Source organism: Mirounga angustirostris, unplaced genomic scaffold, assembly GCF_029215605.1.
Source record: "Mirounga angustirostris isolate CCGP_5_RB_7025 unplaced genomic scaffold, mMirAng1.0.hap1 SCAF_6, whole genome shotgun sequence".
In the NCBI taxonomy this organism is placed as follows: Eukaryota; Metazoa; Chordata; class Mammalia; order Carnivora; family Phocidae; genus Mirounga; species Mirounga angustirostris.
In genome coordinates, this window is record NW_026991714.1 from 136,957,312 (window position 1) to 137,079,207 (window position 121,896).

The window sequence follows — 121,896 nt, forward strand, 5'->3', positions numbered from 1 at the left end:
TCAGATGCTTCTCCCCCATGGGACCTATCACAATTATAATTAAAGACTCCATTATAGAATTAGCCATTTAACGTCTGCCTGTCCCTCTTAAATTCTTGACCTCTTCCATTCCCCTCTCGATTTCCTAGCACCTAACAGTGCGTTGCACAAAACAGATGCTCCAGATCTGTTTGTTGAATGTCTAAGTACAAGATGTGATTACTTATTTAATAAAGGAGAGTGTGAATGGCTATTACAACTATCAATAGTCATGGACAAGTATAACTTTGAGAATAGAAGTATTCAAGGAGCAATACATGAACCATAGAGTTTTAGGGGCTCAGGACTCTATGGGTCTTGAAGAAGCATGTATCTATGCTGGGTAGAGAGATAGCAAGCAGATTACCCATTCCCCCACCCCCCGACCCTCACTCCCTGGATCAGAGGAGAGGGAACAACATAAATACCAGGGGGAATAGGGGCCCAGGTCTCCAGTGGTGACCAGCAACACAATGGGTGGTGGTCTGCCATGGATGAGTATCCACAATGGAGAACAAGGCAAAGCAGAGACTGGGAGGCAAACACACATGTGCCTTGTACACTTGAAGGGAGGAATTTGAAAATACTTGAAAGCCAGACATGGCTGGAGATAGACTTATTTCTATTTCCTCCTTAGAATCAGTTTTTGTCAAAAAGGAAAAAAGTTTTCATAAAGAGGATGAGGAGAAGCAGAACTACTTTGTATTTAAATTATTCTTTTTCTAATGAGATCGAAGTAAACTAGAACTTCACTTATTAAATCTAATCAGGAAGAGCCACAAAGTTTAACTAAGTCTCCATTTAGAATACTTTTAAAGACATTTAGTTTTATTACTTTTGGGGACATAGAAGCTCTAAGATTTTCTTTTAGAAAATGTATTTTCAGGCGCCTGGGTGGCTCAGTTGGTTAAGCGACTGCCTTCGGCTCAGGTCATGATCCTGGAGTCCCGGGATCGAGTCCCGTGTCGGGCTCCCTGCTCGGCAGGGAGTCTGCTTCTCCCTCTGACCCTCCTCCCTCTCATGCTCTCTGTCTCTCATTCTCTCTCTCTCAAATAAATAAATAAAATCTTAAAAAAAAAAAAAAGAAAATGTATTTTCTTGGATGTTCCAGATATACTCCTTATAACCATCTTTCGCTTTTAGCTTACAGATTTCCCAAAATAAAAGGTTTCCAAAGAGTGTTATCAACACAGTTTCCAGTTTTCTAAATTACCTGATACAAAGCAAAACCTGAATAAGCGTAATAATATGATCGGCTGTGATTTTTACCAAACCTTTTCTGACAGTCGTCATCATATTATTCCATAAAATATTTGAATTAGATTACAAGGATGATCTCCAGCATGAAAGTAAGATATTGTATAATAGGCTTTCCATAACCCAGAGTCACAGGGTACAATCCCCTCTTGTAGTCCCGCTTGGTTGTACCGCTGATGGTGCAGGTCACTGAGCCCGACCCTTCACTCGGGGTGACTTACACCTCACCCATTCCTCTTGTACATCCAATTCTGCTTAGGAGATAACAAAACAGTTTTCCCCTTTATCAGATTATTTTATAGTTATTTTTTCCAAAGGCTGTCAGTTCTGCTCCAGGGTTCCTACCTCACCTCCCGAAATTACTGGCACACATATGTAAATTTAGCATGCATCCATGAATTGTAGAATTCCCAGTAACCTCTACAGGTTACAGATGGGATTAAACAAACTTTCATATCCACAATGTTGCTTTTCTCTAGGTTGATTATAAATGATGTTTTTAGAGGATAGTCCATAAGCTTCTAGGTCACCTGCTCATTAACTGTTGAAAAAATATAATGAATTATATCGTAAGCCCCATAAACTGATCAAATCCTGGAATGAATGAAATTTCAACCTCTCAGAGAGAAGGCTTAGTTAACTTTAAGCTCTACAGTGTCCTGGCATGCCTTAGGTACATGGCATGAATTTTTTAGTGGTGATAATAGTGAAAATAAAATTATCTAGTCAGTAACCCCATTTTATAAACCACAGTGACGCTTAGACAAATTCTAATTAAAAGAGCAGTCAGCTGGCTCTCCTCTGCACATGACCTGCAAACTGTTCTTATCCACCGGAGGAGGTACCTATAGGAATCTTATTATTAATTAGGCATGTGCTTGGAGATTACAACATGGCTACCATTCAGACATGTCCGAAATGGTAATTACTCTGAACCATTAATTACAGCTTGACAAAATCCGGGACTGTGAAGGGTCTTGGAATGTTAAATGCAAACTCAATCTATAGTTTTAATCTCTCTGTGCCTCATTTTCCTCATGTGTACAGCAAGACTAGTCATAATATCTGCTTTATATGGTGGTTGTGAAGATTAAGAGTTAAAATATGTAAGGCCCTGGTGGACAGTACCTGGGGTAGAGAGGGCAATACATAATGTTTGCAATTCCCATAAGAGTTCCTGGGAAGATGTCTAGTCTGGGAGGCTTCATTTGATCCAGGGTCATAATCAGTCAGTGTGGTAGTTCAGAATCACAGGCTTCCCCAGCTCCAACCCCAACAACTTCCTTTTTCCACTTAAAATTTGCATAGAGTCTTCCTTCGAGGACTATTATATGGGTTGTGTCACTAAAGTCCTAAAAGACTCCACTCTTTGGAGTCAGGGGAACACTATGAGAATCTGATGAAACTCTAGATTCTCTCCAGAGGGAAAAAAAGGTACATGTAAAAGTTTGCGTTTGTGTTTGATTTCAGGGGGTTCATCACCCATCCCCCTGAAGCATCCATGGACCCCAGATTAAGAATCAGTGTTTGACAGCATGGCTTAGAAGACAGCTACATTCGGGATCTTGTTCTTTTAACAATGTCTAAAGCAAGATGAGACAGAAATACATATTTGCATTGCAAAGAAGTATTAATTACCATTAGCCAGGTAAGTACTTTCCAATGAAGGGTTTTGGTGATTATGAAGAGGATGAAGAAGAAGGAGGATGAAGAGGAGGAGGAGGAGTCATCCAAAGCCAATAAAGGTAGGTAAACTAAAGGTAGACTTTTAATTTAAGTAAGCTAGGTTTGCAGCACCGCTTTGAAACTGGGAAGTGCCACATGGCTGTTATTATTAGCAACTCTAGAGGCAGTTTGGGTAACTGATTGTATCTATGGCTTTCTTTAAAACCGCCCACAGGCAAAATATTTTCACTGGGGCCCTTCACGCCTGTTCAATGATTCAGACACAAAAGAAATGCTAATTATGGGAACTGAGCTGTGAATTCTGAGTGACCCTAGGGACAAAATGATTATCTGGTGGTCTTATGTTGCTGGAAATTTATTAGGGGATTTTAAGATTACATTAACTGGTTTTCACCTTAAGTGCTCTGCCTGGAGAAGCATTTAAAGGCTCCTGATAAGAAAAATTTCAAAGAGGTAATGGCATCAGCCAAAAGATCTTTTGGGTGAGTCAGAGGTACTATAAGGAGAAAAGCCCAAGTGAGGTGGCTGGGATCAGTCAGGGTGGTGGGATGGGCTTGCCACAACCGAAAGCTTCCAATTTGATGAGGGCTCCCCTAGGCCCCTTCCCGTCTCCAGTTTCTAATAGCGACGAATGCCAGAGACCAAAGAGGAAGAATAATATATTACAACAAAGGTCGGAGAATGAGGCCAAGGACCTCATTTCTGCTCCATTATGGTCTCAGATTGCACCTCTAACTCTAAAATCTTCTCAAGGCCCACAAGTCGACATGCTGTTACCCCTGTTGAACTTTGCCATCCTCCTCTCCCTGGTCCCCAAGGCCACCCCTCTTCTTGAACCATCCCGAGCTCATCCCTGGCTCAGGGATTGCTTACTTGTCCCTGCTGTCAGGAACATCCCTTTTCTGGATCTGCACATGGCTGACTCATTCTTATGTTCAGGTCTTAGCTTGGTTAGCAACTTTCTGTTCCCTGCCTCGTCACTTTCTTCTGTGCCATCCTATTTTATTTTATTTATAGCACTTATCACTATCTGATAATAATCTGTGACTCATTTCCTTTATGTTACCATCATTCCCATGAGAATGTAAGCCTAGGAGAGCAAGGACCTTCTATATCAATCTCTGCCTTGGCCACCACCCCCCACGCCCCGGCTTAGCACAGAGAAACCACTAGGTATACATTTGTGGACTAAAAGAATGAATGCTCAGGAATAGCATTTGCTCTGTGCCAGGCACAGGGCTGTGGTTTTTACAAATACTATCTCACTGAATTCCCACACCAGCCCTGCAAGGTAGGTATTTATCTACTATCCCCATGGCACAGATTAGGTTTCAGAGAGGTCATGCCACATTTTGAATGTCAAAACTAGCTTGTTACATGCTAGCAAGTAACCAAGACCTGATTTGAACCTAGGCATGTTTGACTCCAACACTCATAGTCTAAATCAGGAGTCAGCACACTTTTTCTATAAAGGGCCAGCTAGCAAATACTTACATCTTTGGGGGCATATGGTCCCTGTCACAATGATGCAATTCCATTGTAGTATGAGAACAGACAAAGACAATACATAAATAAATGGATGTGGCTGTGTGCCAAAAAAAACTTTATTTGCGAAACAAGTGGTGGGCAGGATTTGGCCCAGGGGCCGTAATCTGCAGATCCCTCCTTTAAATCATTATTTGATATATGCTATGCCAGAAGGGGGTTAAACAAAAGAGGAGGGGAGTAAAAGAAAAACATTAAAATATGTGCTCCGTGGGGCGCCTGGGTGGCTCAGTTGGTTAAGCGACTGCCTTCGGCTCAGGTCATGATCCTGGAGTCCCGGGATAGAGTCCCACATCGGACTCCCTGCTCGGCGGGGAGTCTGCTTCTCCCTCTGACCCTCCCCCATCTCGTGCTCTCTCTCTCTGTCTCATTCTCTCTCTCAAATAAATAAATAAAATATTTAAAAAAAAAAAAATATGTGCTCCGTGCATGGTGAACCCTCTTCAGGTAAGAAAGACAGCCATTTTCAGTTAAGTTTTTTTTTTTTTTTTAAGATTTTATTTATTTATTTGACAGAGAGAGAGACACAGCGAGAGAGGGAACGCAGGGGGAGTGGGAGAGGGAGAAGCAGACTTCCCGCGGAGCAGGGAGCCTGATGTGGGGCTCGATCCCAGGACCTGGAATCATGACCTGAGCCGAAGGCAGACGCTTAACGACTGAGCCACCCAGGCGCCCCTCAGTTAAGTTTTAACTTAGTTTTAAAAAAAGGTAGAGTAAGAGATAGAGTTCTGGTAGGAAATAGGACTCTATTGATTCAACTTCTTGACTGAATTATGACCATCATTTAAGAGTACAGTAGACTTTAATTCAATTAAGTTATTCCATTTTTACCAAGGTTGCACTCAGTGTAATTGCATCTGATTTTGCATCATGTGAATTATACATTATGCCAGTGTCTAAACAGAACCACATAACCTCCCATTGCAAGTAAGCCCCAAATAGTTAATTTTGAAGGACCAAGTGTAGCAAGCCACTTTGTTAAAATTCTTCCTCTTTCGACAGACAGCCTAAAACCTCCAGTCTTTCCTTCTCAAGCAAGCTTAAAGGCTATTGGCAAGAGGTGAAAGATACGATACGAATCACAGCTCTGGTCAGCCCAGAGAAATCTCTTGCAGCCTCACTGGGAAGAGGTACACAATTTGTGCTCAGTTATATGGTCATTCATAGCAGCTCTTGAGACTGAATATCAGCATTAAAGCAAAAGACCAACTCACCAGTCCCTTGGGCCTGGGCTGGGAGGTAAGGGCTAAACTTTGCGAAGGTGGGAGATGGAGGGACAAAGGCAGTAGTTTCGACAGTGTTTGGCTGTGCATAAGGACAGACTGGTGTGGCTGGGGAGTCTTCGGGGGCTAGGCCTCCTCTCACACTCCGCTTTTCTCTCGGGCAACCCTAGGTCATCAGAAACCCATTAGACAAATATTCATTTCTCTCTTACCTGGAAGAAAGATTCCCTCTGGAAACAGCACATGGTGCTTAAACCAATAGGCACATTTCCCTCAATTTGTATGCAATTTTCCAAACTGGGGCTTTAAATTTCTGGGCAGGTGACAAAAATTCAAACTTTAGTCAGTCTCCTGAAACTTCTCCTAAGCCCATCTGTGCACCTCCTTGTAAAATCCAGTTTTTGCAAGAACGCTGCTCAGTTTCACCAGATCCCCAACCTTCCAAATCTGATCCAGCTCCTCACCCTCCACCAGCCCGCAGGTGTTGCCTGACCACTTCGGCCTGTCTTCGGTGAAGAATCTGGTTAGGTCAGTTTAGCCAGAGTCCCCCTTAACCTTGCTGTTTCTTCTTAGTATTTTTCCATCCACTGACCCCTCCCCTGCTCCTTGCCCATGCTATATTTGGAGTTGAGTCCAATCTGTCTTCCCCACTGTAAAAAGCCCCATTGTGGTGGTCCCCAGACCTCTGGTGAGAGTCCTGAAGAGTCTGCTTTACCATGTTTACAGGTGTCATTGAATATTTTGTTTCTTTAACACAGGAAAGCAGCCCCAGCATGGTAGAACCAGCACGTGAAGGAGAATCTAGAGATGCAAGATCTGCCCCAGCTCTGCCATTAACCTGGGCGCCCTTCCCCTCGTTTCCCCTTCTGAGCCCATTTTCTCATGAGCAACAGAATAAGTCAATGTCATACCTGCCTTTTCATCCACCCAAATCCCTCTTTTTGTTGTCTAATACCTGTAATATTTATTATTGTTTATAGTTACTATTTAAGATGATATCTATTATCAATAAAAGTGGATTTCTATTGAGCATATGCCTTCCACATATTCTATCATTTCATTCTCACAACCTCCCTATGAAGAGGGACCCTTGTGATTGCCGACTTCTCAGATACAACAGCTGAGGTTCAGAGTAGTAACATAAATGTCCCAAGGTGAAATAGAGAGTAAGTGATAGAGCTGGGCTTTGAGCCTGAACTTATTTTTTCCAAGAACTACACTGTCTGCCTGTTTCCCATAGCCCCTGGTCAGGATCTGACTGGAGAAGAAAATACAGATTCAAACTCCATTGCCCTGAACTCCTTATTACTGCACCATGATGCTTTTCACCATGTCAAGCTAGCAAACACCAACATGTTTTCCTTGGAGGAGATGGTGCAAGAGTTCCCACAGAAGACCAACACATGGTCTTTGCCCTTGAGACACTTAGAACCCATGATAAAACCCATGACCTGATCAATGCCCCCTGGAGAAGCAGTGCAGATAACTTGCAAACCAGGAGCTCCCTCTTCCTCAGATCCTTATTGTCACCATGCAAAGAAAACATGAAACAATGGCTTCTGCAAATCTCTGGTGATTCTCCAGACTCTGGAGAATCTTTTTCTTCACTAGAGGAGGCAACTCCTTCAAAAATGGACCAAGTTAACAATCTGGTAAAAGAAGAGAAGGCAGGGAGGGGGGGTCTCTCCTTGAAACAAACAGTTGGAGATTTTTAAGAAGACAATCAGTATTGGCCTGACTGGGGAGAGGGGTGGGGGCACGTGGTAGGTGAAGGGTAGATGCCTAGAGATGGTAGAGCAAGGCTGAAAAAGTTAATGTTTTGTGCAGAGCTGATTCTCTCGGGGGAGGGGAAGAAAGGAGAATGAGTTTAATTATTGAATGTCTACTATGATAAGGTCTTTTATATACACTAAGCATTAGGTCCTGACAACAGTGTGTAAGGTTGACATTTTATAGATGAGGCTAGTAAGAATCCAAAGAGAGAGTCTCTCTTTTTTTTTCATTCTATCTCAATGCCTATGTAGAAACCATTCTAGCTCTTATTCAGATTTTCATGAAGTAGATGGCACTTACTCCATGGAATATCTGTAAAAAATATTTAAGCTGCAAAACCTAATGTAGTGCCTAGCATATAGTAGGTGTTCAATGAAACAGGATGGATGAACAACTCAATGTGGTTTCGCAAACTGAAGTAAATATAATTGGATCCAATAGTTCTCAACTGGGGATGATTTTGCCCCCAGAAAGACGTTTGGAAATGTCTGAGATACTTTCAGCTGTCACGAAAGAGGGGAAGAGTACTACTGGCGTCCAGTGGGTAGAAGCCAGGATGCTGCTAAGCATCCTACAATGCACAGGACAGCCAGCCCCACAACAAAAAATTATCTGGCCCATAATGTCAAGAGTGCCAAGTTGAGAAATTCTGATCTAATCCAACATGTTTTACAGATGTGGAAACCATGACTCAGAGAGATAGATGACCTGCCCAGGACCATACAACTCATTGATGGCAAAGCCGTGATGAGAAACATCCTTAAGCCTTCTACATTGTTCTTGCCAGACCTCAAGCTGCTGACCAACCAGAGGGCTGCCCATTACAAGAGAGAGGAGTTCAGTGGAAAAGATTGTGTCGGCCAAAGAGCCCAGGCAAACCAAATACAATTAAGTGGACCAAGCTTGTTGCTCCCCAGTCTGGATCACACCCTGAATAAGCAGCCAGGGCAGGTTCCAGAAAACTAGGGACCAAGGCTGGGAGCACAGAGTGCTCACTAGAGGCCTTAGCTGCCCACCAGCTTTACTCCTATTCTTTCCTTTTCTTAGGGTGTAAGCCAAAACATAATTATCAAGTCAAAGAAAGAATTTCCTTCTAGTAATTAAATAGGCAAGTGAAAAATATGAATGATTAAGTGGTCATATTAGGTCAAGGTAGAAACTGCCAGAAACTGATTCTCTCCAAAAGATAGAGTCATTTGCATTATTGTTACCACCAACAACAATTTTTTTGGCATCTTACATGCCAAGAGATGGGCAAAAGGAGAAAAGTGTGTTCACCAATAAGGTGCACAGGGCACACCCTTGACCTCAAGAAGGACTCAGTCCAAACATGAGAGTCTCCTTTTATATTGGCCATCTCAGAGCAAAACCAACATTTCAGAGTGGTAAAGGAAAACCCTCCTTATGGCTAAATTATCTAAGCCTAGCATGAATCACTTATTTTAAGTAACATTTTGATTAATTAATTAATTTGCGAGATTTATTTATTTATTTATTTGGGAGAGAAAGAGCACAAGCATGAGAGGCAGAGAAGAGGGAGAGAGAATCTCAAGCAGATTCCGCACTCAGTGCAGAGCCCAACATGGGGCTCAGTCTCACGACCCTGAAATCATGACCTGAGCCCAAACCAAGAATTGGCGCCCGACTGACTGTGCTGCCACCCAGGTGTCCCTTAAATAACCTTAAATATAGAAACATTCGGGCGCCTGGGTGGCTCAGTCGTTAAGCGTCTGCCTTCAGCTGGGGTCATGATCCCAGGGTCCTGGGATCGAGCCCCGCATTGGACTCCCTGCTCTGCAGGAAGCCTGCTTCTCCCTCTCCCACTCCCCCTGCTTGTGTTCCCTCTCTCGCTGTGTCTCTCTCTGTCAAATAAATAAATAAAATCTTTAAAAAAAAAAAAAAAGAAACATTCAACTATAGCCCAAGAACTTGGACTTTACCACATATATTATCGGGATTTGGCTTGCCTGATGGGCATTTTCTTCCACCCATCAAACTTCGTGGGGACTTCCAATACCCTGGACCATATCTAAAATGGTGGGATAACCAGAGGCAGTATGGGACTTCATTTAACTAGACGAGATACTTTGACCCCAAGATTTCCTAACGTCAGCAGATAGATAGAAGGCCCATAAAAGGCTGCTCCAGGCCAGGGTACTGGCATCTTTTCCAGCAGTTTCTAAGCTGCATCTCAGTGGAAGCTGGAGATCTGGGTTAACACAACTCTGAAGATCAACTTTTATCTTGCAATTTCAATGAAAAATTAAACATCCTGATAACACTGAATACGAATCGCTTTTATTTCCATTGCAACTGCTTTCTGAGACAGATAATTCCCCTTTAGATTTTCATGAGTTTGGCCCAGAAATTGGATACTCAAGGCATTAAACATACAGCAGCCTGGGACGCCAAGAAAGCAGGAGCATCTATTTAAGGATTTGGCCTCCACAGCCAGCTAAGTGTCTTCGGCAAGAGAGTAGAATTTGAATGCATCAGCTTGGCCAGTCTGCTACAGACTGAGAAATCAGACGCTAAGAAAGACACCCCAGGGGCTCCCACTTGGGTTTGGACGTAGGTGTTAACCTTGTTGACAAGCAGTTTGTTTGGCAATGCTTCCCAGACTTTGAACTATCGCGGTGTGGTAAACAATGGATGCTGTTTTATTCTGCCCAGTCATAGTATTAAAATTAAATGCAACATAAACTGACAAACATCATCATCTCATAAAAGAAAGAATGTTCAACATCCCAACAAGCAGGAGGGATAGACTCTCAGAAGGAAGGGAAGTTCCTCCTGCGAAATACACACAGCTGTACTAAAGACTGCCTACTTTGTCCTTAGTTCTTAAATCATGGTGGATTAGAAAAACATCACAGACCAGCCCTGGTCTGCAGTCTGGAATGTGGCTACTGTGAGTAGCCACTGGAGTTGCTGAGAGAAGAATTAGGTTTGAGACCCAGATTGAACAGAGAAAGTATTCCAGGGCAAGGACAGGGAGGGGTGGGCTGGAGGGATAGAAGCTGCCTTGAGAATAAGCCGCTCTGCTCTAAGGTGGCACTCCCCACGTGGTAATGCTACCCTAAATTGCTTGTTTAATTACCCATCTCTTCCACTGGGCTTTGAGTTCCTTGAGAGCAGGGGCTGTGCCTTGTTGCCCTGAGTCACAGAGCTAATTAGTAGTGGGGCAGGGGTGATGGTGTAGGGAGAGGGCATTCCAAGGAGAAATGGCAAAGCACCTGGAACACAGAGTGCTGTTTCACGAACTTCTACAATGTGACGATTAGAGGGCACATTTTCTATCGTCTAATCATGGATGCTGTTTCTGGCTGGTGCAATGGATGGGGCGTCCTACCTCCATCCTACCCAAGAGTCTCACCCTGGGCATCACCCCATAAGATAATTAAAATGAGCCCCAAAGGGAGTGCGATGGGAGTTAGGACTGCTACTGCCCCAGGGAGGTGCCAGGGGACGGATGAGTGAAGGTTCAGCACCTCTGCCATGTCCGTGAACTGTCTGGGCCAAAGCAGGGCTGGGTGTGGAGCAGCCAACTTCCCGCCTGCCGGCTGCTTGATCCCCCCCATCTTCCCACTGCCAAGTCGTAGAAGAGCTTTCAGTCCCAAGGCTTTCCATTTTCCCAGGCCCTTGTTCCTCATAAGCATTTTTAATTTGGAATTGACACAAAGCAAACATCATCCACACTGTAACCAAGCAGCCCCATGGTTAAGTTCCACAGCAACCACTCCTCTCCGCAGAAGAAGTCCAGCTCACGGGGGAAATGGATGTTGCTTTTTTTAAAAACTTATTTTGGGTAGTTGTGTTTTTTTTTTTTTAAGCCAACTCGATTTCTGGCAAGAGGCTGAAGCTCAATGCACAGAGCCAGCCTCAGCTAAACTCCCTGCCAGACCCATAGGGCAGGTTGGAGGCCAAATGCCAAGTTCATTAAGCAAGTGCATAGAGGCAAGGAGAGGATGGGGTGGGGAGGGGCCTCCTGGCCCCCTGCTGCTTGAGAGCTCAGGAGTGATGGAGTATTTTCATTAGCACTGGCTCAGCATGATAACTCTGAGCCCCGGTATACATCTGAAATGCTGCTCAGGACTAGAGAACCCAGCTTCACCCTGGTAAGATCAGCAAGGCTGCAGGTTCTGGGAACTGAATTGTGAGGATGTCCTTTCCATTGCGCATAACCTGCCACTTTCCTTTAATGACCCATTGGGGAGGATTTGCCTCAGGGTACAACTTGCTATTCAAAGTCTCTTTGGAAATGCTCTTGGTGTAATGTATTATTTATCATATAGCATTTTTGTTCCTTTCTCAATATCCATCCAATCCTCTTTGACCACCCCCCCAACCAAAGAAAGGTTTTCAAATCCTGAGTTCATGTGAAGACAGTTGTATGCTTTGAAGTATCAGTCCTGCAGCCTGCCTTCCCGCCATTATTGCTCCCTCAGGCATCACTGGCTAAAACACCGATGTCCCTGGGAGGTCCTACTAAGCATTATGGCCAGCAGGCAGTAGGTAGGGATTGGTTAACAGACAGCTGAAGGCAAGAGTGCGGCCCCAGGTAAGGAAGAGGAGATAGCGAGTTGATATGCCCCTGGAGGTCAAGGGGACAGGGTACCCCATGGGGAAGGTGGGAGAGAATCAGGAGCCTGAAACTGATCATTTCCTTCCATCACGCTTGACAAGCTTAGCCTTTCCATCACCTCCCAGAGTTTCTGGCTTTGTCTGGAAAAAATGCTAACCAGCTCTTCACAAGGGCTGTCACTAAATCCCTGGCCAGAGAGCTGACAAAAGACACTGTGTGCAATGCAAAAGGAACATGGTGCTCCTGGGGGCAGGCTGAGTGGGTTGGGGAAAGGGGCAGCCAAGGAAGATGGTGGGACCCTCCCCAAATCCTCAACTTGCTGCTCCCCTCCCAGCCTGCCTGTGCTTGGAATTTTACCACCAGAGACGATCGCCCCAGGTGGGTTAATCATCCACACTGGACATGTAGGAACCTGGAGGACAAGGACACAGAGAACCTGTTTTCTGTCCCTGGGAAGGGGCTTAGGGATTTCCATCTAGAAGGAGTGACCCCCGGGGAGCAAGGATGTTGGGGTCCAGCTGGGGAATGGAAGGAGGTGCTAGAGAAAGGGGCTTCCAGGAGACAGAATCAGCCAAGTCTTCCTCCTGGCCTCCTTGAGTTTGGACTCAGGCTCTCTCCATCCATGGAGACAGCTGGGTAGAAGAGCACTGGACAGGGAGTCAGGGGATTCTCCTTTAATCTGACTCTATCTTGCTATGGATCAAGGGAGTTTTAAGTACCAGAAACGGGCAACTCAGCCTGAGGAATCATTCAGTCCACCCCCCACACTTTATACTCACAGCCTTTGAGTCCCAGAGAGTTGCAGGTGGTTGGCCAGGGCCCCATGTACTAAGCACCTCCGCATTCTGGGCCAGATGGCATGTTAGGTGCTCATAAGCTAATGGTTCATCAGAGAAGCCTTTCTTGACTAGCTCTCCACCCCCAACTAAATGAGGTCCTTTGTTCTTTTTCTCACCACAAATGGGAATGACCTAATTATTTGTGTGATTTTTTTTTTTTTAATACCTATTGCCCCCAATTCAACTGTACATTCCACAAGGGAAGGAAGCTTCCTCTGCCCGAGTCTCTACTATATCCCAGTGGCTCCCACGTGGCAGGCACACACCCACATTTAGTGAACGCAGAATCTGTATTCTCAAAGTAATCCCACAAGAGACACATTATACCCATTTTCCAGATGAGGAAAACTGGAGCTTAGACAACTTAAATTACAAGTGCAAAAAGCAAAATTCAGCAGTGGATCTGAATGATCCTCCCAATGCTTTATTACTCTTCTAACAAAGGTTTTCAGACTTTGTAGATTCCCTTAGGTTGGGGGCCTTGGATTTAGGCTTTTTTCGCTGTGATGTTCTAGGACCAGATGCCCCCAAACCACTCCCTGGTCTTGTCAAGCCCTGTGCTGGATTGTGGTCCAGGCAGGGAAGACGATGCTGAGGACCACCCCACAGTGAGGAGATCCCCACTCAGCAACTGGGAAGGCAGACAGTGGAACAGAAATATCTGCCTGACAGGAATTTCAGAGGGGACCCATCCCCCCACGGCAGGGAGCCCAAAGCTAAGTGTTTGTGAAAGCCCCTGGTATGTGGGAAGGGCACCAGCTTTGAGGCTAGATACATCAGAAATTGAGTCTCAGCTCTCACACTTACCAGCCTGGGCAAGTTAGTTCTCTGAGCCTTAGTTTGTTCCTCCAAGATACAGGATGATGCTAACCCCCTCCCTCACAAGGAGGATAAATGAGATCTGGCAGGGAAAGCCCTCAGCACAACACCTGATCGACTCCTCGACTCCGAGGATCCAGCCAAAGATAATTTCCTGAAGGGCTTCCTTCAAGGCTGGACCAAATTCCTGATCTGGAGCCCCTCTCAGTCGTGAGGTTGGAGCCCATAAGTGGTTAAACCTGGCTACCGAGGTAGGCAAGAGGCTGACAGGGAAAGCAGATCCTGACAGAGAGGACAGAGCTTGAAAGGAAGACCCGCTCTGGTCAGGGTCTGTGCCCACTTACCCCATGTCCTCAAAGCCTTGCTCACAACCTGCCCTGTGGTTCCTGTGCGGTCCGCTCAGCTGAGTGAATGGCTCAACAGTGCAAATGGGAGAGTTGCCTAGTGTCCCGCTCATTACCCTGATACCAGTCATTTGTTTTTCAGGGACTCCCTCAGCACCAGATTGGCCCGCGGCATAGCAGTGAAAGCATGCCCTCTGAAGTCCACCATTTACTAGGTGAACTTGTTTCTTAATACAGTTCCCTCATCTGTTAAATGGGTTGATACTCACCTCACAGGTGTGTTGTGAGGACTGAGTTAGCAAGTGTAAATCACTTGGAACAGCGCTGGGCAGGGAGAATGTGCTCGGTCAGCGTTACCTGCTATTATCAGTAAGAGTTTACTGGGTGTCAGACGCTGCTAGGCTTTGGGGGCCTGGCTGCAAGCAAGACCCCTGGCTTCACAGAGCTGCCGGTGTCGGGGAGGCAATGAGTAAGGACACAAGCAATCATAAGACAATATGATTAGGGGTCCAATGAGCTAAAGTGCAGGGGACCCTAACCTAGTACTGGAGGAAGACGCTTTACTCAAAGACCCAACTAATATGTTGACTTGGCCAGAGCAGGGGCCGGGGAGGGTGGAGAGTGATCCAAGCAGAAAGGAGAGCATGCAATAAGGTCACCATGGTGGGTAGGAAGAACGAGTATCCGTGTGGCGGGACAGGGATGGACGGAGGGATGGTGAGTGAGGAGGATCCAGACCATCCAGACGATGGTAAAGGGAGGAAGTGTTCCCAAAGGAGCAGGAAAGAAATCAGGTCCAAGAGGTACAACCCCCTACTCTAGGCTTGTCCTCCCTCTTGCCATTTCCCTTAAAATTAGGAGGGGATAAGCTCCTCGGACCATTACTCTGAATACTCAGGAAATCCAATGGGAAGCCTCGGCAGAGAAAATTCCCTGGGGGGCGCTGCAGAGTCGTCAGCAGGAGGAAGGGTCCTCCACCCCGTGGAGAAGCTTTGTGGGGCAAAGTGATGCCAACATCCCACAGACGCCAGCAAAGCACAAACAACCCGGGTACAGACAGTTCGGAACTAAGGCAGCCTGGATGGAAGCACTTGGCAGTTAAAACAACCGCCATGACCAGAGAGAGGAAACACAGTCAGCCAACATGCGGACGGAAGAACCAGTTTTAATACCAGTTTACTCTAAAAGCCTTCTTTTCTACTTAATGCCAAGATAAAATGTTTTTCTTCTTTTGCACCCTGTTCCCCGCCCCGCCCCCCTTGGCCACCTCCAGCCAAACTTCCCAGAGAGGACAGTTCGGTCCTCATCCCCAGGCAGTTAACCCCCAGCTATGGCACCACACGGAGCCCAGCTTGCACCAGCAGCGAGGAGGCCAGCTTGCACCAGCAGCGAGGAGGAAGTCCTCTGACTTGTCCTCCGTCCGCCCAGCCAAGCTGAGCCGGGAGCATTGCGGGGATGAGAACAGACCGGGCATGGCACACGGGCATCTCTGACAAAGTGGGAAAGAAATTCTCATAAATGTGGTGCTCGGCCCCACTCTGCTCTTCTCTGTGGTCAACATCATGAGGACTGGCGCCACCAAGCCCACCCTTTGAAGGCCATGTCCCATTTGCAAATCAGATCGGATAAATTTCAAGCTAAAGCAACTGGACTGTTCATACAGCGTCCAATACCCTGTCAGGACTTTGGGGTTCTGAGCCAGTGGGGAGGATGACAGACACGCCAAGGGAGTGGACAGACCCCGGGGGGGCTTCATGAGAGCAAAAGTGCTCAGATGCCAATGATACATGGCAATCATGCTCACACCTCACTCCAGCTGCAAATAACTCACACCTTGGCCTTGCCTTTCTGTAGAATTCCAAGATTCGGAGTCTTTTTTTCTTGCACTTCCTTTTCCCACTTTTTCTGCCTCTCCTGCTTTCCACTCTGAGCCCCAAAGTTTCCACCGTACACCCATTTCAAATGTCATGACATCCTAGGAAATTAGACGCCCCCCCCCAAAAAAAATTACCTTTAATACCTGTATCCTTGACTCTGTAGTGTTTGAAGAATTATGTTCAACCAGTTGATTTGCAAAGCTGATGGAGACTCTTCAGAAGACAGCCCCTGCCCGTGTGTGGCGGCGGACGGAAGCTCCTTTGGCTGTCTGTACGGCTGGAAGCCGAAGGACTTTGGGTGCTCGGGAGTAACCTCAGAAAAAGTCCCCAGGCAGCAGCAAACTCTCCCAGCACAGTTTTGAAACACCAGAGGAGGAGGAAACCTCTTTAATCAAATAATAACCAGCCCGAGATAAGGCCTGCTAGTCCGAGATGCGCCAGCCAATCACCTGCTTCCTTCCCCCCGCAAGGGCAAACAGACCCAGGATTTTGGAGTGAGTTTCAGGGCTCGTTATAATTTAATGATGCTGTAAGTGGTGCCTTCTTGGCTTTGCCTGGTGGGGATTTTCTGACTAGGGAGTGAAGCTCCCAGCTCAGGAGCCTCGTTCTCAGTGGAGGAGCCTGACCCAGGGGCTGCAGCTGAGGATCCTGAGCAAACACGTGGGGCACTCAGCTCCCAGCCTGGATGCTTCCATGTTGCCAAGGCCAAGAGAGTTATCAGTGCTGCTAAGAAACCAAGCCTGAGTGGGGCTGAGCAGGGCTGGGTAATGTGGGCGGAGGGGAGGGGGGGAGTGGTAAGTATATTTGGCACCAGATGAGCAACTTATTGACTATGTCCCTGAAGAGGTCATGGAGATGCTAGGGACTTGCTGTCACGTGTTAGAGATGCTTCACATGCATTTCCTTGGGTCCTTCATTGGCAGTGACTTAGAGCTTCTCCATATTCTTCATCCTTCCCTACCACTTTCCCCTCTCACATCTCAGTCTGTCTCTGTTGGGCCACAGAGGCATCATGAGGAGGGTGGGTGTTGGCAGCTAAACAGACCTGAAAATGGATAATGGCTCCACAGCCTTGTAGCCCTCTGACTTTGAACATGTCACTCAGCCCCTTCTTGGCTAAACTGCTGCTAAGGATTTAATGGGAGAACTCTGCCAGGTCCCTGTAAGGTTCTATGTGCCCTTAGGAAAATAAACAAACCCTTAAATCCTATTGATAAGGTAGAGCTCCTCCCTAAAGGAACTTCAGTACATCTTTGTTATGCAAATAACATTTAGTCACTAGTAGAATCAATTTTAAGACGTTTCAAACGACCTCAGAAAGAAACCCTTCCCATTAGCAGTCATTCCCCTTACCCCCACCCCAATCTCCTCTATCAACCGTTCATTCAATAGAGATCGATTTTGTATCTACTGTATCAGAGACTGAGGTAATCCGGGGAGGAGGGAGGACGGGGGGGGGGGGGACTCATCTTGATGCTCCTTCCCAACCCGCTCCTACAGCACAGGAGGCAGGAGTTTATTAGAGAGTCCTTTGTGCAGTCAAACCAAAGGAAGGGGCCAGTGAAGACAGCTTGTCACAGAGAGTTTGGGCCTGTCCAAAGGGGGCAGGGGAAAACCAGCAATGATGGACAGGAAGCGGACTCAAGTCAGTGGGCTCCCTGCAGGGCTCCAACTAGGGGAAAAAAGAGGATAAGCAAGGTTGCATCTCCACTTTAAAATATATATAGGGACGCCTGGGTGGCTCAGATGGTTAAGCATCTGCCTTCGGCTCAGATCATGATCTCAGGGTCCTGGGATCGAGCCCCTCATCAGGCTCCCTGCTTGTCCTTCGGCCTGCTTGGCAGGGAGCCTGCTTCTCCCTCTCCCTTTACTGTTCCCCCTGTTTGTGGGCTCTCTCTCTCTGTCAAATAAATAAATAAAATCTTTAAAAAAGGGGCGCCTGGGTGGCTCAGTCGGTTAAGCGTCTGCCTTGGGCTCAGGTCATGGTCCCAGGGTCCTGGGATCGAGCCCCGCATCGGGCTCCCCACTCAGTGGGAAGCCTGCTTCTCCCTCTCACTTTGCCCCTCCCCCCTGCTTGTGCTTTCTCTCGCTCTTGCTCTCTCAAATAAATAAAATCTTAAAAAAAAAATCTTTAAAAAATATATATATAAAACAGCCTCCTTAAGATATAATTTATATACCATACAATTCACCCATTTAAATTATATAATTCAACAATATCTAGCATATTCACACAGTTGTGTGGCCAGCAGCAGAATCCATTTTAGAACATTTTAATACCCCAAAAAGAAACCCTTTCCCATTAGCAGTCATTCTGCATCCCATCCCCCATCGCCACCTCTACCAGCTCTAGGCAACCACTGGTCTACTTGTGTCTCCCATGAATTTGCCTATTCTGAACATTTCATGTAAATGGAATCATATACTATGCGGCCTTTGTGACTGGCTTCTTCCACTTGGCATCATGTTTTCAAGGTTCACTTCATTTCTTTTATTGCTGAAGTACTATTCCATTGTGAAAATATACCATGATTTGTTTATCCATTCATTGCTTGATGGACTTTGGATGGTTTCCACATTTTTGCTGTTATGAATAATGCTGCTATGGACATTCATGCACAAGTCTCCACTCCCCTTTGTCCACAAATTCACAACCCCATAGCAGAAAAGCAAGAAGGCAATAAAGCAAGGAAGAGAGCTAGCCTTCGAAGGGATTCTCTCCAGCCAGAAGTTAGAATGTCATAGTAGTAGCTCAGTCATATTTGCACAGATTTTTACCATGCAGAAGCACCATCACACATTCCCCTTCATATAATTGTCCCCACAATCCTAGGCATGAGGGAGATATTATTTTTATTGTCATTTTAAAGATGACATCATAAAAAATTAGAAAGTTTCAGTAACTTGCCAAAAGTCACCCACCCAAAAATTGAAGCCAGAATTGAGTCCTATGTTTTTTTCTACTCCAGATCTTCACACACAAAACAGATCTTTAATTTTCTCTTACATACTCAGGCTTGGCTTCCAGGATGCGTAGTTCCAGGAGAAAAAAGAAGAAAATAAAAAAAGAATTTCGTTGGACGCCTGGGTGGCTCAGTTGGTTGGGCAACTGCCTTCGGCTCAGGTCATGATCCTGGAGTCTCCGGATCGAGTCCCGCATCGGGCTCCCTGCTCGGCAGGGAGCCTGCTTCTCCCTCTGACCCTCCCCCCTCTCATGCTCTCTCTCTATCATTCTCTCTCTCTCAATAATAAATAAATAAAAATCTTTAAAAAAAAAAGAATTTCATTATTATTTATGAAGAAAATGGCAGTTAGACCAACAAAAGAGATGTTATCATCCGCATTTTAAAAATGTGCACTTGGGGCACCTGGGTGGCTCAGTCATTAAGCATCTGCCTTCGGCTCAGGTCATGATCCCAGGGTTCTGGGATCGAGCCCCGCCTCGGACTCCCTGCTCGTTGGGAAGCCTGCTCCTCCCTCTCCCACTCCCCCTGCCTGTGTTCCTGCTCTCGCTATCTCTCTCTCTGTTGAATAAATAAAATCTTTAAAATAAATAAAATAAAATAAAATAAAATAAAATAAAATAAAATAAAATAAAATAAAAATGTGCACATTTGGCCCAAAGAGATTACATATCTTTTCTGAAGACACAGACCTAGTAAACCACACACTGATGACTGAAAGGCAGATATGTGAATCCCAGACACGGGCTAGGTCAGCTCACTTTCCTGCTAACATTTAACTGAGAGCAGTTGAGGTCCCAGTTGTTCAGGTGAGAGGAAGGGTAACCTCGGAGGAGGCACTGCAGGTAAGGGAAGACCAAGGTGAGGAAGATGCCATGCATCGCAGGGGAGTAAGGAACATAAAAGTCTGAAGATGCAGAGGAAAGATGGCTATGAAAAGAAGAAGAGCAGGAGATAAGAGAGAGAATGCGGGGAGAGTCCTGTTGAAAGGCTGGCCATGTTCCCAGCTTGCTTGTGGCCAGCAATGTTTCATCCAAACCCTAAGGTTTGATAAACAATACAAAGAGATGTTCTGGGTGGAATGATGTGGGATAAATATCAACCAGGGATAGCAAGTGTGGGGACAGAGCTACAGAGCCCACCCAGCTTCTGATCACCTGTCCAGCCCCAACCAAAGAGCACAGACCCGGTGAGTACCACCCATGAGGGATCCTCCTGGAAGCAGGAGGGCAAAGTTCCCCATGGGGAGAAGGAGGCCTGGCAGGCACAGGTGATGGGCATGGCCACAGCTCACCTCTGAAGGGGAGATTCTGTGCAAAGGGCTTCTCACCTGGGAGTAGGGATCGTGGGATGGACAGAAGGGGTGTGAAAGTTCCGGACGTCTGGAACTAGCCAGGTGTCTCAAGGCTGCTGGATCTTGACCCATTGCACCAAGATCATGCACACAGCATTTGGTTTCCTTGGGCCAATTACTTGCAGAATAGAGTACATACCAGGAAAACCACTGTCAGAAAAAGTTGGTGAGAAAACTCTCTGAGAGTATGAAACAGTCGCAAGCTAGGACCAGGTCTAGCTGGTACTCATATCTCTGAGCTATCTACAAGACCCACTTATGGAAAATTAAAGGGTAACTTTAGATCTGCTCCAACTTAAGAGTACCAGAGAATACTGGGCATCAGGATGAAAAACAAGGCAGGCACCTATCAGTAGGTTCAACTTGGTGAGAAAAAACAATACCTATTGGCACCTACCATGGGCCAGGTCCTAGAAAACCCTATAGGGTAGGAATATGTACACCCATTTCAGAGAATGGAATAGTAGAGTTCAGAGAGGTTAACTAAAAGGTCTGAGGTCATACAGTTAATATGTGGTGTAGCTGGGACTTAAGCCTAAGGCCATCTGACTCCCAAACCCATGATCTTTCTGTGATTTCACATTAGCACTCATAAGAGTTCTTAGTGGGTATCCAGGTGGCTCAGTCAGTTGAGCATCCAACTCTTGGTTTCAGGTCTGGTCATGATCTCAGGGGTCCTGAGATCCAGCTGCACGTCGTATTGGGGTGCTCAGTGGGGAGTCTGCTTGAGATTCTCTCCCTCTGTCCCTCCCCACACCAGTGCGAGCATGCACACACTCCCTCTCTCTCAAATAAATAAATAAATCTTTAAAAAGAGAGAGAGAGAGTTCTTAGATTCATTTCCTTTGTCTTTCACAAGCTGCCACTATTCTCATTCTTCCTTCAGTGATCTTTCAAGCATTCCCCAAATCATGTGTGGGTTGACATAGAACATATGTGCATCTAGATTCATATTTATACGTAGCTGTGAGAATACATATCTGGGCACATATTCATGTGTCTGCTTCCTTGCTTTTAGCTATCTCTGTTCCATCACCTTCAGCGAAGGGTGCAAGTAGCTTTGGTTTTAATTTCCTCAAGGCTCTGTCAAAGTTTGACCTTAAATAGTTGGTTGATGGACAGTCTTCTTATTTATGTCAGCTCTTGAGTAAAGAAATTGGCTCCCATGACAAGGGGAATTTTCCTACTGTAGCCATCTTCTGAGTACCTGGTCCTGGGACGGGTCTTTCATCCCAGAGAAGATCTGTACAAACTTTCATTAATGGAGGTGCCCAGGGATGCAGACCATTGATGTTTGTGTCATGGCCAAATAAAAACCCTCTTGGATTTGGGCTCCATCTTCACTTCTTAAGGACAGAACACACACAGAGACACACACGCTTGTCAATTGAGTTGGGGAGACTACCCAATATATCATAAATCCAAAAGCATCTTAGCACCAGGCGGCTAATATAAATGAGAAAAATAGGTTAGGCATAATTACTAGGGAGTGGTTGGGGCTGAGGTCAAATGGAGGATACATATCCCATCTAAGGACATCTACCATGTCCAGCCAAATATTGCATGGGAAAATGTAGGCTGTGTTGTCAGATCTCTTTATCTTCAAGAGAGGCTGGAAATATGGACTTTTATGTGAAATCTCCAAAATGTTTTAAAATTGGGCAACTGTTCAGGCCAAAAAATCCCCACAGATTTTCAAGATAAATTCAGCCAATGGGCTGTCAGTGTTTGCCCCATAATGTAGACAAAATACACATTCACTTACATTTACTTACTAACACTTTCACAGTGACCAAAGTTTCTAAATAGACTGTAAGAGCCAATCTTGCAAGTGGCTTATGGGTTTCTCTCTCTTGCTTCCCTAGAGTAATTACAGTGTGGTCAGAGGACCCTTTTTTCAGAAGTCTCCGGGTACTTACTAAGCACACAGATCTCAGGGCACCACCCTGGAGGCCCCAGGGAAAGAAACCAAGAATGGCCTATTGTTTGCTCCTCACTGTGAATAGTAGCAGGATTCCAGTCATTAGGAGTCCCACACAAACCCACACGTATTTCTGTAGATGTTTTTTTTTTAAAATGACTCATCAGTGTCTATCAGGCCCCTCAATATCCTAAGCTTGTTTGTGGCCAGGGACCCACAAAATCACAGTACCTGGCATGGAGCCTAGTCATAGGTGGATACTCAGTGAATGCTGAATAGGTGGAGGCAACACGTGGGCGTGGGCAAGGCTGCACTGAGGAAGAACACCCAGTATACACGCCTATCGTCATGCCTGATGAGAACATTCCAAGCTCTCCTCCAAGGCTGCCTCTTTGAACCACTACCACCCACTGTTCCTGACAATCTAGGACTGATCTGCCACTCTCCTTTGCTATTGTCTCTGCCATGATTTAACGCGCATTCCCTTGTCCGGGTGCGCAGATTGGTCTTCCTGGCTAGACCATGAGCTCCCTGGTGATGGGAACAACATTCCTCAGATCCCAGGAACTTCCAGGCCTGGCACAGCACCTGGCAAGGGGGTGCAGGCAAGCAATGCGTGTCGTGCCAGCATAGAGGTATGTCGCTCAGCTTCCCCTTCAAGAGAACCTGCTGCAGGGGTGTGGTTGACGAACATCCTCTAGATGCTGCCATTTTGGATCCACTACACATTTCAGCCAAGGCCACGTTTTCGTAGGCTGCTGCCGGTCAATGGCTGGGCATGACCACGCACTAGAGCCAATTCTTTTCTGCCCCTGTGTGCTTAGTAAGTACCCGGAGACTTTTGCCCATCAGCCCAGCCGTGACGGTCTCAGAGATGCACTGTGGTCTGAGGCTCTTCCTTCCTCCCCTCTCTCCCTTCACAGGGCTCAGACTGGCATCATGGTCCAAGACCTACCTACGTCTGCTCCCTCCCTCTGTATCCTTTGAAAGCATTTCCCCCCAGTAAATCTCCTGCATGCCTACTCCCGTTTCAGCACCTACTTTTTGGAGAACTCCCAACTGTTGAACAATCGAAGTGCCTAAACTCCACCAATAGCCAGGGACTTCCTTTCTTGCACATGAAAAAAAAATCTATTTGCCTCCCACTTTACATTCAAAGACATGGTGTGAAAGTCTTACCTTAGAACCAATGAAAGAAATTCTGCCCTGTACTAAGACATTCTCTTCTGTGAAGCCATGAGTTGCATTGGAATGAATCGGGGCCCGTGGGAGACCTAGGTAGCTGTACATGGCATTGTGATCTCGAGCAAGGACCTCTCCTTTGGGGTGCCTCATTTGCTTAATAAGGCTAATAAGTCTTCCTGAGGTTGAAAGACACTTCTAAGCCCCAGTTGGAGATGTTCTTGCCCAGGAGGCCACAACAGCAAAGGAAATCTTAGATGGTGTTCATTTCCCTATAAATGCTCTACTCGACCAGAAACATAGTATATCCACTGAGCCAGTCCCCAAGTGTGAAGTTAACTCACACTTACTTTCTCGTTCCTTATTCATTTTCTATTTGTCTCCACCTTATGTCTTATTCTTTATCATTTGATCCCATCGTGCCGTTCTCTGGCCCCTTGGAAACAGAGACTGCCTGCTTCATGAAACGTTAAACAAATGTTGGTTGTATCAACAGAACTATCTCACTTAATCATTGTAACACTTACCTCCCTGGATGTATACATTTAAAAAACATGTCTCGAGTGCCCTAAAACAAAATGGACAAACTTCTTCTGTAAAGAGCTAAATAGAAAATATCTTAGGCTTTGTGGGCCTTATGGTGTCTGTCACAGCAATTCAATTGCCATGTAGGTGAAAGCTGCCGTAGATAATATGTAAAAGCAATGTGATTGTGTTTCATTAAAACGTCATTAAAAAAAAAAAACTTGTAGGGGACTGCATTGGGTCCAAGGGCTGTAATTTGCTAACCCTTGCCCTAGAGTCACAGAATCTCATGGTTGAAAAAGATAATACACATCGTGAGGTTCAGGGTACCAAACCTTCTTCCTACATTCCTGGCAGAGCTGACCAATCAGGAGGCATCTTCCTACAGTGCTCACTAGTGGCCTCAGAATCCTTCTTAACACAGGGCTGTAGATCAAGCTGAGCTGGTATATATAACCTGTTTTCTGCCAGTGGAAAAAACAGCAGACGTTTATCTATACAAAGAAAGATGGTAAATCCCTACTTTCCAGAGACAGAAATAGGGCAATAGAAAGTTCCAACCCAATTATTCCTGTTACAGAAAATCATGATCATTTTGTATGCAATGATTTAACTTATTATTACTTAAGTATTATTTTAAATGACTGGTCTTTAGCCCCATATGGGTGCATTTTGCATTGAAGAAGTGTGGTCCACATTTTAAAACACTTTGTTAGGTATTGTCATTGAATCACTGGCCTCAGTTTTCTCATATAGGAGTTGTGGGGACTGAACAAGATCAGGAGGAAATGATAGACATCACTATATATACCAGAGGAGGTGGAGCCTAAGCCAGGCTCCAAAAACATGGCTACTGGTGATTCCTATATTTATTTATTTCTTAAATGTATTTACTGCAGTATTTATTGGGCCAGGCATTCTTCTAGGTGGGAATGAGTTGCCATTGTTTACATAGAGGTCAGCGAAGGCTTCATTTATGAAGAGAGAAGTCATGTCTGTTCTATGAGAAATCACAGTGCCAGGGGGTCCTACTGAGGATCCTCCCACCCCCAACCCATTGTTCCCTAGAACATTCTTTTTCCTTCACTTCCCCACATAGACATCCCTCCTCTGGGAACCTCCTCTGACTACTCTGAGGATCACATCATTTTTCTTATGGACACTCATTCATTTTTTTTCAACAAGTTTGTATTGAGCACCTATGACGTGCCAGATCCTATACTGGGCCCTGGATTTACAGGAGAGACTCAGGAAAGTCCTTGCCTTCAAACAGTTCGCAGTGTAGTTTAGTACATACTAAGCATCCAGTGTGGGTTTCCAATTGCTTCCTGATAGCTTTTTTCCCCAAGGAGCAAGAGGATGCTGAAGAAGGGAGAAGGCTGACATTGCTGAGCACTAGCAATGTGCTTAGTACAGGGCAGAATTTCTTTCATTGGTTCTAAGGTAAGACTTTCACACCATGTCTTTGCACATCATAAGCACAGTCTCATGATATGTGCTCTTCTGCAATCAGGTGGCCTGATCCTGGAAAGAAGGTCATCAATGGGGAGATGACAGAAGAGGAACAGAGAAGGGTTGTGCAGAGCACAGGAGTCAGAACCTAGAGGTTGAAGGGGAGTGGACAGCCATTTTCCATTGCCCTATTTCAAAGGAGGCTCAGAAGAGATGTAGGAAAAGATCACCAGGCCTGGTGAAAAGAAGCCAGGTTATATCCTGAACCCACGTGACCTTGGGCCACCACTCTTCTCTTGGCATTTTCATATCAGTAAAGGCAAGTGGTGGCCCAAACAATCGCCAAATCTCTTTATGTGCAAACATCTATTATCCTTTCTAACCCGCACAGTGTCTTCCTCCTTTACTTCCTGTGGACCCTCTTCTAATGTCTCCTTATAGAAAAATGACTTAATGGTGTTTTCATAAATGTGATCTTTGGATAAGGGAGGGTCCATTAAACCTGAACTTTTACTTCTTAAGGAAAATGAGTTTGGAGAATGAAGGAGAATAAAAGAGCTCAGTGGTTTCTCTGTTCTACTCTTTCCAACTAATCCAGAGCTCTCTCTCATGCTCCACCTTCTCCTCTGGCACGTCTCCATCCTGGAGCTCAGCCACTGGTTCTTCTCTTGCTCAGGTGACTCACCTGATTGTCTGTGAGGCCAAGGCCCAATAGGCTCCTGCACTCACCAAGAGGCCTTGGCTTCTGGCCTTCTGGCCTCCCATTGGGCAGAAGCCAACAAGACTATGCTCTCAAGTGACTTTTTCTTCATTGTGCTGGTCCCCGTGGCTGAAGAAGATGGGTTGAGCCAGGTAAATGAAGACATGAGCTGAAGACACTCATTAAACAATTGGTTCTCATCCTGCTGCTACAAGTGGACAAGCAGAGGTCAAGGTTCTTGCCCCCACCCTAACCACTGACCAGTTACATACCAAGGAGAACTGCATGACAAGTACCTGGTGGCTTTTGGAACCACAAACAGTCTGGATCGATTTGTTTCAAAGGCTCATTGGGCAACCATACTGTTCTCTTCCCTCTTTGTCTGCCTGGCCATGGGGCTCCCTGCTGACATTCCACCTGCTCCAACAGGCAAGAACACCAGCCCCTTACAGGTCTGGGTACACTGAGCATAGGGCAACTAATTAACCACATTCCATTTGCAATCATGAGATCACATGAACAGTATCAAAGCCTCCTCACTAATCATTTCCAGGTCTGTTGAAATACAACCTCTCTTTCAGAAGGGTAATCTTACCACTGGGCTGAGATAAGGTGTTGGTAACAATAATTAAATGATGGATGATGGGCAGCTGAATATACTCCATAAACAAAACAGTATGACAGTATCATGTTGCCTACTCTGCTGAGCATTTTAAGAAACAAACATCATTTTGTATTTGTGGGTCCTATAAAAATGTCAAAATCAATAGTCTCAGAAATTCTTACATGTTCTGTAATTAAGAAATTAGAGTTAAAATCGGACAATCAAACCACTAATATTTATTGTCTACCACTCACAAAACACTGTGTTATGTTGATACACAGAAATATAAAGCTCAGACCTTGACTTGTGGATATGAGTTGGTCACTGAAGAGGGTTTAGGAATGACAAAGTTATAAACCTACATAAAAATGATGGAGCAAGGGGGCACCTGGGTGGCTCAGTCAGTTAAGTGTCTAGCTCTTGATTTCGGCTCAGGTCATGATCTCTGGGTCATGAGATCAAGCCCCACATCAGGTTCCACACTCAGTGTGGAGGCTGCTTGAGATTCTCTCCTTCTCCCTCTGCCCCTCCCCCCACTCATCCTCTTTCTCTCTCTAAAATAAATAAATAAACTCTTTAAAAAAAAATGATTGAGTGAAAATAGCCAGATGTTATGAACTCACACTGAAATGAACATCTGAAACAGGTCCTTGCTTAGATTAGGCATATTATTGTCAAAACGGACCCACCAAGTTCTGATGTGAGAATTGGTAATTGTACATGGAGTAAAGATAAAGGACAGACATGAATAATGTTGGATTTTATATGCATCTCAAATCAGTTAAAAAGGCATTCAGTACAAGTAACAGAAAACTCACAAATGGTGGTTTAAACTAGTGTGGGGCATATTTTTCCTCACTAAGTAAGAAGTCCAAAGGTAGCTAAGAGCTGGAGAAGTTGTTATGAAAATCATCAACAGTTTCTACTATTTCTCTGCTATACTGTCCTTTGTGGATTTTGTCCACATGTTTTCAAAATGGCTGCTGCACCCCAGACATCATATCCACATTCCAAGAAGAAAAAAAAAAGGGAAGTATAAATGGCAAAAGTCTTCTTCTTCTAAGTCTTCTCTTTTTAAGTTAATCATTTTTCATTCTGGAAGAGAAGCCTTCATTGAGTATCTGCCTTCATCTCATTGACCCGAACAAATCATATGGCCACCCCTTAGCTGCAAGGGAATCTGGGCATTTTTCACTTGCCAGGCTTCACAGTAGAGAAACGCAGGGAGAAGGTGATATAAATAGGTTTCACTGAACCTATAATATATGAACTATACTTGAGTTTTAATAGTCATATTATAAGAGACAATGTCCCTGACCTCACTGAATGTACAATATGCCCCATTTTAATCTTTTTAAGAATAGGCTTTTAAATGTAATTATGTTTTTAAGAATGTTTTATTTTTTTATTTTTTATTTATATATTTTTTGAATTTTATTTTATTATGTTATGTTAGTCACCATACATTACATCACTAGTTTTTGATGTAGTAATCCACGATTCATTGTTTTTGTATAACACCCAGTGCTCCATGCAGAACGTGCCCTCCTTAGTACCCATCACCGGGCTAACCCATCCACCCACCCCCCTCCCCTCTAAAACCCTCAGTTTGTTTCTCAGAGTCCATAGTCTTCATGGTTCGTCCCCCTCCCCGATTTCCCCCCCTTCATTTTTCCCTTCCTACTATCTTCTTTTTTTTTTTTAACATATAATGTATTATTTGTTTCAGAGGTACAGGTCTGTGATTCATCAGTCTTACACAATTCACAGCGCTCACCATAGCACATACCTCCCCAATGTCCACCACCCAGCCTCCCCATCCCTCCCACCCCCCTCCACTCCAGCAACCCTCAGCTTGTTTCCTGAGATTAAGAGTCTCTTATGGTTTGTCTCCCTCTCTGGTTTCATCTTGTTTCATTTTTTCCTTCCCTTCCCCTATGGTCCTCTGTCTTATTTCTCAAATTCCTCATATCAGTGAGATCATATGATACTCTTTCTCTATCTTTCTCTGATTGACTTCTTTCGCTTAGCATAATATCCTCTAGTTCCATCCACATCATTGCAAATGGCAAGATTTTGTTTTTTGATGGCTGCATAATATTCCATCGTATATGTGTATATATATGTATAAACACACACCACATCTTCTTTATCCATTCATCTGTTGATGGACATCTTAGCTCTTTCCATAGTTTGGCTATTGTGGGCATTGTTGCTGTAAACATTGGGGTACACATACCCCTTCAGATCACTACATTTGTATCTTTGGGGTAAATAAGTTTTTAAATGATAATTAGATACACACTTTATAGTGATTATTCCTGAATGATGAAATTATAGATTTTTAAAAATTTATTTCCTGTGCTGTTTTTTTAATTTCATTTTATTTTTGAGTTTTTGTAACAAAAGTATATTATCTTGTAATCAGGAAACAAAAATGTTTTCTTAAATAACATTCATGATTGCTTATGATATGCTGTCAAATGAAAAAGCAGTATATGATCTGTTCCCAATTTTCATAAATACACACAAGAGAAAAAATATATATAAGGCAAAAGCCTGGAGAGTTACCTCTGAGTGTCGGAAATATAGATTGTTTTCATTTTTTTCCTTCTGTTTTGGGGTATTTTCCAAATGGATACCAGGAAGGAATCTTCAGAACACACAGCAACCATGTGCAAGCATTTCTCCACCTGGACCTGGAGGAGAGGCACCCTTGGGCATACACTGACACACTGAACAATGGGCTTTGAGCATGAAAATTGCAGCCAAAAAAAAAAAAAAAAGAAGAACAAGACATTCTCCTGAGAAACAGGCCTTGTTTGTTAAGTCCAAAAAGGATACAGGAAAATGCCTCCCTCTGTCCCTATTTCCCTTCTCCTAAAGCACTTTCTGCTGAGAAACATTAAACCCCCTTAACATTCTTCAGGGGATTCTCAACTCCGAGGCTCAGAGACCCACAGAGGGGTATTTGTTCCTTCCTGGTGAGTCAGCTGGGAAATGTGGCTCATTGTTTTCTAGCAAATATGGCCACAGGAAGGGCCCTTTCATGGCCTCTTTTCTTCCCAGAAGCTGGGAGAAGCTGGGAGCAGAAAGATGGCCAATGGTCCTCTGCCTTTCAGATGGCCTGGTCCACAAACCCAGCAGTCATTCTCTTTACCTTGTGTTGTTGTTTTTATTGCTAGTAAACACTCTGCTTTCCTCCCAGAAAACAAGAGGTCATCTAGAAGTCTCCTGAGTTTGCAGAGCAAGAGGCCATAATCCCAGAGGCCTGGAAAATTAATAATCTGGTAAAAGGGTTCTCCTATTGGATCAACCTCAGAGACAGACAGCCCATTCCTTAGGCATTCACTTGCTCATTCATCCAGCCACTTGGCAAGAGTGTCTGGCCTGAGGATATAGTTAGAACAAGACAGATTAAACATGGCCTTCAGGGAGCTTATATTTGGGGGACTTGGGGGAGGGTAGACAGAAAATAAGAAAAAAGGAAATGCATCAATAAATACTTTCAGAAAGTGGGCACGTGCTATAAAGAATATGAAGCAGAGTAAGGTTCTAGAGAGTCACAAAGGAACAGGGTGGGTAGTGAGGAAAGGGTCTTTCAGGAGGTGACGTTTGAACTGAATTTGGGAGGAGACTGGAATGACAGGAAGGAGGGAGCCTTGAGAAGCTCAGGAGTGGTGGGAGGCAGCGGCAGGGGATGAGCGCAATGGAAGCAGGGGCTCCGAGAGGCCGTAGGGAAGCGGACAGGTGCCCAGCGTCAGGCTACCGGTGAGCCAGGGCAAAGGGTTATGAGCAGCCACCCAGCCATCAGCAATTATGTTCCAGTCCTGCTGGATGGGGACATAGAGGTTTTGATGAAAAGCTTATTTTCTAGGAGCTTCCAGTCCAGGACCAGAACCAGAAACAGTAACTAAAGCAATTATGGAAGAAATCAGAGCTAAGGTATTTGGGGGAAGGTAAGATCACTGGAGCAGAAGCGGGCAGAGGCTTCCATGGGGGAGGAGTGGGCCCGACCTAGGAGAGGCGAAAAGTTGTACAAGGATGGTTGAGCTTTCCCCGCCCCCACACTCACTCCTCCCACTGCAAACATCTCGAACCATTCTCTGTCCCACAAACCTTGGTTTCAAAAACCTCAAATTAGCATTCCAGGCAGATGCCTCCAGACAATCAGAGTTAGCATAGGAGGAGAAATCTCAGCCTGAGCCAGAGGCCATGGGTCAGGGAAATCGGCAGGAAAAAAATGCCTCCCAAGTAGAGAGGCCTAAAAATCAATTGGGAGTTACCTAAGAGAAACTGCCAAAGGTGGTGGTTCCCGTCACAAGAACAGCAGGTGCCAACAGCTGGAGGGGGAGAGCATGGGGCAAGTGACTCCATGTGGCCAGAGTTGTAAAGGGCAGGCAAGATTATCATGGAGGGTGGTGGGAGCCATGGGGAGAAGTTGGGTTTAGGGGAAGGCTAGGAGGCTGCTGCAGGAACCCAAGGCACTGCTTAAAGATGGTATTCAGGGGAACGGAGACAGGGGAATGGCTTGGAGGCAGTTAGGACCTGCAATTGCTCAAAACTGGTGATCCGATGAGGAGGTAGAGAAGGGGCCAAGGAGAGAGTCCTGCTTCTTCACATGAGTTCCCAGATCCCCCTACTGACAAGGGAGAGATGAAAACTGACAAACTCAGCTGAGCTGTGCATTCAGACCCAAAAAACCCGCAGGAAGCAATTGATACCTGAAGCTTTGCCAAAAGACATCTACGTCTTCCTTGAAAACTTGACACCCCAGATGTGCAGCCATCCTTTACTTCTGCCTTAGGGCTCAGACAAGTTGTACACAAAGGCTTTTCCATCCAGAGCCTCTTACTTGTAATGGCACCGAGCCGTGGCCCAACCTTTGAAAACCACTTAACATTCTCATTTGCTGGTGTCCCATCTTTGCAGAGGATAATCCAAAGGCTCAGAGAGGCTGGGAATGTTATTCAAGGCTGCACAGCAAGTTGGAGGTGAGTAGGGAGTTAGAGCCAAATAGTCCCTATGTGTTAGACCCCTTGATGCTCAGGCCCTGAACAAATCCAACATCTTAAGTTAGGCCACTGCCCCCCTTAGCATATTTAAACACCCTCTGAGTGCTGTCAGCACCTCTGGTCAAGCTCCTTCCCAGTTAGAGGCAAACCTCAAGGCTTGCCTGGAGTAATAGAGGGCTGGGCAGGGGTCCACCACATCTGTGTGTACCCCAGTTCCTCCCGACTCTATTTCTCCCTTCCCTGACCAGCTTTTAGTAAACACGACATTTAAATAGCACCTCACTTTCTTGCTGGAGCTGTGAGGTGAGGTGGCACCTCTGAATCTCAGCATTCACCTGAGCACCTACTGTGTGCAGATACCTGAGCACCTACTGTGTGCAGACACTGCCATCTGCACTGCGCACCTGTTACCTATATGTACTTCTGTTGAGGTCTCTGATAAGCACTCTATGCAGAACAGGGAAAAAAGATTTTTTTAAAAAGATTTCATTTATTTATTTGAGAGAGTGCGAGCGAGAGAGCGAGAGAGAGTGAGCAAGGGGAGGAGCAGAGGGAGAAGGAGACTCCCCACTGAGCAGGGAGCTGGACGTGGGGCTCGATCCCAGGACTCCGGGATCACGACCTGAGCCGAAGGCAGCCACCCAACTGGCTGAGCCACCCAGGTGCCCCAAGGAAAAAAAGATTTTTAAGGTTTGTCTTCTCCTGAACTCCAGCCTCCTCTTGGCTGGCATCTTCATGAGGGGCATGCAGGTTCAAGGAGATGAGCTGCTATGCAAGAGTAAGAGAAATCTGGAGATCCAGGGAGGGAAAGAGGAGTGAGGGAGGGGAAATGGGAGTCTCAGAGGCTGGAAGGGCCCAAATTGGGAAACCCCCAGGGCTGGGCCTGGAAGGCAGACAGTGAATAGGATGAACTGAACAATATAGGCCCCCCCCATTCCCCACATCTTCATTCATTCATTCATTCATTCATTCATTCATCCAACAATTACTTATGAAACACCTTCTAAGGTATTCTGGGTGCTGGGTATAATGATAAGCAAAAAAAGTCAGTGAGAGAGACAAATACTATACAATTTCACTCGTATATGGAATTTAAGAAATAAAACAAGTGAACAAACGAGGCAAAAAAGACAAAAAAAAAAAACCCTGCTCTTAAATCCAGAGAAGAAACTGATGGTGACCAGAGGGCAGGTGGGTGGGGTGAAATAGATAAAGGAGATTAAGAGCACACTTACCATGACGAACACTAAGAAACGTAGAGGAGGATTGTTGAATCATTATATCGTACCCCTGAAACTAATATAACACTGTATGTTAATTATACTTGAAGAAAAATTTAATTAATTAATTTTTTAAAATGAAGTGTTCTGGGTGCTGAGACTGTAATAGCCAAGTTAACAAAGTCTGTTCGCGGGGCGCCTGGGTGGCCCAGACAGTTGAGCGTCTGCCTTCGGCTCAGGTCATGATCTCAGCGTTCTGTGATCGAGCCCCGCATTGGGCTCCCTGCTCCAGCGGGGAGTCTGCTTCTCCCTCTCTCTCTCTGCTGTTCCCCCTGCTTGTGCTCTCTCTCTCTGTCAAAAATAAATAAAATCTTAAAAAAAAAAAACAAAAAAAACAAAGTCTGTTCGCATGCAGCTGATCCTGGGGTTGGGGAGAGGGTCGGGTAAGAAGGACATCAAATGTCAGTAGTGACATGCACTAGGGAGAACACCCAAGTGTGGGAAAGAGACACATGGAGCGAGTGGTGTGTGAGAGGGGGTCGGAGGTGGTGTTTGGGAGGCCAGGAAGGGCTCGAAGGAGGGGATGAGTTTTCACCAAGGACAAAGGGAAATGAGGGAGCTAGGGCTGCAGATACTTGCAGAACAATGAATCAGTCAGTCTCCAGGTCTGAGGAGCACCCACCACTACCTCCAGAGCGGCCTTCCCAGAACACAGATCCACCCACGTCGCTCCTGAAAAAAAACCAAAACCAAAACCAAAACCAACCAACCAAAGCCAACAGTCTCCCCATGCCTCCTCAATTCAATAAGAATTTTTATGCAGGGAAGATCCATCCACCCGAGGGACTCCAAACCCCATTTAAAGATAAATGCCCTGTCTCCCCACGTGTGAGTAGTTTTCTATTTGCAGAGTCTGTGGACCGATGAAGAGCTACAGTGACTTCAGTAACACTTTAAATGAACAGCATGTCTTCTTCATCAGTATAGCATCACCGTGTGCCTCACAAATGGCACCTACTGGGAGCTGCCACGTGATTCATGCACATAGATTCACTGACTTGCAGGAACGTCACGGGCCCCATGGCTGGGAACCCCTAGAAATCACAGATGAAGGTCAAAATGAAAACTATATTGAGCAGCAAATTGAAGCCAAAGGAAGGTTAGATGAATTTTCCAAGGCCACACCATGAGAGGTGAGACAGAGAATTGAACCCTCACCTTCTAATAACCAGTGTATCACTCTTTACTGCAGAAGATACTCAAGACTCTCCCAGCTGGCCAGACCCACCTCCACAGACTTATATGGTATCTCAACAAGCACCAATATGCTTGATAAAATAGATCACTCACACCATAACCCCCGGGTAGACAGAATATTGGCCTCCAAAGTAGTCTGTGTCCTAATCCCCAAGACTTGGGTATATGGTGCTTTACGTGGTAAAAGGAGCTTGCATATATGATGAAGTAAATCATATGATTAGGGAGGTAGTTTGCCCTGAATTAGCCAGATTGGCCCAATGTAATCCTATAAAGGTCATAAGAGGGAGAGAGGGGATAGGAGAGTCATGACAACGGAAGCAGAGGTCAGAGTGATGCAGGGCTATGAGCAGGGATGCAGACAGCCTCCACAATCTGGAAAAGGCAGAGAGGCAAGAGCCTCTAGAATGAAGAGCAGCCCTGCAGATGTCCCACTGAGACTGGTTTTGGATTTCTGACCACCAAGTTGGTGGTAACTGTTAGAGCAGTAACAGGAAACTAATATATCTTTGCACATCTGTGATGGTTTGATCCAAATTTTATACCGTGTACATGTGCATTGGTGGGCAAAGGAAAAGAAATACACACCAAAATATGAATAGTGATTAGCTCTGAGTGTGGAATTACTGGTGGTTATATTTTATGTACTTGCAACATTTTTATAATAAACATGCGTTGTTTTTATTATCAGAACAATAAAAAGATTTCAGGGGTGTCTGGGTGGCTCAGGTGGTTGAGCGTCTGACTCTTGGTTTCGGCTCAGGTCATGATCATGGGGTCATGGGATGGAGCCCCGTGTCAGGCTCCACACTCAGCAGGGGTCTGCTTGAGATTCTCTCTCTCCCTCTCCCTCTGCCCCTCCCCCCACTCTCTCTCTAAAAGAAAAAAAAAAAAAAGACTTCAAAAATCTTACCCATTCTTGAAAACCCATCTCAAGAGCCAGATGAGCAAAGCCTTTCACTATCCCTGATCAGAACAAGAGTGATTTCCCCTAGCGAGGTCTCCTCTCTGATGCTTATCTTACACTGTCTTGTATTGCAGTTGTTAATTTACCTGTTTATCATTCCACCTCCACAGGGAGTGCTCCACAAGTGTGTTGTGTTTATCTTGAATGTGGAAAGCTCACAGCACATATTTGCTAAATAAAATTGCATTGGATGATACGTTGTGCTAATACCTTCAAAACACACCAAGTACGAGACCACCTCTCCCAACTCAGCTGTTACTGCTCTGGTCCAACCCTAAGTCCCAGCAATGCTCTGGCTTCCAGGGAAGCAAGTGAAGACAGGCCAGCACCCAAACAGGCTCAGATAGATTCTTCTCAAGAGCTCCTGGTTGAGGAAATTCCATCCCAACCTGCTGACTCTCACTTTCCTACACTAATTTTTCCAACCCTATGGGGCTCTGAGAAATAAAGGAACTGGCCTGGGAGGATACACAAGCAGTGAGCATGGAGCCAGGGTTCCCACCCAGGTTTCCCAATCCTTACAAAATTATTTCCAGTAATACTGGAAATAGGCCCTCGGGGTGAGATTGAACAGCTGGCATTATCTGAGTACTTAGCCTGTGAGGACTCCTGCTCTGAGTCTCTGTCACAGGAACCAACAGCAGGAATTTGGCCTCAGCTTCCCCTCTTACCTGAGTACCACCTGAGTCTATCAGGTACCCTGCCTGCTCCAAATGCCCGTGATCTGCATCAGCTGTCCCACTCACTGGACCTTGAAATTGCTGTATTTTGGTATCACTGTCTATACTTCCTTGTGGACAAAAGACATCTTGGGGACAGAACCTGTGTGGGATATGTCTTTGTCCCCCATGGCATTTGGCATAAAGCTTTCCTTATAATAGCTTGAGAATACATGAATTTCCTCTTGATGTTTGAAAATGGTAACGAGAAGCACATTTTACTTCATTACCAGAACATGCTTGTCAATCCTTAAATGGAATGGGCTGTGAAGTTCAAGATTAAGTTGTAAGCAACTAGGTTGAGTGACTTGGGAACAGAAACTTTCTGATTCAAGGTTAAACCATTAGATCAAAGGCTCTTCACCTGGAGTCTGTGACTTCAATGGACAGACTTCAATAGGTCCAGTAACCCCCTAAAATGTATGTAAATATTTTTGAGGATTTCATAGCATTCATTCGATTCCCAGAGTGGGTGAAGACCCAACCCCTAAGTACACAGGAGATTCTGACTCATACGTCTAATGACTGTTGACCAAGCATTTGCTATGTGGATTAATGAATTAAGGAAAAGGAGTACTCAGGGTGCAGACTTTTAAGGTTGGGTCCATTTATTTCACTGGTCTTAGTGAAAGCCTTTGGAGTCCTCCTGGTTGGTCAATCTTCCTCTCAGTTAGAGTTTCCCTTAAGTCAACACTCATAGGCCAAATCTTAAGTGGCAATGTTATATAAATTTTGGTCTGGAAACTGGGAGACCTGAATTCTGATTCAAGTTATTACTCATCGGTCAGAGGGGCCTTGCACAAGTCTCTGACAGCAAGGTGCTTTGTGGCAGTTCTTAAACTGTATTTTGCCACAACCGAATGACAGCTGACTTTCCCATAGGGAAACAAAAGGTTTTTTAACGTACAGAAAAGTAAAATATGGACAATAACGCATAAACACTATGCATATATTAACAGCATATTCCAGAACACTCTTTATATCACCACACAATCCCAACCCTCCATTTATAGCCCCCCTTTCATTTCCACCCAAGAAAGCATAAAAGCAAGTGAGCAGTAGCAATTCCTCCTAATTTAATTTGAAAGTTAATGGTTTCCAGACATGAGCGCTTTGACGAATGTATGTTACAAACTCCCATGACCTATCTCCAGACAGTAAGTATATTGAATTCAAGGACCATCGTGTAGGTGGAGAGATCCCTGGCTTTACCATCAAGCCAATTGGAAAGCAAAACCTAACTCTGTTTATGTGCTGTGTGACTTTGGGAAGTTTAGTAACTTCTCTGAGCCTCTATTTCTTCAACTGAAAAATAGAAACGATACCCCTTCTTTACAGGGTTGTGGGGATTAACAAGGTGGAAAGGGCTATGTAGCCCTGTGCTCAGCCCATGGTAATTTTAATGTCTGTCTCCTTCTAATTCCCCTTCTGGACCTCAAGTTCATAGTCATCAGGAAGAGAAGATCAGATCAGATCCATATTAGAAGGCCCTATGTTGGTTCCCCTCACTTCCTGCCTTCAGCACAGCTCCCAGCTACCTTGGGAGGAAATCTTTACTAAGATGAAGAAAAAAAGACAGAAACCCTGTTAGTCAAATAAAACATCAAAGATTTGCAACATAAGAATTGGCTACTATTATCAAGAAAAACTTGTTTGCAGTTGCCTCTCTCTGAAGGACAGGAAAGTGTGCCCCTCTAGCAACCACCAAGGGAAAACAAGGGATGGCCTGTCCAGGCCTTCCACACTCTGCAGAACTAGGGGGAATTTCAGTGCTTCACAAATTCAGGGACTGGTATCCTTGCAGGAATGTGGCAGGACCTGGAGACACTCACAGACAGAGGGAGCCAGCTCATCTTCCCAAGAGACCACTTTGCTTCCCATTTATTTTTTTAATTTAATTTTTATTTTTCATGCTAAGTTTTCCAAGTGGTAATGTAAAACCTTATTTTTGCTTTTGCTAGAACAAACACAGAAATGCAATGGTGTCACAAGGCTTTTATGAATTTTGAAGGTGGGGGAGGGGGCACAACCTAGTCACATCCTCTGTGGTGAGGGAGAAGAGTTTGAGAAACTTGGAACAGGATGATCTCCCTAAAATCTCACGTGGCTGTGTATCTGTGTCAGCTCCGTTCCTGCCTCAGACGGTCACAGCTTAGCAAAAACAAATAAATTAATTAAAATGTAAACTTGAGGGAGAAAATGCGAGGTTACCCGGAAAAGAATTAGCTTCAAAAGCAAGCAAGCAAGCCAGGAACAGCCAACAAACAAAGTGCTCCCTGGTGTCAGCCTGCAGGGCTGGCGTGATTCTGGGGGAACATTTCCATCTTGTGCCCAGGAGGAAAAGCACTCGTGGACATGCCAGGGGCTGAGGCAGTTGTCCTTCCGATGTTAAAGGCAGGTAGGGGAATGGGCCCGCCATTCTTACTGTGTGTGAAAGGAAACCCCAAAGCTATAAATGCTCCCATGAAAAGAAATCTCACAAATCAACTAAGCATCAAGGACAAAATTCTTACCATTTCCAGGCACTGCTTAAATTTTGAAAGCAATTAATTTTTTATATAAAATTTAGGAAATGCAGGAAAGTAAAAGCAGGAAGTAAAAATTATCCATAATTCCAGTCTTTGTCAGTTTGGGCTGCGATAACAGAATACCAGAGCCGGGGTGGGTTATCAATGACAGAATTTTTTTCTAACAGTTCTAGAGGCTAGATAGTCCAAGATCAAGGTGCCAGCAGATTTGATGACAAGTGATGAGCCACTTCCTGGTTCACAGATGGCCATCTTACTGTGTGGCCAACAATGGAAAGGAGAGAGAGCTTTCTGCGGACCAATCCCGTTCTGGAGGGCTCCACCCTAGTGACCTAATCTCCTCCCAAAGGCCTCACCTCCTAACACCATCATAGTGGGGGTTAGGATTTCAACTAGGAATCTTGAGGGAACACAAACCTTCATCTCAGGAAATCTACTCTCCCAGAGATAATAATTGAATAACCGTTAGCATTATTGTATAGGTTTTCATAGAAGTGTGTGTGTGTTATTTAAATTTGGAATCATACTATGAACAATGTTTTGCAACCTATTTATTCACTAAACATTAAATTATAAGCATTTTCCCTTGTAATTATTCCACAAAATTATGGTCTCTGTTAGTTTCATTGTATTCATTGCATTGTATTTTATATATATTATATATATTTAATTCACATACAGATCTTCCTCCATTTACATTGGGGTCACATCTTGATAAACCCATTGCAAGTGGAAAGTATCGTAAGTTGAAATGCATTTAATATGTCTAACCTACCAGGGCTCATAGCTTAGCCTAGCCTATCTTGACTGTTCTCAGAACACTTTCCTTAGCCTACAGTTGGGCATAATCATTTAACTCAAAGTCTGTTTTATAATGAAGTGTTAAATGTCTCATGTAATTTACTGCAGACTGCACTGAAAGTGAAGAACAGAATGGCTGTAAGTGTGTGGGCTGCTTACGTTCATGGTCACGCGGCTGCTGGGGAGCTGGGGCTGCCACCACTGTCCAGCATCACAAGAGACTAGCATACTCCATATCACTAGCCCGGGAAAAGATTAAAATTCAAAAGTCGAAGTACAGTTTCTACTGCATGCATCTGACTTTCACAGCATTGTAAAGTGAAAAAATCTTAAATCAAACCAGTGTAGTTGGGGACTGTGTAAGTCAGACAAAATATATATATTTTTCAATTGCACAGTTATGTAAACATTTAAATATGTACCTATGCATATATGATTTACTGGACAGTATTGTTAAAAATTTATTTCTAATTTTTCACTATTATAAACAATAAAAGCAAAAATGGCTAACTTTTATTGTGTTAAATGTTTTCCAATGATTATTTCATTAAGTTTCACAATAATGCCATGAGGTGGGTATGGCTATCATCCTCATTTTACAGATGAGGAAACTGAAGCAGAGAGAAATAAGTAATTTACCCAAAGTCATGGAGCTAGTAAGAGATACAGCCAGAACATAGACCCAGGCTGTCTCTTAACCACTATGAAATCTGACTGAGTCTCAGTTTCTTCCTCAGTGAAAGGACACTGTCGGGCCCGCTGGTCTAGAAGGTCCTTTCCAACCACACATTCCATTTAACCCATTCCATCATTAGGGAAGATATAACAGTGGTGAAAGCGGAGGTTTTAAAGCCAGGCTTGTCTGAGCCCATAATCCTAGCTCTACTACCCACCAGCCTAAACTCTTAAGCCTTAGGTCCCTTATCTGAGAAACAGGGATGATAGAAGTCCTACTTCACTGGATTGCTTTGAAAAATTAATAAGATGATGCCTGCTGAGCGCTTCAATGTTCAACTGGTGACACTTAGAAGTGTCTTTAGTGGAAGCATTTTTGCAGTTGGAACCATTGATGCCCTTGACAAAGGATGGAGACTTCTATTATTCTAGAAGGTAGAGATGAATCCAGGCAACATTCCAGGAATGGCATTCTCTTCGGATCATGCCAGGAACCTCACCTGAATTTTATCATTTACTGGTTGGGACTGGGCAAAGGATTTCACTGGATACTTCAGGCCAGATTTGATAATCAGCCCCTCCCCTGAAGACCAGATACTGATGGGAGTGAGTTCTCTGCCCTTCTCGAGCCCAGGCTGGCCAGTCACAGACCCACGGGGATACCTGACTCCTCCGCCTGAGATCCAGGATGAAGTCCTTGCAGAGGGTCCCAGTGTGGCAAGGAGCCCCAGGCCAGGGATGTGAGGCTAGGGGCCAGCAGTTACCAAGTACAACCTATGCCTTCTTGAAGGTCTCCAGAACTATCCAGCCATAGTCTGCATTTCAGAAAAAGAAGCTTTTATTTGGTTTATTTCTAATTCATAAGAGAAATAAAGAGATTCACCATCCCAGGGAGGGTACCGGCTTCCCCTAGGCAGCTAGGGTTTAGTCCAGGTGCCTCAGGATGGTATCATCCATAAGAAATGATAAGGCATCACTCTCAACATTCAGTGGATGCTCCCACAAGACAACACACCTGTTGCTGAACCAACTCACCAATGCCCTGCTTTTGTCAATCACTCAAACCTATCTGAAAATGTAGAAGCAGCCAGGATTATAGGAGGTTCTAAAACCAGCCAAGAGGAGACTCTGGTTCATTGCCTCAACTTCTCCACCATGCCCCCCTCTCTATTGCTTTTACAAATTTGATAAACATCCCATTTTTCTTGCTTCCATTTTCTCATGTTTTCTTCCAACAGAGGAGGCTGTTTCAGAAGTTAGAAAATGGCCAGTTCTACCAAGAACCTTGCCTGCCCTCCCACCCACCTCTGAAAAGAGCTTTTCTGCCTGGAGCCAATGCAGACCCTTCTCCATTCTGGCCTCAAGAAAGAGGGGAGAGGGGTTGACTGAAGGGAGACAAGGGAACAAGCCACACCTGTCAACATCTCCCTCAGGACCCTTCCTCTCTACTATCACCTTTGGAGAGTAAAAGAGAACTTTTTGGAAGGCAGAAGAAAGGGACAAAATGTCTCTTGGAACAATACTTTTACTGTTACAAGAGCCCTCTAATGACATTAGGACAGGAGCCAGATGATATCAGAATGGAATGTTCCATATGTTCTCACACACCCCCTCCTCCCCATTTGCAGGAGGAAAAAAAAAAAAACAAAACCCACGCTTCCTGTCCTCGGTCTACCAAACCTGAACAGAATGGATAGGTTAGGCTTGCAGAGAACCTGATTGTTTACCATGCAAAACACTATAGTTGTTTTGTGTGTTTTGTATTTGTCATTTGATTGTTTCAGCTAGCTGTTTGTTATGGCACTGATTTATGGACAGATAAACATTTAAAAACAAACCAAAGCACCCACCCCATTTGTAAAGTAATCAAACATTGACTCTGTGAAGTATCTTTAGAGATCCTTCCTGCCAAACTCCTTGTTTTTCAAATGAGACACCTGAGTCTTGCTCTAGGGAGCATGACTTGCTCCAGGTCAAACATGGACGTGGAGACCAGAAAAGGGAGGTGGCTCCTCAACAATTGTTGACAAGGCCAGGGCTGTGACAATGACCCCAGCAAAGCACAAGCATCCCCCACGCCCTCTACCACTCTCAAGAATTTGTTATTTTGTATTTCCAAAAGAGCACTAAAAATTCAAAACTACATTGGATTCTTGATAATTTTTTTTTTGCCATGTAGTATTTATATTTTGAATGACAAGAGAGGGGGAGACATGAGTATTTCGGGCTTAGGGTCTCTACAGTGCCTACTGCAGCCTAGGTCTGCAACACCACCCCCGAGGCCCCCAGCTCTGATCTCAAACATCCACCTCCTGTCCCAAACATTCACATTCACCACCCACTCAGGCAGCATGTGACTTTTTGTGACATTTCTCCCTTTCAAGGGACTACACGTGATTCTCTCATTGACCTTCAGCTGTGGAAAGTACTGGAAGCTGGAGAACAGAGAAGAGGAAGGTACATGGATTTCCCCTAGTTGCCCTGAGTGGGAGGGCTTCTACGCAGAGAGAAATGAAAGTGAGGTCAGGACCACTGAATCCTGTTCTCTCATTGCACAGATCAGGTAACTGAAACACAAGGGAAGGACTTGAATCAGCTGGAGGCCGTCCTGCATCAGTGTTGCATCCACAGCGTGTGAATAGAATACCTGCTCCATGGACTCTAATAGTCTTTCAAAGGGTAAGTAACCCTTTAAAATGAATAACTGGAGTTATGGCTAAGCAGTGGCTCTGAGGTAGAAATTTTAGACTCCCAACAGAGACAGAAAGAGAGAGGGAGAGAGAAATTAAGAAGCAAGCCTAGTGGAGCCCTGCCAATCATACTGTGAGCTTGTTGGGTAGAGGCCAGAGGGGCTCTTCTGAAGTAAGCAGGCTTTCCCATATTCCCAACCCCATTCCTTCTGAACCTACCTAAGTTGGGAGAGAAAGTTCCCTGACATGATGTTGATACATAAAACCTCTTCCTCCAATGATGCTGCTAAGAATCAGCAAGATCTGCCCCTTAGCCCCTTACTTCTCCCCTTCCATGCTCCCTCCCCTGGTGCTCTCTGAGGATTTCATGTGGACAAAACCATCAATGAGGTGATGACCTAGGAGAATGACTGAGAAGATGTGTCCTGAGGTCTTTTGAAGGTTGTCACACCCATTAGCTGGTTACACTCTGCCAAGTCACAGCCCAATGTATCTCCAGCCTGCAGATAAGGTGCATTGTCCAGGCCTCGCAGCCAGGGCTATCTCTGAGACATCAAGGACTGGAGCCTTTGGGTTTGAACTCCCATGAAGATGGGATGAGGAGAGGAAGCAGAGGGAAGTGAAGGCATGAGATCCCCCAAATGGGGACAAGCTATTGGCTGACACTGGTTGGATGGGACATATAAGAAGAAAATGCCCTCCCTGAAGTGAAAACTAGACACCTCCTGACTTGAGCAAGAGTGAGAAAGGAGGGCTTCACAACGCAAGCAATCCTGATCCTAGCCCGGGTTCCCAATTCCTGTGTCAGCCCCACCCACAGCTCCAGGATCCATCTTCCCCTTTTAACACATGGCTCAGGAGGGTCAAAAAGGATCGTCTTTAGTCCTTTCAGCACAGCTAAAACAAGTAACATTTTCACTTAAAAAGAAAACAACAAAAACCTAAGGAAAAACAAAAAAGAAAGAATTCCAAAAAATTCAGAGTAACTACCATCACGTTATATACCAAAATGTCATGGTCTCCATAGAGATCATGAAATGCTTTGCTGACAACCACATACATTCACCCAAGGATGCAAATATCTATCATGCATTCTGTTACTCCCAACTCAATGCTCATAGTAGGCATCACTAATCAAGCACAGCATTTTACCTAAATGTGATGCACTGATCCGAAAATCTTTCTCAACACAGCTTTCTAGACAGCCACTACCAATCAGTCAGAGCTGATACAAGAGATGAAGCCTATATGTCATGCCTGCTCTTGCCAAGAGTGATGGAAAGACAGGGGAGCACCTTGCCCAGCTTCTTCCCTTCTAATTCCATTTCTCTGTTGACCAGCAGGCCTTCAATCACCATCTTGATTTCTTATTCTCCAGGAGATGGTATAACAGTCACTTTCAACTAATTCCCAATGCCTCCCTTACTAAAGTAACTTTTCCCATGTTACAAGAGTCTGTGGGACCTTGGACCCTCCATTAGTTCTCTCTCCAGGTCCCACCAAGTGAGTTGGGCTAGCGCCATTGTCTTCTTTATTATTACATCAGTTTTAAGATGGACTCATACAACGATCTCTCTCCTCCCCCAATTCCTCTCAGTGTCTGGCTTCCACAGTTAGAAAGGCATTCCCTGTGTCTCAGAGACTGGTAAGCCATCAGGGAAGCCCCACTATGAACTGGTTCAGTCCAATCTTAGGAGTCACGCAGGCTGACACTCTAGCCATGTGACATTGGGCAAATCACTTCACCTCTCATGAGGTCAGTTTCTACATGTGTTAAATAGATGAGCTGGAAATCTTTTTGTCCTCCCAATCTTGTTTCCACCCTGTTCTCTGCCCCAGGTATGTGACCTCTGTGAACTATTTCAATGAGCTCCTTTGTCCTCTGGTTTCCCCTTGGGTTCTCCAATGGAGAGATGAGCAGGAGGAGACTGGGGGAGGAGAATAAGGTTGGGGTATGTAATCCTCCCTTCTGCCTGTCCCCTCCATCCCACTCCAGTGCCCCTGTTAGCTGGGTGTTTCTCTCCCCTGTCAGGTTAACCCATCCTCAGCCCTCTTTGTCCTCAAGTTTCCTTACCCACACTTTCTCTCACCCTCTTCATTCCCCACAGTTACTAATCTCAGGGATCTGCACTATCCCCTGATATTTTCCTACATCCCACCCACACCTGGGAATATACTCCCTTTATTAATCCCTCTCTAAATTATTCATGTTCCTTTGGGGCTCCTGACTGACACAAATGGTTATAAAAATTCAGGGCTACTGTGAAGATTAAAATAATGTAACTGAGGAGTGCCTGAGTGGCTCAGTCAGTTGAGTGGCTGCCTTCAGCTCAGGTCATGATCTCAGGGTCCTGGGATCAAGCCCCGCATCGGGCTCCCTGCTCTGTGGGGAGCCTGCTTCTCCCTCTCCCTCTGCTGCTCCCCCTGCTTGTGCTCTCTCTCTCTCTCTCTGTCAAATAAATAAATAAAATCTTTAAAAAAAATAAAATAATTTAACAGAGCCCAGATTGGCCTATCCTACTGCATGCTCAACATTTGCAGTGGATGATGTTATTTGTTTCCTAGAGCTGCCATAACAAAGTATCACAAGTTGGGTGGCTAAAAACAACAAAATTTTATTTTCTTACAATTCTGAAGGCTCAAAGTCCAAAATCAAGGGGTCAGCAAGGTCATGTTCCCTTTGAAACCTGTAGAGAAGAATCCTTTCTTGCCTCTTTGAGTCTCTGCTGGCGATCCTTAGAGCTCCTTGGTTTATAGATGCAGCACTCCAATCTCTGCCTCTGTCCTCACATGGCCATCTTCTCCCTGAGTGTTTTGTCTTCTTCTATTATAAGGATCCCAGTCATACTGGTTTAAGGGTCCACACTGCTCCAGTATGACCTTATCTTAACTAATTACATCTTATTTCCAAATAAGGTTACATTCTGAAGTACTGGGGAATAGCACATCAATAGATCTTTTGGGGGGACATAATTCATAAAAGATGTCTAACAGGGACATCAAATCTAACAGACTCAAAATCAAGCTCTGAATTTTCCTTGTGGTCTATTTTTCTCACAGTCTTCCCTCCATCAGTCAGTGGAAACTCCAGTCTCCTAATTTCAGAGTGAAAGCCTGGGTACCACCCTTGAGTCTTCTCTTCCTTCCACGTCCCCTGCCCTGTCCCTCCCTGCCTGCCATGTAAGTGTTGATGAGACCAACCAGGTTGGGGAGATTTAGGCTTTCCTCAGAAGATCACAACCCAGATATCCCCTCCCACTCTGCAATGTCATGTTCTAGGCAGCGCTTTAATTTGTCTTAATCGTGCTTTAAAAGACTCCATGTGTGTGTTTTCATTATTTATTATTTTTAAATTATTGTTGTTTTACTTAAGGCAGGAGTTGCAAACACAAATGCCTACAGAGTCCAGTTGGAATATGAATAGGAGAAGCAGAAGCTGGTGGAAACACACATACAAACTCTCTGTGAATGGTAGGGACCATGGCAACAGGAGAGCATGTGACCTGTAGCCACATGCTTGAGCTAGTCTGCAACCACTGGCTATCACTGTGCAGAAATGAGGGCACAGTATTGCCAGAGCTTGTTATTCTTCAGATTAAGTTGAAGGAGAATATCCAAGGCTATGTGAAATCTCCCAATTTTTAAGCACTGCCTCAAATTCATGAAATTCTATATGGGCCAAACAAGTCATGTTGTCTTCTGGTTGAATCAGCCTATGGCCTGCCTATTCCTAACCTCTGATCTAAGGAAATCCTCTTTTGTAAATAGTTATATGTCGGTGGGGGGGGGGGGGGGCACCTGGGTGGCTCTGTCAGTTAAGCGTCCAGCTCTGGGTTTTGGCTCAGGTCATGATCTCATGGGTTGTGGAATGGAGCCCTACAGCGGGCTCTCTGCTCAGCATGGAGTCTGCTTGAAGATTTTCTCTCTCTGCCCCACCCCCCAACTTGCTCTCACTCTCTCTCTCTAAAATCAATCAATCAATCTTTTAAAAAATAGTTGTTAGGTTAGTAGTGAGAAATGACCCAAAAAGAAAGTGAGGAAGGAGGTGGGGAGCCATTACCAGCAGAGTAGAAACGCTTGAGCCAAAGTTGGGAGGTGTTAATCAATGGAACACAATGGAGAGACCACAGTGAATCCACTAAATAGGATGGAGAAAAAGGTATAAAACCTGGAAGCACAAATTAAGGGAGATCATTGAAGGACCCATCCAAGTATTGATACCCGGGGATTTGATTTTATCCTGGAAATCATAAGGAGCTATTAAACATATGTGAACAAAAGAATGACTGACACTTAGCTGCAGAAAGATTTTACGAGATCTGGGCATCCCTAGAATCTCTTCTTCTGAAGTGTGGAGCTATCTCCCTCCCTTTGATGAAACCAGCAGGCCGCCATCAAAGGAAGAACAATGGAGGACTGCAGCTGAAACCTGTGCCCAAATCAGCCTCACAACTCACTGGCTTGGTTTTATTCTTTTTTCCTAAAGCCACTTTCTTGTCATTCTCTCACTTGTGATGTGTAAGCCACCTCTAATGGGCCACCTCGAAGTTACTCAATATGGGTTCCAAAAGGCCTGGGACAATGGGGCTGGCTCCATGGGGGATGGTGCTATCAGCTCCCTTGAAATCACAAGTGTAGAAAAACAAGGATTGCAGGGTAGGATAATGGTTTCAGTGTGTTCACCAAAGGAGGCCCTGGCAGGAAGTCATAGGCTTGAGTTGTGTGGAGGAGAGAATTCTGATTCCACTCAGGATAAGCTCAAGTGCAGAAGGGAGAGGTCAATATTTGCATTTCTCCAGTGGCCATTTGATAGGAAACCTCTACTGGGCCCAGATGAAAGATTCTTGGGGGCAGCTTACGGTCATGTTGCTTTATCCCCACCTCAATCCCTTTCACCAGCTGGGAAAATAAAAGACTTTTCCTGTGGGTCACCCCTCCCTGGATGGCAGTGAGGCTAAGTGAGGTGATTCTCCAATGCTCCACGCCTCCGAGTCTCCAAACTCCACCTGGGAGGTCAATCTTGACCTTGAATCTTGAACGGCCCTTCTTCCTTAGTGGTGCAGGGATGTGGACACCCTTGGCAGCCACAGCTGAATGTTTGAAGTTTAAACTATTCACAGGTGGGGGCGCCTGGGTGGCTCAGTTGGTTAAGCGACTGCCTTCGGCTCAGGTCATGATCCTGGAGTCCCTGGATCGAGTCCCGCATCGGGCTGCCTGCTCGGCAGGGAGTCTGCTTCTCCCTCTCCCACTCCCCTTGCTTGTGTTCCCTCTCTCGCTGTGTCTCTCTCTGTCAAATAAATAAATAAAATCTTTAAACTATTCCCAGGTGATACTGAAAGTCCAAGACATGGAGTCCCTTGTTCTTTCTGCTCATGTGAATTTGAGTTTCAAGTAGTAGAGAATTGGGTTATGAGATCCAGTTCTGTAGTTAGCGATGGAACCCAGTTAACAGGCCACAGTGTAATGCAGTTAGTGTCATAAATGTTCTAGTTCTAGAAGGTAGTGGAAGTAACCCTAAACAGAGAATCAGCTGAAGGGGAAATGGGGAGAGAAGTTTTACTGGGGAAATGATATTCTACACCAGTGCCAGCAAGTATGGGAATTCAAGAAGTTCCTGAGTCCACCCCTAGAGATCATCCAGGTTCTGCTGTGCCGTAATCAGAAACAGAGGTGAGCAGGACACCAAAATGTCCTAAACATAGGCTCTCAATGATGTTTTTTAAAATGCGTAGTTCAAAAAACAGTAACGACAACAATGAAAAAAGGAAATAGGTCACACTCTTACCAGGGGTTGCCTCAAGGGGATGGAATTCTGCATTTTTCTCTGTTTCATATTTTCTAAACTTTCTAGATAATCTGCAATAAGCAAGTATTACTTCTCTAGTAAAAAAACAAATTTCGAAAGGAGGATGAGGGTGGAAAAAATGAAAGGAAGAGGTTGGTAGAGGCGAGTAAGAGCCTGCAGAAATGTCTCAGCCCAGCCCCAGTCTTGCAAGCCACAGGCTCAGGGACACCACGCAAGGTCCTGCACAGCCAATAAACCGTAGTCAACACAACAGCCTTTCCTCCAGCTAAAAGCACCACCAGCCACCAGGCCAGCCTCGCTATTAGAAATGGCTGTCTCTAGTAGGACCTTGCATGTGACCTTAGAGTATTGACAACGCGCTCACAACTTCACCTACCTGTCTGTCAGACTCTCTGCTGAGTAGCAAGAAATTATATATATATATATATATATATATATATATATATATATACACACACACACACATACACACACGTGCACACACACATATATGTGTGTGTATAATTGCAATTATATACTTTAATATACAACTTCTAATTTTCAAAACATTTTTGACTTCCTCTCTTCTGATCTTCCTTGTAAGGAGCTTGGTGGAAATGAATGGCCAGAGAAGTGGAGCCATTTGGCCAAGGTCGTACAGGGAGTTAAGGGCAGAAGCAGAATGGGGGTGGGAGTGGCGGGGTAGGGGGGCTGTCTAAGTGCTTCCCAAGCCCAAGCTTCTGCTCTCCAAGGGAAGACTGCATTGTGCTATGGCTATCTTGGAGTGTGCTCAGAGCTGCAAATGGATTTCCTATCAAATCTAACCATCTTTTAGGTCCACTGAGAAGGATTGATTTCCATAGCTTTTTAAACCATCTGTAAGAAAGCAGAGCTGGTTTCAAACTAGAAACTAAAGCAGTGTAAATGGTCTGAGGTAACCAGTAAAGGTCATAGGGCACAAAGGTCAGGACACAAAGCCACAGAACTATCCAGCAATTGCAATACTTGAAAAAAATTGCAGGCTTGACTATGTAGCTTCCAAGTTGCTCAAATTCAACATCCTGGGCTACTCTGTTTTGTTTTGTTTTATTTTGCTTTTTTTAAAAAAAGAAGGGGGGAGAGGGAATCACTACACTAGAATCTCCCATAAAGATCTCACAGCTGTGTGTACATTCTGGATGGTCCCAGAATATCAATACAGGTTTCCCCCACTATCTGAAAAGAGAGCATTCCTTTGAAAGCTTTAATGAGCTGAAAGAGCATAAGGCAAAGAAGCATTACTATTACTTTACATGGGAAAATTTTCGAGCATTCCCAGACCCACAAAATAATCTCTCTTATGCTTTTTTGATACCTTAGGACACATCTTGCTAATGGATGCACAAAACAAATGGAGACAAGGCCCAGGTGCTCATGGGCACAATTCAGAGTGGAGATGCTGAGTGTCGTTCTAGGGAAGGAGGTTGGCAGGGCCGCACCTGCTGCTGGGGATGCGTGCTGCCTCTGTAAGAGCTTGCTGCAAACAAACGCTGCATGCTATTTTTGTTTTTGGCCTTTTTTTGTAGAAGCAAAAATCCTCCTTGGATTCCTTTTGGTCAGTGAAGACAAGTACTCATGCAGATCTCTTGTAAAAGTGAAGTGGCAGAATGCAAACTTTTGAAAAATGGAGGGAACTTGTATCACTGTTTGGACTAACCTATTGGCTCACTGGGTCACTGCCACATAAAACCTGTCGATTGATCATTGATAAATGTAACAAATATCCAATGAGCACAAAATCACTAAATCAATGGACTCTGTAAAGATGGACGATGAAGATAAAAGCAAATGGGAACGAACCCAGAAAGACACCTCACCCGTGTCCCAATCCGGCAAGCTCTGACCCTGCATGTACCTCTGCTTTGACCTGATTTCCCAGCACATGAGCAGATATGGGCTGATAAGATAGTCGGTGGATGAATGGTTCCATAGGATGTGACTTAAAGGCAAAGTTAGTATCAGAAATACTTCACGGGGAGCAAGAAGCACCCTGAACCTTGAAGCTCCCAGACTCTTAAAGGCAACTGGCTGGCAATTGAAAAGGTGGGTCCCCAGCCCCTAACACACATGAGTTCCTAAGTCTATCCAGCAGAAGCCTGAAGGGCTCAGGTAAAAAATGTCCTTAGTATATGTGCTGCCGAAGCGAGCACGATAAAAAATGTTCTTTACATGAACCCCATAGAAGAAGTAGCCAGATAAAACTGCCTTACTGGGACTTTGAGAAATCGTGTTAAGGCAATGGCAATAGTTACTAGTTATTGAGCCCTTACGGGGTGCCAAGTGCTTTATTTGCCTTATCGCTTTTAGTCACACAACAATCCTTGGAGGCAGGCGTCGGCATCATCTTCCAAATGAGGAAAGTGGGGGAGAGAGGTTAAGTAACTTATTCACAGACACACAGCTTTTCTGTCTCACTGTCGATGTAGGTGGACATTACTCTAAGGCCACCCACTTACAAACCCCTTCTGAAGGAAAGAGAAGCCAAATTTTTCTTATACCTGATCACTGTACTTCACCCAACTTGAACTTGAATCTTAGCTGATTGGACCAGGGGTTGGTCCTTCTGCAGACTGGTCAGTAATCACAGAGATAGCTGGCCTGGTCAAAGAGCTCTGCTAGTAAGATACTAGCTGACCAAGAAGAGCCTCTCTTGGGATTGACCAGTGGTCTACAGAGGAACTCAGCAAGCTGTGGATGGTCTGCCCTGGGCATGAGAAGAGGATACAGTAGCATTGTGCCAAGATTTACTATTCTGGCCAGTCACCAAAATTGCTGCTAGCTCTGAGCCATTGACGTGTCCGGTCCAGGACCCCAAGTTCTTCTGTCCACCAAACCCCCACCAAGGCAGGAGCCTGCCACCCAGTACTCTGAGACCTGAGGCTTGTCTGCCTTGGGTCAGAAGGCCTGGCCCCTCCAAAATGTGTCAAGTCTTCACACTGAATCCCTGTTCCCATTATTTCTGCAGGGTCTGCTCTTCCGATCTCAGCAGTGGAGGACACAAAAGGGAGAACCAGCACCTTTCTGTTTGTTTGTTTGTTTGTTGGATGTTTTTTTCCCATACAGTCACTTGCCATCCAAGTAACCATCACAGGGTCTGTGATTCTTCTACCGGGCCAGGGCCCAGGAGGTGGCCATTGGTGGGCGCTTCGAATGGAGCTGGGATCCACAGGCATAGCCTTGCAATGTTGCCAGAGGAAGCAGCGGTGGGAGCAGTGGGAGATGAAGACGTGCAAAAAGCATCACCTGACAAGAGCACAGTAGTGGTGGCAGAGGGGGTGGGGGACCTCCGTCTCCTGGTAAAATCCACACCAACCATTTCAGTCTTTGGTATGAATGGTTGAGACTGTTCCGTCTTATGTAAGGCACCCTTAATCACCGAAACACCCCATCTTTTCAACTAGAATGCTACCTTAAATCCCTTCTTTATAGGAAATCTGCTACTGCCATTGTGCATAAACTAGTTTTTCCAGATAAATCACTGGATTAATTAAACAGAGCCCTGCACAGGCTCCGTCAGTGGAGAGGCTGATGATCACTGAGCGTGTGCATGGGGGTGGATTCGAGAGCTGTGTGGCATATCCAATGGCAGTTTCTTCTCTCTCTTCTGCCAAAGACAGGGGTCTGTGTGGGTAATCCTGAAGATTTTCAGGGAGTAAGATACCTAACCCTTCCTAGAACAAGGTCAGGAAAGAAGTCATTCTTTTATATGTATAGAGAGAGAGAGAGAGAGAGATTTTACTAATTTATTTGAGAGACAGAGAGCAAGGAAGAGCAAGAGAGCACAAGCAGGGGGAAGGGCAGTGGGAGAGGGAGAAGCAGACTCCCCGCTGAGCAGGGAGCCCCACAATACTAGCAATCCCAGGACCCCTGGATCATGACCCGAGCCGAAGGCAGACGCTCACCCGGCTGAGCCACCCAGGCTCCCCAAGAAGTCATTCTTTAACAACCCAGAATCAATGTTTCTGAGCACAGGCTTACCTATAGAATGTTAGGACATTCAGGACGCAGGGTATGCTCTCAGATTGTTTCCAGATAGTTCTCTAATCTGGGGCCTTGAGCCCAGGTCAGGGCCTTTGCTTTCTATTCACTAGGGAATTAACATATATTTACTGAGCATTAATGAAGGATTTTCAGGCTGTGACTTGGTAAATTCCAAGGAGCTGTCCTTTAAGAAGACTGATTTGTCAATAATTTGCTTGGTTGACTGACATCAAGAAACACAGCTTGAGGCTATCATAGCAGTTAAGTTAGGATGTTGTGAGGCCTGAATAAGAACAGTGACAGGGGAAAATAGAAAATGAAGGACTAGTGTAAGAAATCGGGTTAATACGCAAATACAGTGTGGTGGCTTTAGAACCAGACAATCGTGGGTTATAGTCAAGCACCAGCCCTTATGCCCAGCAAGTGACTTGATGTTCCCATTTCAGTTTTCTTATCTGTAAAATGGGAATATAAAACCCACTCTTGATAGATGATAGATAGGCACACAATCTCCCAAAAGGTAGCTACCTATATTTGACTGCTATCCGTTCACCAAAACCCATTTTTTTCTTCTCTCTGGGTGCACAGCTGAAGCTAAACTGAGTTTAGCCAATGAACTGTGAGTAGGAATGACGTGTGTCACTTTCAGGCCTAGCCTTTTCTGCTTCCCCATTGGAGACACTCCATACTCTTCTCTATCTGCTTGCTCAATACAGAGACCTCTAAGGATTTGGAGGGGAACAGAGCCAACAAGCTCAATTCCCTGGAAAACTACAGGAAGACCATCTACCAACTGGGTGAACCTGTTTGAAACTTCACATGAGTGAGAAAGGAACTTCTATTTCTATTCTGTTCTTGTGCAGAATTGACAACATAACCACTGCCTCGGTAAACAATCATTATGAAAATTTTTGGTGTTATAAGCAATACAGAGACCTACAAGTTCTCAACTTAAGAAGACAAAACAGACACATTGCAGCACATACTAGATGCTATACGCATGATGCAGACAATAGAAGTTCAAAAAGTTCAAAGTCCCCAGAGGTAGAGAGATCTGAAACATCTTCACACAGCATGTAGCTTTGAGCTTGTCTTTCAAGAATGATTATGGATTGTCTAGATCGTGGAGATTCCATTCATTCACCAACATTTAAAAACATCAACAAGAAATCCCCCATCATGCAGTTTCTACCCCCATGGCCTATAGGACACTTCAGCTCATACCCAATATTTCTTCATCACTCATGTCTTTTGTCAATGATGTCCAACGTGGTCTGGTCCTGGTTTCCATGGCCTTCAGCCATCTTCAACCTTCTAAAATCACCTAATACCTACTTTCCATCCCCAGAAGCCCTGGTTCAAGAAAGAAAATACCTCCAGCTTCAGAATGTTTGATGGCCACTCCCTTGGGTCCATAACAGCCCTGGGTTTATGGCTCTAAGCGAATGGCTGGTAAATGAGATCTAATTATGCATGTCTATTGCTCCAGCATTTTGCCTTGCTCCTTGCAGCTGCTGATCAGTTAATCCATTTTAATTACCATTTCCCTCTGGCCATACAAGCAAAAAAGCTTCTTTTCAGAAATCAAAAAGACTGATCAATCCAATGGAAGGGTTTTGTATTTTAATCATTACCATGTAAAAAAAGTTTGCAACATAAACTTCCTGCTCTAAATTCCTTCAACCAAACAATGAATTATAGATGCTATGATGAAAATGTGGTCATGATTTATAACTTGCTCTACTCAAAACTATCACCCTTGAGTCTTTAAAATCAATTGGGGGGTTTACTTTATATGGATAATAGAAACTACGTTTGTACGTTCCCAGGTTTTCAGTCTTCCCAAAATGTTTAACACAGGTGTTGTCATTCTCTAGGTTCAGAAGTGCACAACGTATGCACTGAGATGCAAAGGAGACTTAAAAGTGTCACACATCATCCTGCCAGTTTAGTAAATAGATAAGATCCACATGTGCAGAGTCAGAAAAACAGAAAAATGGGACTCCTCAGAATTTGTACATGAGATGATTTAACACTCTGTGAACCACATTGCAGAGCATACATTTTGCAGGGAGAGTGAGTACTAACAGAGCTGCAAGGTTGTTGTTGGTTTTTTTTCAGAGCTGCAAGATTTGGAAAACACTGCTTCCCCAACCGCAGGATACAATTTGGTTCTCAGAGCGAAGGGGCAACATTGGCAGGTGCGTGCACTGCGGTTACACAGAAACCCCTTTGATGCAGTATGGAAATGGCCCTCTCCTCAGAAACACTTCAACAATGGTGACTGCCTGCAAGCTGCAGGAAGCTGGACGAGTATTGAGAATTAGTGCCGGCAAAACAGAGATGTGCGTTTTCAGGACTTCTTTTTTTTTTTTTTTTTTTTTTACTTTTTTAAGTTTACTTATTTATTTTTTTATTATGTTATGTCAGGACTTCAGAAGGAGTCTGATCAGGTCTCTTTTGGCTAACTGGCCAAAATGTAATTGACTTCACAAAGAAATACGGAATAATAGCCTTCTGTGTTTGAGGGCAGTTTGAAAGTTCTTTGGTTTCTTCCAGAGAACTGAAACTGAAGTTTCAGCCAATATTTTCTAAATCAGGATCTCCTTAAATGCCATACCTTCTGCCTAAAATATGCTGTCCCTACATACACGCTCACACACACGTGTGTGTACATGTGTGAACAAATCCCATCAACACCCACCCCAGCTCATTCTCATCCTTCGGGCCCCATCTTGACCAGATGATCAAAATTAGATGCCTCTTCTCTGTCCTGTTATTCTTCATAAACTATTTGTGTCCTTCCTCAATATCCTTACATTTGCCCCAAGTAGAAGATCCACAGATCTTCCTCAACTTATGATGGGGCCTCCCGGCATCACAGAAGAGTATTGTACCATGTATTGTTAGCCCAGGGAAAAGATCCAAATTCAAATTTGAAGATTTCATCCTGAACACATCACTTTCAAGACATCGTGAAGTCAAAAAATCTTAAGTAGAACCATCATTATGTCAAGAACCATCTGTGTACATATTCATGTATATTTGATTGCTACCTGGTACCTAACAAACACTCATTACATCTTTGGTGAATGAATGAATGAATGAATGAATGAGTAAATGAATGAAGGGATAAAAGGACGATATCTTGGGAAGTTTTAAAAACAGAACAAATTATCCATCTTGAATGTTTTCGACCAGCAATGAGATCCCTGGTTTTGATCTGAAGAGGAACTATTTTTTATTCTTTAGTCTTATAATTGGGAGCAAGGAGGGTGGTGGGGAGACAGGCCAGGGAGGGGCCAATGGGTCCTACTCTTCTGAGAAAGAAGTAAGGCTTTATTTCCCCCCACGCCTCCTGCTTAGAGATTAGCCAGATAAGACCAAAGGATCTCCTTCTTCCTGGGGTAATCGGGCTTCCTGTAGCTGGCGGCTGCTGGGTCTGGGGAGGAATGGGGGAGGTCGAGCTTCTTGCTCTGAATTTCTGATGCACCAGCAGCACAGACTCTTTTCTCACTTCTCAATTCTCCTTTATGAAGTGTATTTTCTCTGCGGGGAACACCACTTTCTCTGGAGAACTATTAATTCCCAAGGAGTAAGCCACTGAAGCCTGCATGGGAACACCCACTCATTTGCAAATTGGCAAAAGAGTCTCCCACAAAGTAGAAGAAGGCTTGATTCAGGGCTTAAAGGAAACAATGGAGTCCATTTAACAAAGCCAACATTTAATGAACTCAAAACAGTGTGCTTTAAAAAAATAAGTTAATAAAGCAGGCTTTTAAACTTTAATGCATGCTTATTAGCTTTATTTCTAAAGTACCATCTGTTACCATAGTAAGGGTTTCCTGGTTTGTTTATCATCGTGATTCATCACCTATATGATTTCTGAGCAATGAATGAAAATGTTGATTGGAATTTTGCAAATGACAACCCTTTGGTGTCTGGGTCAGCTTTCACAAATCATGCAAGACCTCTAAATAGAACAGATAACTTCTATTGCCTGGCAATTCGCAAAAGAAAGACACAGGAGAGATAAGCTCACCCTTCAGATGAGTCTGCCATAAAACCCCCTTTCCTGGATTCTTTTAAGATTCTGGGAGTGTTCAAATCTTCCCATCAGTTTTGTTTGTGTGTTTGATGGAGAAATAGCCATGAGTCTCAGTGGGAGACTTTGCTTTGAGATCCATCCCCCAGTGGCAGCCCTCGATTCCTCTCCAGAAGGGAGAGGGGTATTGGAAAGCAGAGAGGGGGTGGGGTGGGGTGGCAGAACAGTGGGTAATTACTCGGAATAAATAGGAGCCTCCTACCTTTTATCAGAGCAAGTATCAAATACTGTTCAGCCCAAGTACATTTTGTCCTGTTCTGTTTCTTATGCAAATTCAGCATCTAGCGAGCAGCCTGCCACAAAAGTTGACTCTGCTTCCCTAACTTCATTCAACTTGCCCTTGAAAGGAGTATCATATACCTGATTGTTAGGTGGGTCCCCACATCCAAGAAACTGTAGGCGAGATCGTATCATTACAGGGCTTTTCTGGAAATCAAAAGCACCTGCTCTTTGTTAAGGTGGGCTTCTAAAGAGAGATTTATTCCCATTAGAAAATGCCCAGAGTTCATACGGGAACACTATTTACATGTCTTCCCAATCTGAGGATACCAATCTCAGGTGAATAAACTTAATGGCAGTAAACCTTTACTGAGCACTTACTGTGTACAAGGCCTTGTGCTAAGCAATTTACATGTGTCATTTCATTAGGTCTTTGCAACAGCCGTAGGCAATAGGAAGCCCCATTTTACAGCTTTAGAAACCAAAGGCTTAGAGAGGTCACATTACTTGCCCAAGATCACACAGCTGGAAATGTGATAGAGCCACAATCTCTGATCCAGAACCTGCGCTCTTAGCTACCTATGACATAATTCAGCGTTGACGGCAATAATGTGTATACTATCCAGTGATGACCCACTCCTAATGGGCTCCCCTCTTTGGATTTCCCAAGCAGAACGAAGCATTAAAAAAGTCCTCCCTGATGCCCTGACCCTTACAGAGGAAAATAAACCTTGTCTGTGTAAACCAATTTATATCTTACTTAATACTCTAACACTATGTCGTAGATATTATCATATCCTTTCAGGAGAAGAGGAAATTAAGGCTCACAGAAGCTAAGTAACTTGCCCAAGAACCTACAGCTAGTAAGTGCTATGGGTGGGCTTCTGATCTCAGGCCAACAGCAGGGTCTATCTGCCCAAACTGACCCTATACTCCCTCACAGCATCTTGTAGGTGTTTATCAGACATTTCCACTGAGAGACAAGAAAGGTTTTGATTTCCACTGTAACACTTTCCTTGAGAGAACTCTGCCCTTCCAGGTCAGAGACTAGATGATCCTATTGGCCTGCTTGGGCAAAAGTTGGCTGAACGGAAGCCTATACCTGAAAATATTGAAAAGAATCTTCTTGGAATAGAAACAAGAATCCCAACTATATAGAATAGCAATAGTGAGCTATCAGTGGTGAACAATCATTATGCCAAATCCGAGGGGCCATTCTCTAGAAGCTAGGCTGCTTTGGGCCTCTGTGACCTGGCTTTCCTAGCACCATTGACTTGCCTGTGTCTTCCCAGTGCATGGTATACTGTTGGGGCTCAATAAATGTTTAAGAAAAAGGACAAAGGAAGAAACACAGAGTTAGTGCTAAGCCCTAGGAAAGAGAAACTCAGAGAAGTCACACATACTTTGTTAGAGTCAAGTGCCTTTTTGGTGCTCAGGAAGTAATGCCTATAATGAACTGTGAAGATCAGCATAAACATGCTGGTGCTTCCAGGCCACAGGAAACTTGATCCAAGTGTCTATATATAAAAAAAATTAATATGTTCTATCCCCCTCCCCTCTTCACCCCATTTGGTCTTTATCCATAAAATACATGCATGTCCATTATACAATATAGATATGTCTCCTGTTAAATGAATCTATGATGTAACACGTGGTGCTTTTCTTTGAGGGGGAGAAAAAAACAACTCAGGGACATATACATTCGCATGAAATTGTTAGTTGTCTTTTCATGTAATCTATTATTTATTGACTACTTCACAGTTTACAAGAGCCTTCATTTCATTGCTCTCTCACGCTGTAAGGTAAGCCCAGGGTTATGCCTCCATTTAGAGAGAAGGAAACTGAGTCACAAAAATTTTTAATGACTTGCCACATGGCTACTTCCTTGGTTTTTTTTTTTACACCATCATTGTAAGACATACCAGCAACTTAACATTAGATTTTTAGGAAATAAGGAATCTCTACCATGTTACGTATGCACATTGCTTATAAAACACATCCCAGTGTTTCCACAACATTAAATTATGTGCGCTCAAAGGGAGGAATGGGTATCTTAAAACTAAGGAAATGTGGTAAGTAGCAAAACAATGCTTTAACCCAGTATTCTAACTCTGAATCATTGTGTATTGATGACTTAGCTTCTCAACTACATTATAAAGCCCTGCAAAAGAGAGCATTTTTCTGTACTTATTACTACTGCCTCTCAAAGGGCTTTATGTAGTAGCTTTCATTGATTGATAAAAGAGTCTGTTTCCTCTAAAAACAAAAATTAAAACAAACCCTGATTTTTCATTCTTAAATTTCTGGGTGCTAAAAAAAAAAAAAAAACTCAGGCAATATATTCAGAAACTTCTCAGGAGTAGGATTTTATCTGTTGTTTTCAGTGGGATCTTGTTTGGTGACTAAGGATTGAATTATAAGATTGCCTTTCTAAGTTCCTTCTTCCAATATCACTGCTCTAGGAGACTAACAAAACTTCAAAACCTGGAGAACTAAAATAAAAAGTTGTATTCAGGATGAAGTTCTAGAGAAATGCCAGGATGACATTCTAGTTTAGAGTTTATTAAAAAATATTGGGGGGGGGACGGGAATCCCTTAACATGTTTGCATTAATACTAACAACCTATTTTTTGTTTGAGTAGCAATTGTAACACTGCTGAACTTGGGTCCTCTTTAGTTTAAAGTTTAGATAGCCTCCATATAAAAATAAGAATGCAAGAAATAAAGCAAAGAAAGCAAGACATAAAGAAAGAAAATTGTCCCCTAGAACTGTGCAGAAATTAGGGTTTGCCTCTAATCAAAGTTATTTTTGTATGAGGGGGAAAAAATTCAACTTTTTATTCCAATCCTGGTTGAAGCAGTTAAAAAAAAAAGTTTTTCCAACTCTGTGAAGTCAAAGGAATTAGATTCAAGTGGCCGAACCTGAGCTTCCCATCAGATCACTGTGCAAGGTTTCCCTTTATTTCCCCCCCACAGTGGATAATGCATGTTCATTGTGATTTATCTGGAGCCGGTTTCTTTTACACCCTTAGCTGATATAAAGTTGAGCTAGGAATGAGGCCGGAGATTTGGGGAGCATCTGGGAGGCAGCCTCTACAGTCCAGAGAGAATGAAACAGTCGGGAACATGAGCAACCGCATGTGTCATTGACGTTCCCAGTGGTAGGAGCCCCACTTTTTGCCTCTCAGCGCAGACAAGGAACCATTAAGAAAGGAGGACAGAATTATCGATCTCCCTTGAAAATTTCCCTCAGGATTGTGTGTGCTGCTTTGTTTTCACCCTTGATTTTAACTTTTCACTCATGTTTCTGACCTAGAATGATCCAGGCTTGGGCTCTCTGGCAGGACTGTGAACATTTGGCAGCTTGGTTTGACCACCTGTCAAAGAGCGGGTTCTGAGAAGCGATGGTGATGAAGGCCTTTGTCCTGCTGGTTGTCTTTGCAGAAGCCTCTGCGAGATCTTGTACTCCGAATAAAGCAGGTATGCCTTGGACTAGCCCATCTTCCCCAAAAGGGAGGTTTCCCAAAGACTCTTTGCAAAGTTCAGAGCTCTGTGTTTCTTTTGTTATCAAAATGCAATATCAATACTGTAGCCAAGTAGTTGCAATAAAGCACTCCAGTGCCAACCAGACTTTTCCCATAGGAAATAACAATGTATTGGAGAAACTTAGACTTTTTTAAAATTAGAGAATCCTAGATAGATGAATGGATAGATACATAGATATAAAAATATTTCTTTTCTCTTTTTTTTTCTTTTTTAAAGATTTTATTTATTTTTTTGACAGAGAGAGACACAGCAAGAGAGGGAACACAAGCAGGGGGAGTGGGAGAGGGAGAAGCAGGCTTCCCTCTGAGCAGGGAGCCTGATGCGGGGCTCGATCCCAGGACCCCGGGATCATGACCTAAGCCAAAGGCAGAAGCTTAACGACTGAGCCACCCAGGCACCCCTAAAAATATTTATTTTCAATAAATAAATAATGTATTACAATAATTTAATAAATACATAATCTATTTCCTATGTGACTTATTGAAATTATGTCCTGTGTCATAAATTAGTGTTTCACAATGTTATGCCTGAAATGGACATTTTTTAAAAATTTTAAATTATGTGCTCACTTTCATGGGCACAGAAATTTGTATATATTTCTAAATTTATCTATATTTCTAATCCATTCAACCTGGTTTCACAAATATATTCCTTAAAATAGATTAAAGTTGAAAAGTAGACCAGTTTTGAGTATATATTAAGTATAGTGCAGATATCACAGAGATGTAGCGGAAACTAGAAAACTTCAGTGGCTGAGGTTTGGGGAAAACATTCATCACAGTTCATGAAGAATAGTGAGGAAAGTGTTTTTAACCAACTGCTTTCCATGTTCAGGTGTGGCTAGAACCCACTGTTCTTTATGAAGATTAATATGATTACCATATCTGATTTCAAACCACGTGTATCCTCTTTCTAGATGTCATTCTTGTGTTTTGTTATCCCAAAACCATCATCACCAAAATCCCCGAGTGTCCCTATGGCTGGGAAGTGCATCAGCTGGCCCTTGGGGGACTGTGTTACAATGGGGTCCATGAAGGAGGTTACTATCAATTTGTGATCCCGGATTTGTCACCTAAAAACAAGTCCTACTGTGGAACGCAGTCCGAGGTAAGTCCAGGCCACACAACGAGGAGTTGCTGAGATGACACAACTGGGCCCCAAAATAAGATATCTGCTGCCCACCCTTAAAGGGATTCAGAATTCACCAATTTCCTTTTAATAGCCAATCCTGACTTTTATTTCCTGGGATGTTAGTGTTATTTAAATTCTTCTCATCTGCCTAGTTTAAGTGAGTCTTTGGATTTGAATTTTATTCTCCTAATTTGTTGCCTGAGTGAACTAGGCCACCGTCCACTGAGTAGAACAATACACATCTCCCACCTCCACCTTGCTTTGAGTTCTGAGCATGTGATCACAAGCTGCCATCCTTCTGGGTTGGATGGTGGGACATCCTCTGCCCAAGACTTTGAAGTAGTCGGAAAGGCACTTTAAAGGAGTATCCAAAGTATAATACAATTCATAATTGGGTCTTGTGAAGTACTTGGGACAGGTAATCAGAATTAAAAGGAACCACATGCAGCCTCTTGCCAAATATCCTCATAGGTCAGAGGAGACATTGGAGACGTCCCAATAAAGTCACAAGTTGGGGGCCCCAGAACCAGTAGGGGTGTAGTCACGAAGGGTGGCTGCTCCATTTTTGACCCCTAGCATTCCTGCTACTTTGACTGCAGAAGGCTGTACATACAGGAGATCTCTGAAAATGAGAGCAAAGAGCACCCAAGGCCACCTCCTCTTCCTAAAGACCCCATGAGGACTTAGTGATTTAGAGAGTAATGGACATGATTAACAGAAACGTCATGTCTTTTAGTATCCTGGAAGAGTGAACTAGAAATCATCTGTGTGGTCTTAGGCAGGTCACCTCTCACATAGATGTTCAAGATCCCTTCCAACTCCAATATTCTGTGATCTTACAGTTCAACAAGCCAGAGGAAAAAGTCACAGGAATAGTGGTCATTATTGGAAGAGGGAAAGAGCAAATATGACATAGTAATGATGTGCTAGATGGGTGAAGGCATTCATGTAAGATTACTTGGATGGGGGAAATGGATAAAAAGTTGATGCTGGGAAACAGAGATTCTTTCACCAGTTCTTTTTGGTCAGAAGCCCAATGGGTATATGGATCTCTTGTAAGTGTGCAACATTCAACTTAGGTTATTTTAAACAATCTTGGTCGAACATATTCAAGAACTCTTTGCAGAAATTCTCAGCTCACCATTGACGTCTCCCCGTGGGTCTGATCATCTTCGATCGCTTTTCCCAGAACCCTCCTTCTCATCATGGGGCCCAGGGCCACCCTAACTGTCTTCTTCCTTTTTCAGTACAAGCCCCCCATCTACCACTTCTACAGCCATATCATTTCCAATGACAGCACAGTGATCGTAAAGAACCAGCCCGTGAACTACTCCTTCTCCTGCACCTACCATTCCACCTACTTGGTCAACCAGGCTGCCTTTGACCAAAGGTAAGTTGCTTTGAGAGTGGAGGGCTGGCGGCCTTGTGTGTGTTCTGCAGGCCCTGTCAATCAGGCATGTTTCAGTCCTTATGTAAAATTCTCTCCCCTTTTCAGAGTGGCCACTGTTCACGTGAAGAACGGGAGCATGGGCACATTTGAAAGCCAATTGTCTCTCAACTTCTACACTGTAAGTGGTCTCCAGGTTCTCATTAGTGCCCCATGGCCTTTTCAGGAAATGAGGGGAGGCTTCCTCAGGATTTACTCGTCCCTAAGCTCTCTGCAGAACCCCGTTCTTGAATTCAAATTAAGACATAAGCTTTGGTCTAGTTTTAAACCTCTTCAAAGACTAGATGCAACAAGAAGGTCGATTCATAGACTGGATGGAGGAGCTATAAAAGGTGTCACAGAGATATAAAGTCATTGTTCCCATCTTCTGATAAAACTGAGGCAAGAGCAATCCTGTGAGTTGTCAGAGGTCAGGAGGCAGTAAGATGGCCAACGTCTAACTCTTAAGCCAGGTTAGTTTCCACTGCAACCCACTCCAGAGAGTTATATTAGAATCTAGCTCCCGTTAAAGCATTTGGCGCAGAGTAGTGACCTTCCTGCCTGGGACAGAGCTGAGGAGAGAGGTCGGGGTTGCCCTCTGTTGCCTAGTTCTTTGGTATCCAAAGCCATTCAGAGAGTAGGCTTCCTCTTGGTCTAATTTAGGCACACTGCCTCTATTGACATTGAAGTTAAAGGCACACTTTGGTCTCTCAAAATAAAACTAAATATGCAACAGCCATTAGCCCAGCTGCCCTCCTGTTTAGAAGGGGTGTTTTGTTTTTTTTAACCTGCAGCTTCCAATGAGAAGGTGGCATACTTAGAGTGACACTCCAGCTGGCTGGAGGAAGATGTAGGCAGAAATCGAAACTTGTACATAGAACATTAGAACTGGGAGATATTCTTAGAAGCCATCATGTCCAACCCATTCACCTCACAAAGGAAAGGACTATATTACCTGGAACTCCACTGACCTTGAACTCTTTGAACTTGCTTTACCTGCTGCCTAGAAGCTACCAATCCAGCTGAACTCAGAAGGTGAGAGATCCTCTAGAAGGGATCCCAGAGTCACCTGGTCCATTTTACAGACAAGGATCTGCAGCCCAGAAGGAGGAAGTGGTGTGCCCATGATCCCACAGGTAGTGTGGAGCAGTGCCCAGTCTAGCATACGGATCTCTTAGCACTGCTCTCTGAGGCTTACTTCCTATGAAGGAAATGGAGCTTGGGTTTCATGATCCTTCTCTTGCACTGGCCTCATTTAAGGCCCTGGGTCTAATTTCATATTCAAAATTTTGATTCTTTTTATTAAAAAGGGCTTTCTACATTATAGAAATGTTAAGGTCCCAAAGAACCTAGGTCTGCCCCTGACCGCACACCCCTAATGGTTAAGTTCAGACAAAAGGAATCCCATATAGCCCCTGGGCCTATAGTCAGGGTTATAGAGGGTTAATGCAGTGTGGACCAGCAGGGGGGATTAAAAGATGGCAACATCATTGCAATAACTGATAAAGGTTGTCCAGAGAGAAAAACAGGCTCACTCATCGACAATGGTCTCAGGGGACATCGTGGTGATGGGCTGTCCTTACTACTGAGCGCCTGTCCAGATGTGCATGATTGTTATTTTAACCAGATAAAACTACAGATATGCTCCTATGAGGATTTTATGACAGCTGGCACTAGAGAGGTACCAGGATTATCAAAAATCATCACCCACCATCAGCCGTGTTGGGCTGTTTCGGACATATATAGCAAATCTTAGAATTGGAAGGAACCTATTCTTTTTTAAGAAAACAACAACAACAAAATAGAGGTATAGCCTCATCATCACCCAGATCATCCTCTGGGCTGGATAGACAGACTTTCCAGGACACTTCCTTGAGCTGTTCTAGAAATGAGGCTAAGGTGTCCCCTGGGGCTCATCAAGACCCTTCCAGGACAAACAGACCTCAGCAAAGATGGGGTCTGATGTTGCAACCAACATTTTTGTACTGATTAATATTCCTACCATGGACTTGGTTTCCTAGGCCTGACCCACACGGCTGGTATTTTTCTTCCCCTCCCTTCTTCCGCTCTGAGAGCATTCTTGTGTGTTTCTGAAGCAACATCTGCCCTCTGCATACATTTCCATCAAATCACCAGGCACAGAGCTGTGCCCTAGATTACACAAAGGAATCAGTGCACGGCTAATTGCTTAGGATTCCAAGAGCTCCAAGTGCTGGGCTCCAAAACCACCAGTTCTACTCGACATGCTTCCTCTCTTCTCCCTCTACCCCCTCCCACTCACTCCTGCCAACAGCCCATACTTGGTATTCCTGGAGAGAAGTCATTTTGGCCCCCGGTCCAAAATAAAGGAAGGGAGTCAGCTTGTAGAAGTGGACTAGCAGTGTGCTTAAGAAAATGGTCTGCCATTGGCCCACTGGTTTCAGGTCTAGTTCTACCATTTACTAGTTGTGCGACCTTGGGTAAGTTAGTTAACCTCTTTGGGCCTTCATCTATTCATTTGTTAAATAGAAATAATAATAGCATTTACTCCACACGTTTATGATGAGGATTAAAGGAAATTATTTTTATGAAGCACTTACCATACTACCTGGTACAAAGTAAGTGCCTGCAAAAGTAGCCAAACTCATGATCACAGCTTTTGACCCCATATAAAGCAAAAACTCTGAGAGCTCTTGGCACCAGCAGTTACCATTATAGTGTTACCTTTATACCATCAAAGTCAGTATGGGATAAGGTTGACTTTTATGCAATCAAAATAGTATTGACAATTCTTCTTAGTTAGAGACCAGGGAAAAGGCTTGGGATAGGACAAATGCAGGCAATAGAGGCAAAATTCATAGACTTCCAAAGTCAGAACAATCTTCAGAGGTGATCAACCTTGACCTCCTAACCAACGTCCAAAGCCCTTCTGCAAGATTGCTCCCCACCTTTTCCAAGGACAAGGGCAAGTTAGACTTTCCCGTTTTAGATCAGCTTGTGAAATCTGATATCTTGAACCATAGTCCATTGGTCATGGTTCTGTCTTCTGAAATAATACTGAGTCATGATGTTGCTGATGGTCCTTCAACTATCTCAAGCTTATCTTCCCCAACATCTCCCCACCATTGGTGCTCCATCATCCTAGCCCCTCTTCTCTGAGAATTATCCAGTTGGCCACTGCCCCACTAAAAAGCAGAGCCCAGAATGGAAATGTTATATTCTAGACCCTTTCAGACCTCTGCAGGGCACAGTGGGTCAGGGGTGAGCTTCTTAGTTCTGAAAGACTCTAGGAACATGTTCTAGAATATTAGCTTTGTGCAGCTTTCTTTCATTTCTATCTCACGTTGAGCCTGCGAGCAACAGCAGCTCCCAGATCTTGCCCACATCAACTGCTGTTAAACCAGATGTACCCATCTTAACAGTGTCAATGGACCATTGTGACTCAATCTTTCCATCAGGGGAAGGGACTGGAAGGCTTGATTTTTCAAGGTGTTCTTCCCTCCTGTTCCACAAATGAGTAGTTTATGTGGTGTTTCTATGTTTCCAGGAATGCCAAAGCAAATGGTCCCGGTATTATAGGATGAGGCTATCTGGAAATAGGTCCCTAACTTATGTTATAAAGAAAGTAGGAGGAAATCATGCTGAGAATTGCCTTAGCTATAAGGTGAGAAGTGAAGAAACTGACCATTAAAAGTGTTTTGTTTCAGAAATGGAATTAACGGTGCATATTCTCTTCTCCACTTTGTAACAGAATTGCACTAGTTTCTCTGCAAGTAGAGGCATTATTCCAATATTCTAATACCCCATGGGCTGGTCCCTGGGAGATGGGGCTGGGAGAAGCACCTGTGGCTAGGCTGGGGGACTGCATTGTGGCCCCAGGTTATGTCCTCCATTTGTAAACAGTCTCATGAAATATGACAAATCTCAGAAAATAATAATAAACAGTAACAATCATTGTAAATCTGCCACTTTAACTGCATAGTAAGTTAGTAAATCACTTATGATTAAGAACATTATTATTTAATTATTGCAACCATTTATGTGGTGCAGGGGGTTAGCATACAGGAAGAAAAGAACTGACTTCTGAGTGTCTGACTCAGCGAGGCCTAGTTGTACCTGCAATCAGGAAAAAATTTAAGAGCCCCTAGAAAATGATTTTAAGGCCTCTCAGCAAATACCCTGAATTGGACCATTAGGGGGCTAAAGTCCATTGCAACTAGATATCCTTGCTGCTTGTTTACCCATTGCAGTTCTGCAAATCTCCAAGTCCATGAAACTCGATCTTTTACCTAGTATCCTGGTTTAAGCTTTATGCTTCTATTACATAAAATCATCATCATAAAAACATTGCTGCAAGGCTGATGAAGGCAAAGGTTACTCCCATTTTTCAGATGGAGAAACTGAAGCCCAAATGTCTGACTTGCCTAAAAGTTAGTGGTGGGATCTAGGATTAGCCCAGCAACATTGTCCTTCCATCATGGTGCTTTTGTCTCCAGAGGCTAAACTCAGAGAGTAGTTAAAGGTTGTTACTAAAGTTGCGTTTAGTAACTTTAAGACAATGAATAGAGAAATCAGCCTCCTTTGGGTAGGTCAACTAGACACACTACTATTTTTTTAATAACTCACCTAGAACTGCCTGATGAAGAGACCAAATGAAGACCATACACACCACGCCAGTGACCAAAGGCTGCTGATCCTGTGCTCCAGTTGTGGTCGTGACTCCCTATTGCACTTAGAGTTGCAACCACAGTCTTCTGGATCCATCCCCATAGCCTCTCTCACTTCACCACCAACCCCCCTCACTTCCTACCTGCTCCCCCCCACCCCCTTTGCTCGCTCAAGCTCCAGTATATTGGCCTCCTTGCTGTCCCTCCAGCTACACTGTCACCCAGGGCTTTTGCCTTGGCTGGAACATTCTTCCCCCAGATGCCTGCATGCACTACACACACTATAGAAGCATTTCTTTGTATCAGTACTTAGCCTGGAAGCACAGGCTTCCTAGCTTCCCTCAAGTCTTGGCTCAGATGTCACAACCTCAGTGAGACCTCCTTAACTACGACGGTATTTAAAGTTGCAGCTTGCCCCTCCTTGCACTTCCACCTTACCTTACTCTCCTCTACATTCCTTACAGTTTTTCTATATAATGTCCTATATTCTATTCTAACATATTATATAATTCACTCACTTACTGTCTATTGTCTGCATCCCTTGCTGGAATGTCAGGTGGTTAGAGATAGAGATCTTTGCCTTGTTCCCAGATACATCTCAATATACAGGATGTTCTGACATAGAGACCATCTCAATACAGAGAGCAGTGCCTGACACACAGTAGGTGATCAGTAAGTTGCTGTTGTTGCCTTTGTTGTTAACTGTACTGGAATCAGATCAAACGCTCCCTGACCCAGGCTGGAATCTGCTCAGGCAAATAGTGGAGGTGAGTAAGAGCAAAGCGAGGTTGTCTATGTTTTATCCCTATTCCTATGGGTGATTAAGTAAAGCTCAGTGCTTCAGCATTCTTGGATTCCACCTTTTTTCCATCAGCCAAATCTTGTTACTTGCTGGCGTAGACGAGACGTACAGTGTGTTTCTCATTGTGACCAGCAAGTCCAGAGATGTGATACCCTCGTCCCTTCTAAGATGGCCCCAGCATCCTAGGACATACAGCGTCTCTCCTCCCGGAGGGTCTCACTGTGGTCTCACATGCCTGCGCCCTTGGGTGGACTCCCACCACCATCCCACCCCAGTTCATCTGCTCCTGTCACACCCAACTGCTCAGTCTGAGAGGTCATAATGACCAGTGTCAATTTCCTTCCAAAGAATGCCAAGTTCTCCACTAAGAAGGAAGCCCCTTTTGTCCTGGAGACATATGAAATCGGTTCAGATCTGTTTGCAGGAGTAGAAGCCAAAGGGCTGAGTGTTAGGTAAGTATGTTTCCTCCCTATTTATATTTTTAAAGCCAAAGAAAAGAAAAAAAAGATCAGCCAAGAGACTTTTGAATTACCAGATGTTTCTAGGCATACAACTCTCTGGCTCAAAGCAATGCATTTTATTCCATTTGCAGGTTTAAAGTGGTTTTGAACAGCTGTTGGGCCACACCATCAGCTGATTTCATGTATCCCTTGCAGTGGCAGCTAATTAACAAGGGGTAAGTACCACCCTCCAGAGCACAGTGCTGAGAAGTGGGGTAGCTCTGGGGCTACTTTGGCTTGGAATGGCTTGGGAAGAAGAGGTGAAGCCTCAGGGTCACATCCGTGACACCCTCTGTGCTTCCAGACTGGGTACTGATACTAGCAAAATTTATATGGTGCTTTCTAGGTACCAGGTACTCTTCTGAGAGCTTCATCATGTATTAACTCTTGTGCCTTACAAGAGACAGTCATTATTACCACCAGCCCTATTTTCCAAGTGAGGCAACTGAGGCACAGGAGGGGTTAAGTAATGTCACATACTTAGCATGTGTGTATTTATGGGCAAGTGGGTTTAAACCCAATTAGTCTGACACCAGAACCCTGGTGAGAACTAAATTAGATAATCTGTGTAAAAAGTTAAGCATGTAGTACCTAGTCAGTATCCAATCATTTTAATTAATATCACTGTTTTTTTGTTATTAATTCAGTAGATAATTGGGAGTTCTTAAAATTTTTGAATAGAGGACGAAAGTATTGGGATTGTACATAGAAAGATGATTCTGGAAGTCATCCATGTGACGGGTTAGAAGCAGTACATGGGAGGTGGAAAGACCAGATTAGAGGTCATGGCCTGAACTGAGGTGTAGCCAAGTGAATAGAAAGGTCATCCAAGGGAGGGAGAGGCGATCAAGACTTAGCAACCAATCAGATATGGGGTGGAGAGGAGGACAGGGCAAGAAGCCTGAGAAATATGTGGCATCAAACCTGTGGGTTGTGAAGGTAAGGAATTGTTTGTTGTTGGGTGTTAGAGAAGAAGATTCTGGAAAAGGGTGTTGGATTCTCCTTGAGTTCAGGGATGACATGTTGAGCTTGAGATGACAATTTTCTGGGAACACCTAGAATTGGAACTTTTTAAAACAGAGGACAGGTTGAGCTAGACTAGAGACGTAGACATCATACACACAATGAACAGTAAATGCAAAAGAGACCATTCCCCAAACCCAAACAGACCGCATGCCCATGTTGCCACCAGAACCCTTCAAAGCTAAGTAAACACTGGGGCCAGGGACAAAAATGATTAGATAACAAAGGTGTAGCCACCTTGGACCTTTAACTATTTATTTTTACTTAACAAATACTTAAACAGCACTTACAACATACCAAACATGTTCTAGGTCAGTGCCTTACAAATATTAATTTATTTAAATTTCACCAAACCCCTATAAAGTAGGTAGTATAATAAGCACTATTTTATACAGGAAAAAATCTGAGGGGTAGACAGGTTCAGAAACTTGCCCAAAGTCCAGAGCTAGTCAGGGGATGGATGATCTGGGGTTCAAACTCAGGCAGCATTATTTCCTAAGCAATGTCGGTAGGATGGGCCAGCAGAACCACATCTAAGCAACCCAGCAAAGCTTCCTGTGGAGATGGTAGCTTAATTTGGATGTCACACCTATCACTGAAGGTTCTCTTGACAATTTAGGTTCTCTTGACAATGGTGCAATCAGATGACTTCAGGAAGACTATGAAATAAGTTCTTGACCTACAGGGACCTGAAATTATGATCAGGCAATGGGAACCTCTCTCACACATTGGCTACAATGGGGCGAAGGCGCTGCCATAGCTTGGAAACCTCTCCTTGCAAAGCACTCTGGTACTGTGGCTTCCAACTTACAGATGTATAAAATGGCAGGAAGGGGAATGCCTGTGGCTTTGTGGTGGTCTACGGAGGCAGTCCTCAGACTCTAGTGTGTATAGGAATTATCTAGGGTACCTGTTACACATGCAGGCACAGAGTTAACCTACCCCAACAGAGGGTTCCTGGGCAAACCCTGAGAACCTACGTTGGAGCAGAGCCAAATTAAAGAAGCCCTCATCTGGTTCCATAGTCTGCCTAGCTAGAACGGCCCCTTAAGGTTGGAGATACTTGCACAAAAACCAGTGCCAAGGGGAGGAATGAGAAAGTCCACTCCCATAACCTCCCAGATGCTTTTGGTTGCCACTGGGCCCTTTTGGAGGAAAACCCAGTTTTCAAGAGCATACTGAGAGCTTAGAAGAGATATATTATTAGGAATTTTGATCTTATGTAGGGAAGAAGACTCCTGCGGTGATATTGTAAGAGCCTCCCTTGGGCATTCCACCATCCCACGATGTCTGTCACAGAGGGGCAGGTGCCATAGCCAGTGCCAAGGGGCAGCAGAGCCAAGACATCTAAGCCTGCCCAGGACTTGACTCCTCCCCACCCCAACAAAGCTCTGTTTACATTGTTTTCCACCGGCCGACACCATGCCTTGGACACTCCAGCTGCAAGAAGCTATTTTAAGGACTCAGGTCTTGAGTTCGTACAAGGCTCTCAGGTTTATTGACCGAATGATCCTCCAAGGTCTTGTTTCACAACTCAGAAAATGCCTTCAGCTCTGTCCTTGCTCACAGGTCACCACAAACGCGGCCAGGCCTCCGACCTTTGGTCCAGATATAAGGTATACTGTTCACTCCCATTTTAATCACTAACTCCAAGAGTTGACATTCCTTCAGTCCTACCTCTAATTTGCACCCTAATGTCTGGCTCTGATGGAATGTGTGGAGGAGGGGACATCTCAAGGGCTCTCAGACAGCTGGATGGATTTCTGGCGTGTGTATACTGAGTTGGATTGGCAATGGAGTCAGAGAGAAGCTCTGGGAGGAGTATTAACTTTGGGGTCCACTGTAGTGCTGTCCACTGGTCTTAAGCTTTTGGACCCATAGACCTTTCTCCACAAAGGACAGACCCTGGTGTTCCTTGTCACCTGGACACAACACTCTCCAAAGTTCACGTGGGCCTTATTGTACATTTGTGTCTGCTCCCAACACCTTGCTGAATGTCTGCCACTTAAATAGGGAATTAGCGTGTGTTTGGTAAATGAAAAAGTATTTTGATTAAACCAAGTTTTTTCAGTCTCAATGCTGTTGACATTTGGGGTTGGATCATTCTTTGTTGGGGGTGGGCGGCTCTCCTGTGCATTATTGTGTGATGATGTGCAGCACCCCTCGCCTCTACTTACTACATGTCAGTAACACCTCACCCCTAGTTGCGGCGACAATGCCAAATATCTCCTGGGGGAGGGGTGGGGCAAAATCGTCCCTAGGTGAGAACCACAGGCTTTGACAAATGCCCATCTGTGTCATTATTTTTGCTTTTATTGTAAATTATTATCTTTGGGACTCTGGGATTTCCCAAACGCTACATTCTCGTTATAGAGTATTTGGAAAATATATAAAGATATAGGAAGAAAGCAGAAACCGCCCATAATTCCACCACTCCCTGATAGCCAGCGTTAACATTTAGATGGTATCCCTCCAGTCATTTTCTTTTCTGTGCCTATATTAAAAACATGACCAAATTTTTACAAAGGTAACTATATAATATAGAATTTAAATAACACAACCTAAGTTCAAATTCCCAGTGGCAAACGCTCACAAGATACACAGAGAAAGACGCAATGTATGACGTGGCTCAGGTGGTTATGGCAGTACTTTTGGGAAATGCTGTTCTCAGCAGCAGTGTCCTTATCTTGTACACATCCTGGGAGTCAGTCCATGTCCCAGGCCTTCAGACAACTTCATCTCTCAGGAATTTCCCTTCTTTGAGACAGACGTGTGGTGACTTACCTGGTGTGCAGCTTCTCCTAAGTCACCCCCTGCCCCCCTCCCCACTGTCCCCTGTCTATAGAATGAGGACTAGCACACCCATCCCATATCTCCTCAACTTGACCTCATATCATGAAGATAAGCAAGGTGCTCCCAGTCAAAGTGCTTTGTAAGGATAACATGCTGTATAGGAGCCCAGGGGAGTGTTGCTGTTGTCTGCGAATTTACCTCAGATTTTGCTAGAGTTCATGAGGTAACTTTCTCTCCCCCCTGCCCCATCTGCTCCAGCTGCCCCACGGATGAAACCGTCCTCGTATATGAGAATGGGAAAGATCACAGGGCCACCTTCCAATTCAATGCTTTCCGGTTCCAGAACATCCCCAAACTCTCCAAGGTTTGGTTACACTGTGAGACATTCATCTGTGACAGTGAGAAGCTCTCCTGCCCAGTGGTGAGCCACCTCTCTCCAGAACGAGAATGTGACCCGAGGTGGGAGTGGGGGCGGTATTTGAGAAGCTGTATTTTTAGCTGGGCATCATAACCAGACCAGTGTACTTGTGTGCTGAGGGCATTCTGGAAGAAAGGGCACTGGGTGTAGGGGCAAACGTCCGGGCCCTGTCCACCCTACCACCAACAAGCGCCATGGTCTGGCACATGCCACTTAAACTCTGGAGCCTGGTTTCCTCATCCTTAAAGACAGTGGTGATAAGTCACGGTGGCCCTTCTCTTTTCAGAGAGCCGTATTAGGTAAAATGAGCACAATAACAGACATGGAAATGCTTTGAAAAAGTTAAAAGCACAAGGAAAATTCAAAACGTCGGTGGTAGCAAGAGGTGCTGCATGGAAGTCAAAAGATGGGTATTTTTAGCTCTTGCCTGGCCAGCTGAAGGGTCCATCTCTGAGACTTGAAATGAGCCAGAGAGAGGCTGCAGAAATTCCCAACACCCATTACTGCTGAACTGAACTTTGTGAGAGGAAGCGCTGGGCGGTGGGGCCCTGGGCTCACAGCCAAGTTCAGCGCAGCCCAGGCCAGGGGCCAGTGTCCCCTCTGCACCCCCCACCGAGAAGCTGCTGCAGAATCCAGGTTTCCATGGCAGCCAGGTGTGAACCTGGTCCTTAGGACAGTGGTTCCACAGTGTGGTCCCCAACAGCTTCAGCATCACCTGGGAACTTGTTAGGGATACAAATTCTCAGGCTCCCCAGACCGCCTGATTCAGAAACACTCGGGGGGCCCAGAAATCTGTGCTTTAACAGCCCCTGCAGGTGATTCTGAGGCATGTTCAGGCTTGAGAACCACTGCCTTAGACCAAAAAGTGCTAAATCACCAACTGTTGCCTGCTTTGGTCTGTCTGGATTAGAGACCCCAGAGAGGAGGAACACAGTGTTTCTGAAGAGGACACCTGCTCACGTAGCCCGTGGTAACCAACAGAACAAAGATTATAATCTCTGTTTCTACTCATTTGTTTTGGCCAGAAAATGATCACATAGCCGCACAAATAAAGGGCAGGGAGCAGAGAGATATTTTTACAGTTGATGAAAGGATAATTATTGGCAATACATTTTAAAAAGAAAAGAAAATGAGCCAGAACACATTTTGCAAGTGTCCACCTCTCAAACCACTGTAAGGAGAGTAACTGCAGGTAAAAGCCTCACTTCTTATCAAAAGAAACCACGCCAATCCCTCCCACACCCAACAACCTCTCCCAGCAGGGTATCTTCTAGCTTGCAGAGTTCATAAAGTAAAGTTTTTTCCTTTTAACCAAGTTAGAGAAGGGATGAAGACAGCGCTCTGGATAATAAGTAAGTAAGCAAGTAAGTAAATAGACGACAGACAAATAAGGTAACTAAGATCTCCTGACGGGAGAATTTTGACTCTATCAAGTTTGTGACTTCTTTTTTTTAAATCTCTTGCCTTTCTCCCCTTTCTTTCCTGTGTGCATTTCTCATACCTCCCTCCCCGCGGCTGGGGGTCTTCAGACCTGCGACAAGAGGAAGCGCCTCCTCCGGGACCAGACAGGGGGCGTCCTGGTGGTGGAGCTCTCACTCCGTGGTAAGCTTCTCCGTTTTCCGAATGCTTGAGTTCACGCTGGGCTGCGTCCACAGGCACAGCCGGTTGGAGCATTTTAACTGAATTGCCAAACCAGGCGTGCCTGTAGACCCTACCTTCACCTGCAGCTCAAGGCTTCCCACCTGGCCGGGGGGAGGGGGGGGCAGCGGCAGGGGAAGCCGTAGCTCATGCCATACCAAGAAGTTGAGGTTTATTAACTACCCTGAAACTCTCTGTCTGCAGCCTAAATTCCAATGCCCGCTAGGAATTAGGAAGTGCTGAGCTTCCGGACAGAGCATGCGGCAAATTGTAGTAATAGACAACGAAATGTACTGGGAACATCCGGCGCAAGTCAACAAAACTTCATAGAGCATCCAGTGCTGGCCCTGGGCTGGGCTCGACACTGGGGTTTCAGAATGAAAGGAGACCCCCGTGGCCCTTGTCTTCAAGAACTCATCATTAGCAAGGAGAGAAATGCTAAATGCCAAGGGAAAGGGAGATGACTATCAATGGGGGTGGAGGAGGCAGGGCGCTATGGGAGTTCACGGCAAGGGGATGCACCCTAGTCCAGGGCCTAGGGAAGACTTGCGTCCATAATCTTTCAGTATGACCTGAAGAGTGCTATGACCTGAAGGGTGAGCAGGGCCCGTGGGAAGGCTGGGGCCTTGAGTAGCTACACATCTGAGAGAACAGTTGCTAAGCTATGACCAGGGCCCAATCCAGGCCGTGCCGCTGTTTTCTGGCCTACAAGCTAAGAACGGTTTGTACCTACTTATATGGTTGAAAAAAAAAATCAAAAGAATGATATTTCATATTTTATGATATATCACAAAATGATATGAAATCAAATTTCAGTTTTCTATAAAGTTTTGTTGGAACACAGCCAGACGCGTTCATATGAGGTATTGTCCCCAGATGCTTTCACCCTACAAAGGCATCTCCAAATAGTTGCAACAGGGACCATAAGGCCCATAGCTGAAACATTTATTCTCTGGCCCCTTCCAGAAACCTTCCAACCCCTGCCTTAGAAAGCCAGGAGAAAATGGTTTTCTTCTTCTTTCAAAGAGCTTTGGTGAACCCCACTATAAACTTGGTCTTAAAGGCAATGGGGGGGGTTCTATTGGTTTAAGCAGGAGAGGATATAGTCAGGTTTGTATTTTGGAAACACAGACCTGAGGCTCCTTCCATGATCTCTTCTTAAACCTTCAGCTTTCTCTCTCTTTACTCATTACAGGCAGGGGATTCTCCAGTCTCTATAGCTTCTCAGGTAAGGAAAAGAGGCACCTCTGGGACGGGTCATGGGGCAATGCCTTTAGAAGGTAATGTGTGTTTTAAAAGACGCCAAACCTCTAGGAATTGAAAGCTGCTCTTTAAAGCAGCTTTGCTTGGGTTTCTGCATTTAGAGAATGTGATTTTCAATGATCCGTTTTTTCAACAAATATTTCTGAGTCCCTGCTCAGAAGGTCACTAAATGACCTTGGGCAATGAACTCACCCTTCCACTCCCCAGTTTCCTCTAAGAAATTAGGCCTAATAATTGCTCCTATCATCCATGGCTGCTGTATGGATTAAATGTGACAACTAAGGGCACCAAACAATGCCCCGCATAGAGCAAACATCCAGTAAGATCAGCCATCACTACTCTTCTAGGCAGTGGAGCTCCTGCAGAGGGAGATAGGCAAGGCTTCTGCACTTCCCCGTAGTGTGATGCGTTGGAGTGGGGGTAGAGGAATGATTTAGAATGATTTAGATAGCAGCCAGGGAAGCCTCTCTGAAGAAGAAACATTTCAGCTAAGACCCAAGATCTCACCCGCATGATGAGGAGAACAACTATGTGAGGAGATGGGGTAAGACAGTTCTATTTATTAATAAACTCACAGATGTAGACTTTGCTCTTGGTTACAGGAAATCACGTAAACCAACTTTTTAAGACTCTAATCCCAGATCCTCGTTTCTAAAGGAAGTCCTATAGCAAAAGCCCTAAGGTGAAATGTGCCATCGCTGTGTTATCCATGTTCAGACAAGGCACGCTGCAAGGAACTGACAAAACCAAGCTACAGAAACCCCAAAAGATAAACAGATTTTATATAAAATGTGCAGAGTTTTATGAAAACCTACTTAATGCCCCTGAGTTGACTCTTCCGTTAACTCTTTGTTGCGTTGTCCTTGCTCCATGTAAACTGTTTCTGTCCACTCTCCTGTCTCATTCACAGATGTCCTCTATCACCTCATGGTGATGCTGGGGATTTGTGTCGTGTTGTAGGAGATCGCCAGGCAGGCATGGCATCTCCTCCCACCCGACATCACCTCCTGGGTCCGTGGCAAACTCCCATTTATTGTGCTGCCAGCGAGAACAAACAGAAGAGCATATTGTTGAGAAGCAGAAAGTAGTGCTTTGCCAGTTACGTCTCCAATGATTTTTGTGAATCTCAGTGATTGCCTTCGTGCCCCACGTCCTCCTGTGACTTCCTGCGGCTTCCAGTTCCTCTCCTGCAGCTGGCGCAGGAGTCTCCTTTGCCATGCTCAAGTCAGGACTGCAGTGGACTCGTCTGAAAGCTATTCTGATTTTAAAAGACTAGCACACCCAACCCAGTGCTGCTGAGCATTTTGAGGAGAATGTAGGGCATGACCACAAAGTCAGTGCTAAGTACAGAATGCACAGGAATAGCCAACTTTGCCAAGGGGGTCCTTTGGCATTGATTCTGTGCAATGCTTATTTAAGAACCAGGGCTGAGCCACCAGGCAGGGGTTCCAATCTTTCAAATGATGATGTGGGAATCAGAGTGAAATAGAATAGTGTTGCTCAAACCTGAGTATTAGAAAGGAAAACAGTTCTTGAGAGGCCTCCAGGGCTAACCTAATTTGTTTTTAGTATAGTGTTTCTTCTTAAATCGGTATAAACATTATATAGGTATTAACTCATTTTTATAGCCGATATAGATTTCAAAAATTAAAAGAAAATTACAGATTAAATAGGACTAAAGCCACAAGAAGAATAAAACTCACATTAACATAAATTTAACGTCATATATTGGCATTGCCTAAATGAAACCACTCTTGGCACATGACTCTGGAGTGACATCTGTGACAGGTCCTCTGAAGTCTGTCAACCCAAACCTACTCTACACCTTGTGATGCTCAATGCTTTCGCTATTTTTTTTCTATTTGATCCAAGAAATCTTCATCTGTGCAGAATGATCTGACCTCATTTAGTCTTTAACAGTCAAGCGTGTATCTATCTGTTTTTGTCTCCTTGACTTACCATCATTAGAACAGAACCTACCAAAAAAATCAGAAAGAAGCACAACTGCAAAAATGGCTAGTGGAATCACACGGGGCCACACCCTGATAACACCACCACCCAGTGATCCAGAATGCATGGATGTTAATGACTTAAGGGTCAACAAAATAAAAACTGAATGAACCAATCCTCGTAGACAACTGGGAGAGCCCCAAGAATGCACTGTCAACCCCAGAAGCTAGAATGGGATAGGAAAATCCAGAGCTCTAAGTTTTTTTCTTAGTCCTGTACGGACTTAATTTGTGGGCTCATACTTTGAAAACACATCAGCATGTATCTCTGTGGTTAATGTATTTGAGAAGTTTTGAGATCTGTAGTTTGGTGGGTCTTTTACAACTGTGCTAAGGAACTGAGAAATTCAGCTAGTTCCCAAATTTCTGGAAACATGGAGTACATGTTTGTTTAGCAACAGACTAGATTCAGATGACTCAGCATAGTCTAAACGGGTCTCAAAGCTGGAGCTCCAACCAGTTTGAGATCTCTTCTTCTTATGAATTCAGAATTTTGATAATCAGGAAGGACAGAAGACATATTTTATTTGTTCTAGTCAAAAATTCTTAAATAGCCTACTTAGAGCCATGATCAAATCTTTGTCTGTCAGAGTCAAACAATGTTGTATTAGTTTTGCTTTATTTTATCATATTGTTTAATGATCTTCTCTCTCCTCCCGGTGCTATGGAATAAATAAAATGCCTTAAAATAAATAACCTATGATTACAGCTTACGATGTTAATGTATCATATTGATAGCCAATTCCTCCGCCCTCCCAGGGTTTCTACAGCTAGAACTTCTTCGACTCACACACATACCACAGACTTCCCATCATTCTACCCTACATTTACCTTCCAAAACTCCCCGCGTTCGCTTTCTGATGCAAGGAGGCAACGCCATCTGTATGATCTCCCGGTCTCTAACGCCCTAATGTCTACCACCAGCAATCAAATGTACTTCAACCTCAGGTGAGCTAAAGCCCCTTCATGTCTTCTAACTTCTCTATCAAGGAATTAAGAGAAAACACTCCTGAAATAATCCCTGCTATAAATTCTCATGAGTGCTAAACATAAAACATATTTAGAGAACGAGGAAAGAGTAGATCACTCCCTTAGGTATCCTTAGATTTTAGGAAATTAATCTTATCAAATTCCTGCTTATGATCCTTAAAGACTCACTCTCTTAAAACTTGAGTAATATAAAGAAAAGAAAATATACAGACATGCATATATACTGAGGATACAGACGCACATAAATCTCTACCTATCTCTACCTATCAAACAATAGATATAGATTTAGATACGGAGAGATTTCTCTGTGTGTTTATGTACATAGATCTGTATATATGTATATATGTGCACCTGTGAATGGACGTGTATGCACATGTGTGGAAATGTTTTATGTGTTTGTATGGATGCCAAATGTTTATTATGTCCAATGAAAAAGGCAGAAGCAACAAAGTCTTTATTATATAAATATAACTTGTATAAGCATGTGGGCTAGAGCTGAAAAGGAACACACACACACATTCCATACAAATACAAAGATGGGATAATGGTAGACAATCACTATATCCCACCCCATCCCTACATCAGTGTATCATTGTCTAATGCCTTTCAGATGTAACAACATTGGACTGCTTAGTTACCTCCACACTTTTGTGAACACCTGTTAGTCCTTAATATATTGCAGGACTACTAGTATGCTACTTCTCTTCAACTAAACTGGGAGCTAAAGATCAAGGAATGTTTCATATTCTCATTTCCCCCCAGTGTGGTACCTGGCACAGCGTAAGTGCTCAGTAAATGCTCTTTGAATTAATGAAATATCATATGGATGGATGGATGGATGGATGGATGGATGGATGGATGGATGGGTGGATGGATGGATGGATAGATGGATGGATAGGGAATGGCCTATCTCTCTGAAAGACCTCAGAGCAGAGGTTGTTCTGTTCCCTTCCATGGGAAAACAAAGTATTTGGAATCCAGACACTCTGCTCCCAAACAAGGGAAGAAATTCTGAAATATAAGAAGATAAATGTTGTCCCATTGTCTCCATGCTGAGGCAGCAGGGGTAGCTCCCCTGTCCCTCTCAGATAAATGCCTTCTTTTGACTAATGCTTTCAAGCCTTGATGCTAAAGGCCTATGGGGAGGAGCAGAGCCTCCCCCAATAAAAATGGTATCATGTCAGAGAAAATGGAGTCTGTGAAGGTCCTAGAGTTCAGTCGTCCACCTCTGGACAGAAGAAAAGTCTTGCCAATGGAAACACACAGTAGCTCCATGGAGATGGGACTGTTTGTAAGGCACATCCCTTGGCCCCTATTTAGTGGACCTCTTCCTGAAGAAAGGCAAGAATTGCACCAAACCTTTTGTAAGATTTGGTATTAAAGGCTCTCAACTCACCCAAATTATTCTCCTATACAGAGTTCAAAAATATCTCTACAAAAGCAGCTCACAGGTCAAGTGAAAAAAGAAAACATTCCCGATCTCATTGCTTTTCACTTCTTCAGTCTTAGGGAATTCACCAGGAAAGTGTCTCAAACACAATACATCATCCAAACTGCTCTCCCATATTCAGGAGCAGCCATGAGGAGGATAATCGGGATGTGATGAGTTACAAGGGATAAAAAAAAAAAGAGAGAGAGAGAGAAGTACTGTTAAGTGCATTAGTGGTTTAGTCAGTCTGCTACAAGAACCACTGACAGACATGATGGAATCCTATTCTCTGTGTAAAGGGGAAAATAGTCATAGCAGAATGGATGGGTTCATCTTCGTCTGCTGGAGGTTGCAAAAAATTTAGCATTTCATAAATCAATGAAAAAGTCCACTTAAAATTCAAGCCTTGATTGAAAGCAAAGCCTATCTTCATTCCTTTGCTTTGGATAGGAAAGAAATTAAGCAATAAATTGAGAGTGGGACATTTCCATTTGGAAACTGCAGCGCTCACAGGAAGTCAGAGCTCAGGACCAGGCCTTTCAGGGACTGACTGCCCCGATCCAGTCTACCTGGAATGGCCTGATCCTGTTGGATTTCAGTGACTGTTCACACCTTAGATAGATCTTTATCCCTGGGAAACATTGCTGAGATGCCTTCTGATAACTAAAGGTTAGGGAGCAGCCCCTGGAAAAAAGAAGGCAGGCAGGGTGGGGCCAGCAGCCCCAAGTTTTGTCCTCCGGGTTTCCTCTCTTCCAGAATGAAATTGGGTTCACTGCAAATTCACAAGCTAATGGGCCGGAAATATCTGGCAGCTAGAGCAAGTTCACTGGCAGGTCTGGGAGCAACAACCCAGCCCTGGTCCCCCAGGAAATGAGTTCACCCTATCCAGCTCATCCCAACCTCACAGAGCTCTGGGGCGGGAAGAGGAGGCCAGCTAGATGGCTCCCCCTACTGGTAGATTAACTCAATACCCCAGATCTACACCCCCTGCATGGGATATTTAATGCGTCTAACCAAATGGTCCTCAGACTTTTATGGGACCCCACAAACATCTTTAAAGAAAATACCTCAGAAGTTCTCTGGGACTTTAGCTTCTTCCTCAGTAAAGTCGGGGAGTGGAATAGTGAAGCCTTTTTTGCCTTTCAACCAGAAAGTGGTTTGTTCTCCTTTGCCCTGTGGGAGTCACAGAGGAGGAACGGCTGCCCATGAAGTGTGCCCTCTGCACAGACAACTCGGTCTCCCTTGCTTGTTGACTGAAAGTTTTGTTCTTAGCCAAAGTGCAATTAGGCAGGAGCAGCCTCAGTGAAGGGAAGGCCTCATTATAGATGAAATCTTGGCTTCCTTGGGCTTTGCTGGTAAGCGTAAATGGATAGTCAGCAATGGCCTAGGGGGTGAGGGCCTGTCAAGGTTGAATTTTGCTGCAAAGGAAATCTTTTAAAAATAATAATAAAATCTATGAGCTCGTCTGATCAGTAGGGCAACTGGTGAAGCACCTCATATACATGTTCACATTTAATCCCCACATCTACCCTTCGAGGGCAATATTATCACCATTCCCATTTCACTGGTGATAAAACCAGGCCCCCAAATCTGACAGCCAGTAAAATTCAAAGCTAGGTCTGTGCTGCTGCCTTCTAGAAAAATCTTCCCCTTACCTGAAGTCTGTTGATGAAACACAGTATGTTCAGTGTCTCCCAACAGACAGTGCCTGGGCATGGTGATTCCAACCGCGCCAGCCACCCCAGGACCGACAAGGCGGAGAACAGAAGGGCATAGCCGATCTGCATTTCCCAAGGGCTGGACTGCATGATGCACATTAAGTCAGTAAATGCAATTCAACAAACATTTAAGTGCCCTCTTCAGGCAGAGCTTGGCAGCAGATCCTAGGGTTTACAAAGAGGCAACCTACAGAATCCACAGACTTCTGGTGGAAAACCACATAATCAATTATGATGAGCTGAATGTTTGTAACCCCCTCCTTCATTCACTTGCAGAAGCCCTGACCCTCGAGCTGGTATTAGGAGGCAGGGCCTTAGGGAGGTACTTAGGGTTTAGATGAGGTCCTGAGGGTAGGGCCCTTAGAAGAAGAGGGGACACCAGAGCACTCTCTCTTTCTTCGCTATGTGAGGACATAGCCAGGAGGCAGCCTTTGGTGAGATTAAGAAGAGGGTCCTCATCGGAACCGACCATACTGAAACACTGATCTCGGACTTCCTTGCCTCCGGAACTGTGAGAAAATAAATGTCTGTTGTTTAAGCCACCCAGTCTGTGGTATTTTGTTATAACAACCAAGCTCAGACAGAAATTAATGGCGATGTTATTCATGCACTAGAGATATAAACAAAGGAACTGCAGCACAAATGTGGGAGTAATTAATTCTGATTAGAGGCCAGGTTTTATTTTAGTCAAGCCTTGGAGGACAGGTAGGAGCAGGTCTAGCTACTTAACTTACAGGGCCCAGTCTAAAGTGAAAATAAGGAACCCCTCATTCAAAACCTATTAAGAAATTATTTAAGAAAGTAAATAATATAAATATTATTAATATAATAATATTATAGTGATAATTATATTAATAATGTTATGGTAATATATTAATGAAGAAACTAAGAAGAGCATTAAACCAAGTGCTGGTTGCTTCTGCACAGTCACGTGCCCATGAGTTTGACCAAAACCAGACCAGATCAAAGGGCATTTGAGGCAGAGGCATGAGGGGGGGCGGGCGCTGCGGAGAGCAGCCCCACCTAACCGTCCTATGTTTCGGTCTCCTCTTAACTTTTGGTTCAACATCCTGGAGTCTCTGGGTGTCTTCGCTGTCACCAAGTAATCTGGCTAGCTGGAAATAGATTTACAGAGACAATTCAACCCTGTTTCCCTTGAAGATGCTACCATTCAACTTTGGGGTCCTAAAAACCTCAGACCCGGGACTTGAATCCAGAACCACCTGCTGTCATACATGGACCCTAAGGCCCCAGGGCTGTCTACCTGTGTGGATCCCAGTCCTGAGCCTGAGCTTCTCCTCAGGCATGTGCCCCATCTGGAAGTAGACAGTGGCACTGAGGAAGTACAAGGACATCGTGGCAATCTCGTCCACGTGCTGGATTCCACTGCGCATGGGAAGTCCGCTAGCCACCATGTATGCATCTCCAGTGGCTTCCACCTGAAAAAAAAGCAACAAAGTGGCCTTGCTCTGAGGCCCCCCACGTTGAAGAGTAACACTCCCTGACCTCCACTCCCTCCATGTCCCAGCATGTCTACAAGTTTCTGCCCTTGTCCTGGTTCTTCCAACAAAGCCTTCCTTCCCTGAGCCCTCCTGCACACAGTCACTGCTTTCTCCTCTGAAATCTGATCGTGGTGGTGACCATATTTCCGCAACTCAAGTTCAAAACCAGTTAAACAGGCAGCAGTGTACAAATGGGGTAAATCTTGAAGGAGCACATGCATCCATCAAGCGGAATTCATCTTGCCCAACCTGAAAGGTCTTCACCCCATACAAGGGCTCTTAGATACATTTATACATATGTATACAGTAGACACAATATATATGCTTATACTTACGTATAAATTCATGTATCTGCCTGATTTGTCCTCTTCTCTCCCCTAATAAATCCTAATAAAGTCAGCTTTCAGATCCCTCATTCACAATAGAAAATAAATGACCAGTGTGAACTTTAAAGATACAACCCTTTCCAGATGTTTGCATTTTAGCAGAATCCAAAGATCATGTGGTAAAGGTGGGATTCCAGGCATTAGCCAGGCAGTAAAAATACCTCTGTCTATTGGTCACCCCAGAATTACACAAAATCAACCAGTACACAAGTCTGATTGCTTCCAGGCTGCCTCTCCCCACCACGGGTACATACATCCTTTAGACACTGACACTGATTTAGTATTAGCTCGTGCAAAACATAGCGGAGAACATAACACCAAGAGGAAATCCCAGAGGATGCTCTCCTAAGCAGAGCAGCTTCCGTTTTGGGGTACATGTGACCTACCCTTTGAGATTATCCACACCATCTTTTCTTTCACCCTTAAACAGAGGCAGATCTGTGGGGAACACTGGGGGATAACCATCAAGATTATGTCCCCGGGGGACATGACCACACTGTCCCCCAAATCTCCCCGGCCCCAGGGCCACAGGCAGAGCCCTGCTATCATGGTCAGCACCTGTGGCTGCCCCAAGATGCGTGAGCTTGGGCACCCTGAAGTCATGATCCGGCCCCATCAGAAAACTCAGAAAACACCCAAAGCAGCCATCACCACCACTTGAATGAAGCCAAATTATTCATTTTTGCTATCCTTCCCCGACAAATCATTTTTTACCATATTCCTACATCTCTCCCCCTGCCCCGCCTGAGAGGCACTAGGCAGATCGTTGTTTCTCATTTTAGCCACGAGTCTGATAGTCTACACTTGGGCGTCTGTCTTCACCTGCACTGCTAAGGATCACAGTAACAGAAGTGAGACTCACACAGGGTCCGAAGACGACCTTTAAAGGAGAGTAAATGTGAGCCTCTTTGAATACGAAGGAAATATATTCAGGAGTGAGCTGGAGGAATCAGTCAGTAGGAGGTCAATGCCTCTTTAGAAATGTGTTTACCGCAAGATAAAATAATGGAAGGAAACAAGGAGCAACTGGTGAGTCTTGACAAGCACATGCATCTGTGATTAATCAAGCCCTTTCCCAAGAAAACAAACGGGAATAAAATATTGAGTTTCTGCCATGCACTGGGACAGACTGCCAGCCTGAAATAGAGCCTTTCCCTGGCTGACAGCTAGGGCTGGGTCCACCCTCACTCCTGCCCTGGAGTCAGCCAACAAGGAGAGCGTGTCCCCTCACAGCCCAGGAGCCAAGTGTCTCACCTTAGACGCATCATATGTCTTAATGATGTGATCAAATAAACTGTACAGGTCATTAAGGAGCTTCACAACTTGTAGGGGGGAGCTGAGAGAACACAGTTTTGTGAATCCAACAATGTCAGAGAAAAAGATTGTCACGGACTCAAAACGTTCCGGTTCCACAGACCTTCCAGCTATGAGCTGTTCTCCAATGAAGCTGAAACCAGAGAATAGGGATCAGTTTTGAACAGACTCTTACTCATTTTGTCTCCTACAAACCCCTGCAGAGTCATCCTTATAGTTCCTTTTGCTTCAGTGAATTAGGTTTTTGGTTAACAAAAAATTCCATCATCTAAAGGGATTTTTTTGACTCCCATTTCTCCACCTGCATTTTCTCTAAAGAGATACTTTCATTGGTGGGTATAAATTGGAGGAGGGGGAGCAGGTTACAGAAATGCCTTTACAATAAGGATTTTCTCCCTGAGGGCATCTCATTTTCCCCTGTTGGTTATAGAGTTTGGTGGTAAAGATTCAACCTGCAGATGTGGGAGGAAAAGTAAGCAGCCACCAATCCACAAATCAATATTTTTGCTTTACTCCACCAATCTCACGTTAACACCTTCAAATCCCCGACCCCGCCTCTTTGTCAAGACACACAGGAAGGGTGCTGGAATTTTAATAGCAGATGCTCCTGCCAAGTGTTTAAAGAGAGTACAGATGCAATTACAGCCAAAAATTAAGCGAGTTTTGAATCTGAAGTCATGGGCGCATATCGTATTGTACAAAGAAAGGTTTGGGAGCACGATCTCAAATACTGGGGAGCTAGCAATTAATCAGACTCATGCAACCAGAGCTCCATCTAGTGGTCGCTCTCCTGTTGCCGCAGCCATAATCTTTACTGTAAGACATTCTCTAGTCCTATGAATTCGAGGGACTTTGCCCCTATCTCCTTTTACAGGCTGTACCAAGTTGCCTGCAAAATGCTTCACCTGTTTTAGAAGAACCTGACTTCCTCTTATTAAAGGAACAAAAAAAATATTCTCTCTATATGGAGCCTTTTAGATAGTGATGCTATTTTTTCCCGGGTCCTTTGAAAAGCTCCGCCCCCACCCCGAGCTCTGGAATACCTTGGCAGCGCTGTGGACAGAAGCCTATCCACTTTCCTCTTCTCCGCCATCAGCTGGTTGGTCCTCTCTTCCACCACGTCCTCCAGGTGATTGGCTTACACAACCAGCTTGCTCACCATACTGTCTAGGATGTTCACGTGGCTTTAAAAGAACCCCCACATTAACACTTTTTTCCAAGAACTTTAGGGCCACAGTGGAGCACAACTTCCAGCTATACATTCCAAGAAAAGAACATATGTCTTGCCCTTCAGGTTCCCTACTGCAGGGCTGCCCGTGGACAGCAGTGAAATGACCATGGCTGTGAGGTCACGTGGCCTTCTACCAGCTCTATGACCTTGACCTGCACCCTTCATCTCCCTGAGCCTCAGTTTCTTCCTCTGGAAAATGAGGATAATACCACGTACTTCCCAGGGCTGTTCTGAGGGTTCAGGGAGATAATGGGTACACGGTCTCAATCTGTGTCTGGCACTCATCAGACACTCAACAAATTGGCCCTCCCCCACTTCCCAAAATGCTCCAGACCATCGTCATGGTCAGTCAAAAATACAGATTTCAGGACAGTTTTTTTTTTTTTTTTCTGAATAACACCAGCTGTTTTCTTTTCAGATGACAGATGTAGGGGCACTTCTAGATCCTATAGGCTCTTGTTTTAGAAGCATCTTCAGAAAAATCATTTCAATTCCCCATTTTTCAGATGAGGAGACTGAGGCTCACATAGGAAGTAGACTTGCCTTAACATAGGAGAGCAGATTTTCTGAGTAAAAGTCATGACTGACCTGAGACGTACCATTTAAAACAATTTTGAGGGAGCCTGGGTGGCTCAGTTGGTTAAGCCACTGCTTCGGCTCAGGTCATGATCCTGGAGTCCCGGGATCGAGTCCCACATCAGGCTCCCTGCTCAGCGGGGGGTCTGCTTCTCCCTCTGACCCTCTTCCCTCTCATGCTCTCTGTCTCTCATTCTCTCTCTCAAATAAATAAATAGGGGCGCCTGGGTGGCTCAGATGGTTAAGCGTCTGCCTTCAGCTCGGGTCATGATCTCAGGGTCCTGGGATCGAGTCCCGTATCGGGCTTCCTGCTCCTTGGGAGCCTGCTTCTCCCTCTGCCTCTCTCTCTCTCTGTCTCTGTCTCTCATGAATAAATAAATAAAATCTTTAAAGAAAATAAATAAATAAATAAATAAATAAATAAATAAATAAATAAAATCTTAAAAAAAAATTTTTGATGTGGAAAATGCAGAATACAGGGCTGTTGTGTTAAGAATACACAGCAGAATGGCCAAGTTAGGAGTAGATGCCAGACTCCCAGCCCAGGGCCCTTCTATCAACTCAAGCTACTTCTAACATGGCCATGCTGCATATGCTCAATGTGCCAAAAGATGACACAATTATCCTAATTTGAAGCAAGCTACTATTGAGGAAATTGCTTGGGAGTCACAAATAATTTAAGTTAAAGACTTACTCTAAGTCTGGTGAATAGTTTTTTATCTCATTGTCCAACCCCAACTGATGAGTCATGACCCTTGGAATGCTGGTTCAGAAAACATTCTGGGGCCATGTCAAAATTCCCTAGGAAAGAGAGCTTGGTTGATTAGTAATATCTGGAACAGACAAAGGAGGACAATGGAAGTGCTGATGTCTGATACATTTTTGTGTCATTTGTGAAACAAAGGGAGAATTTATCACTCTAATCAGCATGCAACACGGTGCTTTGCATGTGGAAGGCATCGAGTGGGTGGATGATGAATGAAGGAAGGAATGGGTGAATGAATGAGTGAGTGGAGGAATGAATGAATGAATGGAGTGAGCCAAACAGGAGCAATCACAGCCATATTGTTTCAAAATTCTAATGGTTAAATGATCAGGAGAAAATGTTCCACATCTCACTCACCCTTTGGAACTGGCTTCTCGTAAAATTTTTTTGATGGACGAGAAAGTGGGCCTTTTCTCTGGAGATTCATCCCAACAGGCCTTCACCATGACCGCAACCTTCTCATTGCCCTTCTCCTCTGACAGGGAAGATCGAAATGGAACTGAAGCCATGGAGTCTTTGATTCAGCTGATGATTTCTGAAATTCATGTGGGATATAGACCAAACGTCTGAAAACGTCTGAAAACTTTGGGCCATTCAGGACACTTCAAACATATGTGCTCTTCAATTTGTAAACTGAGTTTTTAAATAAATTGAACAGATTGGAATGTTGGAGAAATCTGAATATTTTATGAGAAATACTTTGGAACCTCCTGGAAAATGAAGAATCCTACTGTAAAACATATAAGCACCTTCAAATGAATCTGTTTTTAGATTAAGTTCATTTTTTTTTCCCAATAGAACTTTTCTTGAAGTAAAGCATATATATATCTATGTGACTTCAGGAGTATATAAGAATTTGGGGTTGGAAATCCCCAAAGTGCACCTTATACAATTTGTATTCCATATACAATGTCCCATAAAAGTTATTTTAGCAAATAATAAATGTTACCACCATGTGCTGCCTCCATGTCCAACTTTGTAAACCTACTTTCTTTCACTTCTGCATTGACTTCTACTAACATTTATTAAACATTCTGCTTATCCAGGTTTTGTAGAGGCAATAATAATTTGAGAACAATGTATACATGTTTTGGTATAAAAATACTATGGGTGTAATAACATGAATTTTTATTTATTTATTTTTTATTTGAGAGAGAGAGTGTGAGAGAGAGAGATCATGAGTGGGGAGAGGGGGAGAGAGAGAAGCAGAATCCCCGCTGAGCGGGAGCCCTATGTGGGGCTGTATCGCAGGACCTGCGATCATGACCTGAGCCAAAGGCAGACGCTTAACTGACTGAGCCACCCAGGCACTCCACATGAACGAATCTTAAGCACATATTACTAAGTAAAAAAAGGTAGTCTGAAAAGGCCACACACTGTATGGTTCTGTTTATATGACATTCCAGAAAAGGCTGTAGAGGTGGGTACATGATACTGTGTATGTGCTAAAACCCACAGAACTTTACAGCACAGAGAGTAAACCTCAAAGAACACACATTCTTAACAATATCAGTTAGGATATTGGACAATCCCAGGATAGAGGCAGACCGTGACAAAAGAATGACTTGAGACCATTAAGACTAAACAAAAGGACCCATTCACAATCACTGTATTCTAGTCGGCACGACTGCTTCTCACGAGGGGACAGAATAAGAACTCTGAAAGTACCACACACATAGGCTGTGATTGGATACGTAAGTAAATGGATGGCAAATGGTGGGAGCCAGGATCTCACTGTTAGAAAGGGAGGTTTGGATAAGTGATAGGGAGACTAGAATAAATGAACCATGTGGTAATGATGTTGTAAATGTCGGTATGAACTCATGTTTAGCTTAGCATAGATACAGCTGGGTAGATACAGATATGGAAATGCGTATATACACATGCCCCTGGGAAGGGCAAGATGCAAGAACAGCCCAGCAGCAACGAGCACCCAGCATCTAGGTCTTGGTTTCCAATATCATTCTCCAGTAAAAAGAACCAGGGTTTGGGGCGCCTGGGTGGCTCAGTCGTTAAGCGTCTACCTTTGGCTCAGGTCACGATCACAGGGTCCCGGGACTGAGCCCCGCATCGTGCTCCCTGCTTGGTGGGAAGCCTGCTTCTCCCTCTCCCACTCCCCCTGCTTGTGTTCCCTCTCTCGCTGTGTCTCTCTCTGTCAAATAAACAAATAAAATCTTAAAAAAAAAAAAGAACCAGGGTTTATATACCCTTGACATGATGGGACGAACATGACAATTTACCTCTGTGGCCTTCCTCCCAAGAAGTAGAAGCCCAGTCTAGTCATGACGAAAAAAGTAATCAGACAAATCCCAAATGATAAACATTCTACAAAATAACTGGCACTATGTCATAAAATGAAGGATAGTCTCTGAGAAACATTCCTAAGGAGCATGGAGTAGACATGATGGCTAAATGCAGTGGGGTGTCCTGGATGGGATGCTGGGGTAGGAAAGGACACTGGGTTAAAAACTAAGGAAATCTGGGAGCACCTGTGTGGCTCAGTCGGTTGAGCATCCAATTCTTGATTTTGGCTCAGGTCATGATCTCAGGGTCGTGGGATTGAGCCCCCATGTCAGGCTCCACACTGGGTGTAGAGCCTGCTTAAGACTCTCTCTCTCCTTCTCCCTCTGCCCTTTCTTCTCCTCTTAAAAAATGAACAAACAAAAAAACAAAAAACAAACAAACCAAAAAACCCAAGGAAATCTGAACAAGGTATGGCCTTTACTTAATAATAATAATACAAGTTCTAAAACTGTGTAAAATATCTTGTTTTTGTAAATGTACATACTTGAGTTTAAGTGCACATTTTTAATGCCTAAAAATGATCTGAAAGAAAATACATTTAAAAAAATAATCTGAAAGGAAATACATTTAAAAAAACCACACAATTACCGTATGGGTTCAAATTCAAATTGTGGGTCTGCTCCTCAGAGTACACATGTCATGAGCTGATAATGTGCAGCTGTCCTTTAATCGTCAACCATCCATGGTTACTCTATTGTAACTGTTCTTCTTTGGTGTGCATCAGGATGGGGGATGGCGGGCTTTTAAAACACAGATTCTGGGCCCACCCCCACAGTTTCCAATTCCGAAGGCCTGGGGTTGGGCCTGAAAATCTGCATTTCTAACAAGTACCCAGGGAATGCTGATGCTGCTGGTCCAGGGTTGCACTAGGCCAGTGCTTCTCAAACTGTGGATCTTCAACATCATCTGGGAACTTGATAAAAACGTAAATTCTCAGGCCTCGCCCCAGACCTCCTGAATCAGAGACCCTGAGGGTGGGACCCAGTAATTCCGTGTCTTAACAAGCCCTCCAGGTAATTCTGACACCCACTAACATGTGAAAAGCACTGGTCTAGTGTGTGCAGAGACTCGATATCTATCCAGTTCCCAGCACCAGGATTGTTTGTAGGGAAGTACGAGAAGTTAATGGAAGAAGTGTGTTTGTCCATAAATTAGGTGCACCTTGTACTTTTCCTGGTTGCAGTCCTATGTATACATAGTCCCATATGGCCAGCTCTCATTTAAGTCTGTGAGCAAAGGACTACAGTGAAGGGCAAACATACCAACTGTATACAGTCTGCCCATCCCCACTGCCACCCCAGCCCCCCACCTCCACCCCAATTGGTGCAATCCCATGGCAGCTGAGCCTGGCGAGTACAGATGGGCTCCTTCCTGGGCTCAGTCTGGGAAGATCTATGTAGCTTCTTGGTTCCAAAGTCAGTCGCACTTGGATTTGGGGTGAACCTTTTGGAATTAGTCTCCCTTCTATTTCACCTGACCATAGATTAGAAACTGGAATCCACTTTTATTTTTATTTTATTTATTTATTTTTTTGGGGGGGGATCCAATCTCTTTATTTTTATTTTTTAAAGATTTGTTTATTTAATTAATTAGTTTGTTTGTTTATTTTTGAGAGAGAGAGCAAGGGAGAGAGAGCCTGAGCTGGCGGGGAAGGGCAGAGAGAAAAGGACAAGCAGACTCCCCGCTGAGCAGGGAGCTGGATGTGGGACTCGATCCCAGAGTCCTGGGATCATGACCTGAGCCGAAGGCAGACGCTTAACAGGCTGAGCCACCCAGGTGCCCCAGGAAGCTGCTTTTAAAGCAACTACATACATTCAGAAAGGCTCCTGACTTGAAAAAGTCTCCAGGGAATTCATGATGCTCTAAAGATGAGACTTGAGACTGGCCCCTGGGAATGGGCTAGAAATGATAGGCAAAGTGGTACAGAAAATAAATCAAGGGAGAAACTTAGAAACTGACACACAAACACTTCCCTGGGCTTGCTCAAGACAGCAGCCCTCAACGTGGGCTGCACACTGGAATCACCCGCAAACCCTGATGCCCAGATCGTGGCATATGGCATCAGAATCTCCTCGGCTGAGACCCAGGTAGTAGCAGTTTTTAAAATTCCCAGGTAATTCCAGTGTACGGCTAACCTGGAAAGTAACAGTGCTGGGGGTTACGCCTCCTATACTTTTATTTTTTTTTTTATCAATCTGGATCAAATTTTGCTTATCTCCTACCACTTCTGCCCTTAATTCCATGACGGGGTGTGTGTGAGGAGACAACTCAGCAAAAAATAAGCCTGAGCATATCCTATAAAGACAATTGGGCAGCATTTATTTAAAAAAAATTAAATATACTTAAAATATATTTATCTATTCAATTTTATGTCCACAAAGATACAAGGCTGCTCACTGCAGCAACTATAATAGCAAAAAATGGAAAATAACCAGAATGTGTATTAATCAATAATACATGGCATATCCTTACAATGAAAAATTCTGTAGTCCTTAAGAAAGAATAAAGCAAATTTGTATATACACATATGAGATGAGAGATACCCAAACAGAAGGAACAGTGTGTGCAAAGGCTCTGGGGTAGGAATGTGTCTGGCATGAGGGAGGCACATGAAGGTGGCCAGCATGACTGAAAGGGGCAAACCATGCGGGATGGAATTAGGAAGGTGTACTGAGCTGAATGGTGGTCCCCAATAAGATATGTCCATGTCCTAATCCCCAGAATCTGTGAATGTGACCTTATTTGAAGAAAAGGTCTTTGCAGATATAATTAAGTATCTTGGGTTGAGGGGATCATTTCGGAATCCCAGGTGGGCTCTAATTCAACGACAAGTGCCCTTTATAAGATACAGACAGAGGAGAGGTATACAGAGGAGGAAGCAATGTTAAGGTGAAGGCAGAGATTGGAGCGATTTGTCCAAAAGTCCATGAAGCCCCAGGCAGCCACCAAAAACTAGATAAGACTAAGAACAGATCTTCCCTAAAGCTTCTAGAGGGAGCACGGCCCTGCTGAACCTTGATTTTGGACTTCTGCCTTCTAGAATTGTAAGAAAATAAATTTCTGTCACTTAAACCTAGCAGATTTGTGGTTAACTTATTATGGCAACCATAGGACACTAATAGAGAAAGTCCCCGAGGCCAGGTTGGGAGGGCTTTGGTGGTCTTGCAGGCCACTGTTAGGGCTTAGCTTTCGTTCCCTAAATGGGAAGCCAGGGGAGGATGCTGTGAACAGAAGTGACGTGACCTAAATCATTTTCTTTCTTTTTTTTTTTTAAGATTTTATTTATTTATTTGGGAGAGAGAATGAGAGACAGAGAGCACGAGAGGGAAGAGGGTCAGAGGGAGAAGCAGACCCCCCGCTGAGCAGGGAGCCCGATGCGGGACTCGATCCCGGGACTCCAGGATCATGACCTGAGCCGAAGGCAGTCGCTTAACCAACTGAGCCACCCAGGTGCCCCCCCTTTTTTTTTTTTAATTTATTTGAGACAGAGAGAACGAGAGAGAGAGCACATGAGAGCGGGGAGGGTCAGAGGGAGAAGCAGACCCCCCGCTGAGCAGGGAGCCCGATGCGGGACTCGATCCCGGGACTCCAGGATCATGACCTCAGCCGAAGGCAGTCGCCCAACCAACTGAGCCACCCAGGCGCCCCGACCTAAATCATTTTCCAACAGGATCACCCTGACTGCTATTATAGAATAAAGTGTGTAATCCTGAGTTTCTGGATTGTTTTTATAAGCAAACTGCAACCAGTTTTTTAATTTAAAAAAGAACATAAACTTTAAGAAGGAAAAACAATGGAATAAATCATAAATTAATAAACACTGAATTAAAAAAACAAGCATTTGAAAGCTAGCCCACACAACCAAAGCCTGCCAAAGAGGCTCTTTCAGCTTTACCATCTGGCGCCTCGTCGAGGTCCTCAAAAGGCCCGTGGTCCTGGTTGTGGATCAGCTCCGTCATCAGGATGGCAAAGCTGTGAACATCTCCCTTTGGGGTGCCGGACCAGGGCGCCTCTGGCAGCCGCCAGAGCTCGGGGGCCGTCCAGTAGAATTCTGCAAAGCAACGATGTGGAGAGGGAAGCCTGCGGTGGGAAAGGGGCAGGCAGAACGGGAAAAGCCACCACTCTTTCTCAGGGAAGCACAGAAGAATTAAAAGCATCCAGGCCCTGAGACATCTTCCCAACAGTGCCCGACTTAAAGGGCAAATAGGGATCCGTGGGTATGCGAACGCAGAGCAAACAATCAGGAAGGACGCGCACTCACGTGGTAACTGTGCCTAGCGCCTGACTGTGCAGCTGGTAGAGTTCTTCATTTTCTTTCCCTTTTCTGTCTTGTCTAGATTTTTAAAACTAATTTATTGAGGTACGATTCGTAGAACATAAAATTAACCATGAAAGCAAACAATTCAGTGGCATGTAGTACATTCGCAGTATTGTACAACCAACCACCCAAAAAGAAGTTCCAAAACATGTCCATGGCCTCCAAGTAAAATCCTGGTCCCATTAAACGGCTTCTCCCCGGTCCTCCCGCCCCCGGCCCCGGGGAACCACCAACCTGCATTCTGTCTTTATAGATCTCTTTGTTCTGGATATTTTGTATAACCTACATGTATTGCTTGCTGTGAGGTTTATAGGTTTATTTCATTGTAGGCTACAATCGCTAAACATATTTATATATATATATATATTGGGGGATGGGGAAATAGAGCGGCTGCTAGCAGGTGTTCAGAATTTCCCCTTTTGTCTTTTTCTGTAAGCATCATGCTGTCCCACGTTTCAGAAACTCCCCCACGTGCGCACAGCCAGGCTGCCGCAAGGTGCTGCTCCAGGGAGGGGTGCCGGGCGCCCCGGGACCGCGCGAGTGGAGACTCAACGGTGCTCAATTAACCGCGGAGGAGTAGGAAGAGTCCGAGCCTCCGTTTGCGCATGTGCAAAGGGGGTTTGGCCTCCAGGCAAGAAGGTCTCGTCCTGAGATGTGCACGAGAATCATTAGAAAGCTTTTTATTTTTTTTATTTTTTTTTAAATTTTTTTTTTAAGACTTTATTTATTTGCGAGAGAGACAATGAGAGACAGCATGAGAAGGAGGAGGGTCAGAGGGAGAAGCAGACTCCCTGCTGAGCAGGGAGCCTGATGTGGGACTCGATCCCGGGACTCCAGGATCATGACCTGAGCCGAAGGCAGTCGCTTAACCGACTGAGCCACCCAGGCGCCCTAGAAAGCTTTTTAAAAACCACACAGATGCCCAGGTCTGGATTCCATCTTCAGATATTCTGATTCAGTTGATCTGGGGTGGAATCTGGCCACCTAGGTATTTTTTTAAAGCTTCTCAAGTGATACTGGAGCACCGAGAGGATGGAACTCATCGTCTTTTTTTTTTTTTTAAGATTTTATTTATTTATTTGAGAGAGAGAGTGAGAGAGAGAAAGAGCACAAGAGGGGGGAGCGGGAGAGGGAGAAGCAGACTCCCCGCTGAGCAGGGATCCCGATGCGGGACTCGATCCCGGGACTCCAGGATCATGACCTGAGCCGAAGGCAGTCGCTTAACCAACTGAGCCACCCAGGCGCCCTAGAAAGCTTTTTAAAAACCACACAGATGCCCAGGTCTGGATTCCATCTTCAGATATTCTGATTCAGTTGATCTGGGGTGGGATCTGGCCACCTAGGTATTTTTTTAAAGCTTCTCAAGTGATACTGGAGCACCGAGAGGATGGAACTCATCGTCTTTTTTTTTTTTTTTTTTTTTTTAAGATTTTATTTATTCATTTGAGAGGGAGAGAGACAGAGAAAGCACAAGCGGGGGAGAGGCAGAAGGAGAGGGAGAAGCAGACTCCTGGCTGAGCTGGGAGTCCGACGTGGGGCTCGATCCCAGGACCTAGAGATCATGACCCGCGCAGAAGGCAGATGCTTAACCATCTGAGCCACCCAGGGGCCCCCTCGTCGTCTTTTAAGTGCCTGCAGATGATGCGCTCTGAGGGCACAGGATCATGATGCAGTGGGTTGCCGCGGCCTAAAGAGAAGGGCAGTGATTTGCTTGGGGCAGCTCGGCCAGGGTGAGAGCTAGCCTCCTAACTCGGACATCACCCCCACAGACTCACCACCCTGGAGGCTATTTTTCTCTCGCTCCCTCGGGGTTAATAGAACAGCCACACACAGTCAGCTCCAGAGGCAGGCCCCCGGTGGGTCCCTGTGCCAGTGAGCTTCAGGTGGCAGAGGTGGGGGGGGCAGGCGCCCTGTGACCACTCTGCTGGTAGCTAGTGGGTGCAAGATCTGCCAGTGGTTACCCGAGTGGTCTGTCGGTCCCTCGCTGTACGTTCTGTAGGTCCGGCCATACTTGAGCTCCCACAGCCCACAGCCCGTCAGCTTCACCTGCATCCGGCTGTCCACCAGGCAGTTGGAAGGCTTCAGGTTGCCATAGGACCCCAGGCAGCTCCAGTGGAGGAACAGCATGCCCTAGAAGAGTGAAAATAAGCAAATGAATTAGAGTAGGTGTCAATGGACCCTGCTGAAAGAAACAGAGACAGAAACAGATGGACAGAAACACAGACCCAGGGGAGGGGGAAGTGCCCATCTCTAGGTTCATTCGGTTCCAGAGCCACTAACATAGCCCCTTGCCCATGAGTCAACCTGGGTAGAGTTACCCAAGTAGGGGAAGACTATATCTGGCCCCCTGCTGTGGAGCCACGAAGGCAAGGCCAGCCTAAAATAAATAAGCTAAATAAAATAGAACCTGATGGAGTGATCAGACTCCTTAATTGAAATCCCAGCTCTAACACTTAGCAGAGAGCAAGTTACTTTACCCCGTAAGCCTCATTTTTCTCATCAAAACAGAGGTGGCAATAATCCCTAGCTCCCAGGGTGGCTGTGGAGGGTACATGGCATAATGTATGTGAGACACCAGACATGTGCATGCCACAAAGTAAATCCCCACCATAAATTATCATGAAAATGTGTATAAATATGATAAAGGAGATCAACAATATGGAAACAACACTATGCAATTAAGACTACTCTCTTATTACCTATGTGTTAGGAATTATACTCTACTCCTACCTGCATATAATGACTCTATAATAATAGAATATTACATTCTGTTATATCCACTTAAGGGTCCTGTTTGAGCACTTTGCAAGGGAAAGGGGATAAAATGAGGAATGTTGAAAAATTCTCATGTCATCCACTGTGTTCTTAAGGGTTTATAGCTATTATTATTATGCAATAATAAACTACCATTATTTATGAAGAGGCCCAGAAAGAACACTAGAATCAGAAGACGCGCATTCACATCTCCACTTGACCACTCAGTCTCTTCAAGCAAGGCACCTCGTCTCACTGGGCCTCAATTTGACCATCTCTGAGATGGCACTGCCTAGATCCCCACTACTTGAAAGATGGCCTAGGGACCAGCAGCACCAACATCACCTGGGAGCTTGGCAGAAATGCAGAGTCTTAGGCCTTGTCCAGATGTACTGAAGCAGACTGTGCATTTTAACCTGATCCCTAGGAGATTCTTGTGCGCATAGCCTGAGAACACCTGTCCTCGTCTATTGTTCCACACCTTGGCTGCCCATTAAAGCCACCTGGGGAGCTTAGAAAGAAAAAGCCAATGCTTAGACCCAAACACAAGAGCCTGTATTAGCTATAGATAACATGCAGTACAAGCCAAGCCTGATGCTAAGGAACCCAAAGCAAGAGAGGGATCAGAATGGGGGATAGAGTGCTCGCTTCGGTGGCACGTATACTAATTGGAAAGAATGGGGGATAGAGTGCCAACGGGAAGACCGAGCTCAGGGTGAGTCACTAAGGCAGAGAGCATGCTCATTTGGCAGGGAGATGGGGGCAGAGGGCACAGATCTTTCCATAGGCGGGGAAGGGCTTAAAGAAAGACCAACAATTGTTGGAGGAACACAGAGAGAGAAGAGATAAATTTGAAAATGAGAGCTGTCACATTTGAAGCGGGATCAGATGGACGGATGTTGGTATATCTCTGCAATGTCCCAGGGCAGGCTAGCAGCAGTGATACGAAGGTGAGGGGGACAGGGCTGATTGCATTTCAGAAGTAACCACAGGAGTGCAGGGAGCCAGGGGGGCCCCACTGTGGGTGATCCTGGGGTCTTTATTTTCTTACCTTCCTTGATAGCTTCCGTACTATTTATTCAACATTTCCAGCTTCTTGGACTTAGAGTACAGACGTAAGGGCTCTCTATATCTTTGATCTGAGTCTCTGAGCCATTTGCAGAATACTCAGCGTGGGAGCTTGTAGGAAGGCAGCAGCCTCAGAACGTCATGGGCATGGGGCTGTCGTGGGGCCATTGCACCTGCATCAGCCTGAGGAGCGCGGGCCTCCTCCCACCTGCCTCACCCCAGAGGTTCTGGAGCAAGAGCGAACATGACCATGTCTCTCTCGAGGGTCTTACTGGATCTTTTTCTGTTTTAAGTTATGTGGTGTGTGGTATCAACCTACGTTCCCTACTTAAACCAACTCATGTAATTCCCCTAGTGACCCTGTAGACTCAGGTGGCATTATTGTCAACCTCATCTTACAAATAAGGAAAGAAGGAAAGGGAGAAACGAAGAATTTCACCTGCGCCCGGTCACAGCGCTGGCCTGTGGTGGGGCAGGACCGGGAGGGCTGCAGTCCCACTCCCACGTCCCCGCCCTTGACCCCCTGCACAAATGCCCTGTGGCTGACGAAAGAAAGCTCCGAAGGGCAAAGAAGAGGCGTGACTGAGCATTGCGCGGAAGCCACAAGGGTCCATGAAAATTCATACCGAGATCTGGATCACTGATGAACAAATAAATAACAACAGACCTTTCTCTGAGCGCTTATACTATGCACTGTGCTTTCTTCATATGTAGGATCACATTCTGTCTTTCCGGAAGACGGGCTAATGTTCTCCTTCTCTGTCTCCCAATGAGGAAACTCACAGTTTTAAATTGCTCCCAGAGAGTGAGGGCAGAGCTGGAATATAAACCCAGGTTGGGGTGCCTTCAAAGCACAGCGGCTTCTAAATCATTAGATTTTACTGTTTCCGGTGCCCTGGTGATTAATTAATTGTATGGGAGGAGGAGGAGGAGGGTGGATCAAAGTACATCCATTCTCCTGACACCGTGATACGGGAACTGCCCAGGTTCAAATGTGTCCCGAGCCCAGCTGAGGAGGGAGGTGAAGGCACCCACAGGTGTGGTAGCAGGAGGCCATGGTGGCATTCAGTGTTCCAGCAAGGGGGAATGCGAGGAGGCCCTGAATGGACTCTGCCCCCAGGGAGGGGGCCGTGGGCCTCGTGGCCACCAGCTCAGGGACTCCCTCTGCTCTCGTAGGGATCACAGTCTGAGTCACTGCCCTGCTTTAGCAATGCTGGAGGTGCCGGCTAAAGCGGAAAGCAGGATCGTAGATACACCACTCCCTCTCCCACCCCAAAATTCAGTGTTGGTTTTTTGAGATGATACAGTTACACTTTAGGAACTGCAACCCACTCACCCAAAACTGGAGGGGCCTGGCTGGGGCTGCCTCTGGAACTCTCTAATGAGGCTCCAGCAAGCCGAGGTCTGGGCTTGAAATCTGGGCAGACCTGTCTCCAATCCGGAATTCTCTCTCATTTCATGGTGACCTCCCCGTGCAATAGGACTGCCCCCGATGCTCACAACTCTCTCTGCCCCTGCTGGTGCCAGGCCCGACCCAGGCAGGAGACCTTTTATTCAGGCACCACTGATTACCCCTGATATCCAGGTTTATTAGCAGCGTTCATTCCATTACAATATAAACAAGATGTTTAGGGATGGTTGAAAGTTTAGGAATGCAGCCCTCTCCAAGAGATGGCACACATCTCTTCAGGTTTGGGGGTTTGTTGTTTTTTTTCTATCTTGATGGAAACGTATGATTTCATATATATTGTCACAGACCAAATAGGTCATGATCTCAGGGTCGTGAGATCCAATCCCCTGGGTGTGGAAACTGCTTTAAGATTCTCTCTCTCCTTTTCTCTCTGTGCCTCCCCCTCTCTATAAAAAAAGAAAGAAAGAAGGAAAGAAAGAAAGATGAATTAATAGTGGAGTTAATTGCTAATTATTAATTAAGAGCACTGTCCAAGAGAAACACAATATGAGCCACAGGTGTAATTTTCAATTTTTCAGTTAAATAGGTGAAATTAACTTTAATGACATTTTATTTAACCCAGTGTATTAAAAAATCCTATTTTGACATGTAATCAACATAAAAATAATGAGATATTTTAAATTCTGGTTGTTTTTTCTTTCCAAGTCTTTGGCTCTGGTGTGAATTTCACACTTAGAGCACCCCTCAATTTGAGCTCGCCACATTGCCACTGGCCAACAGTCCCACGTTTGGACAGTGCTGACTTATCCCAGAGGGTTGTTGGGGGAATGAAATTTCTTTACAAGATTTATTTATTTATTTGAAAGACAGAGAGCACGTGTGTGTGTGAGTGGGGGAGCAGAGGGAAGACGGAGAGAGAGAGAATCTGAAGCAGACTTCACACCCAGCGCGGAGCCCAACGGGGGCTCAATCCCACGACCCTGAGATCATGACCTGAGCCAAAATCAAGAGTCAGACACTTACCTGACTGAGCCACCCAGGAGCCCCATGGGAATGAAACTTTTTAAATGTACAAGTTTTTAGTACTAGTTAGTACTAGTAATCTGTGATAATAGTAATAGTACTGCTCCTAACTAACAATGAATATTTACTGGCACCTGTTATGGGGCGGGCATGGTGCTAAGTATACTTACTTCTCGAAACAACTCTATTAGGTGGGTACTGCTGTTATCTTTAGTTGATACATAGGGAAACTGAGGCTCAGGGTAGTTAAGTTCACCTGGCCAATAGTAGAGAGCCAGGGTTCAAACTCCTAAGCAACTTCTATGCCAGACTGCCCTCTTCCTCTTAATCCATCAAGACTTCTCTTACTAAGAAATGAAGGCCCATCCCTAACTCAAGAAGAATATCATAATTTCCAAAGCTCCTTCCCAGGCTGGCTCCACTGGGTTGAACACTTTAGGGACAGGACAATGATGAGCCTATTCCTCTGTGCCCTCCATGCTCAGAATTGGGTCTGAGACAAATCAGGTGCTCAATCAACATACGTTTGTTGACTTGAAAAGTCTGTGGCATCTCAGAATCTCTCTGGTACCTGGTAGAGAGAATGTTCTGGTCAAATAGACATCCGGGGAGGAATTGTTTTTATGATTGATATGGGATGGCCAGAAACGCAATCTGACCCACAGAGTATGGCCAACGTTGAGTTCATGTCAAAGTCACCAGTGGGGAAGCTCTGAGAAGCTATAGTGAATTTTTGTTAATATTAGTCCCCTTTGAAGGAATGCTGGCAGAGAAATTGACCTTAAAGGGCCTAAATGTGCCTTGACCTAACTCACTCTGACTTCCTTATACTGTCCCATTATGTACACACTCCATTTCAGAAGACTGCAATCCTTCTAAAGCAAGGTGTCAAGCTGTCTTCACTTTCCCTGGCATGGAGCAGTGGATAGACTCAGTGACCCAGAGTGACTGAAGACCACCAGGGAGACTTTCCTTTCAGAGTGCCATTCTCACCCACCCCAGTGTTTCTTCAGAGAAACTTTTGGGTTAATACCTCTTGAAAACCAAATGCCAACTGAAAAAGCTAAATCTATTTGTTATCCATACCTTACCTGGGGAAAACTTACTAGTTTCTCTTCAGAGGCAATATATGTGATGTCAGCGGCAGGAGACAGATCCCCAGAGTCTAGAGTACTACCCTGGGCTTGGTGGGGAGGGAAAGGAAAGGGGGTGAAGGGAAGGAAGGAGGAGCCCAGGGTAGGAGAGGATGCCACATCAGATCCTCCTAATTTTAACCATTCCACCACTTAATTTTACATGTCCATTTCCTGACTTTTTTTTTTTCTATAGCTAGATTTTAATCCATTCAGAGATTAAAAACAAGTCCTTGTCCTCCTATGAAAGTGCCCAGAGTAAGGCAAACCCTTAAGAGATGTTCAATGAAGTCTTACTGAAATACTAACAAACAGTGGTGGCCCAGGGTCGTCTGTGAGGACCTGTTATGGGAGGCTTCCGTTGTCTGCCTTTCTTGGTAATGACAATATGCTGGTTTCCCACTAAAGCCTAAGATACCGAAGTTTCACAAGTAAGACAACTTCTCAAAAGTAAAGAGCAATTAGATCCTAGAGAAAAAAAGAAAGTTCTTTGATATCAATCAGACCAGCCTCTTCTCTTAAACCCACATGGAAGCTTCCCCTACAGTGAGGGGAAGTGACTTAACAAAGTCACTCCAAGAGCCACCAGCCCTCTACTGTATGTCTCACCCTGTGTCCCTCCCAACACCCAGGCCAGGTTTTGCCTGGAAGAGTCTCTTGGTTGATGAATGGGCTGTTGACTGACAGATGATGACCAGCCCTGCCCTGCTGCCCGTGTGTCAGACTGAGGGACTTCCTCACTAAGACCCATGTCATTGGAGTGGTCCCCTCTGATGGCGAAAGCAGGCACAGAGAGCTTACAAAGAGCGGCTGTATTGTAGCCGAGGGCGAGGAGGACAGCCTCAGGATTCTGGTCCACACTGACATGGCTCCACTACTCACCTTCCATCTGTCAAGTGGATAGAATGATAGCTCTACCTTATATTTTGTTGTGAGAATTAAATAAGTTAATATACACAAAGTGATAGAAAGTAGGCAAAAATAAGCACTAAATATATTTTAGCTACTACTACTACTACTGTTATTATTAATCTTTTTTTGCAGACACCACAGCCCTCTTTGCCCAAAGTAAAGACTCTGCCTGCTTATACACCTTCCTAGGTCTGCATCCCCAGCCCACCTCTCAGCTCAACAGCTTTGTGGCCGTTTTCTGGGGAGAGGAATCAAAAACTAGGCAGAAGGAAGGGGTGTTAGGAATCCTCCTCCCCAGCTTGCTTCATGGTCTAATAATTAGCTTTTCTTTGGGGTAAAAAGTTGCAGCCTGAACTGTAAATATCCTACTCCTTCCCGATTGGATAAGCCCAGCATCCCTTTCAACTCTAGTGTAAAATACTTCTCACTATTTACTTGGAATCAGGGAGGGAGAAAAGAATGGAAAATCTGATTGAAGCAGTGAATTTTAGAAGTGGAATCATTTTGTTTGAGGAGATCTGAGGAAGAGAGAATTTTCAGGAAAGATTACAGTTCAGTTTAACCCAAGACCCAGAACAACTCAAAAACACTGGTATTTGTTCTTTAAATGAGTTTTACATGATAATTACATTGACTATGTCATATGCAAATGACAGTTTGAATATCCAATCCATCGCCTTATCTGAGTTTCTCAAAACATTCTGAAAAAACAGTTATTTGAATTACTACCCGTGACTCTAGCAGAAGCACAGGGAGCTTCACATGTTGAATGGATCTGATTCTAACACATTGGATGATTTTGACCAGAACCACTGCACCCCGAGGCAGAGTACTTGACAGCCAGTCCTGGAAATTTCCCAGGAGATATCATAACCTGATTCAACGTTGACAAAGTCACCTGGTCTGGAGTCTTTTAAATACTTCCTTGTTCCTAACATAAAGCTGATGGTCACATACCATGGGTAGGATGAGTCCAGAAACATAATTTGGAAGTGATTATAATGTCTTAAGAGATGCTAACAGGCTCAGACAATTTCCACCCAGAGCAGAGGAAACCGGACTGTTGGCAATTCCACTGCTAATCATATCCCCTGCAGGTGGCCCAACAAGATAATTCAGGTCTTTCGATTAGACCCGAGAGGAACTGTTCTTGGATGAAGGGCAAAACATCGATAAGGTTCTTTATTAGCTGCTACTCGAACCCGAGGTAAGATGTACTAGTTTGTTTGCCTTAAGACTCCCTTTCTTGCAATACTGGGTGACAATGCAGATGTTGGGTGGTTCTGTGCAAATACCAAAGAAGGGGACAATGTTTTCATGCCTTAATTCATACACCTGAAAATAATAATAGTAGCTGATGATTACAGTATGTCTCCTGTGGCAGGAGCTCTGCTATGTACTTGACATACATGCAGCTAATTCTCACACAGAGAAAAGGTGAGAAAAGAACTATGACTGCTCCCATTTTACAGATGAGGAAACTGATGCTTAAACAGTAAAACAATGTGTTGAAGATCATACAATTTCTTAGTGGCAGAGCTGGGAGGTATATCCAGACAGCCTGCCTCTAGCAAATAAACCAGAGGAATGATCAAAGTCTAACCAAAACCATAGACCTGGCCCTTCTTCCAGATGTTCTTGGCTGTCAGTGCCAGTGGCGGGGAGAGGGGGGCATGCCAGGTCACAGATCTTGGGCAAGAAATCAGACTCCATGAATCTGACTCTATCCAAGGACCAGGTTCGAGGGAGGTGAGCAGCAGAGAGGATGGAGACACAGAGGATGGAGAGATAGAATTAAGACCCAAAAAATTAAGGAGAAAGAGCAAGGCTGGAAGGGGCCCCAGATTTCAGGTGCCTGGGTCAGGCTAAAGGATCTGAAGCCTAATGTCTGGGCTGTCAGGGGACGGGGGTAGTGGGCCAAGGTAAGGGAAGCAGCTTCCCACCATTGGTCCTGTGGCCTGGGGCATTTCCAGATGAGAACCAGGAGCTGGCAGCAGAGAGCCAGAGAACATCATTACTTTCTCTTTTCCGAGGGCAGGGGCCTCACCAGCCGGATTTCCTGCAGCACAGATGGTTTCCGGACCCAGGCTTTAGCTTGGTCACCAACATAGCAGATGGCCACATGGTTTCCCTGGAACCAGAGACAAAGTGGAATATTCTTAATCTAGGATGATCCAGAAAAAGCTCCACTCAGAAAAGACTAAGGGAAGCAGGAAAACCAGCAAGAAAGCCACCTACGAAAGGGACCATCAAGCTCCTCACGGCCCACATCAGCCCGAGGGCAGCACCTTCATGGAGGCGTTCAGCTAGTTGCTCAACACATGAGATCTCATTTACCAGACAACACAGTCCTGCGAGGTGGGTATGTCTAGCCTGTTTTCAGATGAGGTCCCTGAGGTTAAGTGACTTGTCTAAGGTCACACATCTGTAGGTAGTACAGCCAGAATCTGAACATCTGCCTTTAAGGATGCTCTGTTTCTATTACACAGTAATATCTCATTTTCATTCAGAGGAATAGTGAGCCGAGGTCTCAAGTGTAAGTCTGGAATCTGATACCTGGTTCAAGCCCATTTCTACTACTTACTGCTTACATAATCTTGAACAAGGGATTTCGCTTCTCCAGGCTTCCATTTCCTGATCTGTACCATGGAGATTAAAAATAAAACCCATCTTTGGGCGCCTGGGTGGCTCAGTTGGTTAAGCGACTGCCTTCGGCTCAGGTCATGATCCTGGAGTCCCTGGATCGAGTCCCGCATCGGGCTCCCTGCTCGGCAGGGAGTCTGCTTCTCCCTCTGACCCTCCCCCCTCTCATGCTCTCTCTATCTCATTCTCTCTCAAATGAATAAATAAAAATAAAATCTTTAAAAAAAATAAAATAAAATAAAACCCATCTTCGAAGGTTCTTACGAGGGTTCAGTCAGTTAAAATATGTAACACTGTTAATTCAAACCTGGGCACATATCAAGCTTTCAGTCAGTAGCATATCTTCTTGTCTGTCATTACTATTGAGTTTGCATTTAGAGAGTCCATCACTCACCACAAATCATAGGACAAGCTGGAAAAATTGGCGTAGAAGAAGAGAGAGAATCTGGACACAAGAGAAGGTAAGCCTCAACATGATTTAAATGTCAACCAAGATCTGCCACTTTTAGTATGGGGTTAATTGCAAAAGACTCAGGACTGTGATGGGGGTTCCATGGATACAGGGACCCCTGCGGGATGGAGGAGAGGGTCCTTGGAAGAGGAAATGCTTAAGTTGAACCCCGAAGGACAGGAAGGTACCAGATGGAGTGGGGCAGGGGCGGCAGGCATGGATTGTCTGAGGGCAAAACACGTATGGTATAAGCAGCAAGACCCATTGGATGAGTACAGGATTTAAGCCAGGAGAAACAATTTTTCTGAAAGTAGGTTGGGTAGAGAGCCTTAAGCCTGTGTTAAAGAGTTTGGACGCCATGATATGCGCAACAGAGGTGGGGACCCCAGTGATGGTGTCTGAGGGAAAGGAGGACAAACATTTCAGGAGGCTTAACCAATACAGATACGCTGTGGATTGTTGGCTGCCATCTCTAAATTGCTACTTGACCATAGTATACAGTTTTTTGGGGCACCTTGGTGGCTCATTCGGTTAAGCATCTGCCTTCGGTTCAGGTCATGATCCCAGGGTCCTGGGATTGAGCCCCACATTGGGGTCCCTGCTCAGTAGAGACCCTGATTCTCCTTCTCCCTCTGCTACTCCCCCTGCTTGTGCTCTCTCTCTCTTTCTGTTAAATAAAGAAATAAAATCTTTCAAAAAAAAATAGTTTTGTATTCATAAAGGTCCTTAGCATTTGATGAGTGATGATATCCAAGATGGTTTTTTGTAGTTGGAAAACCCAAGTAAATATTTAGAAACATAAGTTCAGTTGCATAAAGAAAGCTTTGGCTCCAATCTTTGCTAAATCCAGTTTAGGGCAAAGAACAAGTCTCCCCTTGTTTGGAGCTTTTGCCCCTACTCTCCAGGACTTCCATTTCAAAGAATAAATATAGGGGTTTTCTTTCTTCACATATTTTTCACCCAGGGGACTTGAACTTCTAAAGGAGTGAAGACTATGAAACATTAGGATGCTGGGGAACTAATTTTAAATTTTATATAATTTTAATTAATTTAAATTTATTTAGCCTCATGTGGTGAATGGCTACCTTATTGGACACTGTCGTCCTGGAGCATGGACTTCTGCATCCTTGCTATTCTGCACTGAGGAATCAGTTGTGGGTAATGTTGTCGCTGTGCTAGAAGGACTGGCAGTTGCTGAAGCTTGAAGCATAATCCTTGCCTGCCTTTCTCAGCCTCTCTCCCACACCCCAGACCGTTATGGCTCCTTTAGAAGTTCAAGTTTGAGAAGCACAAGTCTGGAGTCACAGAACTACCCTGGCTTTTACCTGGAGTGTCCCTCTATTCACAATACCCTGCCAGACAGAAAGGACATGCAGAGAATGGGACAGAGACACACACTAGGACCTGTAGGCAGCCACTTCGCCCTCAGGAGTACCTGGTAAAGCCCTACTGGGGCATAAAAGAGCTCTTGCCCCTGCTGGCTCTTGACAAAGGAACTGGCGTCCCCAGAAACCATCACACCAGAAGAATGACTCTTGTCCCCTCTCGGCACAGGTGTGCCTCTCCGAGATGGCTGTAAGACAGGAAGCAATTCCATTGTTCTCAGTAGCATGACCAAGTACCGAAGAGACTGTACCATTTACGGGTGAGGAAAATGAGTGCCAAGGTCACACAGTTAATACATGGGAGAGTCAGGATTCAAATCCTGATCCTCTGACCCAAAGTGTGAGTGCTTCCCTGCGACATGGCCCTCTTGGGTCCAGACCACCACAGACAGTGTCCTGGCTCAGACTCTGGGGTCAGACTGCCCAAATTCAAGTTCTGACTCTGGCACTTACCTAGATGTGTTACCTGATGCCAGAGTCCTCTTTCTAAATGAGAATCTGACCGCATGACCGCTCTATTTCATACCCCCAGTGCCTCCCCAACACCTAGAGAATGTGTTTAACACGGAGGAACCCTGTTTTTCAGGGAGAGTCTTACCTGGAAACCTAATGCAGAAACCAGGTAGGACAAAGCAGAGTTGCTTTGGCTGAAGAGGGAAGAAGGAGGCTCAGGATTCTTCTCCGTCACACCTCCACCCTCAATCTATTGTTCACCCCTGGCCAGACCAGTGAGCCCCAGAATCCCCAGGGACATTTGAAAATGACCTGCTAATGAATCCCAATCTGGTCTTCACATGTTGGACCTCCTTGACGTTGGTACCTCCAAGTCACCTTTTTTTTGAAAGTCCTAACTCACTCATTGAATGAATAGTATATATAAGGATACCAATAAAAAGAAACAACTACCACAAATGACAATTTTGAAAATAAAGCCTATATAACAGGAATGACATATACATAACATGAGAGAAATGTTTGATTTTGACAATAATGTATTCCTCATCTTTAAAGTCAACCTAAATGTCTGTTAGAACAAACGTGTATACTTTGGTCTGCCTTGGTGCTTTTTTTTTGACAAGCAACAACATTCTAGAACACTTTTCTTTTGCTTTGAACCATTTAAGATTCATACATCTGTTCAAGTACATAGATTCTTGTTATTCTCTTAATATCTTGAGTAGCATGTACTCCTGAGCAAGTACTATCTGAAATTCTAAACTGACTGATCTTTAAAATAAAATTCATTGCACTTGTAGGTTTTTTTTTTTTAGAGCTTTTTTTTTTTTAAAGATTTTATTTATTTATTTGAGAGAGAGAGAAAGAGAGAGAGCACATGAGAGGGGGGAGGGTCAGAGGGAGAAGCAGACTCCCCGCCGAGCAGGGAGCCCAATGCAGGACTCGATCCCGGGACTCCAGGATCATGACCCGAGCCGAAGGCAGTCGCTTAACCAACTGAGCCACCCAGGCGCCCCTGCACTTGTAGGTTTTTAATAAATTGAGATAAAGGTAAAATTGAGCCCCTCTCTCTCTCCCTCCCCCCAGGAACAAAGAGCTCTTCTTAAACTACAGAAACCCAAGTCTATCTTTCTACTCTAAAAAACATTTCTCACTAACATTTCCAGTAGGGCAATAAATGTTCCAGAATAATTAGTATACGCTTGCAAAGAGTGCACTGTTTAATATTAATAACAAAAACAGAGAAAAAGAAAAAAGGAAAGAAAGAAAAGACACTTCAGAATTCCAAGCGAAAATATGCTAAGTCATAAAAGATGGTCATAGTAGTATTTTTTGAAATTATGCAAATGTTATATACTTATCAAATAACATTATGCTTATTAAATGTGTGCCAAGCCTCCCAGTCTTGAGTGCCCCACATCTTAGCACATCCTGTGTTCCTTCTCTCCTGCTCCCCACTGACAAACCACTCTACCCAAATGTCACCTCCTTTCTGAAGCCTTCACGATGCTGAGACATTTACTCCCATTTGCAGGGCTTCTGTCTTACCATGTAGACGGACGTCTCTCAGAGTGCTTGCCTCCGTCAGGAGACATCACTTGCGGTATGTCGTCATGCCTTGCACTATGTTTGGCCTGCAGTCGATGTCTAACGTGTGTGTATTGAGCAAAAGAATCTTAACTGTTTTTGTCATCAGTAGATCAAAGGAGTTAATGTGGTTTTGAAAATAACTAAATGCTGCCCAGGAGACAACATTAATGTTTGAACAGGACGTATGGGTTCTTATGTCCACAGGGTAATAGAGCTGAAGGGAACCTTCGGGACCATCTGATCATTTTAAAGTATTGAAAAACTGATGCCCAGAAATGATGTCCCCCAAAGATATTCACCAAGGAAGAAATGGGAGGCCCAGAAGCAGAATGTGGGTCTTAAGACTCTGTTAAGCACCCACTTTATAAATAAGTCGGCCTCAGCTTTCAGAAACTCCTAGATGAGGCCCCTTCTGCAAATCACCAGCAGTGAGCAGGAAATGGCTATCTGGGCCACAGGTGTGGCTTCACCTTGTTCTGGGCCAGAATGGTGATGTCATCATAATTGATTTGCCACCATATGTCTTTATTCTGCTTTTGCAATTTTCCACTCTGCATCCTTAAAATCAGACCTATGATCACAGCTCCCAGGACAGTAATCAGGAGGGTCGTTGTGAGGATCACAGCAGTCACACCTGGAGGGCAGAGACATGTCATTGCTACAGCCTGCTGAAGAACCGAAGTGAGCACATCCGGGTCCTGGCTGGGCCTGCCAAGCAGATGCCTCAAAGGCAGGGGCCCAAGCTAGGATATACTGGGTCCACTCAGACTTGTCTCTTCCAAGGATTCTTTTCTAAACCCCCCCTCCGGTTCCCATGGCAACTACACTCACCTCCCCCTTTGTATAGAAACGTCCATTGTAGAGAATGGTGGTGACTGAACATTTCCTATGTGCTCTCCTTAGAGTTGTTCTCAGTTATGATCCATCCAGCTCCAGGGCTGGGCTCCTAACCACCATGCAACACTCCCTTGTTCAGACTCTCTCTAACTCCTTAGAAATGAAGCCCCTGAGACTCACATCCCAGGAGCCAGGTTTCCCTGGAGCTGAGGTTCTCTGCAGGGGAGGCAGGCGATGTTGGAGATTTCGGGGGTGACTGCAACTAGAGGGTGCTGCTGGCTTGTAGTTGGTGGGGGCCTGGGACACTGCTAAGCATCCTACAGTGCACAGGACACATCCCCACACAAAAAGCACCACTGCTGCTGAGACCCCCTCCCGTGGAGAATCCCTACCTGCCACCTTCTCCGAGCACCCTCCCTGACCCGTAGAAGCGGGTGCGGGGTCACAGAGCTCATTGTAAAATCCACAGCTGGGTCTGTCTTCAGGAAGCGAGCCATGGGGCCAACAAATCATGGAGAAATTCCTCATGGGTCTTTGAAAAAAAAAAAGACAATTGAAAGTCAGGGCTCACTTGATTTATTCTACTCTACTATTATTCTACTCTACTATTTACTGAAACATTTGGTGACCCATCCGATTTCCGCACCTCACCTAGACTCTCCAAATTCACCTGCAGATGATCTAATTCATGGAAGGGCAATATCTTTCTGTTGGGTAAAAGAGCTGACTTAAACGTTTGATTTAAACCCTGTCACTTTTGATTTAAAAACAATCTGCCGACTCTCTGGGGCTGCTGGGATTTGCTCCCATGTTGGATATAGACAAATCTTGTTACAGAGCACCTTGCCCTTTCACAGACAAAAACATCTCCCCCCACGCGGAGAATGCCTCTTCCTACAACACTGAGGATCTGTTTTGCCATCGTTATTGCATTTCCTGGGCCAACTTACCTTGGCACTTTAAAATTCCATGAGAGTAGGGAGGAAAAAAGTGTCAAATCAAATCTGGATTAGGGGTGGTGGTGACAGTGGGGACAAGTAGAAATTCAATTAAGGTTTAGGTTTCCTTTCAGTTTTCTCATTGATTTAGAGCTGAAAGAAAAAAACGGATTTTTCTAGGGATTCCTGGGCTCGGGAACCCAGAACAACAGCCAGGTCCTGGCGTCCACCAAGCTCTGGATTTGGGAATCAGGCCGCCCGGGTGAGTGGATTCAGCTGGCTGGGGATTCAACCCTGCGAGGGGGCGCTGTGACCCCTAGGCCAGGGCCTCTCCCTGAGATCATAGGCCAGTGAGACCTGCCTGGTTGTGGTGTCAGAGGAGGCCCAGGTCCCGGTGGAGGTGCACTTGGGGCGGTGGGGGGTGCTGTGTTCTAAACTGGAATCTGAAGTGGCTGAGCCACGACCACCACCAAGGGCAAAATTATTTTAAAGGCCCGAAGTCGATCTTCATATGAGTTCAGAGAGCTACAGACAACCTGTGTGGTGGGTTCCAGGAGCTGAATCCCAAACTGGCCTCCCAGCAGGACCCTCCCCTCCCAGGTCCCTTCCTGTAGCACCATCTACATGTGGAGAAATGTCCTGCCCAGGACCTGATTACTTTCTGATAGCTGTCATATTGAAGAAAAGGAAGAAAGAGCGTCCTGTTTCTGGATTTCTGTAGGGCATAGACTGAGTAATTCATGTGCCTTTCTTCCTGGGAGTCTACAAACACGGGGCCGGTGATTCCTGGGAAGAGAGAAGATGCCCACGATGAGGAGGAGGGAAAGGTGCGTGTAGCTTGAAATGCCAGCCCACCAGCTCCCACCAGCAGAACGCCCGCCTCACAGCCACCAGGAGCCAGCCGTGAGGTTTTTGCCATTTCAGGGAATCTGAGAAAGGGGTAAGGAGGAGTGTGAGAAAAAGAAGATGGTTCAGAGGTAGTCCTCTCGTGGCCCAAAGGCCACTGTGGGCAGGGAGATGTACGTCGTTAGGCCTATGCTGGGGAGCACACCCAACATTAAAAAAAAGAAGCTAAGCAGTTTTTAACTAATTTCACATAAAACCCAAGATTTATGCTTCTCTACAACAATCAGATGTGACGAAATGAGGCAGATGACATGCCAGGCCCCAGGCACGAGTTCGCAAACTTTGTTCCTAGTGAGTCCCTTCCCTCCTGGTTTTGGCATTGACATGGTGCCTGTCCTGGCCCAGGTGTGTTCATTGTCCTTGCTTAGGATTCGCTCAACCACGCACAAAGGACACACCTGCGACTAAGGACACGTGGTCCGACATAGGACTTATTGTTGATTTGTTCCCGTTGGGGACAGGACACAAAATGACCATTTATTAAGCACCTGCTCTGTGCCCAGCACTGCAAGTCCTAGTGATTTCACACATCTAGTCCCAGTGGACCCTGCAAGGGAGGCACCATCATCCACTCCTTAACAAGCAGAGCGGGGAGGCAGACTCCCCTGAGTTTTCAGAGCCAGGAAGAGAGGCAGGCCTACTGGGCCCCAAGGTCCGTATTCTTCCCAGCAGCCCATGCTGCTTTCCTATGCATATGCGTGCTGACATCCTGAACGTGGGGCTTGAGCACAGCTCCCTGCTAAGGTCTGCACAGAGGGGCTGGAGCAAATGCGATGACCAACATTGCTGCTTTCAGTGGGAATTGTGTTCATTGTGCAAAGAGGGGATGGGATCTCCATTTCCTAATTCGACCTCCTTGGCCAAGGTCATCTTTTCAATTGGTGTAAAGACCTTCAGCACCAACTAGTTCTGTGGCTGTGGTCCTGGCCACTGTGTGGCAGAGATGAATACAAGAAGCTGAGACTTGTATCCTAACTCTGTTAAGGGCCAGTCCTCCAGCACAGAAGAGAACAGAAGCCAGTTTGGAAGGAGTGAGGGGTCTCCAGCCTTGAGTCCTGGAAAGCCCTGGCACCCCAGAACCCCAAGGGGACATGCCTTGGGCTCTCTTAAAGGGCCTTGCTGGCCCTCACACCCTCCGCTAATTCTAGCATTAGGAATTTTTAAAGGGCAGGAAAGAGGAAATAAATTGATCTGGCAGAGGGGATAAAACAAGAGCAGGAAGACACACTCCTCCCCCCCACCTCCCTTTTTTTTTTAAGCAAATGCTTCAGGGTCATCAAGAAAAGGAGGGAGGGCAGCTGGTTAATATTTCCACTTGGAAAAGGAGTTGATGGAGTACACACGAACTGAGTCTGTGAAAACCCCAAGGAGCAGGCCTTGGTTATCCTCTTTAAGTCTCAGGACAAAGTTTAGGCTCTAATTTATTAAGTGAGCGATAAGCCAAAGAAAACACAAATAGCTAGCATTTAATGAGCACTACACCTCACCGTTAACCCAACAGTAAGAACCTGAGCCCCTAGAGAGAGGCAGGCCTTAGTATGATTTCTGGCTCCACCATCTAATGACCTTGTCCCCTCGGGCAAGTACATAACTCTTCTGGGCCTCAGTTTCCCAACTAGATCACGTGATCTGGGAGCAACTCTTTATGCCCTGGGTGGGAGGGAGGATGGTTTAATTGAAAGAGGGCAGATTTCGGAGCCAGGTTGGCCCAGCTGCTGTATTTGCTGTGAGACATGGGGTGAGTTCCATAACCTCTCTGAACCTGAGTCTCACCTCACTTATTTACACAATGAGGAGAAAGCCACTGTCATGGTGAGTATGATAGTTAAATGAGGTACAATAGGCATACTACCATTCCCCACTCCCAAAGCACATAGTAGGTCTTCACTACATGTTCTATTCACTTAGTCAACAAAAATACAAGTGCCTACTAAGGGCTAGGCACTGTTCTCCCCGTAGAACCTGGTACAGAGCTAACACTTAGTAGATGACTCCCCAGATATTTATCAGTTGATCATCTTACTTGTTAGGATCCACAATGGGCCACCTTGTTCCTAATAGAACCCTTGTCATCAGTGATCCATCATCACATTCCAGGTCAGATCAGCCCCACCCTGGGAGTAGCTCCAGCTCTGGCAATGGTGTCTCTATAAAAAACTCTCCGTGGGAGGGATACCTGGGTGGCTCAGTCTGTTAAGCATCTGCCTTCAGCTCAGGTGATGATCCCAGGGTCCTGGGATCCAGTCCCACATCGGGCTCCTTGCTCAGCAGGGAGCCTGCTTCTCCCTCTCCCACTCTCCCTGCTTGTGTTCCCTCTCTGTCAAATAAATAAATAAATAAATAAATAAATAAATAAATAAATAAATAAAATCTTAAAAAAAAATTCTCTGGGGGAATCAGACACTTTGCCCCATCATCCCACACAGTCAGGGATCACCACTGGCTGCTGATCTCTCTCCTGACTGTCTTCTCCCTGTGCTCGAGCATCTGCTTGCCTTGACCTGTCCTACCTCCACATCTCTGATCCCCCCTGGTCCTGGCATCCTGCCAGGAAAGGGAATTAATGTGGCCTGAGTTCACTGGGATCTCTTCTGTCACTTCCATGCACTGGTTTATTAGGTACTCGAAACCACAGCCCAGAGACAGATGTTCTCAGGAGTCTCATTTTTCAGGTAAAGGGACAGATGTGTAGGGAGGTTAAGAAATTCCCCCTCAAGGCCCACAGTTAGGAAATAAAAGAACTGGGATGGGAGCCCAGTTCTCTAACTCCAAAGGCCACTGATATTTCACCCAGCAACCTCTGTCCTCCTCTGTGATCGTGGGGTGCAGATTTCACAAGACGGCATCAGACTACTATTTATTGTGGGCTCTGGAAGATGAGAAAGTGGTGTGCGTGTGTGTGTGTGTTTGTGTGTTAGGGGTGTGGGGCAAGCAGAGGGGAAATAAGAGGGAGACTATCAGAGCCAAACACAAATATCCTCCAAGGAGGGGGCAGGGGTCTGCGCAGGAAGGCCCCACGCCAGACCTGCTCCTCCGTGGAAGTGGTGCTGAAGAAGGGCAGGCCTCCTCAGCCTTTGGTAGACTTGCTTCCAGAAGCCTGCATCTCCAGGGCCTTCTCCATAGGAGTCCAGGGCTATGAGAAACACTGACTCGTAGACCGTGGGGAAGTGTGTCACCTTCTGATTTGTCAATACCTCCTTCCAAAAGCTCTCCTAAAGCACAAAGAAATAAATGTCGCCATTCGTAGGACATACCCCTGTTCAACAGAACTGCTTAAAGACAATGTCAAATTTTAATCTCTTGCTCGTAATCCTCAGAAACACAATGACTCTGGAAGGCCTGCCACGTGAGGTCCACATTTTCAAGCCAGCACGAAGCAGTGGGATGGAAGCCAAATAAGACTAATAAAGAATAAAAGCTTACCTGGGGTGTCAAGCAGCCTAAGATGCAGAAAGCTTACCTTCTACCAATGGGTGGCAAAAAGCTTGAAAAATTGAGGACTGTTGATTCTCAATTTTCTGCTTGTGGCTTCAGTGGTTTGTTAGGATCGTTATTATCTATATTATTACTATTATGAAATTAATGCCCACTTACTGTATGTATCTATGCATGAAGTACAGCAGGCCTTTCCTGATTTCCCTACGGCTCCCTCCTGTCTGTTCCGAGACGTATCCAACCGTTCTAGGCCTGTACAGAGGACTGTGTATGTGCATGTGTATGCATTTTACATAAATAATATCACACTAACACTATACTGCTGTTCTGTGCCTTGATATTTTTCCCCATATAGGAAGCCTATATTGGGGATATTTTATAGAATGAATTTATGCTATTCCTTTTTTTAAAGTAGCGTGAATTCAATTGCACGGACGTTGTATGGTATATTTTTAATTCTATAAGCTTTCTGCCACTGCAAGCCAGTTGGAAGGTGATTGTCAAGCCTTGGGGAGAAAGTGACGAGGGGGTTGAAGGCTTCCCTGCCAGTACTAAGACCTGTCCCAGTCTCTCCTCATCTGGCTGCAGCAGGCAGAGGAGATAGAAGCGAAGAGAAAAGGTGGCCAGCAATAACAAAGGGAGGCAGGAGGACGTTCTGGGAAGTCTGGCATATGTTTAGAATTCCGGCTGGCTGCCCAGAGAAATCTGAGACACTTTGGGCAATCCAAAATACTTCTTGATAAAAAGATAAAAGAACTCCAGAATATTATTATACATTTTTCTTTACTCCCTTTTGCTCTGTTTCAGCTCATGATTATATAAAACAAGCTCACTTTATGGGGCACCCGGGTGGCTCAGTCCAGTAAGGGTCCAGCTCTTGGTTTCGTCTCAGGTCATGATCTCATGGGTCGTGGGATAGAGCCCTGCCTTAGGCTCTCTGCTCAGTAGGGAATCTGCTTGAAGATTCTCTCCTGCTGCCCCTCCCCTCACTTGTGCTCTCTCTCTCAAATAAATAAATAAATCTTTAAAAAAATAAAATAAAACAAAACCAAGTTCACTTTAGAAAGATCAATCTGCTATAAAAATTATACAGCGTGTCCATAGCTAAATGTACGCGGCATTTTTTAGGAGCCTGCGAGTGGGATGTGCTGGTTAAATGGACAGACCCTGAGGCCAGCCTACTTGGGTTTGAACACTAGCTCTCCCTCCTCCTAGTCCCATGGCCTCGGGCAAGTTATTTCTGCCCTCAGGGACTCAGTCTCCTCATCGATAAAATGAGGGCAATAAAAAGTACCTCCCCATCAGGTGGTGTGAGCTGAAATGGGTTTCAGTATATCAAGTGCTCACGATGGGGCCTGGTACCAGTCAGCACTCCATAAGGCAGAGTTATTGGGGTGAAGGGCTCAGTCCCAGTGTCCAAAAGACCCAGTGTAGAGGACTAGCTATGCCACTGGGGAGCTCTGAGCTCTTGGGTAAGGTACCTTAGTTATCTGAGCCTCTGGTTGGTTCTTTGTCTGAAATGCTAATAACGTCTACCTTCCAAGGTTGTTGGAAATGAGTTCCACGATGGTGTAAATCGAGGCTGGAATATCTGCCTCACGGGGCTCTCAGAATACTGAGTGCAACAGGACAAGTAATATGTGTACGTGTAGGAACTGAGAGGAGGTATGCGGTACGTTCTAGCCATCCCGATCATTACCACATGAACCAAACCACCTAAGAATTGCCTTATGGGACCAGTATATTGGTCTTGCCAGGCCTTTGCTGGGGCTCCAACAGGACCTCTAACTCACAATGCAGAAGAACTCTTTGAGCTCCATTTCAGTGTCCCGATCATAAAATGAGGACATAAGGGTACACCTCAGCGTTAACCCAACAGTAAGAACCTGAGCCCCTAGAGAGAGGCAGGCCTTAGTATGATTTCTGGCTCCACCATCTAATGACCTTGTCTCCTCGGGCAAGTACATAACTCTTCTGGGCCTCAGTTTCCCAATTAGATCACGTGATCTGGGAGCAACTCTCCTAGTCCCATAGTCTGGCTTATAAGGTAGTAGTGAGTATTCGGTGAGCTAATGCATCTGGCACATAGCAAGTGTTCCCTATTTGTTAATTCTTTTTTTTTTTTTTTAAGATTTTATTTATTTATTTGAGAGACAGAGAGAGAGTGAGCAACAGAGAATGCGAGTGGGGGAGGGGCAGAGGGAGGAGGAGAGAGAGAATCTCTGCTCCCTGCTGAGCACAGAGCCCAATGTGGGGCTCGATCCCATGACCCTGAGATCATGCCCTGAGCCGAAACCAAGAGTCGGACACTCAACTGACGGAGCCACCCAGGCACCCTGACTTGTTACTTCTTACTGAGGGGGTCACTGAGGGCTTATCAGCACCCACCTCCAACCACTGCACAAGAATGAAGACAAATTCTCCTGTGCTGAGTCCCAGGTTCTCTGCAGTCAGCAGAATAATTTTTGCATCCGCCGAGCTGCAGATTCGGATGATAACTAAGAAGAGAAGACAAAGTCAGTCACTGGCATGTGCTCACGTGCACACACACGCACACACTTTTTTAAAAAGTGTGGCCTGAAGTCACCCCAAATGAGCAAATGAGCCCTGAACTTTCTCTCTCCTTGAGCAAGCTTGAGGAAACAGGAATGCCTAAACCGTCCCCAGTGTGGACACTTCATGAACCGTGTCCGCAGTCCACAGGCTGGGGGCTTTCGCCCTGCAGCCCAAAAATCCTCACTGCGGGTCTCTCCTGAAGTACAAGCCAACAAAATCGGTGGCCGCTTCTTGCTCTAGTTTCTTCATTTAATTCACCCAGAGCAAAGGATCTGGCTTGTGACTCATCAGCCACATAGCAGTTAGGAGGAGTTCGAAGATGACCCAGAATCAGGAGCATTCAGACCTTCTGAGTTTGGATGGGGGGCGAGGAGGAGGAACAGGCCATCCCGCTTTTCTTCCCTCCAAACACATCAGCATGCATTTTGAGGACACCCAACTGAAGCAGTGACTTACTTTTTAAATGCAGTAAATGAGAGTCTGCTTGTTTGGGTCCCAATTGTGTGTTGCAGAGGATATAGCAGTTGGCACGAGAGAAGACCCGTGCCCTCAGGAAGCTGACAGTCACACAGCATACAAGTGAAGAGTTAAAGAGAGCATGTAAGGTTCTGGTTTGGGAGGGGGAAAGGAGGCTCTGATATTAACGTGTGTGTGGGGGGGTGGGGGCTACTGCTCCATATCAGACAGTCAGAAAAGGCCCCTCAGACAAGGTGGGCTCTGCGCTGAATCTGGAAGGATAAGAGGAAGCTACCCACAGAAAGAGTGCTGGGTGGGGTGGGGTGGGTGGGGTGGCAGGTGGCACTCCAGGCCAAGGGATCAGCAAGTCCTCAAGTCCCAAGGCCATGAAGGCCATAAAGGGCTTAATTTATTTGAAGAACAGAAAAGAGTCAGTTACTACATCATGCTAGAAAGGAGAGCCTCTTAAGTACCACAATAAGAATAATTGCTATCTTATGCTGACCAGTTACTAAGTTCAGCACACAACAGGCATGACTTTAGTTAATCCTCACCATTCTATGAGGTAGATAGGAAGACTGTCTCCGTTTTACAGGGAAGGTATCTGAGGCACAGAGAGGTTAATGGACTTGCTCAAGAGCACGCTGCTAGAAAGTGTCAGAGGCTGGTTTCAAACCCACGGCTGTTTATCTCCAGTGCCTGTGCTCTAAACAATAACCCAAATGAAGGACCCAGCCCACCTGGAAGATGCTTCCAGAACCTACTCTGTACATCATAACACTATAGCATCAGAGATTTCACTTTAGATTTTAAAAAAAATGACTTTGTTGTTGGTGATGCTTTTATGTATCATTAATTTTGCACCCCGTTTCTTTCTGCTTCCATCCATAGAAAAATGAAGAGTTCTTTGGTTTTTTTTTTTTCAAACAATCTGCTTTTCTCATTTGGCTCTCTAAACATAAGCAACAGAAGACTCTTTCCTACTTACTTCTGGCAGCCAATGACATGCTTCTAAGGTTCTCTTGAAGGAAGGCTGGGTCATTGTTGGTGTATTTCACACTGACAGTGAGAGTGAAATGGGTTTTGAGTCCCTTCTCTACAACCTTCCACAATTCATCCACTCCATCCAGGAGGAAGTCCCAGAGTGACCTCCAAACACCCCAGTGTGTTTCCAGCCCAGGTACTGGAGACTTCTCTGGAGCACATCACCAATTTTGTGCCTGGGTGACACGAGTGTCACATGGGTGTCATGTAAGAAGTTGTCCTCCGGTTTTGCAGTTTGTCCAGTGAAGCCAAACACAGGGATATTCCACTCTGAGGCCAGCAAGCCAATAATCTTGAAAGGAACCAAAGGGATGTCTTTCCATAATTCAGTTTACACTACACTCAAACCCTATCATAAGGTATCTATGTAAACTTAGAATTTGGTAAGTCTATGGGTCATACTGAACCCTCTCTTTTGGAATATTGATGGTAATGTTTTGGATCCATCTTGAGGATGCAAAACCTCAAAGGACAAGAATAACCACAGCAAGCATTTATTGACTGATTTCTTCCTTACTCACTTCTCAATACTTTTCATTAGGAGCTTACTATTTACAACCAACTTTGGAGACCCTGCTCTTAAAGGAGCTTATGATCACTTATTACAGGAGCTAAGATATATAAAAATAGTTTCAGAGTTGAATATACCCTTCAATATTTATAGGCTATAGACCTACAGGAGTTAAGAAAAGTAAAAAATTACTTCTGATCGGGGAATTAGGGATATGAGGGGTGAGAGTGGAGGAGTGAAGAAAGACTCCATGGCATTTGAACTTGACTTTGAAGAATGAGTAGGCTCTGGACAGCTAGAAACGTGTCAGAAGAAAAATTCCAGAAGAGACCAAGATCCAAGGTCAAGTGTGAACTTCATTTGCTAGCAGCCACTCATGACAGTTATGCAGTATTTTTTTTTTAAAGATTTTATTTATTTATTTGAGCGAGAGAATGAGATAGAGAGAGCATGAGAGGGGGGAGGGTCAGAGGGAGAAGCAGACTCCCCGCCGAGCAGGGAGCCCGATGCGGGACTCGATCCCGGGACTCCAGGATCATGACCTGAGCCGAAGGCAGTCGCCTAACCAACTGAGCCACCCAGGCGCCCAGTTATGCAGTATTTTTGAGAGTGAGGGCTATGATGCTCTTTCCTACTCCTGCCTTGCATCCACACCTCTCAGAGGACAAGATACCAAGGACTTCCACAAAGCTAATCCCATTAACTAAACAGATACAAGTCATTTGATTGTCTTCTTTGCTTGCCCCAGTTTATTGCAATCTGTCATACTTCACTCTTTCCCATTTACTCTCAACATCACTGAATAATTTATCACACACACCAAAGGGAAACCTACACAAACAAATGACGTTTTTCTGCTTGAAACAAAACATTCATTTTCTACTTAATTTTCCTGAGCTGTGTGGCTGACAACATTCGAGTGAATAGTACGAGTCTACACACAACAGCACCATGTCCAAACAATCGACGAGTTTGTTAGTGAACATCTATCTACAAGTTAGTGAGTGAACTAACAATTATTGATTTGAAAGGCTTTCTTTCAAGAGAATATTACCTGTTCTAATTACATGGTCTAATTACATCTCAAAGAAATGGAGTGGTTATATAGTTATTATTTATACATAGTTATTATTTATAATAATGTCATCCTTGCCAAGAGATTATTCAAGTCTGTCCCATCACCTTTAAAACCATCCCTTCCGATGAAAACCAGCCAAAGTTTTTAGAAGGCTATACTCTACCTCTGCTGCTTTGGACATCCTGGTCCAAACAGGGCAGAAATCTGTTGTCTCTGGACCTGATTGGTGAGAATAGCAAGAGACTCCTTGGTGCTGCAAGTTGAGTTGTTATAAGTGAATTCCCAGCTGAAGCTTCTGAGGTCCACTGTCTCTGAGTTGATCTTGTCCATGGCAATCTGGAGACCTGCACCCAGCCTTTGCACACTGAATGGATGGGAGATGTTCCAGGGAACCTGGAAGCCCACAGCGAGGTTAACAGCCTCAAGCCAAGTCACCAGCATACTAGTGAAGAGTGTCAGAATTAATGTTGGCTGGGCAGCATGACTTTCAATCCCCAAACAGAGCCCAGACCTGAGTGAGGCCTCAGCACCTATCCTGGGAGCCATGAATGGTCATCTAACACCTGTATCACTGCAGAACTCAGAGGCTCAGCCTCCTGACCACTCATGCCAGGAGCATGCTCTGCATCCCCCTCCCCCTCCCATTTACAAACTTCTTAAAACTTATACTCCCACTCTAGATAATTTTAGATTTTTTACATTTATAGGTTGTCTTTCTCTGAGAGCCAATTTGGGGGATTTGACCTAAATAAATAAGATCATATGATAAAATTTAACCACAGTCAAAAATTAGACATTTATTGACTTGGAAAGGTAGTCACAATGTTTTAAGTGAGGAAGCACACTATAAAAACAACAATAACTGGGGCCCCTGGGTGGCGCAGTCAGCTGAGCATCCAACTCTATTTTGGC

At 44.8% G+C, this 121,896-nt stretch overlaps 2 protein-coding genes across 2 annotated transcripts; one reads left to right on the forward strand and one right to left on the reverse strand.

Moving 5' to 3' along the window:
- The first annotated feature begins 60,072 nt into the window (after window positions 1-60,072).
- On the forward strand, window positions 60,073-78,131 carry TECTB (tectorin beta). The gene is made up of 10 exons (XM_045876303.2): window positions 60,073-60,148; window positions 61,131-61,321; window positions 62,593-62,735; window positions 62,841-62,913; window positions 68,568-68,671; window positions 68,812-68,895; window positions 72,794-72,956; window positions 74,483-74,555; window positions 75,787-75,819; window positions 76,765-78,131. Exons 1-10 carry the CDS (start codon window positions 60,073-60,075, stop codon window positions 76,812-76,814), a joined length of 990 nt encoding a protein of 329 aa, XP_045732259.1. The 3' UTR covers window positions 76,815-78,131.
- Window positions 78,132-78,816: 685 nt separating this feature from the next.
- On the reverse strand, window positions 78,817-121,314 carry LOC123847114 (guanylate cyclase 2G-like). The gene is given in 20 exon segments (XM_064595543.1): window positions 78,817-78,845; window positions 81,938-82,032; window positions 83,267-83,439; window positions 85,143-85,335; window positions 86,246-86,386; window positions 88,133-88,310; window positions 93,975-94,130; window positions 96,359-96,527; window positions 103,328-103,399; window positions 103,929-104,033; window positions 104,746-104,829; window positions 107,228-107,365; window positions 109,694-109,857; window positions 114,923-114,962; window positions 114,964-115,116; window positions 117,728-117,837; window positions 119,340-119,477; window positions 119,480-119,687; window positions 119,798-119,858; window positions 121,148-121,314. Coding segments are annotated over 20 exon segments (2,574 nt in total).
- Between the last annotated feature and the right edge of the window lie 582 nt (window positions 121,315-121,896).

Bases quoted from the DNA above. Each gene is read 5' to 3' on its own strand.
- TECTB (XM_045876303.2), top strand. From the start codon at position 60,073: ATGGTGATGAAGGCCTTTGTCCTGCTGGTTGTCTTTGCAGAAGCCTCT. The intron at 61,322-62,592 runs GTAAGTCCAGGC...TTCCTTTTTCAG, and splicing joins ACTGTGGAACGCAGTCCGAG to TACAAGCCCCCCATCTACCA. The intron at 62,914-68,567 runs GTAAGTGGTCTC...TTCCTTCCAAAG, and splicing joins TGTCTCTCAACTTCTACACT to AATGCCAAGTTCTCCACTAA.